This window comes from Microcebus murinus, chromosome 3 (genome assembly GCF_040939455.1).
Source record: "Microcebus murinus isolate Inina chromosome 3, M.murinus_Inina_mat1.0, whole genome shotgun sequence".
Lineage (NCBI taxonomy): Eukaryota > Metazoa > Chordata > Mammalia > Primates > Cheirogaleidae > Microcebus > Microcebus murinus.
Window position 1 is genome coordinate 49,437,050 of NC_134106.1, and position 135,451 is coordinate 49,572,500.

Genomic DNA, 135,451 nt, shown 5'->3' on the forward strand with positions numbered 1-135,451 from the left:
GGAGAGAAGCTGCCCTACAATAGAACCTTCCCCAGGAATTGATTATAATTTAACCTTTTCTCAGCAAATCACAGAAATCTATCCAGGAATATTAGACATCTTGATTATGATCTACAAACAGCCTAACAGAAATATCTAAATCGCTCACTGAACTTTCCGGTGATCTTCAATATTTTGGGAGTCCTGTGCACAAAGTCAACAAGACCTGGTGACGGCTGTGTCTCTGTATGAAAGTCTCATGGATGAGAATGGGGAAAGGTGTTTCTTCTGAGTATTCAAGGTGAAAGGATAATATTTGGCTGAATTCAACTTTTTCTTTTCTCTGGATTCCATCAAATGGGGTTGTGTGTGGGAACAGAAATGAAAGCTTTCAAGAAACACTTTTTAATTTCAGTCCAGGAAGAATGGAGATTCTCAACCTCAGAGCTGAGATTAGGGACTTATGTTTCCTTGGTGCTCTGTAGAAGCATGTCTATCTAATATGTCCTGTACATGGTTTTCTGCATGAGAATTTTGTTTTTCTCTTTTAAATACAGTGACTTAAAAATTCATTATATATAGTCAAGTCCACTTCCCACCCCACATAAAATCCTATAATGGATTCTACAGATTTCTAGATATTCTACAGATCTACTAACCTCTCTATCACTAATCCATTTTTTAGGAAACCTGCCAGTGTCCTGAAAGAAGCACCCAGCATGCACGACCTCTCCTCTCTCCGCCCCTCCCCCTTCGCAACTATTTAGACCAGGAGTGAACACATGACCGAGGCTGCAGCAGATTCTTTCTCCCAGGAATTTGAAATGGGGAAACTAGAATCTGCATTACTTTGATGTAAAGAATATGAGCTGAAAGGTCATATAGATTTGCAGGCTAAGGCCACCATTTGAAGGCAGCCATGATGAGCCATGTATAAACAGATATGTAAATAGAAAAGCTCATCTTTACAGAAATGAGAATGAATCATAGAAATAAAGAGAAGTAGAGAGGAAAGAGAATGGAATGAGAGAGAGGAACCAGTAGGTGCCTATTTCCCCATTTCTCTATGAGCCAAATCTCTATTAGTACATATGGGTTTCTTGAGATGCCTGTGAAGCCTTTTAATAACAACAACTTGTTTTAGCTTATTTGAGTAGGTTCTCTTATGTATACCAAATAATTCCTAAAACAAGTGATAAGTAGTATGTAGACACATCATGGCACATACTCTTCAGTTCATTTTATGAATCAAAGGAATCATTAAGAATTTCACTGCATTAATGTTGGGCAAGTGTAGGCAACACAGGAGTTTAGAAAATAAAGGGTTTGCAATATTGAGAAAATGCCATGGTGGTCTGAGAGCTAGCCAATGAACAGCTCAGAGCAAGGGACTATTCTCCTAGTACTATTTCATGAAAAGTTAGGAAATCTGTCAATGTATTTAGATACCAAAGTGATAAGCACTATGGAAACCCAAAGAGGGAGATAAAAACCACCAAGGATGATGAATGCTAAATGCTATCTTCATTTATAATACAATTGGCTTTAGAGAACAAAGTTAAGCATCTCTGACACCCCACTGGATCAGAGCTTAAAAAACATTACAGAGGCCTTTACTTAGAAGAAATATGGGATAAGCATCCTTTTGCCTATCATAAATGATCTCCTTCTGATTCACTCATCATTCCATCAGAAAACAGATGAGTATTCTGACACATGTGGCTATAATTAATGGATACTCATGTATGAATATCCATCAGTGAATATGGTATGGATTTAATTGTCAACATTCATTGAACAAACATTTAGAGTATAGGAGATTTGGTTCTAAGCTCTGCCACTTTTTTAACCTCATGACTTAGATTTCACATCAGTAAAATTGGGATAATAATACCAACTCCACTGGGTAGGTGTGAAGTTTAAATGACATAATATCAGGTATATAGTAGGTATTGAAAAATGTGTATGAAATCTTACTACATAGAAGATACTTTTGTAGATTAACCATTAATAAAATCCTGAATGCAATTGCTTTAATATAGTACTCAGTACTAGATGGAAACATCATAAAAGAATTACTCCCTGTGCTATGAAGGAAGACTTGCACTCTGATAAATTTATTGAGATCCACATTACAGGATCTACACAAACCTGGAATATCTTAAACAATTAGAATGTCAGGAAGAAGCCTAGGCCTAGCTTGCTGGACATTGCTTCCTTGTTCTTGCCATTATGTGATTGGCTGGAAACAGTAACCTGGCCTATTGCAAAGTCTATATAGACTTGAACCCCACAAGAGGGCTAATCAAATTCATTTTCTTATGCAAATAAGTCATAATCAAAGTGGCACTTCATAAGCTCTTCTAGTCACCTTTCTACTTTAGGTGACACCAAAATAGTGTCCCCTTCTGTCACCCTACTGGAGGCTGTAGATATTATTTCAGCACTGCTCCTTTTTTGCCCATCCTTCCCACCCTCAACCACTAGCTGTTTTCTGCTTGTACTTTCATAAAAGCAACAACAAGGCATGAATAATATGGTTGACCCTTCCCAAAAAAATCCACCCCACTGTTTTAAAAAATTAGGAAGAGTTGCTCATCCCATATAAAACTGAGCAGTATGTTAGTCAACGTTTCCCCATCAGTGCTCCCTTGCTGCTCAGACAAGATGAGCCCTCCTCCCTTCTCCCCCACATCTCCCACTGCCACCTCTCCAAAACTGTATATGAGATCATTCCCCCCAAAGTTTTCCTTCATTCAAAAGGCAACGTGGAGTTTCCAGTAAGAAGTTCACTTCGACAGCAGACCAGAATGTTAGTGAGAGAACCAACAAGATGTGCATGCACATAGAGCAGTGGTTTAAAGGATAACAGCTTTGTGTTGAGCACAGGTCAGGGAACTTTGGTATAGAGAACAGGTGGGCTACCTGACGACCAGCAGGCAGCCTTGCTTTTGACTACCGCCATTTTAAATCAGGGTGTTTGGCAAATCATTAGTGTCTGCTAGTTATTAAACAGAGGAAAGTTCAAAAGCCCACGCATGTTTTTCTCCCAGCTTCCCAGGTGGTAGCTGTTTCAAGCAGCAACCTTTTCACTTTGTGCAGCAAGACTTGTAAACTTCCCGTGGCTAAAACCGTGTTTTCTAACCAGGCGCCCACAACTGAGCCATAGCCTCGCAAGAGCTGCAAAACCCATATGTGAATCTCTGTCTGAGGAGTTGCCATTCCCTCTCCTTGCAAGTTTATTGTTGAAATTACTGAAATGTACACAAATGACTGCATCTGAAGGTGAAATTTGCTGGAAAAATAAAGATATAATAGGATTCTTTCTTAAATAATTTCCTAGTGCGATGTCTGTCTGAAAAACTGAAGTAAAATTATATGATGTCAAAAACTCATGTTTCAAAATGATTGACAACATGTGAATGTTTTGCATTGTGAAATGAGGTGGAAAATTTTAATTGCATGACGGGAGGACATAATATTTATTAGAACCTTGTAACTACAGAGGATTGCAATGAAGAGGACACAATTTTAAATTTGGCGTTAATACGTCAAGTCTGAGTCTTAAATGAACATGCAGGAGTAAAATTCTTTATCAAAGCCTTTTCTTAGAGTGTATGATTAAGTTTTCAGATTCTAATAACTAAACAGGATCGACGTGTGGGGCGCGTCCGAATCCTGAAAAAGAGGCTCATTAGTCTGCATCCGTATTCAACGTTGAGCAGTGTTACCACACACCACATGCCTGGGTCAGAGAGAGATGGAGTTGATCTCGTGCAGAGCTCACATGAGAGCTGGTGGTTTAGCTGGAGGCCTAGGATTATAAAGAATGCAGAGAATGGGGGAAAGGACAACAAGACACGAAGCAGAGGGAAACGATACAAAAGGGACTACATAAGAAACTAGCAAAGCAAAGATCTAGAGCCAAACTACCTTTAACTAAACTGTGAATGCAAATGACCGCTGAGGGTGGCAAATGGCATCCACGTTTGCTGGTCAACAGGCAACAAATAACAAAAGTGTTTCAGTTCCTTCATGACTCCATACCCTTCAATACCTTGATCATAAAGAGGGCTCTGCTTCCTCCTAGGACAAAGATGGTGCTAAGCCCCAGATCCTACCTTCCCACCTGACTCTAGCAGAAGTTAATCTTTATCTGTCAGATTAGGGATTGTAGGATCGCTGCTTTCTTCCTATCCTGCCCTGGACTCCACCACTCAAAAATGTTACCTCTTAGTCTATAATGATTGCAGCAATGAAAATTTAAAAGAGGAATTCTTTTCTTTCTATTTTTTTTATTGGAGGGAGGGGACAATGTTGGGGATGCCTAAATCAAAAATACCAGCATCAAAAATATTATTAAGATTACAAGGAGATAGAAATGAAGAAAAGTTCTGCCACCAAGCAAGAGAACAATAGAGAAGTACTGAAGCATTTCTTTCTCTCTCTCTCTCTCTCTCTCTCTCTCTCTCTCTCTCTCTCTCTCTCTCTCTCTCTCTCTCTCTCTCTCTCCCCTCCCTCTGCTGTTGATACTAGTGCTTCACATGAATATGGCAAGGATGTAAATCACGGAGTTGGAAATCCTAGAGGGTCAAGAATGGATCTATAACTAGTGGAGCAGAAGAGGTCAGAAATTAAAATGGTTAGCAATGAGCAATAAGAAATCTGAGCAAGGCTCAAAGAGGACTTGGAAATAGATACTTTATGGCCTCTCTCTTGCAGAATTGAAGAGATGAGCTTGGAGTAAAAGAACAAAGATTTGGCCAAGAAAATAAAAGAAAGTCACCATCTAATGATCAATTTTTTTTTCACAGCCATATGTTTGGCATTTCCTATTTATCCAAATGCCACAGGTAGTTGAAAGCCAAACATCTAATCATATGCATACAAATATATCCCCTTCTATTAAAGTATTTTTGCTTTCCTGGATAGGATGGGTGAAAGAAAAAATTCTACCTGATACAACAATATTTTTTCATATAGTCTCTGCATTCATTTGTTAGGCAAAATAATTTTCTTTTCCAGTAGTAAGAGTAATTGTTCCAGAAAATTAACACCTCATCTCATGTACATAATGCAAGACCCAAGACATTTAAAATGAATCTTTCCCCTCCCAGAGAACAGAGTTGAAGTAGTATGAATTCAAAACTTCACAGGTTTCTAAATTGCAAGCCACCGAAGACTTATCTTCCACCTGCTCATATTGTTCACCGCATTCTGATCAGAGAGGGAATTTGCGTCTCTGAACCAACAGATATAAAGTGCCAGAGAACATCACAAAGTAATTACAAGTTTATGACATCATCTTAATATTACAAGGGAGAGAATGAAAGACCCGAGAGAAACTTGCGATTTCCCTTTTGGGAAAACATTAATGGATGCTTACAATCTGTTTTCTTTTGTTTTGATGTTACAACCAATAATACACTTTTATGTCTATAAATAAAGACTAAAGTTGAATAAATCCAACAAACCCCTGAGCCTGCAGCTTGGAATCTTGATTCACATTCAAGGCCAAGATTTATGAGTCACTTGCAGAGAATAAGTTGAAGCTGCAAGATTTGGGGGGAAATTATTCCACATGGCGATTATTTGGGGGAGTGATTATGCATGCACACCTGATCACGGTGTCACCTGCTCCCGCTCATCCGACATGATAAAACATGGCAATTTTCTCTATTTCCCTTTGCTTGCACAACAGAAACGGATGCTCACAACCTCACACCATTCATTTTTAGATGTGCCTTGTTGTCAGGGGCGTCCCTCCCTTCCCACTTGAGCGCTGACTTGTGGAGGTGTTGTGTGATGATTTATGTAAATGTCTTGATGACTGGGAAGGGAAATGAGGAACACCAGCACTAATGACCAACGGTAGAAAAGAACAGCTTTATGGACAGATATTTCCCATCCACATGTGATGGGCTGTTTTCTTGGACAACATTTACCACCTCCACCCCCAGCCTCCACACACTCACTTTACAAGCTTTAAATGACAGTTGGACCCATTGGGAAAGTTCTCCTGGGTTTTCTAGCCCAGGGCTCTGGTATGGGAATGTCTGCAGAACAGGGAGGCTCTCTCCCCTTCCAGAGGAGTTCCCTGAGTGCGTTACCTCCCCTTAAATACCTGCCACACTTGCCCTGATAGGGCCGCACCACCTCCCCAGGCAGTTCACTTCGGTGCCTAATTGCCCTTACTGGGAAGAGATTTTTCCTAATGTCTCCTAACCGACATTTTCCCCTTTCCTTAGTTTCAAGCCGTTACTTCTTATTAGACCATTCTCAACCACTGCAAGCAATACTCTCCTCTCCTTAAAATGATTATTGCTCAAATATTTGTAGACAGTTAGCATAGCCTTCCATCTCACCAGCTCCTTTCCCTGAAAGCTTTAAATGTTATGTTCCTTTAACCTTTCTTTATAGGTCATCTCTTCTAATCCTTTTATCTTTTTTGTCACCCTTCTCTGGGTTCTCTCTAATTTACAGTATTGATGTTCTTTTTATAATGAGGTGCCCCAAACAGTGTGCTATGCTCCATAAGTGGCTGCCAGGAGAGGTGTAATTACAGGAACTCCATTTTCCTATAAGCAACACCCCCCCACCCCCCACCCCCGCCCAGCCCCTGCCGCCTATGCCGTGTGCCTCCGTAGAGCATTTGTCTATTTCACAGCTGCGCTACATTATCTACATACACTATCAGTCCCAATTCCTTCTCCCATTTGTCTCTCGAAGACACATTCCCCTAACCCAGGGTTTTACTTTCTCTACTTCCCATCCCTGTGCCCAAACCAGGATTCTCTTCACAACTTGAATCCAAGACTCCTTGGTCCACTAAAAAAAAAAAAAAAAGCTTTGATTCCGTCTGTTATCAAGGCTGTAGTCTAAAATAAACTAGACACAGGTAATCGTTAGCTGTGACCCTTTTATTTACAGCACTACCCGATTGGGTTTATTTTTACAGCATTGTTAGAGATTAAGAGCAAAGCTTCTGTCTCCATCACATCGGCTTTGCTGTGGGTTAGGACCTGCAGTGCCCCACTTCATTTCCTGTGACCCAAGCAATGAGTGCAGAATCATTTCTAGTAAGTTCTGACTCTGATTAAAAAACAATCTTTATGAAATAGAAGCTAATAAAATTGCTTTCCTAATTACCCTGAGCTAGTTCATTTCCCAGCAAATATAATAAAATAGAGTTACTTGGCTCCGATTCACAAAATCTGAACCCAAGCTCATTATTAAGGCATTTAGCAGGGAAAAAAGCATGTGTGCATAAGATGCTGCCCCATCAAGCAGAATGCAAGAAACCTTTTGAAGTTTAGACCTTTGAAGTTTGAAGTTATTGCTGTATTTTTTTTAACATGCAGGTATTTCTGCTAGGAAAAAAAATATACATTGGAATCATTTATATTAATGGAGCAGAGTGTCTATATGGATGTAATCTTTAGGGGAGGTTTTTGTTGAGAACAGCAAATCTTTATTTAAGAAAAATATTAAAATTTTTGCATTGTACTTGTTAATCTGTGGGGCTGTTATACAAGGCAGCAAGACTTCTAGGTAACAAAATAGAGTAACTCATGTCCCAAGGCTATTTCTGCTATGACTTATGCCACTCACAAATCTCTTTCATCTATTTAAAGCATGGGATTCTGATGACTATAAATGTATGAAAATGTTTGGGGATTGTTTTATTTTCCTCTAAATGTCCTATCATTCATTACACATGGACATGATTCACTAATATTTCTAATGCATGCATGAATACTCCACTAACAGAGGTTTAAGATGCTCTTTCCTGGGAGAGGAAATACAATTACCAAAAGTAAGAGAGACTTTAAGAAGAGTGTATCTGTTAACTAAAGGGGTGATATTTACATGGCAGAATCAGGTAGGCCATAGAATGAAATGCCGCCTGTGTTTGGCAAGACAACACATCATGTCATCTTGTGTGATATCGCCAATGGAGTTGCAACTCAGGGTAAGCATGAAGTAAATACAGCCAGGACTGATTCATAAACGAGAGCCAAGTCCCTATAGCCAGTAATGGGGTTGCTAAAGTCTTTTCTCTTCTTTGGGTATTTGCCTGAAACCAATCTCTTAGCACTCGGTCTCGCAAATCTGAAATGGAGAAAGAAATTGCCTCTGTCTTCTACCAGGGAGTGCAGTTCTTCTTGGGAAAATTTGTGAAATTCCACCCCCTGGGCAAAAACCATGGCTTTTTGTCAATATGCCCCGGGTGGAAATCTGACATTTCCATAATGATATGACAGATTTCCATCTGGGAAATCTGCCTTCTGTTTTCACAATGAATTTGAAGCAAGAATGAAAAATCTTTCACTTTGTCTATAAAACTATTTAAAAGAAAAAAAAAATCTGCTTTTTTTCCTACCTTTAAAGAAGAGAGTATTAACTGAGAAAAATCTGTAACTATTTTGAGTTCAATCAAATCATCAGCAATACTTAAAAGGAAAGAGAAGAAGGGAACTACATAGAGAATAAATCCTTCCGGACAAATTTGTTACTGTTTTTTGATAGTTACTAGCAGATAAAAGGAATAATGTGTATCTAGCAATAAGGGAATGTACATGAACGGTATACAGCTGGAATTCAGGGAAAGATTGACAGAGGGCATCAGGAAGTCTATTTTGTGAAACTGGTTCTAATTGATTTGGATGGGAGTATTGTCATATGGATTGAAAATTTGCTGAAAGATGGTAAACAAAGGATAGCAATGAATGGAGAGCAAAGGGGATGACATTGGGTTAATGTGAGTTTTGATCTCATTTCTCATTTTTAGAAATGCAACAGGAGAGGAGCAACCTGGACAAAAATGGAATATGCAAATATACTAAATGAATGGTGTTCCAATCGCCAATGAGAACTGAAAAATGGAATTTCCTTAGAGAAGTGGGAGGGGAGTTCTGTGGGGAGAGGGGAATATAAACATAAAACCGGCTTAGAAAGGTTGAAGCCAGAACATCATACGGGGAACCTATCAAACACACAAATGAATGAGCAGTTCACCAGCTTTTAAAGACTGATCCACTCTGAATACTTTGAATTGCCGGTTGTTTTGTTTTGCTTGCCAAGGTTGGGGTGGGGGTGCCCTGGCCCTCCTCTTCTTGAAGTTGTCCAATCCCTGAGTAGAAACCAGGGGATTAAGGTAGGTTGGGTTTTCTTTTCTCATGCAAAGTTGATTATCCCAGACTCTCTGAGACATAGAGAATTTTTTTTTAATGCCTTCAGAAAAACAAACCTTGTGTTTTCCTCCCACCCACCTGACAAGACTTGGAGCTGCTGTTGTCGTGTTCTCTTGTTAGTAGTGGGGTTTGCTGATGTTCCTGGTGGAACCTGTAGAGTAAGACCATCCTGGGAGTCTGAAGGCAACTGACCAATTGAAAGTAAACACAAAAGGGGAGGGAATTTTAGATAAAAAAAAAAAAAAAAAATCAAAGGTGAAAGGAGTGGAGGAGCTGATTTGCTCTCAAAGGCAAGTGTGTCCCGATGATTAACACCAGGTCGGCATGCTGAGAGAAAAACGACACAGGCACAGTGAGCGCGCGGCATCCGGTTTGCCGGCACATCCTAATGAGCACGATGGTCAAATGCCCTGGGTTTGCCATATGTTGTGGCCATATGCATATCTGGTGAACCAGATGCCCTGCTTTTTTTTCCCCATATTGCGCCATTTTTCTCACAGCATAAAGACATGGCTTAAGTGAGAAGCAGGAGGGGGTAGGGGGTAGGCAATGATAGCTTGTTATTCCAAAAGGTTGTAGGACAGAAAACATCAGTAAACGTATCCATGCCCTAATTCTGCTCTCAAATATTTGATGAGCACCTACTAGGTTCAAGAAGAGTTTACATCAAATCAGGGGTGATAAAACCCTCTTGAGTGACTAAGGAGGAGTGAGAGGTACTCTATGCAGCTGTCACAATTTCTCTCGATGAGCTCTGTAGTCACTTGGTCAGAGAATCGGACGCAGTTTGCCATTTCTAATGTTCATAAATGGTCTAAGGGTTAACCTGGGACCACTTAGGCCTGGCAATGGTTCAAACTCTTCCCTTCACCTGGAAGAATCTCTTTCCCTTTCCCATTTCCACCTGTTCTTCAGTGCTCACTCATTCATTCATGAAATATTTTTGACTGTCTTCTAAATTTATCTGGTACCATTCAAGACCCTATGGGTACAATGGTGAGCAAAAAGGACACAGTCTCTACCCTGAAGAAGCTTACAATCTAGGGGCACCAGCATGAATCAAATAATCAAATAATGTAAAATCACAACTGGAAGACATGTTATCAAGGTCCCAGGAGCCATGAAAGTGTGAAACAGGAAGACCAGCCTAACCTGGCCTAGCCTAGAAGAAACAAGGATGGGTCATCTTGATGGCACCTTCTGCACGGAAGGAGATATTTCTGAACCTTCAAGCCAGGTATGCATGTGCTCATTCATTCTCTCTCTCTCTCTCTCTCTCTCTCTCTCTCTCTCTCTCTCTCTCGGAATCCTATAAATCAGCCCTATAAATAGTCCCTTACATACCATATATACCCAGAGACCAATGATATAAAGCTTAATTTTTCTTTAACCATACACCTCCTGAGCAAGGAAAGGGTAGGAAAATCGGCTAAGGAAAATATCTGGAGGCTCGACTGAGCACAGTCCAGATAGCTTATATTTATCTGTGTTTATCTCCATCACAGAATCAGCGGAGCGGAGGGCAGGCACGCAGGTAGTGCGGTGGTGGCCACTTCAGCTCTCCTCTGAAGCCTTGGGATTACGGGCAATGGTCTCTGAGCAGCATTTCCCACTCGGGAATGCGAGAGAAACAATAGTAGAGCCTCCAAACAAACTCTTGCATCTATTTAAAGACAAGCACAAGTTGTATAATACAAGATTGTTCTTTAAAATGATATGAAGGAAACTAATAAAATTAGAATAAGTACAATCAGGTTTTTATTCCACCTTAAATCCCTGACACGATCTCTCCCTTTCTTTAGGACATGGAGTTCTGGGTGAAGTCCCAGCCTGGTCCCATTAAGCACACACGAAGGCAGGATCCAGGCCCTGCACCTTCTGTTCCATCCTTCCATGCTACAAGGAAAGGTTTCCTTAGTGAACAGGATTCCGCAGATCAAGCGTTGACCCTTTCCTTGGCAGATTCTAAAATGAGTCCTCTGTATATTTCCTTCAGGTACTCGCAAAACGTGAGAGAGATAGCATTTGATTTTCTATAAATGGGTCATTTTTCAGTTCCTAATTTAGAAAACTCACTCTTAGTATTTTTCTGCTTGGGGTATCTGGCAGGGGGTTGGCTGAGGGGAGTATCAGGAGAAATATTATATCATAAATTTAAAAACATATTTAAATTATTCTCTTCTATCTTTTTAAAGTCTTTATATTATATATCAGCGTAACTGAGTTGGTTTCCGAACACTTTCATTTGGTTTCTTAATTGGACATTTTATAGATCTAGGGGTATGTGTTCAATATGTCTAGGGAGAAAAATCTAACTAGCCAATAACATCAAAACAAGACTGGAACCAGAAAAGAATCTCTTGCACCTATAATCTTCCTGTTCTACTTTGCTGTACTTTTTTTTGCAGGGGTGAGGGTAGAGAAGGGGTGCAGACCCAGGCTCTGCACTAGCAAAATAAATTAGGGAACTGAGGCAGCTAGTGCAATAATTCAGTTCAAAACCTTTGGGTGACCTGAATTTTGCAGACTGTGGGTCTAATAAGCACTCTTGCCTGCTAATGGTTCTGTTCTCTGTGCCCCTGTCAGTTTGGGGTTTTCTATGTCAGATTTCTTCAGTCAGACAGTTTAGGTCTGGGATCATATTGATAACCATGTAGTCATTGCATACACAGAAGAAGAAGAAAGAGATGCCTTTCCCTCCATTGACAGAGCCAAGAACCTAACAGCCAAAGTGCTGGCCAGAAATAAAGAGAATATTTCTAACATGGATCTGGACAAATGGCCAGTGTTGATCACGCTGCCTGTTGGCAGGCAGACCTAGTGCTTAGCATTGTACCAGTGCAACATATGAGTACACGTGCCCTCACCTGGAGAAAGTAAATGAAAGAAAATCAGGGTCCCAGCAGGAGACAAAGGGAGGGGTCTCCAGACGATTCAAATGGGGAGACTTTAGGTAGAGTTAAGGGAACAAACAAGGGACAAGGATCAGGCAGAGGAGCACATGGAGACTCAGGGTGGCAGAAGGCCCTAAGGCTGATGGGACAGAGGTAGAAAATAGTGTCCTGAGATCAGCACACGCTGGACCACTGGAGGAGGGCCAGGAAGCAGGAGGCAGGGTGAGGCAGGGGTACAGCAGCCCCCAGAGATGTGTACTCAAGGAAGAGAGGTGATGGGAATCTTCCCTCTCTTCCCTCCCACTGGTGCCTGCCAATGAATTCCACTGGCCAAATGCAACCAGGAGCCAGGGTCAGCCTCCTGGGGCACAGAACAGGGCATAAAGGATATAAAATGGATTTGGAATTGGGAAGTAAATGGGGAATAACTCACACCACCAGTCATATTCTTTAGATTATTACATTGAACTCCAGCCGTTGCTTTAATCCTCCCTGCGGCACGAGGCAGGGATCCACACATTTTTGGTCAAATGTCTCCATACGAACCTCAGCCAGCTCTACATCCAGCTGCCACACCCTCCTCCCTTCAAAACCCAGTATTTGCAAAGCTCTTCTGATCCTGTTGTCCTTTCTTCCCTACGTCCTACTTCTTCTCTCTCATCCCATAGCCCTTAGCAAACTACAACACCTGCGATTAGACATTGACAATCATTCGTTAAGTCTGTATTTCTTCATTCAACAAATGAGCAATTACTGAGCCTTATTAGGTACCAGGCATTATACTTCTTGCTGCGGACACAATGGTGTGTAAAAAAGGACAGAGTTTACAGTCTAGTTAACTGGAGTTCCCAGTCTAGTAAGGTAAAGAATGGTGAGTGCAATCATCACAAAAATACACGTGGAATCGCAAACATTGCTAAGTGCTAGGAATAAAAAGTGCAGAGGGCCTTGAGACTGTATGCCAGACAGACCTAGTCTGTAGGTTATGGGTGACTTTCTGAAAGAATGAGGACTGAGTCGAGCTCTGAATGCTGAACCACTGAGTTGGAACTTGCTAGACAAAGGAACAGTTGGGTCAGAGACGGAGAGTGGGACTTCGGGTGGAAACAGCATGTGCAAAGGCCCTGAGATAGTCAGAGTTGTGTTGTTCTCTGCTGAACTAGTGGGAGACTCATGGGGTGGGCCATAGAAAACCAGGCACAGGCAGCTCAGTGAAGCAGGAGCTTCCCTTGAACAGAACTATGGCCATATTTGACCAAGTTTCTAGAAACATAAAGTTCTGCTGAGAATAAACATGAGGCTGCAGGCTTTTTAAATGCATGTTTCACCACTGAAGCCTTATAAAGATCGCATTAGTTCCCCCCAAAGCTCCTTTCCAACAGTCATTGATTTGCTGAATTTTGTTAAATAGCCCATTTCCCGGGGCAGAGAAAATATTAAAGTGACAGGTCTCTGAGCTGTAATATTCTGTGAGCTTTTCACATTACCTGATTATTCAAAGAATTGGGAGGCCAAAGGACTGAAGTTGTTTTAAAGGACAATTAAGAGCCAAATGCTGTTGTGTTTTTCTTGTCTACTTTGTATTTGTTTGCTTTTGAATTCTTTTGGTTAGTTTGGTTTGGGGTTTGTTTCTGCATTTACTGTGCAACAGATTTTCCAAATGAGGCAGGGGGCAAGACATGGTAGGCTTTTTAAAGGCATCAGGGATAAACAAAGGAAGATAGGATAGTCGTGAATGACACTCTCTTACTCACGGCCTTGTTCTCCCTGAGCTCCAAAGATCACAGTCAAGTTCTCAAACCAAAGCCGATTATTACCTTGTGCTCCCTCTGCTGGTCCCAGGCTCACAGAACCAAGGTGTTTATGGAGGTGAGTCTCTCCAAATTCTACCCACACCTCTCTGCCACTTTTGGGCCCCACACTTCCAGGAATCCTCTCTACCCCCTCAACTCCAACCACCTGTGTCTCCCAAACTGAAATTTTCCTTTCTATGAACCTTCAACGCATGGGCTGTCTTTGCCACTTAATGTAGCATTTAATCGCAAATCCTATTACTTTGTGCTCTCTCATTGCAATCAGTCTCTTCTCTTTGACCAGTCTTTAAGTTTCTCCAGGTCAGTAACCCTGACTCAGGCTTCTTCTGAACCCCAAAGCATCCAGCTTAAAACTGTGCATAATTGTGATGGATTCACCATCAGAAAGAATGGTTTGGTGAGTCTAAAAACAATCAGCAGTTGAGAGTAAAAAACAGAGCTATGTCCAACCTTTTTTAAAAGAGGAGGAATATCACAGATAACATATGGTACGAAACTCTGTGTCTCCAGGTGCTTGATTAATATCTGTTAGCTAACAATTTTTTTCATCCAGCAAAGATATTCAGCCTTCCTTCTCCCTCTCAGGTACTTCTTTCCCACTGCTAATGGAGAGACCTCAAATTTTTTTTATCAAGAGCATGTCTATAAACACAGCACACACACATACACAGGCATGCATGCACAGACACAAACATACACACACCCCTCTAAACTCTTTTTCCTTTTAAAAGGCACAGCTCCTTTTAAACATAACGAACTTTCCCTGTCCAGGAGAAGAGCACAGCAGGCCAGCCGGATGGAATGGTCTCCCATTTCTCTGGGGTGGAGGCCCTTCAGGCTTTCTGTCCTAACCCCAACACCTCAGGTTATGGTTTCTTTTTTGCTGATACAAGCTCTGGAGGTGTCCCCATGGAGACATAAAAAGGCTTCTGGTTTCTACTTAATAAGGAAACCTAAAAATATACAAGACCCTAAATGCATGGCCTCTGAGAGAATTTTCCCATGAGCCACATCCAGGTGTAAGAAATAATTAGGAAGGGCACAACCGTACCTGTATTAAATTTGATATTACATTTACATGCCTGCAAAACACTGTGGCCCATTCTCAACCTAACTTCTAAAATTATGTCTTTCATTCGGTTTTTTTTTTTTTCCTGTTTTGTTTTTTTGCCTATACAATGCTAATACAATTGTTTTGTGCTCTGTGCTTTACTGAGTCTGTCCACATGATTACTTTGCTTGATCTTCAAAATAGCCTTGGACAGTAGGTGTGGGGGAGAGGATAAGTGGCTTGCCCAAGGTCACACAGCTCGTTAGTGGCACCACCAAGGCTAGAATATAAATAACCCTCTTTACTCAAATGCCTATCTTAATGAAGACATCTAATACCAGAAACATGAATTAAAAAGTATGGGAGGGCTGAGTCAAGGAGAGAATACATCCAAGCCTTTTGAGAGCCAACAATACTCCTCGCTAGCCTCCACATGGTCACTAAGCCCCCATATTGAATGTGCATTTCCGATTGGATTGCTCCTATCCACGTGGCTTGGACAATGGTACTCTCTGTTTTTATCTGATTTTCCACAAGAACTAAAAAAACAAGGGATGCCTATAAAGTACTAGGAGATTCCCAGATCTTAAGTGTTGTGCTGATGATGTCAATATTCCTTGCAAGGGTCACCGTTACATCAAGCAATTGTAAATACTGGTGGCATCTGTAATCTCTAACTAGAGCAACTTACGGGTTCTGTTCTTAACTTTGATTTTGACTTGTTTCTGGGCCAGTAACATAGATCCCTACCCTTACCTTAATGCACTTTTTATAGTTTAATTTCCTTTTTGTGGTGCTGTTTGGAGTTGGAATTTTTTTAAAGCAATATGACTCAATTGAAATCAGATTTCCCCCAAAGAAATTGAACAGACCACAGAGGGGCCCAATCTGAAAACCCTGCCCCCTAGTCTGTGGTCATTCCATGGGAAACCATATTCTTCCTTTGCTACCCTTTTGTGTCTATCTGCATGGTTAGTCTGCCTCAGATATACAGTGGTGTAGTGTCAGAGTCTATGGGTGAAGCCTCCGGAAATTACATGGAATTTATCAGTATCACTCACAAAAGCTTTGTGGGTGGGAGACTTCTTCCAGTTCCTATTGAGTCCTTCCTGATAACATTAGCTCCACTTCATTCCATGATTATGGCTGCCAAGGTATGAACAGAGAGATAAGAATCTCTCGGGAAATCTGTTCGCTGCAGACTAGGGCCAGCCTGCAATACTTACAAAGTAGGCTGAATGCCGTCTTCTCAAAGATTTATCTGATGTGACCATTGCATGAGATTCCCAGGAAGAGCATCATTTTAGGGAAGGGGAAGGGGGTGGAGAGAGCTCCAGGAGAAGGTGAGCAGGAAGAAGAAAAAGATAGGTCCTGTCCCTTCTTACCTAACTGACCTTGGAAAAATTATTTATTCTATAGGTGCCTCTCTTTTCTGTATCTGAAAAGTGGGAAATACTCTAGAAACCACCTCATAGCATTTGTGTATGAGTCACATGAAGAACATAAAAGCAGAGAACCTGGGCTTTGGTGGGGTACCCATGCTAGCTTTTGCAACCGTAGCAAAGCTGTTATGGGGGCAGCTCCAGGTCCCCATCATCCAGGGGAGAGCAGTGAAGAAGATCAAAAAAGAGAGCCGAGAACGTGCCAGGGACAAGCTCTGCTTCCATGACATTGCCCAGGGTGGGCTCTGGGGAAGCTCTTTTCTCAGTGACAGATTAATGAGTTAATGAGATCAGACGTGCTATGCACATACTGTGTTAATTTTTTTTCAAGTTTACATGAGTGGACCAAGGCTGGTGGAAGAAAGTTTTCTAATATCATCGGCAGTAAATGTCTTCCATGCCACATGGTCAGTTGCTTCCAGGGGAAGGAAAGAGCTGTGAAACAATAAGGCAATAAGGCAGGTCATGGATTAATAAGAGAGAAGTTTATGTTATTTTCCTTGAGTAAAATACCTGTATTTATGGAACCATTTTATATAATCCTTCCTCTGGGTTAAAAATGTCTTGGCTCTTAAGTTGGAAATGAGAAGAGGGTATGGGGAAGGGTGAGAATTCCTTTGAATTAACATGATTTAAAGAACAAAGCCATGTTTAATTGCTCTTATTTTTGAAGATCCTTACATATCTCTCCATGACTTAGTGATGGTTGTAGATATAACAAGAATTTTCTGCATATGTGCAGGTTTCAGGAGAATGCAAAAAATTCAAAAAGTACAATGCCCTTTCTCCTATCCTCCATTTTCTTTTTGAAAAATCCCCCAGGCTTAAGACACAATAAATTCTATCTATTCTAAAGAAAAAGGATATTCCATTTTAACTTTTTTTTGGTATTAATTCTTAGAGTTGAATCACATCACTGTACTTAAAAATCTGGCAACAGGTTTCCAATACTCAATATAACAATCTCAGTATATTAATTAGTTTTCAAGACCCCCAAGCAATCAAAATCTAGTTGTTCAAGGTCACAGTTTGACTTATTTACAACTGACAAATAACTTGGCAAACTCTGCACTGAGCCACTCCATACAATAGAAAATATATTGTCATTCAAGTTAACAAAAGAATCTTTCTTTGCCATCTCACTACAATGGCCCTGCAAATGAACATCGCCTGAATAAAATCCTAACCACATTTTCACTCTCATTAACCACAGTAGGGTATCACACAATTTGCCTGGCTCCTGCGTAGACCACTGTGCACCATTTTAGTAGCAGCAGTTTGATGGGTTTTATGGCAGGTGATATATGGAGTGGGAGTTTCGGGAGTCGTAAACAGAAGGCACTGTGTATCACAATGTGGTTTAGGGATATAATGACTGTGTTGTAAAGCAAGGGATGACAATACTGCACTGGGCTTGGGGTACTGAACCAATAGACCAAACAGCTCAACATAATTCAAGTAAGAATGAAAAAATCCTAGGAACGTGTGTGTGTGTGTCTGTGTGTGTGTGTGCGTGCCTTCTTCTAGCTTTCATTAATTACTTCTGATGAATTTGAATAAGAGCTACTGAAACTGAAATAAATCTGTGTCTTCCTGAAAGAAATAGAACATTTCTCTTTCCTTCTAGCAGAATCTTTTCCTGCCTTGTCTGTCCAACCTTTAACTACTTCCACCGGCAGAATAATTAAGTAAACAGCTAATCCTGGTATAAGGAAAAGAGCAGCAGAAAAGTTAGGAAAATTGATGCAGAGAGGTGAGAACACCAAAATAAACTTTATTTCCTTTCCAGGAGAACCCCTCTCCTGTGGCAGGGGGTCAAGTTCTGTCTGCCCTACGAGGTGCCCCCTCTTGTCCAGAGATCAGGGAAATTTTGCCGGTTTAGCAAGTCTCAGAATCCCCTCTGTTAAGTGCCTAGGACCCCGGCTGTCTCTAAGTCACTTCCAGTCACTTTCTCCCAGAAGACTGCTGGTGTTCACCAAACAGGGAAGGGCAACATGTGGCCTCCTTCAGAGAAAATGATGTTGGACCAACAAATGAGGACTTGGGATTACCACCCTTGCTGTGTGGCCTTGGCCAACTCACAAAACTTCTCTGAGTGTTCATTTGCTTTTGGCACCTTATCTTTTCTTCCTGACCTATGGTAATAGTTGGACACCGTAAAGCAATATGCTGACATAAATCATCACTCTTTTCATCATTATTGTCATCACCATCACTGTCACAGTGGTATAATGTGCCAAGACACCATTGTGCATTTTGTTCTCACTGTTTTTCCCCCTCCTTGGTTCCCACAGAGGTCGAACTGTAAAGTCTGAAAGTAGACATTGCCTGTAGAAAAGTCCCTACCTGGCTTTTTCTCCCAAAAGTTTGCTCTCCTGGAAGCACCAGGGAAGAAGCAGGTGCTTTGGGGATGGGAGATTTCCCAAGACTGAGTAGGGATTGGTAGACTGTAGGTCTGGAGGGAAGTGAGGATCCAGGATTCTATTGCAATGCCCAGGGGAGGCGATGGGCCTCTGGCTGGGAGTTCGCATAGTGACACTAAAGGGGCTGAGCCTAGACAAAGAAGGTCCTGGCCTTGGCAAAGCACTGCATCCACCACACTTCAAGGAACCCGTACAGGTTAGTGTGAACAGTCCCCAGGGTGGACTGATTCCAGAGTCGCCTTCATCCTTCACCCTCCACCAAAATCAGTGACATTGCATTTCTCATCAGCCTGAACTAAATCAGACTTAATTGATTTAAATAAAATAATGCTGCCTATCTACATTTGTAGACTAAAGGTGAGATCTACTTTACTATCACCTTGGATAATTGGATCAGGATGGGCAATAGACTTCAACCACTGCTTAAATTACACAGTAGTGGTCTGCAGTGATACCCTCATTCTCACTAATTCCCATTTGCAAATTACTCTTTCAAAGGTTTGATACAACTGAGGACACTCAAACAGAATATACTACTACCCCAAAAAACATTCCAAAAAAGGTAAAGGCAACACTACTAGAAAGAGTTGCCAGCCCCCAAGGGAGCTTCTAGGAGGAGAACACCTGCCTTTGGAATGTTGAAGTTCCAATGCACTTTAAAAAAAATCTCTGTGGCATTGCTTTATCCACATCCACCCTTTGTGTTTGCAGGACCAGAATGGAGACAGGCCCTGCTGCACCACAGCCCACCCCCAGGCCTCACATCCTGATGCCAGACTCCAGCCAGGCACGTAGCATGGTCTATGTGGGTCTGCTAAAGCTGTCACTTCATTTCCTCCTTCCTTCTTAACAAGGAAATGACTGACCCACGTGTACCACATATCTATTTATCAGCAGATCATAAGCCCAGTCTTCTGAGATCTTATGACAGGTCCCATTAGCTGTGAGCTACCCAATAATGTGTATAATCAGTTGTTAATGGCAATATGCTATTCTGTGATAACTGGGCCATTAGTGAGTGTCAGTGCTACCTTGAGGCAGGCAGTCTTCCACCTGACTGATACCTGGCTGCAGGGAAGCTGAACACTTCCTCTTGGGATGGTTCCCCTGCAGGTGAGAGGTAGGGTGGGTGCCTTCCTGCAGGACCCCTTCTGGACACACCTAGTGTCCTTTTAATTCTATAGTAAACAGATTTGTGGGAACTAACTTGGCTTATAAATGGAAATAATATGCCATTTGAAACGAAAAACTAAGTCCAAAGGCAAATAGACAGGTACCTCTGACCCTCAAGGTCACAGCAAGATAATTGACACTTTGGGAACAATTCTAAAATCCCAAGTCCTTCTAAAAGCAGATCTTCCCAGTAGTATTCCACATACAAATCCTTTATAAGGGCCCAGCCTCAGTTGATTTTTTGTGGCTATGGAGAAATGTCAAGAGATCACGGAGTTTAGAGCTTCACACATATACACACACACTCTCTCTCTTTCTCTCTCTCTCTCTCTCTCTCTCTCTCTCTCTCACACACACACACACACACACACACACACACACACACACTTCTGCACCACCAAAGCTTGGGTTAAATTCTCTATGATTATTCCAAGACTAAACTTCCTTTATATGTGTTCTCCATCTCATTTCATTTAAGGAACCAGGAGCGAAAATTTCCAAAAGTCTCAAGCAAAAGGGAAATTTGGAAAACTCTACCTAGTGAATTCTCCCTTCATGCTCACTACAAAATCTGTGCCCATCACCCAAATAGGACAATGTCCAACCTCAGCCCAAATTCAGACGCTTTGGAAGTGTTCCCTAGCTTAGACCTTCATAGGTCAGAATTTGATTTATTTGGGAAAGGAAAGTTTCATTGAATCTAGAAATCTGTCAACCGAATCCAGCCAATGCTCAGGTGATTTACATCCGTACTATGGCCCAGCACTGCCTATCAAAGGCCCTCGAGTTTTTACTGCTGCCTCCATAAAAAGGAAATTTAGCACTAAGGACTTGCCAAAGGGTCATCGCATGTTGTTGGAGAGAAATAAAGAATGAGATGTTTGTAAAGTGTAGGGAGAAGGGATGAGGCTTAGCTTACATTCTCCCTCCAGTCTGGCTGCCAAGAGACTGGGGCCTGGGTCTATTCTTTCTGGAAGAGCTATTTTCTCAGAACCACTGAGGACACAGAGGTACTCCCAGGCATCGAGGGAAGGAGAGTTCTTGACCTAGCTTAGCATCCCAGAGGAATGACAACAACCCTGGTCCAAATTCACCCTCACCTGAGAGAGCTTGAGTTTGGTGTATCACGACATGACAGGGCCGAGACAGAGAGGTTAAACCTCTGACTGTGAATGGCCAAACACATCAAAATACAGTGCTCAGAAGCTTCTCCCAGGGGAGTGTAGCTAAGACACACTCAAAGGCATCAGCCTGTGCCAACCCCAGTGACTACCAGACACCCCGGCCCAAGTGCCCAACAGTAAAATGGGAGAGCGGATGAGAAGGTCGGGGATTATCCTCCCTGGGCAGAACTTCTGTGACTCATTCACTCAGAGAAAAAACCCACTGAGCACCCACTACATGCAACACGTTGCGCAGAGGATGCAGAGATGAACCCACCAGAATACAGCCTTTGCATTCCTAAACCTTGCAGAAGAATGAAGACCCCCTCTGGCTTGAAGTTTTGGCACCAGGGACTGGTTTCATGGAAGACAACTGTTTCCCGGTGGGGGAGTGGGGGGTGGTGCATCTGTAAATACAGATGAAGCTTCTCTCTCACCTCCTGCTGTGCTGCCCCCCCCCCTTCCTAAGTTAATGGAAGACAATTTTTCCACTGGGGGGCACCTTGAGGGCAGTGGTAGAACTTTGTAACCTGGTCCCTAACAGGTCCCGGTGGGATTGGGGACCCCAGCAGCAATCTGGCTGCATATGCCATGATGTCCCCACATGTCTCTCTTAGGTCCTGTAAGCACCCTCATCCGCACCTGTCTACTTCTCGCTCAACTTCAGCTGGCCAGCTCTCTCCAGCTCAAGTTGCCACACATCTGCCCCCTGCCCTCTTGGGCTGTACCAGGGGACAAGGTGCTCCTTCCTGGCTATTTGCAGAGCCTCATCCTTGTGCTTCCAGGCTTGGGCACAAAAATAGACTCACCTCTCAGTTATCAGGAATCAGTAAGATTCTGTTCATCAAACTGCTATTTACTGAACACTGTATGCAGTTTAAACTTTTTCAACTTTAAACTAATGCCATGAGAAAGATATTATTATCCTCATTTACAGATGAGGAACTGAGATACAGAGAAATTAAGTCATTGGCCCAAGGTCACATGACGGATGGAGTAAAAGTGGGCTTCAGCCCGGGCAGCCTGACGCTGGAGCTGGTTCTCTTGGCCACGACCCTCTAGTGCGTGGACAGACTCGAGTCTGCCTGACTTGAAAACTCATGCTACAGTCGGACACTTGTGCTTGGGCACTCCCATGCTCACAAGACTGGTGACAGGTCTCCAGCCCCTCTTGGTCCAGCCATATTTTTATCCCTATAAAATGGGAATCATAAGGTAACCCCAAGAAACAAAGCCTTTGCCATGCAGAATCAAATGTCTGGAGTCCCATGTTTTTAAGTGACCTCTGTTGTCCTCATATGTCCACCTTTGCTGTGGTCATCTCTAACTTTCCTTAGGAAACTGGCTCCCAGTAAGTGGCTATGAAATGATGCAAGGCCGTTTGTCCCTTACACTAAGTAACCCAGCAGTGTTGCACATTTTCAATTGGTTCTTCTATTTATTGACTTCTGCCTTGCTCTCACCTGTTATTTCTCAGATCTCAAGGCTATACCAGCTCTATTTCTTACAACTTTATTTCCCTCATGGAATTCACTGATATTATTCTGTTGTCCCCTTGTGGAAAAGATGTGGAGTTTTTTGTTTGTTTTTTGTTTTGTTTTGTTTTTTGTCCATAGGAAGAAACGTACCACTCTGAATAAGATAACAGCCACCCTTTTTGTCTGTTGCACTTTGTATGTTGTGTAATAAATCGTGTCGAACTGAGTTGGCTCTCCTACACTCCAAATAGACCAAAATGCATATGCTTCAGGACATCTAGTCATTTTGTGTATTAGATTACTTTTAATAGTAATAAAAATAGCAAATATTAATTGCATATTTTACAATATGCTAGGCATTATCGTGAGCACTTTGTAGACATGATCTGACTTAATCCTTGCATCAACCCTATTTGCTAGTATAATTAATATCATTTTACAGAAGAGGAAACTGAGCCTTAGAAATATTATGTAACTCTCAAAAGGACACACAGATCAAAAGTCACAAAACCAAGACTTGAACCAGGTTCCTTTGGCTCCTACACCATTCACTTATCCACCATACGAGATGACTAGAAGACCAGTTGAAAAGTCAGCATCAACCAAAGTTTCTTAGAAATCCAGATCTGCTGCAGTTTCCCAAGATCCTTAGGTGAACTGCATGAACACTGAATTTAGAGAAACATTGATCCATACCATTTCCCAGATTCCAACTTTCAAAGCTCCTTCTTTATCAAAAATACATTATAACCATAATAGCATCACTCTGTCTCACATTGTTGCCTACCCAGGAGTACCTATATAGTAGGAATTAGAAGAGTACATGTTTGATGAACTGACAATCCTTTTAGATCTTCCTACATCATTATGACCATGCTCAAAACCCTTGCAGTTGCATCTGCAAAATAACCATCATCTCCCACCATGCTTCCCCAAACCCTTAGGTATAAGTTTGTCCTCAGGTTGTCTCTCCAAATCCATGCAGTTTGTCTTTAGCCTTTGGAGTCTTGCCCTCCCTCTTTCCACACACTCCAGCCCCAACACACCCCAGCTTGAGCTCTCAGAGACTAGACTTGACAGATGAGGTGATAAGATACAAGATGCCCAGTTCTATTTGAATTTCAGGTAAACAACCAAAATATTTAGTATACATATGCTAAATATAAATATGTCTCAAGCAATATTTCGGACATATTTATACAAAATATTTATTGCTTATCTGAAATTCAAACTCAACTGGGAATCCCATATTTCTATTTGCTTAATTGGTTAACTTTACCAGAAGGCTTACTAGAAAGATCTTCCTTCATTAGGACAAAAAACATTTGATTATAGGTGACAATTAATAAATGTGTTGACTCTTTCAATGAATCTTAAATTTTAAAGCAGAGGTTCTCAACCCAGGGAGTTTTAAAACCACTGTTGACCAGACCACATCTCTAACCAATTAAATCTGAATTTCTAAGGGCAGGGATCAGGTAAGGGCTCTTATTTTAAAGCTTCTTTAAAGATTCTAACATAAGACCCGGGATGAGAATCGCTGCTGTGAACGGGGAGTGCAGGGAGAGGACGGGGCCCGGCCAACTGGAAAGGCTGTCTCACTGAGGCACAGGGGCACCAGGATGGAGGGATTCGAGTTAGAAGAAAACACTTCAAACTTGGAAGACCTTTATGGAATAACGGGGATCTGGGTACGTCCGTATGTCTGTCAAACAACGATTAGAACTAATTTGGAAACTATGTTTGACAGATTGTAGGATAAAGCAAATAAGTGAATATGTTAGTGTTATTAGGAACCAATATTTTCAATATAAGAATAAAAAGGTCACACATATAAAATCAAATAAGTTAATAAGAACCTGTAAGCTTACCTTTGAATGATAGCTAGTGATAGATTGATCCACAGAAATGACTTAAAAGCAATGATGCCTCAAAAACACAAGCATCCCAGTGCCTAGATCTACTTACAAACCCCACTCCTTATACATAGGACCAGAGTTCCTTACAGAAATGGCTATTTCCAGATCTGGAGCAGGGAAAATACAAGGTGAACATGGAACATCTTACTGTTCCAGAAAGAAAAGAGGCACACTAAAACCAATGAAGATGAGCAGAAAGAACACAGGCAACCGCTCAAAGGGCTTCCACTAGCCAAATTTGGCATTGCTTGTGCATCGGAAAAAGCAATAATATTCTGTAACATGGTGATCAAATAAAAATCCATGAGTTTATTGTGATACAAACAAACACAAACAGGACAAAGCAAACAAAACATAAATTCTATTTCCCAGCATTGGAGGTGGTATGACCAGCTACTTCCTCGGAAGAGTGACTAGTAAAGGGAAAAGAAAAGAAGGCCTCACCTAGCTTTATTAGGAGAATTGTAGTTTATCTCCATTGGTAAATGATATTGTGCACAATGAAATAAGTGATTCAGGCCAAGATTACCAATAGATGCTACAACCATTGGTGAAAGGCTTATGAGGAACAAGACCAGCCACAAGATTTCAAAGTATCACCCCAAATCATAAGGGCTAAACAGAAACCTGCCACAGAGAGTGCTTGTACTCAGTACCTTAACCAAATGCTCAAACTTAAAACCACTGAGAGCAGGACAGCCTGATCCACGTGCCTGCTCCTGAGAAGCAACATCCAGCACGCAGTGCTGCCTGCAAAGTGTTCTGGCCATCTTGCGTCTGTCTGTCTGTCTGCACAGTGCCCGGCTGTGCTCTGCAGGTGGTGCCTGGGTGGTGACACTGATGCACGTGTAACACTATCACCGCTTGGTGCCCACTGGTACCCGCTCTCTCGGCTGGGACCCCACCTGGTGCCTCACTCCAGATTTCCAGATCCCATGAATCTCCACCCAGAAAAGAAACGCATGTTCTTTGCCACTGTGCTGTATTGTGGGGGACATAGAAGCTCCCTGCAGAGAGGCATGTGCTCCTGGGACACTAAGTCCTCACTTAACGTAGGCGATAGGTTCCTGGATACCGTGACTTTAAGCAAAACAAGGTACAGCAGGTCCTCAGTGATGGCTCTTTCAACATAGTTATGTTACAATGTCTATGAGGAAAAAAAAAATGGTTTCCTTATGTGTTTCGCTTAAAGTCCCAGTTTCTGAGAACCTATCATGACATTAAGTGAGGACTTAATGTAATTTGGTTTTTCACAGTTTTTCTGTGGCTTGGGTTCATGGGTTCCCCCAGATGACCAGGACCGCAGGGGTTTTGTAGAGCTTTTCACTGTCCCAGAACTACTGCCCTTCGCCAAATAGTCCCGGTAAAGAGGCTAAGGCTGAGTTGGGCCACTCCTGCCAGATTTCTGCCCCGGGTATGTGCACACGCGTGCCTGTATGGGTACATGCCCGTGGGGAGGGGGTGTTTCTCACAAGGCCCACTGTCCTTTTCTGCAATCTGGCATCTGTCAGAACCAGCCCCACTGAGTCTCCCAGGCAGGCTTGCCTAAGCGTGAGCCCCAGTGAGGGAAAGGATTTAAGGTCCTTCCCACCCCAGCCACAGCCTCTACTAACCAAGCATGGCTTCTACATTCTATGCTATAACTTAAATCACAATAAAATGCTTTGAAATATTAATGGGTTCCTTGGACTCACTAAGGTCTCCAGACCAGGAACCCAAGAATTAAGTGTCCAATTCCCATCCACATATCTCCATCCCTAGCTTTGCTGCCTGCTGGCCTAGGCGGCCCGGGTGAGCTTCTTTACCTCTCTGGGCGCCAGTCCCCATCACGTGATCAATAGGTTAGATCAGCAGTCAGCAAACTACAGCCTGTGGGCCAAATCCGGCCTGCCACTTGTTTCTGTAAGTAAAGTTTTATTGGATCCAGCCACATTCGTTTGGTTATGTATAGTCCATGGCTGGTTTCTTGCAACAACAGTAGAGGTGAGTAGCTGTGATAGAGACTGACCGGCCTGCAAGGTCTAAAATATTTACTGTCTGGCCCCTTAAAGAAAAGGTGTGCTTACCTTTAGGTTAGGTGATGGATAAGGTCTCCTCAAGCTGTAATACTCTGTGATGCTCTATTTCTTGTGTCATATCCAGCTCCATTAAAACTCAAAATATTTAGAGAAAGGTATCTGAAAAAACCCATCCTGCCCAAGATTTTGCAATGATGAATACGATAGCCAGTCCACCAAAAACATGGCTTATCAGACTGAGCCAGGGAGCCGGGCTGGACGGGAAAGTATCTTTCAGAAGAGAGAGAAGCGTGAGATTGTTGCAGCTATTTTAGCTTTTCAAGGAGACCTTGTGTGTGACACTGGGTGTGGGATACTGTGTGTGTGTGTGTTTGAAAGTTCCATGTATCCAGTTCCTTTCACATTAATAGAAGGCACATGGTTCCTTCAAGAGGGAAAATATCTTTCAGAAACAGCATAATTTGCTCTAGTGGATAACAAATAGTTGGAAGTTTTCTCAGCGAGCAACCATTGTATCTGGTTTCAAATTCCTTTTTCAAGCCAAAGAAAATGATGATGATCTCTAAGCCGTTGCTGTTTTTTGACACAGACCTGAACTCAGAATTCTAAACAGGACTATGCAGAATTGGATTACATTCCTTCCCCCTCGCCCATCCATCTTCCCCTCTGCTGCTCATTTGCTGGGGCTGCTCAAGTATTGAGTGCTCCGGGACAGACTCGGTTTTCCAAACTGTGCAAGTCGTTATGAATGGCCTTATGTCCAGGTAAAGGTTAAGGAGGTCTTTTGTTGTTCTAGTTTAACTCGTCCCTGCCACTGCAGCCTAATCATTCCACATAATAACAGGCCTGATACACAGGCCCGAGTCAAAGTCGCAAGTCAATAAATCCATTCCTTCCTCCCTTTCGGGCCCAGTGTTGAATAGTACTGAGTGTGCAGTGTCACCGGATCCCATAGTCTATCACATCAAGGTCGTCTGGTGCACGGCACATACAGAAAACAACTTTCTTTTCAGTGCCTCTCGCGTCCGGGAGGGAAGCACTGCTGTCCCCCGCGCGGGGGTGGACGAGGGGTTGAAAGGGAAAGATTGACCGCCCCGGTTTATAGAATCACAGCGGCACTGGAACGGAGAGCCACGGGTCCTAGACACCAGCTGCCTCGGTTGCCCCCCTTCATTTTACAGATAAAGAAACCGATGTCAGAGGAGGAGAAGGGATTTGTCCAAGATCACAAGGCCAGTTCCTCGCGTCCCCTCACCAAAGGATCCATTCTCTGCATTCGGATAATGTCCCTCCTGTAGATAAAGTGTGTGCGGTCACATTCTGACTTTGTTTCTAGTGGAAAAATATCCAAACTTCTAAAAAGCCTCAGTTTTCTCATCTGTAAAATGGAGATTATAACAATGCCTCTTCCAAAGGGACGTGGTGAGGCTGACACCCCTAGAATGGCACCTGGCACAGGGTGGCAGCTCGGCAATGCCAGCTCCTATTGTCATCGCTGCCATCAGCGGGACGAGGGCAGCTGCTGCGTGTTAAGCGCAGACGGCCGCCTCCTGAGCCCCTCTCCTCCCGCATCCCACGCCGGCCTCTTGCTGCTCTCGGCGAGACGAAGTGTGGCTCACCAAATTATCTTTTCACCTCTGGTGTGAAAATAAAACCTGCTGATAGAGGATCCTTGGAAGTGTGCAAGCCTGAGTTACAGTTTGTTTACTTTGCTAAGGGACTTCCAGCTCCTCCAGGTTCATAAATTCCTTGTGGTGGATGGGGGAGGGATTGTAAATTAACTTGAATAATAGGGCTACATTTGTGTACCTTCCAAAGGTTTAAATCGCTTCGAAAGAAAAAAAAAAAGTCACATTTCTCATCTGCTGTCTGTATCTTGCCCTAATTAGCAGGTGGATTCAGTAGCCTTGGAGGTGAGGGATTAAAGGCACCAAAGAGGGACCTGGGCCAAATGTCAAGCGTCTCTGCCCAGGGACCTCAAGACTGTCTCTCCACCACATCTGCGAGGTGGATATAATGATGCGGACCTGATGTCCCCGTTCATGCCAAATACCTGTGTGTGTTTGGCAAGGCCTGGGATTCTCTGCATAATAACCCCCTATTCTTGTAAATATGAAGTCAGAGGAGCAATTGGTCAGGTTCAGAGAACTGGCTGCCTCTGAGGGACTAGGAATGTGTTCAAAGCCTGCCAAGTATGGGACCAGGCACATAGTAGGCATTCCTTCAAAGCTCCCCATTTCTTCATACACCTCCCCTCATGCCCATTCTTCAAGCCCCATGCTGGAATAGAGTCCTTTCCACTAAGGCAAGGGACAAGCCTTAGGAGTCAGATGTGGGTGAAAAGAAGCACAAAGGTCTGGCTTTGGGCATTGACCTTGAGCTCGTTCTAGCTGAAGAAGATATTTATTCTCGTGGCATTCTGAGATACTGCAAGGATGGATGGAATAATGTCCATAAATACTTTCTAAAGTCAAATAGCAAAACCCGATTTGTTTGTCTAGGCTAGAAATGGCTGCGTACGTGTTTATCACTGGTACAGCATCATTTTTGTAAACAATGATGTGCCGGCTCAGTAAGTTATACAGGGCCTCTTGAGTCCCACCTCCTCCCTGTGGACATCCCTTTTCACTCTCCTTTTTGAGACAGGGTCTCATTCTGTCACACAGACTGGAATACAGTGACGTGACCACAGCTCACTGCAACCTCCAAATCCTGGGCTCAAGTGATCCTCCTCCCTCATCCTCCAGAGTAGTTGGGACTACAGGTGTGCACCACCACTCCTGGCTAATTTATTATTATTATTATTATTATTGTTTGTAGAAACAGGGACTCACTATGTTGCCCAGGCTAGTCTTGAACTCCTGACCTCAAGTGATCTTCCCACTTCAGCCCTCCCACAGTGCTGAGATTTCTCCTTCCTTTTTAATGTTTCAAGTTAATTCTAAACTCAAAAACTTACACTAAAATAAAAAATTAACATTTATAGCTGATTTAATTACGTGTTTTCAAAGTTTTTATTTTTAGTTATTATGGGTATATAATAGTTGCATATATTTATAGGATGTATGTGATGCTTGGTACAGGCATACAATCTGAAATAATCAAATCAGTGTAACTGGGGCATCCATCACCTCAAGCATTTATCTTTTGTTTGTGTTAGGAACATTCTAATCCCACTCTTCTAGTTATTTTTAAATATACAATAAACTTACTGTTGACTATACGTACACCTTCAAGTTTTAGTCAGTGCAATACTCAGAGAATGCATTGTATTTTATTTATTTATTTATTTATTTTGAGACAGAGTATCGCTTTGTTTCCCAGGCTAGAGTGAGTACTGTGGCATCAGCCTAGCTCACAGCAACCTCAAACTCCTGGGCTCAAGCAATCCTCCTGCCTCAGCCTCCCAAGTGGCTGGGACTACAGGCATATGCCACCATGCCCGGCTAATTTTTTCTATATATATATTAGTTGGCCAATTAATTTCTTTCTATTTATAGTAGAGACGGGGTCTCGCTCTTGCTCAGGCTGGTTTTGAACTCCTGACCTCAAGCAATCTGCTCGCCTTGGCCTCCCAGAGTGCTAGGATTACAGGCGTGAGCCACCTCGCCCGACCAACACATTGTATTTTTCAACCAATAGGATTTAGCCCATGCACTAGTATCTGATATTTACTCCAAATAAGCTGGACAGGATGAGAAGCTTAACTTATATTAGCAAGTATGGCCCTTGAACCACCTTTAAAAAAGTAATGTGCTAGCCTGGAGTCGGAAAATTCAAGAGAACCTCCCAGAAGGCTCATTCCCAACCATCTTAGAAAGAATACCTAAGAAAAGAGGTATTGTCTACTTGGCAATATCCAGACAAGAAATCTTCTGCTTTCCAATGCCTCATAATTCTTAAAAATAAGAAGTTTCACTTTTTCCTAATTCACTGGCAACCTTCAACTGCACAAGAATTTATCCCTGTGTTTTGTTTTGTTTTGTTTTGTTTCGTTTCATGCATTCTCTATTTGCACAGCACTGGAATAGGTCCCAAAGAGTATGTGACTGGCGCGAGGCAGGGATCACTGCACAGAGAGCACGGTCCCATACCAAAGAGGGTGGTGTTCTGAAGAGGAAAGAACTTATCCTTCCAAAGAGGAACATTTTAAAAAAAATATATATATATATACACAAGTAAAGAAATCAAGGCAAGAACTGTTCTGATTATTTTCATCCAAGCACTACAGTGGGCATTTTGTATGCATCAACTCATTTATTAATAAAAAACAGCATAAATTAATGGCTAAGAGGTTAGCCTCAGAAGCGAGACTATCAGGTCTAAATTCCAGCTGCACAGCTTAGTAGCTTGGTTGTTTTCGGTGACTCAGTTTCCTAATCTATAAAATGACCATGATGAGAATGCCTACCTCATAACATCATTACGAGGATTCAGTGAGTTAGCACAAGTGAAGAGCTCATAACAATGCAAGCCCAGGAGTAAGAACTCCGTAGATGCATCTATTATCCATCCTTATGTCACCCCTATGATGAAGGTTGTAGATGAAGGATTGAGACTCAAGAGTTTCAGTAACCAACAAGCTGCAGTGTTATTTCTATCCGTTCAGCTGCTGTCGCCTGCCCTAAAACACTCCTTCAGGCTTCCATCTCCCCCATCCCCACCTACTAGTGCTTAACCATCTCCTCAAAACTCAGTTCAGATGCCCATTCCACAGAAACTTCTCTGATTCCTCTACCTGCCCTTCCCATTAAGTTAAGTGCTTCTGTCCTGGGCAATCCCATAGTGCCTATTATACTCCACTGAAGCTCTCCCTTCCTTGCCTGATCCTCCCACAGGGATATAAGCTCCTTGGCATCAATAGCTCCCAACATAATGCTCAGCCCCTAGCAGGCATTTGATAAATCTTGGTTGAATGAACAAAGAATGAGGTGAGGAATCACACATCTAGATTTCAGCCAGGCCTAGTAGCCCCCAAAGAACCCAGAGTTCTTTCCTCGGCATGGTTTCTACCCTCAAGGAAGTTTTCCACAGCCATAAGTGGAAGATGTTAGCCAAGGATCATAAGGCAAAGTGCTCTACGTGTTCCGAGGAGCGTGCCCACGGTGGGCAGTGCAGTCAAGGAGAGGTTCGGGGGCAACTCAAGCTTGTCCCTGAGAGGTGGGTGAGAAAAGGCTTTCCCACGAGAGGAAAGCACAAGGTGTCATGAAGGGATTGCAGCAGCACAAAGAAAAGAGTGTGTAGACCTTTGGACTCTACACTAAGGGAAAAAGAAACTATTGGCTCCCCTTCCCCTCCTAAGCAGCATCACCCTAAGGATGATGTACAATTACCAGGGATGTCGTCACCCCTCCGTTTCATTAGAAAGGAAGCCTGGTCCAAGAGATAGAATCAGCCTGTCCTGGATTTGAACTCTAGCTTCAGCTGCTGGGTAGCTCCATGGCGTTAGGCAATCCTATCAGCCTCAGATGTGGGCATCTAGGGGACAGGCATATACTGTCTCTCACAAGGTTATTAAGAGGATTCAAAATAACATACAGTCGCTGACCCACAGCAGGTGTTCAGTAAACGTTAGCTGCCAATCTCAGCCCTATACCTGCACCCACACCCATGGTCTGGGAATAAATAGGGAATCCCACACTGTAGTCACATCCTCTGCCTGAGTCCACACCTGTTCCAAGTCTCTGTGAACTCTGTTCTGGCAAGACTGTTTATGGCCGAAGTGTTGTGCTTTTCCCAACAAGTTCTGGTCATCCCCACACCAGACATTTCTCGGATGAAAAGTAGTTCTCGTTAAACCTGGAGAAAGGGGGCAAGGTAGGCCCCCTCCCCATCGCCACCTGCAAATCCAATGGTCAGGAACGAGCAGCGAATGCAGTGTCGAGTCCCTCTCTGTCACCATTTCACCAGGTGGCTGTGTGCGCCGTGCCTTGCACCACTCGCCAGCAAACAAAATGGAGAGCCGTAGTTAATTGAAAAACAGCTCTGCCCTGCCTGCCATAATTGACATTAAGTACTGTTTGGGGTAGGAAATCAGCCATTTCCAATTGATATTAAACGGGAAATCATTTAACATCAATGGATATAAACCAGGCGCAATTGTGCTGAATTAGGGAGAAACGCTTTGGCTCATGTTAAAAAATGTTTCTGTGAAGTGGGATTTTTCAGAGTAAGTGAATATTAAGTCAGCTTAATACCTGTATTAGGAAAAAGAAGAAACCACTTCTCAGTCTCCCCTCGGGCTTAGAAGAAAGCTGCCAAATGCTCTTTTGGAAGAAGCCATGTTCTGAGGTGGTCTTGTCTTTGAAAAACAAAGTAAAAAGAAGGTGTAATCTGCGAGAGCAGATGAAAGGAGAGAGTCTCCCGTGAGTTTATCCAATGCCATCCGCCATGCTGCCGGGGGAGAAGTTGGGGCCCCGTGAAGGAACACAGACGGGGAAGCTCCCGGCCGCCCTCTGAGAAGCTGCTGCGGGGACCACACCCTCCACAGGAGGAAGATTAATAAGGGCACAGATACACAAGGGGAAAGAGAAGCCATCAAGTCTCCCCTCCCACCCGAATCCCCTGTAGAACAGGAACCAGCACCTTCTGGCAGCCGCGGCTCCCCCCAGCCTGTGGCATGAGGGTGCTGATGGTGCCAACAAAGGAGATGCAAACTCTTGTTCGTGTGGCCATGGCTATCTAATCCCCTGGGCTTTAGAAATCTCTCCATGAGTCTCCCAAAAGGATAAACACCAGTTCTAACTTCTCGTCCTCCACTTGTTGCACAAGAACAAAGAAGAGAAAGGAAAGAAGAGAAGAGGGACATAAGTGAATGACACCATTAGGAAGAGAAGATGAGAGCCTTGAGGGCAGAGAAGATAAAAATGGACTGTGGGGGGGAGGGAAGAAGAGGCGAGAAAGATCTGGAGGCCACAGTGGGAGCTTCAGGGCATGCCGGGAGTCTATGGCACCATTTTACAGATGAGAAAGCTGAGGCCCAGAGAGGTTCTGTGACATGCCCCAGGCCACATAGCTGCTGAGTGTAAGAGCCTGGTGGAGAGCTCCCCTGATTCACTGTCCATTTTTAGCACTCGTACTGCCTCAAGAGTAAAGAAACAATCAGAAAAGAAAGGGATGAGAAAAGGAGGAAAATAGTAAGGAACAGAAAAAAGAGTGTCTTAAAAGTCCAAGGCAGCAGGTCAGCATAGAGTTTCTAGTTTAGGAAGAAATAGAAAAAAATCATACCAACCACTGAGTTGACCCCCCACACACACCACCACCACGTGTGGTTTGCAGAATCCAGCAACCAACTCGTCAACGCCATGAGCTTCTGTCTGAAGTGGTGGCACCATGGCCTCTGAGGGCCTTCCTCCCCCTCGTCTTATTACCATGGCTAGACCGTCACGACCACACAGTTGTTTAGCCACACGGATAAGGATAAGTTCTCCTTATCCCAAGGAGAACTCTTAATCATGAATTCTGAGGCGATCTCTGAGACAGTGTCCTTTCAAGTGGGTTTTCTATAGAAATGAAATTTGTCCTTTCTAGCTCTTTGGATAAAGAAGCTAAATGAGTGTTTCTAAAAGTTATGTATCCCACAAACATGTCTTCTAACAGGAGACAGCCTGGTCCATGAGTGGTGAACAGGGAGGGTCAAAAGCACAGAGTGGAGGGTGGGAACACCTTCATGGCCTGTCCCTTTCTTTAACACTGAAAGCCAGCTCTTTTAAGATGCCGTGCCCTAAAAGGTGGAGCAGCAGGTACAGGTCTACCTCCTAGAAAAGCCCCCTCCACGGAGGCAGGGAGTCCATAGGTGCCGCTGCTTTGGCCTCGAGATGCAGTGGGCCCTGTCTGTGGCCGGCGTACAGCTGTGCAGAGGGTGGGGAAGCCGTTGCAGGCTTTATTCCTAGGCTTTCTCTCCTCAGGCCAATGACCTTCCCAGATTTCCCAGATCTTTTACAACTGTATGTAAAAGAGCTTTGACTCCTTGCTCCCTCACCAGCCCTTTGCTCACACGGGGCAATCATGTGGCTGTAACACATGGCCAGGATGTACTTGGCCACACTGTGACCACCTGGGTTAGAAAGGGGACACCTGGCAAGCAGGACAATGTCTATCTCATCTGCTTTGTCAAACATCTTGCATAGGTAAGGTCAGGGCTAATCTGTTCGTTCATTTATTCATTAAGTCAATCGACAAGTTAGCACTGTGCATATACTCTGTGCAAGGCACCATGCTGGGCCTGAGTATTCAGAGATCAACAAAACACATTCCCTGCTCTCAAAGAGTTTACCAACTCAGAGAGTTCATTGAGCCTTACTCTGAGCCCAAGCAACTACACCTAGAAACAAGTGCTCGTGTTGACAAAGCTGTCTCATTCAGCCCTCCTGCCTCGTTTCAGTATCTAAAAGGTTAATAATCTCTCCTGCCACAGGGCGTTTGCATATGCCATTCCCTTTTTCTGAGAAATTTGTGTTTCCCTGCCATCTTCCTCTTTCACCTGGTCAACTCGTATTCAGCCTCCAGATTTTGGCTCAAACACTACTTCCTCAGCCTGGGTCAGCTTTCCTTGTTCTATGTCTCCCTTTCTATGTTCTATGTCTCACCTTCTCAGCTGGTGACTATGCATTCACTCGTGTGTTATTTCATGTTTATCTCTGTCCTCCTACTAGACGGTGAGCCTGGGAGGAGGACGGTGGTTGTTTGGGCTCAGCAGTGGTTCTCCATGCTAGCACACACCCTGGCACTCAGTGAATACTCATCGGCACTGGCTGAATGGATCGGGAGGATAAGAGAGAACTGCTATTCACACAACCTACATCCTAGTTCTTCATTCTAGATTTCTAGGTTGAAACTACTCATATATTACATAGAAGACTTCATCATCACTCAGATACACATGTATTCCAAGAGTCAATGTGAAGGTTTCAAAGAACGAACTCTAAAGTTAAACTCCACTTTGTCAACTGCGTAACCTGGACAGAGGCTTAACCTTCGTGGCAGGCGGAGAAATGGCTCCCTAAAAGATATTCACGTCGGATCTCTATAATCTGTGACTATTACCCTATTTGGAAAAAAAAAAGTGTCTTTGCAGATGTGATTAACACTTTTGAGAAGAAAAATCCTGGGTTATTTGAATGGGCCCTAAATGCAATCACATGTACCCCTGTAAGACAGACACACAAAGGAGAAGACACAGACAGAGAGGGAGGCCAGGTGACCGTGAAGGTAGAGGGAGCGATGCCACCACAAGCCAGGGAGTGCCACCAGCAACCGGAAGCTCCAGCGGGAGCACGGCCCTGCCAGCACCTTGATTTCAGACTTCTGGCTTCTAGAAGGGGGAGGGAATACATTTCTGTTGTTTTAAACCATCCAGTTTGTGATCATCTGTTACAACCACCACAGGAAGCTAGAGCAACCTCTCTAAACCTCAGGTTCCTCATACTAAAATGGAGACAATAGCAGACACCCTGCAGGGTTGTAGATTTAAACAAATCAAAATGTATCCAAGCAATGGCCCAACTCCAGCCATCATTTCTATTCGAGATGAAAATATTTAGACAAAAAGGGAAATTTCCGTCAATCACTGGATAGTTGGGTCTTTACCTCACTTTTCAATAGCCTGAAGATAAAAATAAAAAAAAAAAAAACGTCCAGGCACAGGATGATTCTGTTTCCCGTGCGACTCAGACGCCCCAGCCTCATGCTCACATGGCCGTGATACTGTCAGGAAAGCCAGAGACACGGCTGCGCTGTTTGAAGGGGAACAGCAGGATCTCCCCCTTAGTATTCCCAAAATGCAGCCCAGCACCTGCCAGGGGGCACGAGCTCAGCGAAAGCTTAGTGAGTGAATGAGACCTTGAGTCATTCCAGTGTGGACAAGTTCACCCACGAAGCAGAAAAAAGAGAGATAGGGGTTTCAGAATGAAGGAACGATAAACTCTCACCATTTATCCATCTATGAGTAGCAAGCCTCATCCTTGAACCATCTCACTGAAGATGATGATGGACAGTTCTTGCCCAGCATGACAAGGATCCCTGACAGCATCGAGGTGGCCCTAATATGATCAGGTAAGGGTTACCCTTCTTATATACACCTGCCTTTCCAATTGCTTTTACATTTAGCAAAAGACATTCCTTAATGATTCTTGGATGACTTTGCATCATACACATGCAGAATGCTAACAGGTTTTGTTTGTATTTTGCTTTTAACCTGAAATGAGGGCATAATGGGAGTATGTCTATATATGCTAAAATCAAAGAGGTTAATGTGACGCTCACTCAAGGGATTAATGTAGGTTAAACTAAATCTTAGTTCTGTGACTCATGTCCATTTTCACATTTTCTCCTAGCACGATCTCCATTTGTAGGTAACACATGAGCTATTTTGAGAGCTGTCTGTATGTGGAGGTAGGTTAGTTTTTTTAAAATAGTATTTCCAGCTCGTTTAAACTTGTTGAAGTGATAACCTTGGTAATTGTAGCTACTAGCATAATATTAATGATAAATCTATTTTAAAACATGTAAGAGATATTTTACAACCTATATTTATTTATAAATATAGATCACTAAGATCTATATTTAGATCTAATATAGATCTAATATAGATCTATATTTATTTATAAATATAGATCACTAAGACAAGAGCCAACATAACAAGACCAAAACTTCTCATGAATGTCTCTTTGCTAGAAGACAGGTTGTTTTCTTGCCTTTTAATTTTAGGGTAAATAATAGCTGCTGGCTGATTTGAAGCTGGATCAGCATGCATAATCCCAGACAAGGAGATGGGGAGGCTTTAATTTAAGTTTCTGGAAAGTCTCAAGCTATATTTTAGGGGTTGCTGTCTTAAAGACCCAGAAGCACATGGTTCTTGATGTTTTTGATCCCATTAAAAAGATATATCGGAAATGCAGAGGAACCCACAAAACACCCTAAAACGCTTCAGTTGGATGTCACACTCATTTTACTCCAGGGAGCCCTAACTCTCCAGGGAAGAGTTCAGCCCTGCTCAAGGTCATATATTCATTTATTCAGTCCACACATGTTTATTCAGCATCAGCTAGGTCCCAAGCTCCATTCTAAGCAAGGAGGACACTTGTGAACAAAACCTTTATGCTTATTGAGCTTACATCTTAGCAAAGAATATGGATCATAAACAAAATCAATCAACAAATTAATAAGAAACTGTCAGGAAAGTATAAGTACTGTGATGAGAATAAAGGGTTAGTTTTGGGGTGGTCTGGGAAGGCCTGCCTCTCTGAGGGGCTGACGTTTAAGCTGAACTTTTACCACCTTCACTTTTCTCTAGATAGAAGATAACATAGTCACCATAGAAAAAAAGAGAGGGAATGAATGACAGTGTCAGAGGAGAGGAAGCTGAGATCTAGCAGCTGAGTGAGACCTTCCAAAAGCTTCATTTGAAAAATCATGGTGATAGGCAAAAGGGTGATGTTCACAATATTCCCACTCAATAAGCAGTAGAAAGCACACAGTGTGCCTCTGCTCTTCCCATCCCCAGAACACTGTTTGTAGCCAGAGATCCATCTTTTTCTTAGGCCTTCATACCTTTCGTGCTAGACCGCATTTTAAAATCCAAGATGCCATTAATTGTGAAACGCCAGCCAATGTTAGAGATGCTAAAACATTATAATACGCATGTCTAAGGATCTAAGAAATGGAGTAATTCTGGCTTGTCCTTTACCTTCAAACCAAGTTTAGATCTATTTCCTACTGGAGATTTCAGTACACTCCACTGCTTTACAAAATTGACTTAGTTTCCTTTTCCTACTTCCTGCCACACTTCTTAAAAGTCCTCTAAACTGCCATCATCTTTCTTGCAATGCCCACTGGGCAATATTTCAGGAGGAATGAAACTCTTCTCTTCCACAGTCACTAAATTGTCTTAGTTCTGAACTCCTCTCGAACCACATGCCCCACCCAATTCTGCTGTTGATTCTCTCTCCCCTTGCTCCTGTGATTAGTCTCACATTGATCTTGGGACTTGATAGCACCAGTTTCCTAAATTCACTCACCCCCTAGTGGCACCTGTGATGCTAACTCAGATACTCAGTCTTTTGAACCAACCAACTTGGTCCACGACCCTCCACTGGTCACCTCCCTCCCTGGGCAACTCTCTCCATCTGGTTGTTCAGGATATAAGAACATGATCTAGGTTCTTGTTACTTACAATTATCAGCCTCTAAACCTCTCCTTTTCCTATGAATTGAAAAACTTCTCTACTGATAAAATAGCAAGCTCTTTGTCCTGGTTCCCAAGAACCTTTAAGTAAAAATCAGTAAAATGTGTTCCTTGAGTTTTCGGCAGCGAAGGGTAAAAATTCCAAGATTTTAATCTAAAGAACAGGTGATTTATCCTGAGTGAGAACTAAAGGAAGAGTGAATAGTGGCAGTATTAGACCAGGTTCTAATGCAGAAATACCTCAGGGTTTTGCCCAATCCAAGTCATAAAATGGTACTGAAATATCAAATAATGATCAGCAATTTATCATTAAATATATGTATGTACTTAGCTCTCACTCTCTGACAGAAGAATCAAGGTGTAGAGAGGGATTTTTGTGAACTTTTATCAACAAAGGTATATGAATTTACTGAATCATGAAACAATTGAAGATCAGAAAGCACAGAATGTACCAAAGTCTTCCCCATTTGGTCTGAAAGTCAAGTGGAGCCCAGCAGTGACAGTCAAGCCTTAGGACCTCTGTCTGTGGCCTTGTTCTTAGTCAGGTGCAAGGATGCTCAGCTTTGACCATGAGGCACGTTGGAATGGGTGCTGAAGAGACAGGATTCCCTGAGAATATCCTCTGCACAACCTAAGAATAATCACTCCCGTGATACTGAAGAACAATAGATGGACATTTCCACAACTGCTCATCTGATGAAACTAAAACCTCTAAAGATAGTCCAGTGAATTAGCCTTCTGTCCTGAGGGATGGCTTGGAATGACTGACCATTGGCCATTGAATGAGACTTCAGTAAAATGAATAAAGAAATCGGGAATCTTGACACCAAGAATTTATAAACCACCCCTCCCCTTCTTTATTTCTATAAAAGGCACACTGTATATTTAAAATAAACATTGGAGTTAGAAAAATTCTGGTGATTTTCCTTTTTTATGTCAAGGTAAAGAAAGAAACAGAGGAGACTCTCATTAAATAGGAATAACATTGTCAAGAACTGTGGCTGCGATTAGCTCTGCTCGGGGTTGGAGCTAATATTGCTTCTTCCCTGCAGTATTTTTTAATTACACTCCTGATTTTCTATTTGGAGACATCATGGACCTGTTCTGGTAAATTGTTGCACAACCACAAGTCAAATAAGTGTTAAATATGAGAAAATGCTGCCATTTTTATCTGATTTGTGGTTCATTCATGCACTGTTATCTACTTTTAATTAAATAATATAAAATGCACATGGTCAGCAGTTTGACTTTTCATTTCCTCACAATGTCAGTAATTCAGCTTGATTGTTCCCACCTACCCTGGAATTACACATTAAAGATATAACCCTTGTGTGGTACTGATCCAATATCTGGACAATTTAAGCCCCTGCTAAAAATAACTACTGCCCAGCCATACTTGGGGAAAAAAAAAAAAAAAAAAAAAAAAAACAAGAATATGCCAAAGAATATAGTCCATCAAAACCGCAGTGTGATTTTTTTTTTTTTTTTTTAGTAAGGAACAGCAGCAGCAATCTTCCTTGTCTGATTTTCTTCTCTTTTATCCCTTTTCCTGGTGTCATATCCCTTGTTGATTTATAGTCTACTAAGTTCATTAAAGATCCAGCGTGACTCCCATGGAATTGCCTCGGGCACTGGAAGAAAGAACTTTACTTGCAGGTTGCTATGGACTGAGACAGTTTACTACTTCATTAAGGCTGCTCTTCACTGGGCAGTTTGCGTTTTGCTGTGCCACGGAAGCCACTTGCTGCCTCCTCGGCCCCCCACCCCCACCTTTGTCATACACTTCTAAAGAACAAAGACAGAGTAAAGACAGAAGTGAGGAAATAAAAACCCAAATCCTCCCAATCCCTAATACTGCTACTATTACTATTATTATTGTCATCAAATCTAGCAAACTTGTTCCACTGACCTATTTGACAAGACACTGTTCTGTATGCATTTTTTTTTCACAATTTAGAGCTAAATTAGATGGGAATTCTTCAGAGGAATGCTGGGACGCTGAGTAAGGTATGCAGTTCTTGCTGAACAAGGGCACACTCAGCCTCACTCCGAGCAAATGGGCACGTCTCTCTGGGAATTCATTTTTCCAGCTTATTCTTGAAGTTATTTCAAAGACAGAAGTTTTCAGGAAGAGGCAATTCTCTTTGTAACCCCAAAGAGAATAAAAGAGATTAGCTAAATGATAATAACCAGGAGGTAACCCTAAAAGGAAAACCCTCTTGTAAATAAAATTGATTTATTTACAGCCAAATGTGTGATTGCAAAAAATATTTTCAGCCAAACCATAGAACTTCTGCTTAATAATAATAATACATAGCACTTATACAGCACTTTACATCTGCAAAGTGCTTTACAAACATTAACTAATTAATCGTTAACAACACCCCAGTGAGGTAGGTAAGTATTATTCAAGTATTCTCTTGAATGTTCAAGCCAGGATTACACTGAATCTAGAGTGGAGTGTGTGTGTGTGTGTGTGTGTGTGTGTGTGTGTGTGTGTCCTGCTCCACTCTTGCTAAGTACAGGACTTTGGAGTATCTTATAAATGGGAAGACAGCTCATCTGGGGAATGTTTGAAGCCTTTCCAAAACCATGGCTTTGGAGTTTCCCTAATAGAACCAAAATAAACTCAGAGGTGGCGTCTCTAAATCTTACAAGGGTTTGAAATAATTGGGTAAGGAGGAGTTTGTACACAGGAAGTCCAATCCCTCCCTTCCTTCCCACATTCTTCACTTATTGGTGTTTTGATTCTCACCTTGTTGGATAAGTAAGACTAAAATCTCACTTCTAGAAGGATTTTGCTTACTAGTCAGGGGAGGGTATGCACGTAAGACATGGCCTAGCACAGAGGAGACTGGTACCCCCAGTGACAGGTGAGACAGGCACCCCAGAAGCCTCGGCAGCAGGTGCTGAGTCAGTGAGGCAACGTGCTGTAGCAACAAGAAAAATAAGGACCAGAGGCCAAGAGAAGGTCTTGTTAGAGCAAAGCATTTGAGTTGCCCTTGCAAAAAGGCCAAGGTGAATGTTCAAAATGCCCATGACGAACAACTCCCACTATCTTTTGGCTGAAGACACTGTGACCTCGGCAGATAAAGGCCACTCCTGGAGCACCGGTTTCTTTTCTGGGTCAGGTAACATACCTCCAACAATGACCTTGGGGTTTTCATTGATTCCTTCATTTACTCATTAATAATAGCTAACGCATACCGAGCATTTCCTCTGAGAAGGGCACTATGTTGAATCCTTTATTTCTATTTGGTCACTGAATCTTCACCACAATCCCCTCAGGAATGTCCCATTATTAACCTCATTTAAAAATCACTAACATGAGGCTTAGAGAGGTAAGTAATTTGGCTGAAGTCATACAGCTCATAAGAGTCAGGACTAAAACCCTGACTCTTAGACTCATGATTCCACTCTCTGAACCACACTCTATCTTCTCCCATTCATTTGACGACTATTTGCATGTATGCTTGGCCTGGAAGTAGGTGTTGGGTATAAGCACTAAGAAAATAGCCATGAGTTTTGCCACGGTCAAGAGATAGACATAAAAAACCCACAAATTAATATGGAATTTTAAACTATAATCAGTGTTGTGGAGGAATAAGCAGAGTGGCAGAAGAGAAACAAGAAACATAATTTCGATCAGAGAATCAGAGAAAGCCTCTCCAAGCACGTGACATTTAAACTCAGACCTGAAAGATGACAGGAATTAGCTGAGCAAAGAAGGGGGAGAAGATTCCAGGCAGGAGGAAGAAGGGCGGGAAGGCCCGAGGTGGCCGGGAGCTCGGGAAGCTGACAGGAGGCCAGCGCAGAGAGGGGATAGTGATGCAGGGGGACAGGCGCACAAGATGAGGCCAAAGGAAAACAAGGGCCAGATCGCCACGCAGGGCCTTCCAAGCCATAGATATCAGTTAACATTAAGCTCAGCTGCACAGGACTGAAACACAACATCACAGTGGCATGAAGAAAATAAAAGCTTATTTCTCTTACACGTAAAAAAAAAAAAAATACAGAGATAGGCAGCCCAGGGCTAGTAGTGCAGCTTCATGGCATTCGGGGCCAGGATTTCCACAGTCTCTTCACACTGCCATCTAGCAAGTGGCCTCCACCTGACAGGTGCCATCATGATCCAAGAAGGCTAGTAAGGACCCAGCCCTCTCATTGGCATCCCAGGCGATAGGTAGCAGGTATGAAGGAAGGAAGGGCCAAAAGGATGCCCTACGTCAGCTTTCTTAAAGTACCCTTCCCAGAACTCTCAGACAACATTTCCACTTATATGTCTTTGGCCAGATCTGTTATATAACCATGCCTGTTTGCAAGGGAGGTAGGGAAGTGGAATTGTGTAAGCAGGAGACTCTGTTACTCAGGAAGCAGGGAAGAATGGGTATCAGGAGAGCCACTAGAAGTCTATGTTATAACATGGTGAAGGAGAGTTTGGATTTCATTGTAAGTAGAAAGCCTACGAAATGGTTTAAGAAGGGAATTAACATTACCTAGTTGATGTGTTTAGAAACTATGGCTGCTTTGTGAGAATAGACTATAGATCAAGCAAGAGTGGAAATAGGACATAAGCTAGAGAGTATTACAGTGATCCAGGAAAGAGATGCTGTAGCCTTGATGAAGACAGGGTCATCAGAAACAGGAAAGCATGGTGGAATTGAGATGTGTGTTGGAGATCAAAAGAACAGAAATGCTTACATATGTGATATGGGACTGGGCCTGTGGGAACTTTCCAGGATAATGCCTGAATTAGTGGCATGTGCAACCACATGGCGGGAGGTGCCTCTAACAGAGTTGGGATATACTAAAGAAGATGAAGATTTGGGTGTGGAGGAAGAGAGATTTCAACTCTGGACATCTTAAATTTAAAATGCAAGTGAGATATCCGTCAGAAGATGTGAAGTAGACAGCAGACAGTTGGAGATCCAGGTCTAGAACTCAGAAGAGAAGTTGCAGCTAGAGATAAATATTTGGGAGTTATTGCACATATTTGGTGTATAAGTCACTGGGAGTTAAATAAGTTCCTTTGGGAGAGAATATAAAACAGAAATGAATACCTGGGTCTTGGAAAGAACCAGGTAAGAAAAGAAGGGCAAGCAAAGGAGGCTGAAGGAGTGATTGGCAATGTAGAAGGAAACCCAGGAGGGTGTGTGTGATGGACATCAAAAGAAGAAGATATTACAGGAGGAAGGGAGAAATCAACTTCAACAAATCCCGCTAAGAAGAGATTGAGTATGGTGAGAGCTGAATAGTCAACATTAAAAGTAGCAGCATGGAGGCCAATGGTGACTTCTGCAGGAACAACAAGGCATAGCGAGAAAGACCCATGAAGGGTGTTGAAGAATGACTGTGGTGGGAAGTGGAGGAGGAAGCATTTGTACAAACCTCCGATCTGACTCAGCTGGGGAACAGAGTTAGGATAGTGAGTGCAGGGAGATTGTGGGATTATGGGAAAATATTTTAAGAGTGGGAACTACTCATGCTTGCTTGAAAGTCAATGGAAAGAATCTAGTAGGAAGGGAAAGTTTGAAGATGCAGCAGTAAGAAGTGCTCACCAATGAAGAGCATTGACAGAGAAGAAAGGAGAAATGAGCTCTAGAATGTATATGGAAGGACCAGAAAATACATTTATTAATAGAATATATATGGAGTTTTTGACTGAAGGGGGTACATCTCTTTCAATGTCACAGGTAGAAACTGGAAAACACAGAGTGGAATCTGATATGGTTATGATGGAGATAAAATTAGAGAAGTCTTCTCCAATGGGTTCAATTTTCTCTGTAGAAATGCAAATTACAGCTACAATGAGAAACGTGATCCCCTCTATCAGATGGGCAGAGATAAAAAAAAAAAAAAAAAAAGATAAGTGGCATGCTGTGGTGGCAAGCCCGAAGATCCAGGTATTCTTGTGCACTGCTAGATGGAGTGTAAATTGCTGCAATCTCTGGAGAGGAATACGAGAATATCTATTGAAACTGTAAATGACACACTATTTGATCTATCCATAATACTTTTAGGACCTTATTTTACAGATATATCAACACATATGCAAAATGATGTGGGTATAAATCTATTCATTTTGCATAATTTACAATGGCAAAATATTGGAAATAACCATCAATAATAGACCGGTTAAATAAATTAAAAGTACATCCATGTCATGGAATACAATAACATCATTTAAAAGAATGAGAATGCTCTCTAGGTACTGAAATGGATTTATCCCTGATGTACAGTTAAAGTAAAAACAAAAAGCAAAGTGTCATCATACTTTGCTACTGAGAACATTGGTGGACCATTGGAAGGAGAACTGAAAGTATGAAGAACTAGGGTAGAATGTTGACTTTCAGAACTTTTGAATTTTGAACTACTTGAATGTACAGCTTAGACCAAAATAAATAAAAGTTATGTTTAAATAAGGTTAGAGATAAAACATTTATCTATGTGTTATGAGTCCTAGTAGTCCACTGAGGTGGGAGACAGGGATGATAGAAGATGGACGAGAGGAGAGGATGCATTGGTCACTGTGGAGGGCGAGAGAGCAAGCCTGCTGGATCTATATGTTATAGGGAGAATGCAATGCTGAAAGCCAAGGTGAAGGTGGTGAAGGTCAAATTATGGCAGAAAAATCCTGTTTGGTCATATGATCATTCTCTTTCCTTCTTTTCCTCTCTCCCTCCTTCCCTCCCTTCCTTCCCTTCTTCTTTTCTTCCTTCCTTCCTTCTTTCCTTTCTTACTCCCTTTTTTTTCCAACAAAATTTCACTGTTTAATTGCACACATAAAGTCAGTGCAATGCTGAGCTCCTGTAGAGGGTGTGTTTTCTCAGAAAGTGAGAAGGAAGGAGCGGTGGCAAGGGTATTTATAAATTATGAATATAATAAGCTATTATAGATATGTGACACATGGAGCTGATGGACAGAGAGAAAGTAGATGAATTGATGATTCAGGTCATAATGAGGTCCAAAAGAGCTGTAGAGAGGATCTTGAGCAGGTGAGCTATAAGGAGAAGGTTACTTTTTGGGTTCCATGAGTGAGCAAAGAATATTTTTCCTGGTGGGGGAACCAGTCAGTGGGAAATGGACAGAGTAAGAATGAGGCCAGTAGAGAAAGGGGGTAAATATAGAACTTGTGGGAGTCAGGAGAGTGTGGCCCAGAAAGAGTTGCAGGATGCAGAAAGAACTGGGTTCTGTGGACCATGCCCAGGGCACTGCAGTAGTTGAATGTCTTCCATAGGCTGACTCTGTCCACGGCCACCCACGTGTGGACTCTGCCAGGCAATGTGAGCAGGGCTCTGTGCTTAACCCAAGTGCAGTCTGACAGCTCAACTTGGACAGGGGAGCATTACAGGAAGATTTCTTAAACCACATTCAAAATGGAAAGGGGGATCTAAAGCATATAAAGAATGGTGAATATATGGGCATGACAATTTTATTATCAAGAACAAAATCATTGACCTTTGTTTATCTGAGAAAGAAAGCTCCGAAAGGGGACTTCCATGAGACCAGGTATACAATAACCACCCCCTAAGTCACAATCCTAAGACTATGATTTGATCCTGAACTCACATGCTTTCAGTGGGTCTAGATTACCCACAGAATAAGCCTAAACTCTAGAGAACATGACTAGAGAGCCTTCTGCCCTTGCACTGAGCTGCTGTAGCCAGGCTTAGCAACTTTGCTCTCCTGCGTACATTCAGAAGGATGCATTCATGGAACCCAGAATATTCATTATTGTACCTGCTTCACGCTTTTGCTCATGTCACTTGCTTACTTGGAATAATCTTCCTCCCTTCCATCTAAAGTCAACATTTCCAAAGCCCATGCCAAGCCCCACCTTCTGCTCCAGAGCCATCTGTCCAGAAACTTACAAAGCCCAAGAACACAAAAAGCATCCCAACTTCCAAAAATGGTTCCAGTTCTGTTGGCCAGAAGCCTGGAGAGCAAACTTGGTTCATTCATTTGCATTGAAAGGGAAGCAAGCACTGGACTTAGGTCTCCCCAGGGGGTTGTAGGCAAGAGAAGTGCCTTTCCTTTTTTTTTTTTCAGGGGAGCAATTTCAGGCCCTTGAAGATCAAATTTAAGTCATTTCCTGACCATACACCAACACAGTTCCTCCACAACTTCAGCCAGGTTCAACTCCTCTGGAAGTCTCAAATGTAGTTTTAGAATTAATAATTCCTTCCAGCTTTGATGTCTTTATTTGAGAGTTCCAGAAGAACAGAGTGTTTTTTAAAGGAAATGGGGGACAGCACGCTCAAGGGGGGCATTACAGTGGGGAGAGAAGAGCTGTAACTTTCAAAAACGCATCTGGATGAAGGAGACTAACTTCCTATGACTAATGTCCCCCAAACATTAAGCTAATGATTAAATTAAAAAATGCAAATCCCCAAGATGTCATATGCTGCTGGGCGGACTGATGGAAAGGAGCCTCACAAACAGTCCCAACGTGTGTGGGGAGCTGGAGAGGAGACGTGAATGAAAACAACAGAGAGCCATATGGTCCTAGCCAACGGTCAACACCAAAAATTCAAAAGCAAAGGACAGAGAAAACTCTAAAGCTACAGAGCAATGTGTTTTTCCTGCTCTCTCTCTCTTATTCTGGCACTTCTCTGGAAGTTCTCAGTGGATGGGGGATGGAGAACACAGCAATGTCTCAGGAAGCAAATCTGTAGGAATTTCTCATGGAGCTCTGCTGGGCACACTGTATGACCATTGGTGATCTCTACCCACGCAGAGATCACCATCCCCAGGGAAATGGGTGGGTGCTAGAGTTATGTGACTTCCAACAGCCACCCAGGTCTCTACCTTGACCCTTTGCAGGTCCTTAAGAAGTGGGACCAGGCCCCCAAATCAAGAGGACCCTGAAGTTGGAAAGATGTCCCAGGAAATCCATCAGAGACTTAGTCAGGGGCTCCTGTATCTTGGTGGCAACAGACTTAGGAAGTTTTGCTTTTAGGGTACAGAGGACTTAGCTACCTTCTGTCCTCTTAGGGTCTGAACATTGAAATTACTTGATTTTAGGAACTGTTTTTTCAAACTACCTCTGAGCAAATAGCTGATTGCATCCCATCCTCTTAAACATACAGTAGCCCCCCTTATCCATGGGAGATACATTCCAAGACCCCCAGTGGATGCCTAAAACCTCAGATAGTACCAAACTGTATGTACACTGTGTGTTTTTCTATGCATACATACCTATGATAAAGTTTAATTTATAAATTAGTCATAATAAGAGATTAACAACAATAACTAATAATAAAATAGAACAATAATAACAATATGCCCACATCACTACTCTTGCAATTTGAAGCCATTAGTAAGTAAGGGTTGCTTGAACACTAGCACTGTGATACTGCAACAGTTAATCTGATAACCAGGAAGGCTACTAAGTGACTAACGAGTGGGTAGCCTAGACAGCGTGGGCACACTGGACAAACAGATTCACGTCCTGAGCAGGACATAGCAGGATAGGGTAAGATTTCATCATGCTACTCATAATGGCATGCAATACAAAACGTAAGAATTATTTATTTCTAGAGTTTTCTATTTAATATTTTTGGACCATGGTTGACTACAAGTAAATGAAACCACAGAAAGCAAAATCTTGGATAAGGAGGAACTACTATATTTGTAACAGTACAGCAGGGATTCTCGATCTGGCATTTCAGACCGGCTGGATGGCCCAAGGAGCCCCTGATATTGTATGCAATATCCTGCATGTATGGGCATTCTAGAAGAAAAGAATCATTGATTTTATTCAATTTTCACAAAGATCTATTACTTAAAATTGGTTTAAAACCACTTGTCTGCCTCATGCAGCCAAGAAATGATGGTCTTATAGAGAATATAAGATTATATTTTCCAGATGTGTGAAGAACATTATAGTGGAATCCCATCAGAATCTGGTGCTTGGGTACGGAAACACCCACTTTATAAACAGTCCTTTTTTAGAGTAAAAGAGATAGGGATATGATATATACTCTTTTGCTCAGGGTATATAACTTGACTAGAACTCGTGCTATAAATAAAGGCTCTTTAATGCAGTCTTATTTCTAAGTGTGATTAATGAACAAAATGCCCAGACTTACCCAGAAGTCATCCCCATTGCTTTACAAGCAATATTAAATTACAGACCTTATAGGAGACATCACAAACCAATAACATATCATTCAATGCACATATATCTTTATAGTCCACTATATATTATTAGTATAGTCATACAATTTTAGAGTTAGAAGAGAACACAGAAACCTCCCTCTCATTGTGCAGAAGAGGTAATTAAGACCTAAGGTCACAGAACAAGTCCTGCTCTAGAAGAGCATCATCTTCTGAACTAAACCCTAGGAAAGAGCTGTCAAGGTCTGAAGCTATGGGGAAACTGGGCCAACCTTCCTCGAGGACAATCTGGCATTTTCTTGGGGGTGGCATGGCTTTGTGCCCTTCTCTCCATTTCCAGAAGGCTGCTCCCACAGGACTACGCTTGAGCAAGCTGTGCCGAGGGTGGCAATTCCTATCAACATGGGTGTGTGTGTGTGTGTGTGTGTATGTGTGTGTACAGAATTTCAACACTTTCTCTCCAAAGACTGCTTTCATGAAAAATACTATGTATGAGCTGGCCAGCCAGTCACCTCCCCATGATGAGAGCAGAGAATCGCTGCATTTGATGGTAGGAGGAATATATGTAGCATGTGTGTCCTTGTTTTGCTTCACCATCTAGGGCTTTGGTAGGAACAGGGAGTCCTGGAATCCTACAGAAAGGAAGGTCTTATTCCCAGCATAGCTGCCAATCAGAGGTCTCAGCAGAGATCTAGAAATGATCTTATAGGCAGGTTGGTCTTTTAGGCTGAAAGTTTTGAAGGGTACAGACCAGCTATTTGTAGAATGTCCCTCAATTTTGATTTGCTTGATGTTTTCTCCTGATTAGATTCAGGTTTTATATTTGAGGCAAGAGCTCCTCGGAGAATCACAATAGGAAGCACATGCTGTCTTCCCACCCACTCGCTCTCTGCCTCAGACCTGAGCTGAGCCTTCGGACTAGGGAGGGCGGTTCCCAGAGACACTAGTCATAACAGCAGCATGCCAGGCTTCTGGCTCACAATGGAGAAGCCTGAACCTCCTCGGAGGATGTCTGCACCACCACCCCCTCCAGCCCCTGACTCAGGCAGGATGATCTTCAGTTCATTGCAAGTTTCTTGGAGGTGGCATATTGCAAAAGCATTGCAGGCTGGGAGGCAAGAGTGGGCAGGGAGGAGGACTCCACTCTAGGCCCTGGGGGACAGACCCCTACGCCCAGGCCTTGCATCCTGCGGGGCTGACTGTGGTGGATAGATGACATGAAGGGCCACCTCACTCTTGTCTTTTTCCAATTCAAGTCTGGGAAGCTAAGGTACCTGCAGGATGACCCTCACCAGGGATGGACAGTCAACACCCATCCTAGTAACTTGTTTCCAACCACTGGTCACCCAATCAGTCTAGGCCTTGCTCCTAAACATTCGGTCCCAATCCATTATTCATCTAGGCAGAGTCAGTGGAGGGGCATAGGAGACCCAGCTGTAAGCACAGAATCGAGATAGCCCTAGGCAAAACTGTAGAATCTAAATAGCTTGTTTTCAGTGACCTCTGCTCTTTCCACATACTTTCCACCTTTTCGGAAATAATTTCCTTCCTGGGGCCTAAGGCTCCCAAGCTCTGAGTAGAGAAGATGTCTCCTTCACAATAAAATGCTGGGTGCTTTCTGTATATTCAGAGTACCACGCACAGTTTTTAAAAAAGAAATATCTTTTCTTTTCATAGTGCAATTATTATCCAAAAATAATGGCTACAGAATGACAGGATGTCCAGCAGCAATGGGGAAGCTATGTGGGGCCTTCTAAGCACCCTTCAAATAATTCCAAAGGGACCACATACTGCCTGTATAAATCTGAGGCTGGTCAGCAAAGCTTTAGTGTTATAAAATCCTGTGCTCAGAGCTACTGCTCTTTCTAGTTGTCTCAAGTCCCAGAGAGCTCTCAGCAGGATGGAGGAGAAACATTTGCAAAGAGTGTGCTCAACAGATCACTGGACTAAGCAGAATCCACTCCACCAATCTGTTCAATGTGTCAGTTACCTTATCTCTCAGGGCCTCAGTTTCTTTATTTAAAAAATGAGGGGTGGTCCAACTAGTTGATCACAAAGATATTTCAGTTATGAATTGCTGAGATTTTTATATCCATACCTATTATGAGTGAAGCACTTAAAGAAGTAGCATAAAATTATAAGAGTTAATAACTTGTAGTGTTTTTCATGTGCTAGTCTTACCCTGAAGTAACTCATTTGGTTCTCACTGAAGTAACTCATTGGTTCTCATAATAAGCTGTGAAGTTGTCACTCACATCATCCCCATTTTACAGATGAGGAAACTGAGATGCAGACCACTTTTGTAGGGAATTGCAAAGCAAGAATTTGAACACAGACAGTATGACTGTTCACATTCTGAACCACTATGTTACGCTACTCTCAAAGTAGAAAAAAATATATGCTACAGAGGAATGAGGTTGGTTGGGTGGGACTTGGGGTTGGGGGGCCCCAAGAAAGAGAAGAAAGAGAGCCCAGGATGCTGACAAGGAGGGGTGATCCTGCCGCCCCAGCTGAAGTTCACACACCATGACGGAGCTCATGGCAAGAGATCTGAACCGAGAGTGGCAGAACCGGTGTGTCTAAATGCACGGAATTAGCTCCCTTGCTGACAGCTGAGGTCTCTAGAAGCCTGTGGACATCTCTGAGCAGAGCTGGCAAGCAGAGGGAGGTTCATCACAGCCTCCCAGGCAGCTTGTGCCATGCTGCACCCAGCTCAGCTTCCCCATGCCCGTCCTCTCTGGGATAGCGGCTGCACAGCTAGGACATGAGAGTTAGTCTGAAGTCCTTCCCCCTGAAATTCCCCAGGCCTGACTGTGTAGACACACAGGGCTCCAAAAAGAACATCCAAGAAAGAAACTCTTTCTCCTCTTTCTGCACTGCTGGTGGCAAATAAGCAAAGGTGTGTGTGTGGCTGGGGGTGTGCGTGTGCATGGGACAGTGCAAGAGAGAGAGACAGAGACACACAGAGAACTGACTCCCGAATAGCCTGCAAGCTTGTTTAAAGCTTCCAGTTCAAATAAACGTAGATCCCATTCCGGTGTTTGGGAGCCTCTGTTGGTATCTTAAAATCAGTGTTTTAGCTCCACCTAACTTTTGCAGTTTTTTTTTTCCTAGTTACAGTCTGTTATAAAAGTGTCAGTTTGTTATGTGGGTGGGTAATGGTATGCTTTTAATTAAGGAGGTTGAGACTAAATTAAACCACATCAAGTGGCTAGTGTTTCTTTAATTTCAGATTGTGGGTCCCTTACCCTGAGCACAAGGAGTTGGGCTAGATCATGATTCCTCTTTAATGGTCATGGCTGAAAAACTCCATCTCGTGACCAGCTTCATAATTGATTAAACACAACTGTGGACTCCCATGATCAGGAAGTGCAATTTTGCTGGTGTCGCTTCAAGTCTAAAATACCTCCAGGGTAATTACAGGCTCAGAGGCAACGCAGAAGGCTTTGAAGTAGGGAAAGAAAAGATTAGGGCATCCAGAGGATCTGTGCCCGTTCATTTGTCCTTCATGGCAAAATCTTTAAAGCCTCTGGGGAAAGATGCCTCTGTCTGGGGGGCTCTGGAGGCCCGGGAGCCCCCGTCTGGCTGCAGATGTGCGGGCGACGGCCGCGTCCCAGGTCACAGCAAGCTTCAGGGGTCACAGCGGCATCCCCTAAGAAAGGCTGCCTTTTCCTGCTTGCTCCTAATGAAAGTTTCATGCAGCTCTGATTCTCTTTGCGCTGGGTTGGGTATGCCCGACTGGCCACGACTCGAGCTGTCCACTCGAGGCAGGGAGAAGTGCACTCTGCCTGACCAGCTAAATTATTTACCTTGATAGCAATTATCAAACACTACAAGCCACACTCCAAAGGCCTCTTTGCAGTTCACGCAGAGAGGATATAAACCTTATTCAGACATGGAGAGAGTGAAGTACTCTTTTTTTTTATTTTTTAATTAATAATAGGTTAGAAGTAAAAACCATTATTAGTGACAGTACATAATAGGAAAGCGAGACCTGCATTGTTGAGAAGACTATTTAAGGAAATGTTAATGAATTGAATTTGAAGTTCTTCGTAGTCGACCTGGAGACAACGAATGGTTTCAAAGTGGCAAAGTGAAGAGTTATTAAATGTTGTATATTTATTGCACTAATAATCAGATTGCCAGAGGCGGGGAGAGATGCAAATGCCGGTCCAAGTCCTGTTTAACCATTAGCTGTGGAAATGCGAGAGATTCACTGGGGGGAAGTTGCCGCACACAAACATTTGCCAATGCCACCGTGATGAATAGCGCGTGGATCAGGACCATAACTACTCCCATCCCACGAAAGCCCATTTCAGTGGAGGATGCAATCGTAACTTAATGTTTTACTTGCACTTGGAGAGAGACGAAGACAATATTTCTAGCAGCTTCCATTTTACATAGTCTGGTGTTTTGTTTTGTATTAGGAAGGAAAAAAAAAAGCCTTTCCAGTTGCCCAAGTTTCCCAGCTCTCCCAGGAGGTGAAATCATGGCATGCAGGAAAGAGCCCTTTGTAAAGCAGAGTCCCCTCTGAGGTGAAACTGCAAAGATCCTCTGGCACCTTTGTTACACCTTCTCTCGAAGAATGATTCACTTGACTTGGAGCAAACCGCACGGAATAGAAAGAGCATGGACTCCAGAGATGCAGTCAGAACTCTAAACTCAGAATTCTAGATCTGCCACTTCCTCTCTGGCTGAAACGGGAAAAGTCATTTATCTCTCTGGACCATAGTTTCTTCATCTGCGAAATGGGAGTGCTAATCCCATTTTTCCGGACTGAACCAAGGATCAGTGTTCAATTGTGCCAAGTGCCTAATATAGCGGATGCAACATAATAGGTTCTTATTTTAGGAGATTCTCTACATTCAGACCCTAACAAGTATCCGAGGATTAGTGTGTATTTGTGATTGGATAAGAAAGTCTTCCGAAGGCAAATCTGGGCGGGAATAGGAGAAGCAGCTTAAGAAAGGGGAGATGGCCAGAAGCAGACTCTTTCCCAGGAAGATAGCTTCAGCCCGATCCCAGGGTAACTCTGGAGTACAAGTTCTGCCTCTGCAACAAACTGGGTGTTCATATTCCTGGGCTGCTAGTCATTGGTTAAGGCCCCCTGGAGGGAACATAAATTCCCAGAAACTTTTCATACCTCCAATCCGTGGGCAAAGCAGGCTCTAGCAGTCCTTTAGAAAAAGAGTCACAGTTCCTGGATATTGGAATCAAAGCATCTAGGGTTACTCGAAAATGATTTAAAAAAATATCCAAGGGTCCAAGGGAATTAGGGCAGAGTCCCAACATCATCCACTAGAGTGTTCTATCAAACATCAGAGCTACTGTTATAATTACCTACCTTGAGGTCATCCCACAAGCTCTCTCTCGCAATCATTCACGGAATGTGGAGGGATGGAGGAGAGGGCTCCATCACCATCTCCCCTGACTCAAATCGGCAGGGGCCTGGTGAGCACCTGCCCTTCACTTTGTGCCCTTCACCAACTGGATCCTGTGGCCTGCAGGCTTCATCCCAGTCCACGGGGAGAAGAGCCCTCAATCCAAAGTAAAATAGCTGCACAGGGTAGGATCTCATTCTTTGGGGGCAATACAACAAAGCAGGAAACAAATCCTGCTGCCATTGGTGAAGAGAAATGGCGTCAGTAGAGAAGGAAATAGATATGGGATTTGTGGAGAGGATCAATGGGGGCTCCAGATGGAGATGATCTATGGCAGGTTTAGGGAGCCAAACATTGCAACAGCAAATCGGTGCTAGATGAAACATCATCGTCTCTTCCAGACGCCCCTCTAAATGTCGTGTTTGCCGTTAAGAACCCTGCATGAAGATGAAGACGTGAGGGGGAATTTCCATGGACCCTGTAATGGAGAGCTACCAACTCTTAGAGAGATCAGAATTTTCCAACTGCAGGGACCCTTAGAGATCACCTAGTCTAAACTCGTTGTTTTATTAATGAAGAAATTATGGCCCAGAGGTTAAGCAAGTTACCACAAGCCATGGCAGAACTCAGATTAGAGTTCATGTCTTCTCATTCCTAATTTAATAATGTTTGTATTGTTTTGTGTTAAATCTATAAATACAAGATTTGCAAGTACCTAAGAATAGAATCCTTCAGCCTCATAGAATAAGGGTCAGGGAACTATGGCTGGAAGACTAAATCCTGCTTGTTGCCCGTTTTGGTAATAAAGTCTTATTGGAACACAGCCATGCCCTTTCATGTAGGTATTGTTTGTGGCTGTGTTCACACTATAGTGACAGAGTGGTTATGACAGTGACTGCATGACCCACGAAGCCTAAAATTCCTATCTGGACATTTACAAAAAATGTTTTCTGATCCCTGCCATAGATCATTAGGAAGTCGGCATTACAAAAGGAACCAGCCTTCTACCTGTGAAGGTAGGATTGGTAATTTAATCAAGAGGCTGTTTAAATGCTAAGTAAACCTAGGAATGGAAGGTAGTGGAATTGGCGGGAAGCTCATGTCATGAACAAGTGTCTGCCCTGCTCTCCCAGTATCAGCCCACTCTCGGGCAGAGAGGCCAAGCACACCACGTGAGCTATGGGATTAGAGGACCTTTCTGGCCCTTTTAAACCCATTATTCCGTGATGAGACCCTCAAAGTTGCTTTCCATCCCTGCCATTCCAGTTTCCACCAGCAAACTTCCCACCTCACTCTCTCACGCTGCATGTCCCCAGTCACCCACGAAATGCCACATAAAAAATGTGTGCACCGTTCCCTGCCTCTGTGCTGCCAGTATTACCACTGTTTTCATTTATGGACTAATTATATATACTTAACAATGACGTTCTGTAAATCTAATTGTTCTAACAAGAAAAATTACTGATATTTGTTCTCTATCTGCTCAGACTGATTTCTGGACAAAACGGAGTGAATTTCACCAAACCACATACTCCAAAGAGTTTAAGGTACACATCACTAAGCATTTAGCCTGCACAGAAACAGTCCGGTTCTTCTACACAGGAAAAGTTTCAGAAAGCTTTTACTTCTCCTCTAGCAGCTAAATATGATTCAAAACATTGACAAATGATTTCATTAATGTGGTGCCTTTCAGTTGGCCAATGAGGGTAGCTCAAAAGCTGGGTGAAGCCAAGCTCTTTGCAGATATCATTCTGGTTGCATTGCAACTGGGGAATGTTTTATTTGTGCAAACCTGGGAGACTTTTCTCCTCTACATATAAAGAAAGCTATTCCTTGGGCATCTTGAAAGTCATATCATCATCAGAGTTATTAATCGTAATAATCAAAGTATAGTACTATATACAATATGATTAACATATGTAAAATTTAATTAATAGCATATTACATTTACATTTTAAAAATTAGAAGAGTGGACAGATGGCCTGAGGACCACTGTCTATGTCCAGCTGAGACCCAACTTTCAAAGGGAGTTCAACATTCCTCCCTCCGGGGCCTCAAAAGATGAGGTGAAATCACATGTGACAGCCTCGAATGAGCCTCAGGTGCTACCTGCTCTCATGCACGCAGCATCCCTCTAACAAGAAAGAACACTGTGATGAGTAGGAAACTAACACTCTACAGTGGAGAGGGTAAGAAAATGTCCTGCAGTATCAGCTAGAAGGGCTCCTCGGAGACCCACGGCCTCAGCAGGAAGCAGGGAGCCCGCTCCTCTCAGAAATACTGATAAACTGTGATGTGTTCAGCTGCTCCTCTGCTGAGCCAGGATCGAGGCCTGGAAGCTGCAGATGCTTTTAGAAAAGCTCCCCCAGGAAGACTTACTTCTCAGAGGTGTTGGTTACCTGGCTGGGAAGGAGAGGTGGTGATTGCATGGGCAAACCTGGCCGCTATCCCCAAGTCTCTGCTATGTCTGAATGCCCAGATTGCTCAAGCACACGCATGTCTGCATACCACACTTGGGACAGTTGAATAAAGCAAGACTTGAAGATGATGGAAATGACCTTGTAATAAGCCCAGCACCATTTGCACGTGCAGCTGAGGTTCCATTCTTTCCCGAGAGCTGTCCTGGGAAGCCGAGCGCTTTGCTCCATGGATGTTGCCAGAACAAAAAGAAGTCGGAACTCTTCGTTAGGGGTGTTTGTCAGACCCATTAGCAAATTCTTTGGAAAGCCCCCCAAAACACCAATTATCTTTTAAGGGTGTATTTGACTTTTGGAATGAACAAAAAAGTTGCTGAGACTCAAGCCTAGCAGACGGGATGAGTAATTGAGCTGGGGAATGTCAGGTGGGATTCAAAATGCCACACGGCTGGGAAGTGATCAGGCTACTTTCCTTGGCTGACTCAAATCCCGGTTCTGAGCACGCGGGTAAGAACAAGTCTTCCGCGGTAGGCAGAACAATGGCGACCTCTGCGTAAGTGCAAAACATCCAAAGACTCACTCACTGAGACGTCACTTAGCCTGGGAAAATATTAGTTCCATGACCTTTCAGCGCCACCAGGTATGTGAGAAGACAAGGACACACAGGTGGAGTTTCCAACAACGTAGCCAGCTGTGGATGTCCACATACTCGCATAGCAAGGCAGGTCTGCAAAAGCCACGCTTTTTCCCAGGGGCCCTCAAACTACAGCTGGGGCCAAATCCATCTTGCCAGCTCAGCGCCTGTTTTGTAAATAGTTTCGCTGGAGCGGAGCCATGCCCGTTTGTTTATGTGTTGTCTGCGCTGCCCTGCACTCTACAATGGCAGCATTGAGAGGCTGCCCCTGAGAACACAAACCCAGCAAAGCCTCAAACATTTACTATCTGACCCTGGACAGGGAAAACTTTACCAACCCTGATCCTTTTTGATTAAATCTACTTTAGAGGCTAATTAAAGTAGGGAACATGTGCTGAATTGTCTTTTCTCCCAAATTTTCCTCAATGACATTTGACCTTTTCATCTCTATGGAAGGTGATAACAAAATGTGTCAAAGTTTCCCTCTTCTTAAGAGGACACTAGTCTTGTTGTACCTAGGTCCCACACCAATTCTGTATGACCCCATCTGAACCTGATGACATCTGCAAAGACCCTATGTCCAGCTGTAGTTAGGTTGCAGTCACAGGTTCTGAGTAGACACAAATTTGGGGGAACACTATTCAACCCAGAACAAATTGGTACTTGGTACTCAGTAAGTATTATTTCTTTGCCTTCATGATCTATTCTGACCCATTTCCAAGCCAGTTGACCCCTTACCCTCTACAACAGTCCTGAGGATCTTGTCATTCTACCCTTCTGTACCCCCACATCTGGTATCCTCCACTTAGAAAAATCTCCCCTCTTCCCAGTCCAGTGCCCCCTCTTAATTTCCTCCTGAAGATCCATATCAGGGGAAGCCTGGCACTCCTCTTCTTTACATTCCCAACACTGAGATTCCCTTGCTTAACACATGGCTTCCTCTGATTTGACTTGTGGGCAAGTCGCAGAAACCTGGTCTACTATTGGTATGAACACACTCGCATACAATGCTCCCCTGTTATCTTTTCCCCTGTGATTTCCCTTGTGATCTACAGTCATCACCATTTATTTTGTCATTTTGAATAATACCTCTGTCTAGTGCTATCAAGGAGTCACAAATGTTAAGGGAAATCTCTACCTACCAACAGTCAGGATCACCAACAAAGGGTAGCCCCTAAAATACAGGATTCCCAGTTAAATTTGAAATTCAGATAAACAATGGATATTTTTTAATGTACATATGTCCATGTAATATTTGGGATATATTTACACTAAAAAAGTATCCAACGTTTATCTGAAGTTCAAAATTATCTAGGCATTGTGTATTTTTATTAGCTAAATATAGCAACCCCAAATAATGGTCCATTGGCTACTTAGGGGTACAAAGGACCTCACTGTACTACATGGTATTTACCCCCCTTACCCTACTATTATACCTCTCAGGGTCAGCTTTTAAGGGAAGTTGTTATCAAATAAATACTTTGTGATTTATTTTTCCTTTTTGCTTCTGCATCTGAGAAGAATCTTTTAAGAATTCTGGTACTATAGTCTAGATGTGTTGATGGTGCTAGCATCAGACTGCCATCACTCAATAGCCATGTGGCTTTGAGCAAGTTATTTAATCTGTCCCTCTAAACCTCAGTCTACTCGCCTATAAAACATGGATAGTTAGGGTTGCTGTGCAGATTATATGTGCTTTTATAGTCCATATAAAAGCACAGTACTATACATGTAGAAATCACCTAGTACATTTCCATATCTTATAATTATCATTACCCATTGAGACTCATTGCATGAATTGCAGGGGGGTGCATTTGTCCTGGTCCTATAATTCACAACGGGTCATATACAGACTTTTGGTATACTCTCCAGATGAAATCATGCCATTATACCTGGCTCCAGCAAGAAACAATAACAATCTTAAAAGAAGGTGCTCACCACGTAGCTTTAAAGTTGTGTCCCACTGTACCATATGAATATTATTTTATAAATATTGTGATTATCATGTAAAAGCACATTTCCATTGCATCACTGTTTTGTAACACTATTTGGGGACTTTCTTATTTTTTAGAATACTGAGAACCTACAAACCTACAGGTAAGCCAAGGCCTGTACTGACCTCTGATGATAAATCCAGGAATCCACAGCAGAGAGTGATGAGTGGTGGCCCCTAGCCCAGAGCTGGCCTCACCTGTGACCCATGCGAGGCAGACCTGTGTGCCCACTGGCCTCAGGCTGGATGGGACCAGAGCCCTGGACTGGTGGCTCAGCCATCAACAGCTCATCTGTCTTTTTCAGATGCCCTGCAGATATTATCATTCTATTTTTGTGCCATGACGTGAAAAATGTTGGGAGGCACTGTTCTCCACTCTAGGGGAAGCTCACAGCTTTGCCACCCTGACCCCCAAAATCCACCCTTGAGGAGGAAGAGGAGCTCTGAAATGGATCAATGACAAGCTGAGTCCTTAGAGACACACCATTGTGGGCCCCCTATTAAGGGGAGAGCCTTTAATGAATGGCAGGAGTAGAGACAATGCAAATAAAACCAGACCCAGGTGGGAGCAAAGCATCTTGGAGTGTTTCTCTTTGCCTTCCTCACTGTGTTTCTTGTTCAAGCATCCAGCCAGGTGTGTGTCTGACGGGAATGGCTCACCCCTCCTGTCCCAGAATGAGGGCCATAGGGAGAGAGGTGCAGTGTAAGGGCTTAGGGCATCTCTGCTCTGTCCTTCAGGCAGGGTTTGTCTCTCTAAAAGGCTCACTTCTTCCCACTATGGTGAGAGAGGGAAGCCCAGACTACCCGGGCCAGGCGGCGTGTGGGCAATGTGGGTGGCAGGTATTTACCATCTCTGGGACTCTAATCTCTTGAACGACAGGCGGTGACCAGGCATGTCAATATAAGGCTGTCAGGTGCGGTGAGGAAAGCACGGGTTTAGGACTTGAGCAGTGCTTGGGATAAAACCCAACATGAATTCTGGTCGGATAACTTGGGCACGTCAACTGCATTCTTTGAGACTCACTTTTCTCACAGGCGAAGTGAAAATAATAACACCTTCCTCATTGGGATTTTGGCGGGATTTAAGGAATCAGAGTAAAAAAGAAAAGCGAGCATCGTCCTGCCTGGCACACAAGGGAACTTAATAGGCTTTCGTTTCCTGCCACGGTTCTCCCTGTTTCCCGTTCTTCCCAGAGAATCCTAAAAACGCATTTCCACAGCCCTGCTGCCCATGGAGGCACCTACCCCTGGCTCCGCCGTCCGGTCAGGATTTGCGTGCAGCCGCCTCTGCTGCCCACAGCCTCCCGGCCAGCCCCTCCGGGTTTCCAGGGACCACATCCTCGCCGCGCGGCGAAGATTCCCAGCTCCGGCAGCCACTCAGTGATAAGCACGTAAAATCTGCTTTTAGCAATTCCAGTTTTGAAAGAGAAGGTTTTTTTCCCCATCTTTTCAAGTATTGTAAGCATATTTAAATGAAATCGGACCCTTCTGAATGATGTTCTTCATTCTCTGATAATCCCTCCTGTTCTGAGTTTGGGTCATTCTGTGGTTTCTCCACCTCTGTCCAAGCCAAGCTCATCGCCCAAGACCACAGACCTCATCAGTCCTCTCTCCACCTCGGACACACTCAGCGGCGCCCCAAGCACCTTAGCCTGCCGGTCAGTGACCACCAGGATTCCGCCACGGAAATCTTGCGCTATAGTCGCTCTTGCACTGCATCCCAATTGCAGCTAGCACAGAAGAGAATGCTGCACAAGACCCTCACTTGCTTCCATCATTCCTTGCCCCAAATGCCCTTCCTCATTTCCACACGTATGACACCCTCCTCAAAAAAATATATTTTCCCCAACCATCCCTGTTGACATGTTCCTTTCTCTGAACTTCAAGAGCAAGTAACATTCCCTGCCTTGAATGACAGATTTTTGAATAATAGTAACAAAAATAACCATCACAATCTCACATATCTACTGTATCCTCTAATATTTATATCTGTGTGATCACATCAATTCGACTATGATCCTTCAGAGGCAGAGGTTTGATTTTGCATTTCTCTCTACGTTCTCCAGGTCATCTGATGCAAAGGTTTGCACATAAAACCATGTACAATAAAAATTTGATGACGAAATGAATGAATGAACAAATGAATGGGTTCCAAGAGGGAAGCTGCCTTGGGGAGTCCGATGCTGTCAAGAAGCAAGGTTGATGACGTCAAGGTTCCTTGCATCCTCTTTAAAAGCTACTGGTCTGATATTTTAATGTTATGCACTTGTTCCACACATATTTAATGTCCACACACGATGTGCAGACTAAGTGGCCTGATGGTGTGATGCATGGAGGTCCACAGAAATGTCCCTGCCCTCAAGAAGACTTCATCTAGTAAAGGGACTTGAGACATGATCACAAACATACATTGATACAGAGGCTTCAGATGAACGAGGCAAGTTGTATAAATAAATGTTCTAAAAGTTCAAAAGAGGTGCAAATCTTCTGATTATGAGAGCTACATCTTCTAGACCAACTGGGGCTCTAGTTTACAGAAGCTAATGAGATTTGAGGACCAGTGAGTCCTAGGCAGTGGACCCCATCAAAGTTACAAGGCTAGGAACAAGGCACCCCCATGCTCTATGCCTTGCTATGAGGTAATACCTGCAGGGATGCCCCAATCCTGGACTACAGGGGAAAGAGGGCCTTGCAAATAATTCAATGGCTGTGGGTCTTGTTTCCCCCATCTGTAAAATGGGAATAAAATTAGCTCCTTCATAGCACTGATAGGTGATTGAAATGAAATGATACTTACCTACCACTTCGTTGAGTTTATGAGAAAAAATATGACACCTGTCAAAGGTCTTATGTTTTCTTAGGGACACCACATGTGCCCCAAATGGTAGCTAACATATTTATTATCACAGTATTTCCTCAACTCTAAGGTATCATGGGTTGAAATGTATATATTTGATTTCAAACCATCTTTTTAGGGAGTAGAAGAAGGGAAAATATGTTAAATCTACTCTCAGACTATAAGAAGGAAGATGACCACAGATATCTTAACTGCTAAAAAGGTACTTCCGAGAACTGAAGAAATATGGTAGATAGTAAATACTATACCTCAAGAATCGGTGGATTCTGCTTGATTTCTTTGGAATGTAAACCCAAACCAAGTCCCTGTAAGTCAGAGACGGCAGGATATCTGCGTCTGCCAAAGAAAGGTCCTGCTCAGCCCTGGAGGATGGAGCAGGACCCTAGAGTACACACACAGATGCCAGATATGGAAACCCAGGAACAAATCACCCTTCACAGTAAACTCGCTCATTGTCTGAGCAGAATCGTGTTCTTTTAAAAATAAAACTGTGAGTGGGAGTGCTTGCGTTCTGGAATAGAGTCTTTTTTTTCTTCCCTTCATCCCATGTTCCTTGGCTACATGCTATTATGTGATATTCAGGACTGTCAAACCTTCTGGAGCCATAAGCATTTTTCAGACAACCAATCTCAATATGCATTATCAAAATTAGATCTTTTCTCTGCAGATGACAATTACGTATTATATGGTTACACACTTATGAGTCTGTGACACCGTATTGTTAGACTTGGGGTATTGACTTTTAACAATATGTTACCTTATTATATTTGTTGTCGCATTATGCATGGATTGCAGCATTTGTCCCATGGCCCCACTCAGGCTGCAATTAGTTTCTCAGTAAGTGTCAAACAGCGTTGGGGGGAAGAGTGGGTGAAAGGTAACCTAGAGATGATTTTCTTTTGCGACTGTCATTTAACTATCCTATTCCCCCACAAAAGAACTTCAGGCATTTCAGAAAAATACAAGTTGCATGCTCATCAACAAAATTGCCTCTAAACAGAATGGCAACTCCAGTTGGAAGTTCAAACATTCCAAAGGTCTTGGACACCACCCCACTGCCACACAAGAACAGGTTGCAGGGCAAGGAGAGAGAAGGAACAGGACATAAGAAGTCTCCGTATTCATTTCTATAAACACAAGCTCATTGCAGCTTAAACTCATAAACATGCTAAAAGGAGCTAGAGGTAGCCTGTTACTTTGTCATATATTTTTATAGGCCTATCTGAATGGTTTCAGATTTGACATAGTAACTGCCTGTTACTAGAAATAAACTGTAAGTCAATTCCATGCTGCCGTAACTCACTGCCCAGGGTTGTTCAAAAAGATTTAGTGGTGCCCATGATGGACAGAAAGCCCCTTGATGTTTTCATTTTCAGCTGGTGTTTTGTCATTCCTCCGGCTTGCTGACCTCTAGAGACCCAGAAGGAGAAGGCCTTCCCGAGGTGCCACTGTTGTCCCAAGTCAGTAAAAGACCTTTCCTTGCAAGAAAGCAAATGAGACATTCTTTCCATGTCTCTTTAGGTCTATCTGCCTCCCTCTTTATTTCTAGAGATTGACAATCATCATTCCCATAAGAGTGACCTCTTTCTGAAAATAAATAAATAAATTAAGCCAAGGTCACACATACCACCCAGCAGGAATTAGGTGCCTGGAAAGTAGCAATACCTCATCTCCTTGGCTGGCATTTTCTTTTGGCTCAAGGCTTTGGCTGCATCTCCCCCATGTCACGCACCCAGATGGAAAGTGAAAACTCCATTCAGCCATCTGGCTGTTTCTGTCTACACAATGCCATGCATCTGGAGCCATCTGGGGGATAGACTGAATTTTTTCCCTTTCTGCCTGGTTGTTTGGTGTGGTGTAGATGCAGTCCTTTGCTAGGTTGAAGTGCCTCGTAACCCCTGCCCCATTGGTAAGAGAAAAAATAAAAAGTCTAGGATAACAAGGCCTATTGCATCATTCCAGAAAATGAATTGAAATTTTGTGAATTACAGTATAAAATAAACTGCAGGGAATAATAAGGATTGGACTATTGTTTATCAAACAAAGCAAACACAAGAACTGAATCAAGGGATTATTTGTCAACTTAGTTTGTCCTAGACAGCTAACACGATATTCTCAAGGGCATATTATTACAATTCCTCCCTAGGGTTGGACATTAGTCTAAAAGACATCTCCAATGGACTCCTGTGCTCAGAATTATGGTTGAACTAAAAAAGGTATGACTTCTAAGCCCTAATTAGTGTCTCCAAAAAGTGACTCTCTCTGTTTCTGAGTTCATTCTAAAACAAATAATAGAGAAATTTATGAAATGCTTCCCAAGAATCATGTTCAACTTAACAGAATTTCCATTCACATTTCAGAAACTTAGTATATTAACAACATTAAGAGCTTAATAGTATGGGGTGAAAGGGTGGATATTAGGGGAATATAAATTGTGGGAAAATGTAAATAGTGATTGTGCAAATGAGGGTTTCCCTTGTATTATAATTAAACCTCTTGGAGTTCTGGGGTACTTTCTCTTCCTCTAGCTTTCTGACACTTATGCCTGGCAAGGCCTGGCGGCTTTCCCTTACCTTCAATCTCTGCAGACAGCAATGCCCAACTCAGTTTCTGGAGTTTTCATTCCATATACTGTTTGGCAAAATATAAAAATGATTAAAGAATAGGAATAGATATGTAAAATGATTACAACGTCTGGCAAAGGAAGGGAGGCAGGGAGTGGACTAGTCAACAGGCACCCCAGGGCTTGAGCCTAACCTTGGTCCTGAAGCTAGCTTTAGATTTGCCAGAGAAAGGATGGAGGGCATTTAGGGCCCAGAGGAGAAGAGAAAAGTAAATTTGCGAAAAAGTGAGCTTAGAGGATAAAAACAAAGTCCTTGCTGCTTCTGTGAACAGGAATCCCCTTGCACACATTTAAATGGCATGTTCTCATTTTATGAATCAGACCCTTAGTTTTAATTGCTTCTTGTACTATAGGCCAATTAAGGATGGGTCTGGAGGGCAGGGATCATTCCCACAGCCTCTGAGGTTCTGAGAGGTGGGGCTTACTTAGCCCGAGGCACCCATTCACACTTGTATTAAAAAAAAAAAATAAAAAAAGACTGAGTACACCATTAAACACCTCTGATAGGAATGCTTACTTTATATGGGCTGAAAGCAAAAACCGGAGGCCCAAAGTTCCCCTTTGGCCCCATCTCTTGCTTTCAAATAAAATCAATTACAACGTTTCTCCCTGTCTGAGCCGTGGAAAGCTAAACACCAATATATACAGATCCAGTACTGTATCTTGAGAAACTGCCAATAGGTTTGTAAATCCTCCGAGATCTCCCCTCTTTTTATCTATAATTGATTCCTTGCACCTTTATGCAATATTGGGGTTAAAGATTAAGAGGTTTTTTAAAAAAAATATTATATGTAATACCAACTGCATAAGATACACATCTTAATGGATTCCTAGTTCCTACATATTAACTCCAATGTTGTAAATTACCGAAGCAAGTAGTAAAACTTACAGGAAAGAAAAACAAAACCTGTTATTAAGCTATACATTCTATTTTACATACCTTGACACATGTATAGAGTATGTCCCCTGCTTTGTTTTCACATAAGAAAATTAAAATTTATAGAATTTACACAAATAATATATTTTCCAACTACTTCAAAAGCATTTAGTATCAGCTTTCGATATGATCAGCAGATCATTTGCACCCCACATTTCAGAGCTGAGCATGTCTAAATGTTAATTTGGGGGAGTCGGTGCGGGGCGGTGAGAGGGTCAAGCCAAACAGCACATGCACCTAGCCTAGCAATAGCAGAGACCACTTCTCGCTAAAAGGTCACTGGTTCAAATCCCACTCCAGTCAGCAGGACCCCAATGCCATGACCATTTAGTTGCTTGGGGATCTGGTGAATTGAGTTGCTATGGAAAATCTGGTCGCCATCCCAGCTGGACATCTAATCAGAACAAACAGATTGTTCATAATAAGTTACCCTTGTTTCTCCCAGCTTCCTTCCCTCCCCCCACATTGTCCTAGCACTGGAGCCTTTAACAAGAAACCCTAAGTGCCTGGACCTGGAGGCAAAAACCATCCTTCCCATTTCCAGAAATAGAGAATGCCAAACTACACACACACACACACACACACATACACACTCACACACACAGAGTCATGCAAAAGTCCAGTCACTAATCTAGTACCTTCTGCTAACACCAGATTCTCTTATAATTTTTTCCCCTTTAATACACACATCCACACCACTCCGTAGATAACCAACTAATTGAACAATATAAAAATAATTTCCCAATTTGTGATAAACATTACAATGAAACTTCCTCATTTTCCTAATGAAGGAAGGAAGCGTTGAGATAAAAGGAAAACGATTTCTTACATTTTGTTCCTGAGCCACTGAAATAAAATAGTGAACCAGCTTGGCAGTTACTACAGGGACCCAGCATGTGCTCATTAACTCTTTGCCAGGTACAAAGGTGTCCTAACAGCTCTGTTTTAATTCCATGATCTGGCCCATAATCCAGTGCTAAACAATAATTAGTATTGACTTGTTAAACAGTGGTCGAAGGCTTCCTTTAAGCACCTCAAATATGCTTTAAGTTCCACAGACAGAGAATCAAAGGAAGGGGAGGCATAGTTGGGAGAAGAGAGGGAGAAGCACGAAGGTATTTGTAATGTTTTTTAACTGTAAAGAAAGAATGGCTCTCCTGCCTGGTAACTTTGCACGTATTAACGCATTGTTTCCAGACCCACACTGGCACTTTATTCCACCCCATGCCTGCTCATTGTGTGGGAAAGTCTTTCCTTCCCTAATAGCTTGCCCCCACCCCACACTCCCTTTTACCTTGTCAGACTGACCAAACGTTGCACAATTTTCTCCCCTTTCCTAATGGAGTTTAAATTCTTTCCTGCAAATAGCTCTTTTCAGCCTATGCATCTAGGTTCATTTAAAATCGGCAATGAATGAAGACCTCTGGCACTGTGGATTTTCCGTGGTTTCGTTTATTGTTCAATTGTGTATTTGGATAAACAAGAGGGAGCACTGACCACGTTTGCTGGGGAAGTGATGGATGCGCCCATCTGGGCAGAGGGAACAGTGGGCTACAACCGGCGGATGTGCTTGCTAGAGAGATGCAGAGCTGGCTAGACGGCTCGCCTTGCACATTGCTCCCACCTCGTCACCTGACCTTGCAGTCTCTTCCTGGTACACCACTAAAGAGAAGAAGAAGAGCATTAGGTGCGAGACGTGACAACATTTTATTGCCTTAAAGTATTTCCACTAGCTTCATTCCCTCTGCACCTGGGTAGAGTCAGGGGTTCAGGATCCAGACGCTGTTCCTCCGTTTGAAAGGCTGGGCCTCTGTAACAAAGGAGCATAGTGGTCCTCTTTCTTGAGCAGATTGCAGCGTGGCAGGTTTGCACACCTACACCAAATCAAAGGTCTGCTGAATGTCCCTCCCTTCCTCCGTCCATCCATCCATCTATCCATCCATCCAGTCTATCAAATCAAGTGGTTTTTGAGCACCTTCAAATGTGCTTTAGAACAAAGTAAGATACAGCCCCTGCCTTCAAGCAGCCTTACAATCTGATCATGGAGAACAAACCATGGACCAGGAAATCAAAGGGCAGTTCAACAGTGCAATTAATGAAGCTCAATCAGTGAAGCACGGGTGTTTAGAGAGAACACGTGTTAAAGAAGTTGAAGATGGTCAGGTCAGGCTTTTGGAAAATGTGGGCTTGTGCTAGGTCCTGAAGATTGGGTATTATTTTAAAAAGAAAAAAAAAAAAAAGAGGCCCATTCTAGACACTTGAAGCAGCACAAAGACTCGGAAGCCAAAATCAGCTCTATGTCTTTCCAGAACATGACAAATAACAAAGCACACTAGGAGAAAACTCTAAATTTTGCAAAGCACATCCATGTTCCTTCTTTCATTTGTTTCTCCGACCAAATCTGTGGGGTGGGCATGGCAAGAAGATTGACATAAAACAGTACAAGATGATGGGAAACCTGTATGAGGTCATTGTAATAATTTCTAAGAAATATTATGGGGGTTATTCTGGACCGTCAAGAGCATTAAATGGATGAAAGAAAGGTATAAGATGAAGAATAAACAGGCAGTGCTGACCGTAGTGGTTATAGGAGATGAGAAAGGAGGAGACATGAGACTTAGTAAAGTCCTCTGGTGGGTGAGACAGTGAGTGGCACTAACCAGGGTGACGTGAAGAGGAAGGAATGTCAGGTTGGAGGAGTATGGAAACGATGATTTTGATCTGCATTTAGTAAATTCCAGCAGACTATGGAAGTGGAAATGGCCAGGAGGCAGTTATATGTAGACATCTGGCTCTCAAGGTCAAAGGCAGACTGGAAACAGATTTAGAAGTCATCATTATAAACGTGGGGTCATAGGGATCCCCCACAAGAGGGAATATGGGCAAGCATTAAACCTGGGGCATTCCATTTAAGGGGCAGAAGAGATAAAAGTGCCCATTTAATTAAGACCCATTATATACAGAAGGCCCTTGTCAAAATGTAAGAATAACGTGTGCAGGTTCATGGATCATAGATGGAAAATGAAATTGAAAAAGATGAGATCTTAGAGCTACTTAAGTTCCGCCTTTTCATTTTTCCAAGGAGGGAACTGATAGTGGAAGATAGTGGCTGCATCGTAATTTATTAATCCATTAGCATCTAACTATCTCCATGTTCTGTGGAATTATGTTATTAACTCTCCAGAAAACATGGAGCATAGCTAGACAGGCAGGAACATAGGAGTCACACTTACTTTCAACTACCGGACTTAGACTTAATAAGGAAGTGGCTAGTTGGGAACAGGAACGGAAGCCCTTAGGAAAGTCCAGATCATGGAATATTACCTACGAAGGGAAGAGCTGGAAGGGGATGTGCTTGGAGAAAGGTCAAATCACCGGGCATGCAGAGGGCATAGAGAGAAGTGCTATGAAAAATGGAAAACAGACACCGAGGAGAACATATGAAAGATGCTTCCTTGGCCCTCATGAAAACTCCCAGAGGCAAAGTGGAGATGGCCTGTTTAGTACATGCAGTCTAAGGGGTTTATTAGTCTGATGGCCACTAGACCTTCTAGAGAGGTCTGAACCACAGCATTTCATATATACTCAGAGATGTAAGAAATTTACCAAGCTGAAAGATTGTGTCGAGTAATGCAAAAATAGGGTTTGATATCAAATACCCCTAAGGTGAGTAGTGTGACCTTAGGCCACTTGTGTGATACTAGGTTCTTTGAGGAACCTCAGTAACTTATGTGTTAAATGGAAATAATCTACCAAGCTCCCTGGGTTATTGAGAAGATAAATAAAAAATGGATGAAGGTACCTGGCACAAAGTAAACTATCAACACACATGAATTCCCTTCCCGGAGGTACTTCTTAAGAAAATATTCAGCACACATACCCACACACATACACCATTCATGTTTTCCAATACACTTATTTCAAGATTCTGGATTTAAGAGAAAATTCACTATGCAGAGAGAAAGAACCTGCAATAGATCTTGGTGCCAGAACTTGAATGGAATGTTACTTGGTAGAAACTATTTATGGCATAAATAGGGGATTCCGCTGAATGCCATCAGTAATTATGATGGAAGCAAACCAAGAAGCTAAGTCAACAGTAAGTAAATAAATAAATGAATAATAAATAAATAAATAAATACCACCTAGTCACCCTGAAGAAGAAGGTTTAAAGATTAAATGTTCAGACCAACCTCCTTTTATCTGGGTGCAATTTTTGTACCTGCAATTAGTTCCCTCAGCCTTCAATCTAAGAATCAGCTGGTTAATTGTGCATGTAAGTGGCTAATAGCTCCAACTGGGAGATGGAGCAGGTTCTACAGGGTCACACACCTTCCTCCACACACGTTCTGCTGTTACACATTACAGATAGACATATACATACACACAAACACAAAGGAGTAAAAAACAAACAACAAAAAAAGGAAACATATGACTTGTAGCATTTCAAGGGAAATAGCATGGAATAATTAAGCCACAGTGCATTCCAAAAAAAGAGTAACCCTAAGAAATGTCATCATACTTGTGTCTCAGCTATAGTCATTGAGAATTATCTGTGAATGTCATCCCATTCAAACAGCCACTGAATTACTCTGTGATCTGGAAAAAGTGACCCCCATGTCTCAGAAAGAACAAGGGTAGCCAGATTGGGTTGGGGGTGGGGGTAGGCAGTGAATGGAATGAAATGACAGAAGCCAATTTTTGTGGTCACAGTTGGGACAACCTACATATGACAAAGCCATCTCTACTCTCTACCTTTAAGCTGACCTGATGCCCCAAACACCATGCACAGTCAGCCTAGCACACAAGCACTCACTGGTGTTTTGAGACCATCCAGCTCCACTCTGGACTTGGCCTTCACCATCCAGCACTCTGGCTACTAGCTCTATGCTGCCCCTTGAGGGGATTTTTGTATCAGCTTTTCTTGCTTTGAATGTGCTGATTACCTTTGGGTATTAGAAGTGTGTCTGATCTTGTCTCTTTGGGACTCAGCTCGTGGTTCAAGCAGTGCTCCAATAAGCCTGCCCCATCATGCACGATGAAAGAAAACCAGCTACTGTCTTCCAGTCTTAGACATTTGAGTTGTTCCCAATTAAAAATAATACTTTGATAAACCTCCTTATTAATCCATCTTTGCCTTATTTCTGATTATTCTATTAAAATAAGATTCTAGAAGCAGATTTGTCCAAGGCCTTAAGTTGCCTGAAAGTATATCTGGTTGGGCAACTGGGAACCTATCAGTCCAGCAGACTCAGCAGGTTGGAATTAAATGGTCAAGTTCTTCCCTGCATATCATTCAATTTTTCTACATGTACATGGTTTTATTAGATGGAACAAAAAAACCAATACCATTTTCATACAGGAAGCAGTATAAGAGGGCTGGCTTTGGAATCAGAACTAGAAAGCAGAAAGGACTGATTTGGAGCTACTCCAGGAGGGCAGGCCAAAGTGGGGTACTGCAAGGAGGGACTGATTAGTTGCCTGATCTTGGGCAACTCACCCCTCTGAGGCTCAATTTCCTTATCCATAAAATGGAATGATATTAACACCTGTTCCACACATTCAGTTCATCTGAATAAACATTTGACCATCTACTATGTGTTAGGCAGATCATAAAAATATTCAAAGGGGCTTTGCCTATTTTTATATTTGTCATATACCTAATGTTTTTTTTAATTTAGAGCTTAAAGAGCTGAAGGCCCATAGGGCAATAAAATTTCTATGAGATTTCTAGGACAAAAGTAAAGAGACAAGATTTGTAGAATTGCTCATGTCACTTGAAGGACAATTCCAAGGCAGAGTCTGAGGTTGGTGAGATTCATACTGATGCCCTACACATCACATCTCATCTCTATAGTCTCTGTCTCAATTCTGTGTGCATCCCCTGCCCCAGCCTTCCCCACCCTTCATGAGGACCACAGACCCACTTTCCAGTGTCCCACCCTCATTTGCCTTCGTTAAGCAATTCCAAAGAAATTCTTTCCACTCTTCAAAATTGCTCTGTCCTGTGTCCCACTCTCTTAGGGTCCTGACTGTTCCGCTTGCTGAATTCTGATGACACTGGTTCTCATCATGGTGTTAATGACTAAGAAATGTCTCTTCCCTTTCTCTGGACATTTGCATTTCAAATAGAGATTCCTGGAAAGCCCCTGCTTTGGGGGAAATAACAGGTTGAATGGTGGCCACGCCAGCCAGAAAGTTTTTTCCTCTGCACAAATCCATCATACGAGTGACTGCCACATTTGTCTATGCATAAAGCTGCATATAGCAGCGAGCCCTGGGTCCCTTGGGATGTCACTACTGGGGCAGGGTGCAGAGACAGGACAATGCAGAGTCTGACACCTCACCTACCTGGAAAATGCACAATGATCTCAGTTGTCAGAGCAAAATGCCCTAACCTGTCCAGTCCCCTGCTCTGTGCAGACCCAGCTTGGACCTAGACAGAAAGTGGCCAGAGGCTGAATTTTCTCCCTTTAGTTCCTTAAATGCAACCCTCCTTCCCACAAGCCATCACTGTGCCATCAGGGGTTTCTTGTTACAATTTAATTTTTCTCAGTTGCACACTGGGGTTCTAATCTGCATCACACCAGCAGTGGGAACATTTCTAAGAATCATTTCCCAAGACACTTTTAATATATTTCCAGTAAATTGTACCTCAACCTGTCCAGCTGGCTGGGTCATTTAACGGCGACACACCCACTGAGTCCTGAGGGCCCCTGGAGGTTTACCTTGGTGCTTTCCAAACAAAAAAGAAGCCACCCCCAATGAGGGGATAAAGCTTTGCTAACGTGCAAGTGCAACGCAGAATACAATGAGAACTGCCCATCAGAGAGGGGCGGGCCTGCTAAGGTTCGTTATGGCAAAGCCTACACACAGGATTAGACAAAAGGGGTTTTGAAGATCCACAATGAAATTATACCAGCTTTGGGGGAAGTGGCATTCAAAAAATAAAAAAAGTATATATATGTACACATATACACACATATATAGCCGGGTGATTATTTAAAGCCCCCAAACAGACAGTATAGTTTATCAAGTATTTTTAGCCAAATCCAGTGCTACTTTCAGTAACTTAGCGCACTGCCAAATGTAAACAAAGTTCTCATAGGACAGGAGCCAGTGAGCAGTCGCCCCAAAATCTGCAAAGTCAGAAGGAAAACATAATTAATCACAACTCACTCCTAGCTAGCTAGTTGAAATAATACCAAGGAGAAAGAGTGAGACGTTAATGGGGGGATGGGGGTGGGGGGCAGGGCTCCCTCCTTTCCTTTCAAGAGCTGGCGTGTGTGTTTGTGTTTGTGCCATTTGGATCCAAGCCCGTGAGATAAACAAGGTTTTTGTTTTTGTGGGTTTTGGTTTTCATTTTTCATAATCCAGTTTATTTGACTTTTATTTTTCTGATAATGAAGAGAAAGGGAGACTGTGGCTGAGACGCATTCCTCAAAAGTCCAAGCAGCGAGTCCAGGGCCTGGGAGCCGGGAGCCAGGGCAGCGGCACACACCCCTGCGATGGCCAGGAGCCTCCAGTTTCACTCTCTGGGCAGTTTTTCTTTTTTTCCTTTCTTTTTTCTTCTTCTTCTTCTTCTTTTTTTTATTAATGTCTTCCCTTCAGAAATCAGAGGGACAAATAAACTAAGGAATGGGTATTCAGTTATCATTTTCTAGTGGGAACGCTGCTGGCTTCGACAAACGTCCCTGTTCTTCCTTAGAAAGACAGAGAGTTCCATGCAGTTCCACCAGTAATAGAAGAGTCCGTCTGAGGGATGCAATCACCTCCTCTCTCCTGCGAACCCATCATCAGTGCCCACGAGCCTTGGTGTCCCCACATGGCAGGCCACGTGGCACATGGACGCCCTTTCAAGAGCGGCCCCCAGAGGTCCCTCTCCCCTGACAAAGCAAGCAGGAGGGTGGGGATGGCACCAGCAACACTCACACCTGCAGCCACCACGCCCGCCGTGTCCAGTTCACAAAAGTTCCGAAATGTTGGTATCTTTGCTGCTGCTTTTCATCAATGCCATTTAAGTGAATTTAGAATAATAATTTTATTAAAATGTTTTAGATGCCATATCTCCAATCCATAAAATTTATTGTACCTTTATGCAGAATTATACTGGAGTTGAAACATATAAATCAATTTATAAGGTCTAATGACACACAAACGCTTAAAATCTAAAGGCGGTGTAGTAAATTCAAATTACCATTACAAATGTAAGCTTTGTAGTCAGTGTGTGACCCGCTAAGGATTATATTTAACTCCCCTGAGAGTGGTTTATCATAAAACTTTATACTTTTATTGCAGTGAATTATTAAGTCCTCCATGACATGAGTCACTCCTCGCACTGACTATGGCTTTTTTAATGACACTATAATAGACATCTTGCTAATAGCAGGAGGGCTGCTACCTCTGCAGCAAGGAGAAGGGTGGGAGGAGGAGGGAAACCGGGAAAGACAATACAGGACACACGCATGGAAAAGCATGCTTCCCAGCGCACTCCCATCAGCAGTTGCACAAAGAAGTGTTGGAAGCCTAAAAACACACACCCCTCCATGTTCTGTCCTGGGTAAAACAATCACTTATTGCCTAAAAGAAATTCAATTGAAAAGTCACACGTGGGGAAAGGAAAACAGTTTCGATTTTCCTGAGCAATTTCAGTTTTCCATCAAAACTTTAAAATCCTCTCCCTGCTGCCATGCCATAGATCTGCTTCCTTTCATTACAATAAGCTCCTCAATGATAACAGATCACCGCCATCACATAACGTGTAGTGACCCAGAGCTCACAGACGTGACTCCCCTGCAACGCCCTCCTCTTCCTTATGCAGTGTCCACACAAGAGCTCCACAGCTGGAAACTCTTTCCAGAATCTATTTGAGCCCGCAGATCATCACGTGCCAGAATGTCGGAATTCCAAGCTCCTGCCCTGAGAGAAGAACCAGTTCACATGTAAGATGTCTCTGTGTTGCAAATGGTGAATAGACTTGTGTTGTAAAGGTGACTGATGTATTTGACTAAGGAGGAGAAGAGAAAATGGATGTCTGGACTTGTGTTCTATGCATCTATGTGCATGAGTGACTTCCTTATAGGAATTTCCCATGCATTCCGCCTTTGCTTTAAAAACTGCACTCTGGTGGTCGTCCCCGTGCTCTCATCCCTGTGGTCGTCTGGTCATTTCTGAGGCCGTGATGCGATGGCTGTGGACCCCACTTCTTCCCAGTGGCTCACCAACTGCCCTTAGGCAGTCATTTTCTAACACATGTTTCTCAAGGCCACCAAGGGAAGACTTAAAGAGCCAACGTATGTCTCACATATTTCCTCTAGCTGGGTCATTGTGAACATTTAGGCACAGAGATTTGGTGGGGTTCCCAAGGCTTAAATTTGACTAAATGGTCTGGGCAATTCAGGCAACTGACAACAAATTTTTCACAAACTGACTGCTTGATTGACTAATTATAAGAGTCCTATGCTATATATTTTTATAGGCACAGGCAAATACAAATTATATAAAACCTCACTTCTCTCTCTCTCTCTCTCTCTCTCTCTCTCTCTCTCTCTCTCTCTCTCCCTCTCTCACCTTAATATGAATCCATTTAAAAAACTTTCACTTGAAAGTTCAAAAGAGCTTAACAAAGTCAAACAGGCTTTTATATAAATTGTCTCAAACTATTAAGCCATAAACATTTTTCACCCAAAGTGCTATGAATTTTTCCCAAGGTTAGCCACTCTATCTCCTTCTCAGGTATTACTCCATGAGAAACTCACTGAATTCAACTTAATTCAGTTAGTATTTATGGAAAGTCTATTTCATGCCAGACCACTATGCTAGGGGTTGCATTTCATAAGCACAGTACCTTGTCTTCATAAAGGTGATGGTCTAGATTCTAGAGCAGAAGTCAGCAAACTATAGCCCAAAGGCCAAATTCAGCCCACTGCTCATTTTGATAAATAAAGTTTTATTGGAACACAACCATACCCATCAATGGCTGCTTTGGCATCATGATGGCAGAGTTGAATAATTGTGACAGGATTGTATAGCTTGCAAAACCTGAATTATTTACTATCCAGCTCATTACAGATAATGTTTGCCTGCCCTTGGTGTAGAGCAATGGTTCTAGGTCCTAGCTGACATTTAAAATCACCTGGGGAGACTTTTTAAAAGTACAATCAGAGTCCAGATGAATTAAGTCACATCTCCGGGTTGTAGAGCCCTGAAATGTCTGTTTCTGCAAAAAGAGGGGGAAAAAAAGAAAGAGAGAAAGAAAATCAGATTTCCCAGGTGATTGTGATATCAGGTCAGAGTGGAGGACCACTCACAGATCAAACAGATCAGACTGCGTCACGAGTGTTAAACAGACAGCAAGCCACTTTCCGAGAGAGCTGCTGAGTAACCTAGACACCGTCGCCTTCTCCAGAAAGACACACAAATGTTCTCTGCTGCTCCCAGATGTTCTACCTCAGTGGCATGAGTTGACTGTAAGACACACTGCCCCAAGGAGAACAGCCAAAATCTAAATTTTCTCACAGAGAAGATAATCAAACATCTGTGTTTCCATTTCTCCCCAGCCCGGTAGCTAAGTACATCCTGCTCTGAGTGAGTTCCGATATTATTTCTGTAGCCGGAACAAGTAAGCAGACCTTACCTACATGCGCAGAGGACCCATTTAACTCAACACACCAAATTATCCATCAGCAGCACCTGGGCCCCAAAGGACATCAGTGCTTCTCAAAATATCTGAAGAGGAGCATCTCTGCCTCTGGGTGGGATGGGGGCCACTCCGGAAGCTTCCTCCCAGGCCTGATTTCCCTCAGGCATGAAGCATGTTGTCCAGGTAGCTGTGGGAAGCATCCACCAGCACCTTAAATATGCTCAGACTCTGCTAATTGCTCCTGCAAACCAACCTCATACAGAACAAACTCAAAGTTTCCACTGAACCTGTGAGTTCTTCAGAGACCTGGAGAAAACCTCAAATTCAGGCAATCCGTATGGCCTAACTTACTTTTTACTAAACATTGTTGTTTATTGTTTTATTAAACATTGTATTAAACATTGATCGATTGTATTAATCAATCACTAACTGTGGGCCCAGAACTGCCTGGGCACTGAGTGAAGCGTATTCCAAAGCATTTACAGTCGCTGCACACACAGCACACACTCACAACACATCCACACAAGCACATATTTCACACATTTACCCAAGGAATGCTCTCATAACAAAAGGGACTGTATGATTATGTCCCATAGAGTGCGACTCTGAGTAGCGATTCTTTTCCCTCCCGTGGAGGAGGGCTAGGGCCTTGGAAGCAAGGCCAAAGTTCCACAGTCATTGCGGGGAGCGGGGAGGGGGCTTCCAATGGAGCCCACCATCCCTGTAGAAAAAGGAATACAGGCCTTGTAGCAATAGCCAGACCTGGGAAAAGAGAGATTTGTGGACTAAGGAAAGATCCACTGGGAGACCTAGGAAGGCAAGTCTTACACCAGACCAAGGAATATTTTTTTTTTCTTCTTTGATCTTCATCACCTTCTTCTCAAATAAGATCTTTGGGGGCCCAAAAGAGTCTTGGGTGATTTGGAGACCACTCTAGAGAAGTTCTCCAATTTCATGCTTTGCAAAGCACTTTTATAATTCTTATCTCACTGTGACTTCTCAATCCCATGAATTAAAGCATATTAATTGTCTCCATTTTTAAAAATAGGTAAGTATAACTGACTTTCTAAGAATTTAAGTGATTTTCCCAAGGTAATAAAGTTAGCAAAGAAACTGGAATCTTATTCCAGTTCTTAAGGTTCAAGTTCAGTGTCCTTTTTACTACACGACGATGCTTGGACAAGAAATGAAGACTGACTCTCTTGTCATGAAAAATGCCAGCCTGACCTAGGGACCTGCAAGGCCCTGCCCAGGCCTCAGGCCCCAGCTCTGAATATGAACTCCATCTAATCAGCAGAACTTCAAAGACAAAAGGCTCAGCCTCTCTTTTTGATCACCATGATAAATTAGGGCTCCTATGTTTTATTCACACACTCAAGGACTGGAAGATGTTAACAGAAATAAATGAAAAATCTGTATATTGCCCCGAGGAAAATTTTAGTTTGTTTTGCACAATCAATTCAGTATCTTGGCCTTTTGCTAAATCTCAGAAGGAATAAAAGGAGGTATGAAGGTAGGGAGGGAAAGAAATTGAAAAACTGAAACTGCAAAGATACAGCCCACGTTTTCATCCTGTAGCTGGTTCTCGCCGAAGGTAAAGGACAGTGGCAGGTCCAGATGGGGCCATCTAACCAGATTCCTTAAGCTGGGCCTTGACAAGAAGTTTAAAGCAGGAATTTACTCTCTCTGCTCAGGAACCCTGGCTACAAGAACTGCCTGCCTGAGCCAAGACTTCTAAGCTCAAACCTCCAATGGCACAGCTGGCTTGGGCCAGTCCCTCACACTGTCCTACAGACTATGGCGAGGGCTCCAAGTCACAGGTGAGGAGGGCCATCTGAGAGGAGGAAGGAGAAAATTTGATGTAAGAATTGAAATAAGAATAAAAAAAGAAAGTAAAAACAGACAGTGAAGGAATTAGTTTAAGGGATTGACAGGGAGCCGAGATCATTCATTCTGGTTTTCATGAGCCGTGGGGGTAAGAATGGCTGTTTGTGTTCCCACATCCAGAGGCTCTCCCAGGAAGCATTGACACAAAGTGGTGGCACTCCAAGACGGATTCCCGGGAGATCAGCCAGGGGCCCAGCAGGAGCAGCTCAGAGCCAAGATCCCAGGACAGAGACAGCCTGGAAGGGTGAGACTTCCCCAGCTCTGGACAACACTCCAAATTGCAACCTTTCAACCATTCTTTTCACCCTTCCATCCACTCCATATACCCCATTCCTGGGGAGCAGGAGAGTCTCTTTTAGTTCTCCACTTACTTGATTTCCCAAGTACATCACTTTACGTTTTGGTCACGCACGTCATCTAGACTGCTTCTCAGCAGCCTCCCAGTTGAGTGTGTCACGGAAGCCTTCAAGTCCCAGTGTAGGTCTTCTGGATTCTCAGATAACCCGTCCACACTGGTTACTCTTTCGCTCTTTGGGTTCACTCAGTATTTCCCAGGCAGAACTTGGGATATTGCATTTAACACGAAGGTTAAATACTACCAGCTTTGAAGGAAGCAGTACAGCCGGTGCCTGCCTGTACGTGTCTGAAACCTGGTAAGGACTTTCCCAACTACAGTCACCTTTTATCTCTATGGCATTTGTAGTCACGTCCTCTCTTTTGTTCTTCCTTTATTTTGCCTTCCTTTTTGTTTTATTGATCAATTCTTCCAGAGATATATTGTTACTACTTCCAAACGATCAGCTTTTGGCTTTGTTTATCTTTTCTATTGCATATTTGTTTTCTATTCCATTAATTTCTACCGTTATCTTTGTTACTATTTTCCTTCTATTTTCTTTGGATTATACTGTTCTGCTCTTCTGCCTTCTAAAACCAGATGCTTAGTTCATTAATTTGGAGCTTTTCTTATTTTCTGACATAAGTATTTAAGTCTACAACTTTCTTTCTGGCTACTACATTAACTATAGCTCCATAGTTTTGATAAACTATTATTAGACAATGCTAAGTACCTTGTGATTTCTCTTTTAATATATATTTTTAAATTTTTGTACATACAGGTTTTTTTTCTAGTTAGTCAGCATTATTGTATAATGTAATTGCATTGCAGTCAAAGGGTGTGGTCTGTATAGCAATGGCCCTTTGAGATTGGCTGGAACCTGGCTGCAGCGCTCAGTACATGGTAAGTGGTCATACGTGTCATGTGTCCTTGAAAGAATATGTGTTTGCAGTTGTTGGCTGTAGTGTTCTACACATGTCCATTAAATCAAATTTGTCAATTGTGTTGTTTAAATCTTTTATAGCCTTACTAATATTTCCTCTCTCTGTTCTATCAGTTAAGAGAGGTATGGTAAAATCCAAAATACTATGGTAGATTTGTCTATTAGTCCTGCCTATTTTGTTGCATAAATTGCAAAGGTATGTTACATTTTAGAGTTGTAATGTCATCCTAACGATTTGAATTTTTATCATTATGTGAGGAACTCTATCTCTGGTAATGCTCTTATCTGAAATGATAAGTTCAATCTCAAGTTTATTTTGATTAGAATTTGCATGGGGTATCCTTTTCTATCCTTTGTCTTTCAATCTTTCTGCATACTTATGTTTTAAGTTTATCTTTTATAAAGAACATTTCGCTTCATTTTTTAATCTAGTCAGACACCTTTGCCTTTTGATGGGAGAGTATAGCTCATTTACATTCATAATGATTTCTATTATATTAAGATTTATTTCTACTACCTTATGTTGTATTTTCCATTGCTCTGCTATTTTCTGTTTCTCTCTTGCAATTTTTTTCAATTCCGTTTTTTTAGATTAAGTCTTTTATTTCACATTCTAGTTCTCCCATTTATTTGAAAGTTGTATGTTATATGCTCTACATTTTCTCTTTCTATGGTTACTCTAGCCATTTTAACATGCAGATATAAATTATTGAAGTCCAAAGTTGATTAATATTGTTACTCTTTTCCCAAGAATTATAGGAATTGAGAACATTTTAACCTGGGTCTCCCATCCAATTCTGAATTATTTTAGTTATAGTCTGTTTCTCAAAAACAAACAGGCAAAAAAAACCCCAGACATTATTTTTATATAGGCAGTGTGTGCTCATTTTGTCCATGTATTTATATTTATTTTTACTTAAGATCCTTCCTGCATCCCAGACTTTCCATCTAAAATCATTTTTCTTTTACCTGAAGTTTATCCTTTAGAATAGGCTTTAATAAGGGTACTTATTGCTTATTTATATTTGTCTAAAAATGTTTTCATACAGATTTTATTCCTGAAATTTTTTCTATACAGAACTCAAAATTGAGTTTTGTTTTGTTTTTTTTTAGTACATAGACTGCATTATTCCACTATATTCTATTGTTGCTGTTGAAAAGTCTAAATACTATCTTTTGTAGGTAATTTTTCATTTTTTTCTGGCTGCTTTTAAGATCCTTTCTTTGTCTTTGATTTTTTTTCCTAGGTGTGGACTTATTTTTATCCTGCTTGATATATATTGAGCTGCCTGGTTCTCAGTTTTGCTGGTCATTCAGAAAAACTCTCAATAGTTATGCACTTTACATATTAACTATTTTCCATTCTTCCTATAATAACTGTCTGGATCTCTGACCTGATACATGTTAAACCTTCTAACTCCATCCTCCATATCTTTTAACCCCTTTTATGTATTCATGGCTTTGTCTCTCTGATCTGCATTCTCAGTTTGTTTTTGTTATTGTCGTAGATATCTCTTCCAGTTCACTAAATCTTTATTTAGTTCTGTCGCCTTGCTCATTAATCTATTCACTGAGTTTTTATTTCAATTATTATATTTTTCTATTCTAGAAATTTAATTTGATTATTTCATTTGAATCATTGTGGTCATTCTTTATAGTTTCTTGTATCTCATTTTTTTAAACTTTGGTTGTTAAAAATATAGGAACATAGTTATTTTAAATTATGCCTGATAATTTCAGTGACTGAAGATTTTACAAGTTTGATTCTGCCTTCAATGTTTCTACCAGGCTTTATTCATGATGCCTTGTTTCTTTGTGTGTTTTATGATTTCTTACTGGGATTCTTATCTGCTTTGTAACTACGTCTTTTGGAATATTTGGACATGGGTTGGAGTTGGTTTTCTTCAGAGAAAGGAGAAAAGCAACCCAGCTTCTAAACAGCCCAAAGCATTTTCAATAAAATTCCCTTTTGGAACTTTTTATATAGGTAGCATGAATTCTGACGTCAAACTCACATGAGGGCTAGGTGCCGGTTTTTAATTCTCAAGGAATATTTTCACCCTTCACCCAGCAGCAAAGGTGAATTTTACCCTAGTGGTACTCTTCTGCATTCTTTCTTAATCTCCTCCATACTCACAATGTGCCCCTTTGAGGTTCTACATTTAAATGCAGGACACTGTCAGAGTCCCTGCCTTAAGGAAGGCGGGTTTTATCTCTACCTTCCCGTGCCCTCTTATCATGGCAGAATTCAGTGTCACTGGGGTTCACCAGAAACTCTTTTTGGTGCTAATTTATCTGTTATATTTCCTACTTTGTCTTCTGTTTGGTCTCTAAATATTCCTTCCTTTTATGCCACCTGTGCAAAACATTAAAAGTAAGCATTGTTTATATTTCATGTAGCATTTTTTGTTGCTCCAATCAGAAGTGTTAGTTAGGATATTTAGCCTGCCACTCTGCCAAAACCTTACAACTACTATTGAGTTGACGCATAAACTCTGGGGTGGAGAATTTGAAATGGTAGAGAAGTAAAGATTAGCACACACACAGAGACACATCTGAGGAACAAGTATCTCAATCTCAGTTCATTCTGTAGATAGGCTAGTATACCTTTGCCATTTGTCCAGTCTCTATTTCTTACCATGTAGGTTCCCTTAATCTGGTCACTCTTTTCCTATACCTGGGTTTATGGAACTGAAATGATAGCTTCTTTCTGAAAGGCTAGTTTCAATATTTATAAATTAATCAAAAATCCCTTCTTTTGCCTGTTCTTTTGTTTCATATCTTCCTCCTGGCTCAGGGTTCATTCTGCACACATTTATTGGTCGCCACTGTGTTAGGTGCTGTTCTGACTCCTTGACAGAATCACAGGTCCTCACAGGAATTCTGGTGAGAGCCTTCTAGAGATGACAGCCCATTCCTGCTAGAGCAAGACATTTCACCTTGGATTTATGCACATCTGTGACTGTTATATCCAATCCCAGTAGGATTCAAAGTGTGGTCCACAGAGCAGCAGCTGAAGACTGAATGAGAAGCTCTGAGGTGCAGACCAATAGTCAATAATCTGTGCTTTAACAAGCTCTCCAGGCAATAACTAAACTTACAAAATTTGAGAGCTACTTCACTATCACACCTATTATTTGATCTCTGCTTTATTTAACAATAAAGTCTGGGTTGCACTGACCCAGATTCCTAATCCTAAAAGAGACCACTAAGTTTTTAAAAGCTATCCAAAAAAGGACTAGAGCCAGCGCATATACTTTCATGATCCAGAAGAACTGACAGCAAGCAGATAGTGGATGCCATTAAGGATAGAGCATAGCATTTCAAATGTAATGTATAATGTTTTCTGTTTTTTATAAACTGTAACATCCCTGCTGGCAGGCTCTCCCTGTTTCCCGTCTTGCCATTCAGGCAAACATAGCTAAGTTCCGTTAGTGAATGCAAGTTCCAACTAATCTGCTCACCTTGTGGCTGCACAGGGGACACAGAGCAGAGGACTGCATGGTCAACCAGCATGTAAGGTAACCCATTGCACCTCAGAGGGAGGGCATGGGGTGAGACACAGACACTATGCCTGGAACGAGCCTAGGGAGCCATCTAAACAAAGGGAGGAAGAAGAGAAGTGAATTGAACTCAGAGGCTCAGTTGGGCAAATAACTTCAAATATGGTTAGAAACACCCCCCCCCCCAACACACACACTCAACAACAGTTTGTTTCATGAGGCCCAGAACCAAAATCTCATTGGAAGAAAAATAAAATGATGTGGTGAAAAGGAAATGTTAGCCTAGAAAAGAAATAAACTAGTCAATCCAAAATTTAGTTGCAACTTTTCCCCACCAGAACTGTTAGGAGGGAAACCTACTCATACTTGAGAGAAAGAATGCACTCAAAATGCACTTGTCCTAATAATTTAATCTGTGTTTTCTTCTAATTGCCATATGTGCCACATCTTTGTAACACACGGATGCGTGCTTGACATGCTGAAATCTCAGAGTACTTTCCCCAAGTCATCTCAGGAAGAATCTGCGCCAACAGATGAAGTGGCAAAGACTTTCCTGGATAGATGCTTGTGCTGGAATTTATTTTCACAACTAAAATAAGAACTGAGTGAATTTGGCTTTTGAGCTGATATGTAACTAAAATGACTAAAACAAAATTAAGAGTCAACACTGTATTACAGGATCTTAGGAAATCAATACACTGGGCATGTTTGGGGATGAAAAACAAAAAAAAAAAAACTCTTTCTGGACACATTTGGGGGAAGGAGTTTCTCAGCTTGCAATGCAACTTGGAAGCTAGATGGATTCTCCTTGACATTTCCAAAAGGAAATCAAGCATGGCATTTCTGCTTTGTTGTCACATTCAAATAGCATCGACACACTTGCAGCAGAATAGAAAGCATCACCATTTTCCATTTTCCATCTCTGACAAAGAGCAGGACACAGAACACATTTCTTTTGCCTACCTTAGTCCCCAAACTTGTGTTTCCAAGAAAAACATAAAGTAATAGTGAAAAAAAAGTCTAGTGACACAAGCAATCGCCAATTCAGATCATTTTAAAGAAAAAATTAAAAGAAAGAAGGAAGAGGAGTCCCCACATGCTAATGATAGTTAGAATAATGGGACCCCCAAGATGTCCACATCTTAATCTCTGGATCTGTGGGTATGTTATGCTGGCTATGACACATGACATCAGAAAAAGGGTAATTAAGATTGCAGATGGAATTAAGATTGCCAATCAACTGACTTTAGAATTATCCTGGATTACCTGGGTGGACCCAGTGTAATCACAAGGGTCCTTAGAAGTGGGAAAGGAAGATGTGCATAGAGAAAAGAGAACCAGATAGACGGCAGCATGGGAAGAAGCTGGCCCCAGTGTTGCTGGCTTTGAAAACAGAGGAAGGGGTTGTGAGCCAAGGAAGGTGGACAGCCTCTGGAAGCTGGAAAAGGCAAGGGAACAGATTCTCCACTAAAGCCTTTCTGACATCTTGACCTTAGCCCAGGGGGTTTGTGTTGGATTCTGATCTACAGCAGCATAAGATAATAAAATATAAAGCCACTAAGTTTGTGATAATTTGTGACACTGGCAATAGTAAACTAATACACCCCCTCTCAAACACAATCTTCCCCTACTCTCTATAGGTTAACCACTCTAATGTCTAACACAATAGCTTGGTTTCTCTTGGGTTCTGAACTTTTGCTAAATGAATTGACTGATGCTGTATGTATTCTTTTGTGTCTGAATTCATTTGTTATTCCTTTTTTGTAAGTGCATAGGATATGCATTTTTATTTATTCAGTCTACTGTTGATGGACAAATTTGAGGCTATTACTAATAATAATGCTGTGAGCATACTTGTACATATCTTTTGGTGCAATGTATTTACATTTCTATTTGTACATACCTAGAGTGCAATGGCTGAATGGTAGGGTAAGCACAAATTAAGTGGGTCATGCCTAAGTTTTTTTTTTTTTCCAAAATACTCACATAAGCAGGATATGAATAAGAAGGTATAGTTGTTCCACATCCATGGTACTTGACATTGTTAGTACCTTATTTTGTTTGTGGTGGTTGTTATAATTTTGCCATTATGGTAGGTGTGTAGCAGTAGCTCATTGTGTTTTTAAACTTATATTTCTCTGATTACTAATGGGGCTCACATACCCTGTCATATGTTCACAGGCATTTTCCCCTTTTGTGAAAGACCTATCCCACTCACTTGCCCATTTTTTTATTTGGATGTCTATCCTTTTCACATTGATTTCCAGTAGTTCTTAATATAGTCTGGGTATGAGTCTTTTGTTGGTTACATGTATTGAAAATATCTTCTCCTGCTCTGTGGCTTGCATTTTTATTTTCTTTACAGTATCTTTGGATAAGCACGAGTTCTTAATTTTAATGTAGCCCAATCTATCAGTCTTTTCCTAAATGGTTAGTGCTTTCTGTATCCTGTTCCAAAATATTTCCCCACCTTAAAGTCATGAAGATATTCTATATGATCTCCTAGAAATCTTACTGTTTTGGCTTTCATATTTAGATCACAATCCACATAAACTTGATTTTATTATGAGGATATGCAACTGACACTGCATTATTATTGAGAAAAGGGCCTTGTTTCCCCACTGTGCCAAAGTGCTACTTTTGACACAAATCAAGCATCCACCAATGCATAGTTCTGTTTCTGGACTCTCTTAATCTAGTCATATACCAATACTACACTGTCTTAATAGCTGTAGCTTTATAATATGGCTTGCTATCTGATAAAGTATATCTTTCCAAAGGATATTCTTGGCACTTCACATTTCCATTTAAATGTTAGAATTAGCTTTCCCATATCCACAAGATAAATCATCTAGGATTTTTTTAACATTGCATTGACTCTATAGATAAATTTACAAAAAACTGACATCTTAAAAACTTCTATTTATTGATAGCATCTTTAATTTTTGTCAATAATATTTTATAGCATTTTGTATAGTGGCCAAGCAAATATTTCCCTAGCTTTATCAAAAGGAGTTTAATATTTTGAAGTTATTATAATGTTATATTTTTATACAATTCTATAAATTTTTTTCAGCACATAAAAATACCTGTTAGTGCCTTAATTAATGTTGTATCAAATAGTCTTGCTAACTTTATTATTTAATTCTAATAATGTATACTTAAACATTTTAGAATTTTCTATTAACACAAATATGTTGGCTAAAACTAATGAGAGTATTATTTTTCCATATGAACTTTGTACCTATTATTTCTGTATCTTGTTTATTGTACTGGAGGAACCTCCTGTACAATGTTGAATAGAAGTGATGACAGCCAGCCTTCTTGTTACATTTCCAATTTCAGAAGGAAAGCATTGAAAATGCTTTTCTTAAACACGATACATACAATATGCTTTTCATAGATATTCTATATCATATTAAGAAAGTACATTTCTGATTATTTGTGATAAGAGTTTAATATGAGTGGGTGTTGAATTGTATCAAATCCATTTTCTGTACCTATTAATAAAATCATACAACTTTTCTCTGATAGCCTATTAATGTGGCAAATAGTATTGATAACTTAAGAATTCATATTTTCATCTCAAGAGTAAATATTACATAAAACAATACATACAAAGTATATAATATCACTGAGCCAACTGCTAAAATAAAGCAAAATGAATAGTTAATTAATCTACAAAGGAGATAAAATTGAATCATAAAATACTCACATATACAAAAGAGGGTACAAAAAGTAAATAAAGAACAGATGAGACAAATAGAAAACAGTTTTTTGGGGCAGGTTTAAACTCAACAATGTCCTAATCACATTAAATGTAAATGGTCTACAACCTCCAATTAAAAGGCACAGATTGTCAGATTAAATAAAAAAGCAAGACTCAACTATGTGCTAACAAGAAACTTACTTTAAATATAAAGATACAAATAGGTTAAAAAAGAAAATATAGAAAAATGTATACTATGCTAACACTAATCAAAAGAAAGCAGGAGTAGCTACATTAATATCAGATAATGTAGATTTCAGAGAAAAGAATGTTACTGGAGATTTAAGTGGGTTATTTCAAAATGATAAAGAGATCAATTCAACATAAGGACATAGTAATCTGAAATATTTATGCACTTAACAAAATTTGAAAATATCTAAAGAAAAACTGATATAGGAAAGGATATAGGATATATATATATAGAGAGAGAGACAGAGATATCCTATATACTGATATAAGATAGACAAAATAACAATTATCAAAATTTTCAAGTATATTTTGTCAATAATTGATAGAACAAGTAAACAACAAATCAGTAAACATAGAGTAAAAATAGAAAAATACAAATCTATCAATTTTATCTAATTGACACGTATACAACAGTAACCTAAAAACAGCAGAACACATTCTTTTAAAAGCCACAGGGAATATTACCCAACAAAATAGAGACAGAGGGAAATTACTTTAATATAAAAAGGCCATGTATTAAAAAACCCACAAGTAGCATCATACTTGATGGTAGAAGCTGAAAGCTTTTCCTTTAAGATTAGAGCCCAGAAAGGATGCTTGCTCTAACCACTTCTATTCAACATAGTACTGGAAGTCCTAGACAGAACAATTAGACAAGAAAAATAATAAAAGACAGCCACATTGGAAAGGAAGAAGTAAAATTACTTCTATTTCATGGAAAACATAATCTTCTATGTAGAAAACTCTAAGACTGGGTGTGGTGGCTCACATTTGTAATCGCAGCACTCTGCGAGGCTGAGGCAGGAAGATTACTGGAGACCAGGAGTTTGAGACAAGCCTGAGCAACATAGCAAGGTTCCATCTCTATAAAACAAATTTAAAAATTAGCTAGTTGTGGTGGCATACACCTGTAATCCCAGCTACAAAGGAGACTGAGGTGAGAAGATGGCTTGAGTCCAGGAGTTTGAGGCTACAATGAGCTATGATCATGCCACTGCACTCCAGCCTTGGTGACAGAGCAAGTCCCTGTCTCTAAAAAAATAGAGAGAAAAAAAAACTCTAGAGATTACACATACACACAATAAAAAAAACTGTTAGAACTAATGAACAAATTTTAAAAGTTGCAGGATATAAAATCAACACTCAAAATTAGCTGCCTTTCTATAAAGTTACAATGAACAATCTAAAAGGAAATTTAAAACACAATTCCATCTATAATAGTATCAAAAAATAAAATACTTAATAAAATTAACTAAGGAGGCAAAAGACTTATACACTAAAAACTATAAAATGTTGCTAAAGGAATTAAGGAAGACATACACAATAAATGGAATCACATCTTGTGTTCATGGATTGGAAGACTTATTATTTTTAAGAAGTCAATACTAGCCAAAGTGAACTACACATCTAATGCAATCTCTATCAAAATCCCAGTGGCATTTTTGGACAAATATAAGAAAACACATGAAAATTCATATGGAACCTCAAAGACGTTGACCAGCCAATAATCTTGAAGAGCAAAGTCAGAGGTATCACACTGTCTGATTTCAAAACTTATTATTAAGCTACAATAATCAAAACAGTGTGATACTGGCATACAACAAACATGTACACCAATGGAATAGAACAGAGAACCCAGAAATAACCAATGCAGATAAGGTCAAATGATTTTTGACAAAGATATCAAGACCATTCAATAGGAAAAAGACAGTCTCTTCAACAAATGGTGCTGGGAAAAGTGGATCTCCACATGCAAAAGAATGAAGTTGGGCTCTTCCTCTACAGTGTTCAACTCAAAATGAATCGAAGACTTAAACATAAGACCTAAAACTATAATACTCTTAGAAGAAAACATAAGGGAAAAGCTTCATGGCATTGGATTTCACAAGGATTTCCTGGATATGATACCAAAAAGTACAGGCAACAAAAGTGAAAACCAACAAATTGTACTGCATCGAAATTAAAATCTATGCAACAAAGAACACAACCAACAGAGTGAAAAGGCAACCCATGGAATGGGAGAGAATATGTGAAAAACATATGTTTAAGAAGATAATATGTAGACAATATAAAGAACTCCTATGATGCAATAAAACTAACCTGATTTAAAAATGGGCAAAGGATTCAAATAGGTATTTCTTCAAAGATGATATACAAATGGCCAACAAGCATATGAAAAGATGCTTAACATGGTTAATCATTAGCGATATGCAAATCAAAATCACAATTGTATATCACCTCATATCCATTAGGATGGCTACTATCAAAAACATAAACAAAATAGCAAGTGTTGGTGAGGATGTGGAGAAATTGGAACCTTTGTTCACTGTTGGTAGAAATGTAGAATGGCACACCTGCTCTGGAAAACAGTTCCTCAAAATATTGAAAACAAAACTACCATATAATCCAGCAATTCCAATTATGTGTATATTTCCAAAAGAATTAAAAGAAGGGTCTCAAAGAAATATTTGTACCCCCATGTTCATAGCAGCACTATTCATAAAAGCCAAGAGGTGGAAGCAACCTATGTGTCTATCAACAGATGAATTAATAAACTAAATGTGAGATGTAGAAATATATATATATACACACACAAATTTGATATATATCAGATATTATTCAATATATATTCAATTACAATATATATAGAATATTATTCAGCCTTTAAAAAGGAAGAGAATTCTCACACATGCTGAAACAGGGATAAACCTTGAGGATATTATCCTAAGTGAAATAAGCCAGAACAAAAAGACAAATACTGCATGATCCCACTTACATATGAGGTATTTACAGCAGCTGAATTCATAAAACCAGAGAGTGGAAGAGTAGTTACCAGGAGGTAGGTAATTGGGAGTCATTTGATGAGTATAGAGTTTGTTTTGCAAGATGAAAAAGTTCTAAAAAAGAAAAAAAGTTCTGGAGATACGTTTGACAACAACATGAATTGTACATTTAGAAATAGTTTAGATGGTAAGTTTTGTTTTTACCACAATAGAAAACAGCAGCATGGGGAACATTTATTAAGATAGATCATATTCTGGGCTATAAAACAAATCTCAATGAAGTGAAAGGATTCAAATAGTAAGTGAGATCATGTGGGACTGAAAATTTATTTGTGGAAAGTTTTTAATTATCAACTGATTTCCCTAAGTTGATAGTTTTCTTATAAGTTTAATAAATTATTTTCTCAGAATTTGTCCATTTCATTGAAATTTCAAAATTTGGAGAATAAAATTTTTCCTAATGATCTATTGATAATTATTAACATCTGTTGTGTCTTTATTATATATATATATATATATATATATATATATATATGTACTCTTGTTCATTTCTGATATGTGGCTTTCCTGTCTTTTTCTTAATCAGTCTGACTTATAGCTTACCAATTATCAATATTTCAGAGAACAAACTTTGACTTTATTGGATTTCTTTATTGTATATTCACAGTTTCTTTTATTATCTTTTCCTCTTTATTGTTTCCTTTGTTCTCCTTTCTTGAGGTTTAATTTACTGGTATTTTTTAATGTCTTGACATTAATAATTAGATTGCCATACTCAGCCTTTTTTCTTTTCCTATTGTTGCATATTTCTCTCTAATCACACCTTTAGCTACATTCCTAAAGTTCTGTTATGTGAAAATTTTCTCATCATTTTGTTCAACATTTTTTAAAATTTTTATTGTAATTATTTCTTAGAACAATAATTATTAATAATCATTGTCTAATTCAAGTCAGTTGGGGATTTTCCAGTTCTTTATTTGCTATTGATTTCTAGCTTAATTTCACTCTGGTTAGAACAGAAATTCTGTGTAATTTCAATTATTTAAAAATTTGTCTTTAGTTTCTTTATAGGCCATTGTAACTGCACATGTAAATTTCATGGTGTGTCTATTTTACCACAATTTTAAAAAGTGCATTGTTGGATACAATATTCTCTGCATCAGTAAGGTCAATTTGGTTAACCATGTTGTTTGGAGGTTCTATATCTCTACATTTTGTCTGTATGTTCGATAAGTTACGGAAAGAAATATATTAAATTCTCCTACTCTGATTATGAATTTCTCTATTTCTCCTTTGTCTCTCCTTTGGATTGTTTTATATATTTTTGGGGTTCTTAGCAGGTGGCTATAAGTTTGAACTTGTTACATCTTCCCAGTGACTTGACATTTTTGTCATTGTAATATTGTTAGGTCTGTGTGGATATTCCCTGGTCCCCCAGTTCCCAGTGTCAAGAATGAGTACCGGTACTGAGTTGAGCCTATGACAGACTGATCACAAACAGAGCAACCCCCACCGTTTAGTACAAGAAAGAGAAAGAAGCTGTACAAAGTGAAAGTGAAGAAGCAAGGTACACGAAATGACACAAAGTGAAAATACATTCTCAGTTCCCCATGAGTGGAGAAAGATACCAAAGTCTGAGCACATCCTGTCTTTTATATGCTCACTAGTTTGTCCCGCCTTTCTCCTGGCAGGATTGGTTGCTGTTTCCCTCCTTTGGGAGTGATTGACAGATTAGGGTAACAGAACAGATTACGTAGCAGGTTGCTTATGTAATAATTTCCCTTTCTGCATGGGTCTTTCTCAGAATCCTTCATGCAAACTCCACCCATGTTATGCTAATTAGATGGTAATGTGCTCTAGTTGAGTTCAAGGTCACTATAAGCTCCTTACTCTGTATGTTCCCACCAGGGAACAGTTCCTAGCCACAATTTGGTTCCTAGTTACAATTCAGTTCACTCTCTCTGGTCTTAGTCATTTCCTTGCCACTTATTTACTCTCCACCAGCCCTAACAATATGTCCATTTTCATCTTTAGTGACATTTTCTGTCTTAAAGTCTTCTTTTAATATTAATATAGCTATATCAACTTTGTTTCAGTCAGTGATTTCCTATCCTTTTCAACCTTTCTATATCATACATTGATATTAAATCTTTATAGACAGCATATAGATGGGCATGGTCTTTTATTTAGTCTGACAGCTTACATTTTTTAATTGGTGCTTTTAATCTTTATATTTTAATACATTTAGTGCAATTACTGATATATTTGGGTTTAGCTCTATCATCTACCTACTTACCGCTTCCTACAAATATTCAAGTTTTCTATACTCTTTTTGTATCATTTGTAGCCTTCTTTTGCATTGATTGATTATGTATATTTATTTATTCCATTCTCCTTCTATTATATTGTTATGCATTCTTTTAATGTAAGTACATGTATTCTATTTAGGGCTACCTAAAGATTAAAATATACTTACCAAAGTCTATGTAATATAAATTAATACTTTCATTCTTCCTAGATAATTCAAGGACCTCATAACACTTTAATTCCATTAACTTTCCCAATTTATATGTGATTGTTATAGTACATCTTAATTCTATGTATTTATTCTTCCCATATGACATTATTATTATTTTATACAGTTAAAACTTATTTACATTCATCTACATATTTATCCTTTCATTTCTCCTATATTCATAAACTTCAATTTGAAATTGTTGTAGCCTACCCTTTTACTTTCCTTTAGTATAGATCTGCCAGTGACAAATTCTCTCAGTTTTTTTCTTATTTAGAAATGTTTTTATTTTGCCTTCATGTTTTAGGATATTTTCAATGGGTATAGAATTGTAAGTTGCTACTTTTTTCAATGCTTCAAATACATATACCATTCATTGACCCCTGGTTTCCTCTGTTGTTGTTGAAAAGTAAGTTGATAGTCTTGTTGTTCTTTCCTCTGTGGCTACTCTTAACATTTTCTCTTTGGTTTTTAGCAATTTACTATTACATGTAACTTTATTGAATTTCTTCTACTTTACATTCAGAGTGTGTCTTTAATATGTGGCTTGATGTCTTTCTTTGGTTTGGGAAAACTCTCAGCATTCTCTCTTAGAATATTGCTTTTACCCAATTCTCTACTATTCTGCCAGGTCTTCAATTACACACATCTTAGACATTTTCTCTCGATCCTTTGTTTTTCTTCTCTTTTTTCTCTTTACTTCTTTTAAACTCAAGCTACATTTTGAGTATTTTTTTCAGATCTATGTTGCAGTTTACTTAGTCCCTCTTCAGCTGTGTCTATTCATTGTTAATCTATCCATTGAGTTCTTAATTTCCTCTATATTTTTCAGTTCTAGAATATTTATTTATTAAAAGTGTTTGGTTAAATTCCCCAAACTCTTGATCTTTCCTATTATTTCCTTGAACATATCAACTTATCATGATTACTTAAAAATTCATGTTTGATAACTCCATTATCTGGATCTCCTCTGGTCAGTTTATATTTTACATTGCTTCTCTTAATTTTCTAAATCACTTTATCTCATATTTTTCTATGCCTTGTTATTTTTGTTTAATGTAGAATGTTGCATATAGAAAACTTTTGTTGTTATTTCAGGATTAGTTGTATAACATTGTCTTCCAGACAAGATTTAGATTTGCTTTTGAGAGATAGCGAGGAGTACCAGGATCCCAGGTCACCTTATTACAATAGGAGATTAAGATGATTTGAAGCTGGGCTTTAATCCCTGCATGTCAGTTTCAAGGCAGTTTACTCTTACTCCAACTGGAAGCATGGCAGTTTTACCAAGGTTCTCTCTTTGATAGTCCCTGAACTCCAACTTTTCCCCTGTCCCCATCAGACTGTCAAGGGTCACACCCAGCTTCCTCCTCTAGGCAGCCTCTTCCAGGATTCTAATAGATGTCCCTGGGGAATGCTGCTCCAGGTTTGGCTATCTAGGTTTCATTATTCTCCAGATCTTGGCCCTGTTCTTTTGCACTGTCTTGTTAGCTCTACTAATGACACATATTTTTCCCCAAATTTTTCTAGCTGTTCTCAGTGGAATGGTTGTCCAAATTACTCATTCTTGAATTACAGAAAGTAAAGCTCTCAACAGAAAATGTTTTTAATTAATCAATAATTAATTAATCACAACAACAAAGGCAGAATCCAGGTCTAGGAGAAAAGATGAAAAAGCTTAAAACTTGATAATAACCTTTACATTTGTCAGCAACTTCACATACATATTTGTTTAATCTAATGGAATGTAACAATTTTATGATGTGTTATACTTTAAGCATGAAGACATTTAGGCTTCATGGATAGAATAAATTTCCAAGGCTACAAAACTATGGCAGAGCCCAAGTTTGAACCCAGGTCTCTCTGACTTCATGCTTAGACCCTATTTCACTAGATAACAGCTAGAAGTTCCTGGAGGGATAGTGACTGCCTAAATAGAAGCATGGTGAGAAGGTAGAAGCAAAAAGCATCATCCTTTTAGAATCAGGAACATAAAACCCATAGAAGCAGCTATCTAGCAGAACACAGACAACTTTTTTAATAAAAATAAATTCAAAAAATTATCCAGCCTCTTCCCTTGCCTAAACACAATTGTCCTTAGTGGGCATGGCTAAAAAGGCCATGGTATAATGACCTGATGGGTCATTATACCAATGGGACCAATTGCACATCTAAGAATCTTCCTCTTCTTAGGAAGCTAGATCCTGGTACAAGATAACTCATTCTCAGAGGTAAATCATGGAGAACCTTGATCTTGTGAGATTAAGATCCTTTGAATGATCCAGTCTCTTTGCTTAAATAAGACTCTGTTTCCCAAACCTCTTTCTAAATTCAGTTTCTTGGCCACCTATGTCATGGCAGATACTGTGACAGTAATAAGACACAAACCAAAATAGATGAAGTCCTTGTTCTCATGGAGTTTACAGTTTAGAAAAGGGAACATGCTTCAGTCTCAAACCATCACATAACTAGTGTGTAGGTGAATGTTTAGACATCAGCTTTCCATGGGGAGAGAGTAGGTTGTGATTTATAGCATTTGCCCATTTGTCTGTAGAACTATCCCCATCGTGACTGATTTCAGGCTATCCAGGTAATGTCACTGAACATGGAGCTGGGAAAAGACGCACACAATCAACTCTCATAAGACAATATGAACCAAGTCCAGTACACCACTGAATATAAAAAAATTGAAAATGTGATACATGTTCTGTCGCAAAGGAGTCCCATTCTACAAGACACATAACAAGGGAACCAGACTCACTCTGCGTGGTTACAGCAGGCATCTTTGAGGAAGTGGGCATGGAGGAACAGCCTGTATAAAGAGCCAGCCAGTGGAGCATGGCCCGCACACTTCCACCATGAGTGGGCCAGACAGGGTAAGCATCAGGTGAGCAGCTGGGAGGCCTGTCTCCATTCTAGTCGACTTTCTGCCTTCTCAACTCCTCAGTTTCCTACCACTGGCAAACACTAGCAAATGCTTAAACCCAGTGGGGGGGAAATGCACTTGAAAGCACTTGGGAGGACATTCCCCGAGTTACAGGAGCACAATCCTGTGGTTAGCAGCCACCTTCACCAATAGTTGCATCAAGTTGACTGATGGCACCTAACACAACTATGGATTTCAGGGAGCCTGGCAGCTCTGCTCAGCTATTCTCAGCTACAGATAACACTTTCCCCCTAAAGTTTGAGATATATTTCCATATTAAACTTTAAAAAAAATGAGAAAATGATACAAATGGAGAGAGGGAGGGAGAAGAGAATAGAATATGATTGCACGTTGAAATAAATGTGCTACTTAAGAAAATTATAAGTGCCTAAAAACAGGAGTTTATAATGAAAGTGCCTTCTCAAGCATAACTAGAGCATCACGATTCTGATGCTAAAATACAATAAACTGTCCTATTAAATCTAAGGAGTTAGATTTAATAAGATGGGTGGTATATTAAATAAATGCCAACTGATTATTAAAGATCTTTTTATTGAGGATTTACAACTATGTCATCAAATAACTGAGCAGTATTCAGGTATAATAAGACCCATATGAGAAACTTAATTTAAAGTAGTGCAAAGAACCAAAAACACTATTACAAACAGACCATGAAAACTTGTAAAATAGATAAGTTAAGAGGCAAAAAACATCCCATCAAATTATTGTCGATAGTGGGGACAGAGGCGGTGAGGGAGGACAGAATATCATTTACATATGAGTCAACTAAACAGCTATTCAAAAGCACTACAGCATGACAGAACCACACAACGGCACACTAGGTACGTGGATGTGCCTTCCCCTAGGAGCTGAACATACCTCCCTTTTTTTCCTTTGGAAAGAAAATTAACTTTATAATATGAATTTTCTGTAGCAATGGATCCTTTGAGTTTCTTAGAAAATGGTTTTGCAAAGCCAAGCCAGGAACAAGGAGGCCTTGTGTCTCCATCCCAGACCCGAAATGCTGCCGAGGGGCTGGAAGGAGGGAGAGGGAGAGGGGAAGGGGAAAGAGAGGAAAAAGAGGTAGGGCAGGGACAGAGAGAAGAGAAAGACAGAGAGAAGGAGGAGAAGGTGAGGGAGGGAGAGAGACATGGTTTGAAGAGGAGGGGATGAGAGGAGCAGTTGCTTGCCTAAGAGTCAGAAATCTAACTGAGCTCTTTTTCTGGGCTTATCTCTCACACACTGTGTGATGTAGAATGAATGATTCCGAATGTTTAGGCTTCATCAGTTTCCTGAAATATAAAATTAAAGGGTTGAGCTTCAAGACCTCAAAATTCCCTTTGAGTTCTATAATTCTCTGTTCTATTTCAAGTTAAGTCCTTGGACCCTCTGGCAGCAATCCTTAGAGTCTAAGCAAAACCTTCTAGAGCAATAAAACTTCCTTGGAGTATAAAGAGTAGGGGGAGAGGGAGGAGGAGGAGAAGTAGAAAGAAGAGAAAGGGGAGTACACATATGGGACTAACATTCATCTGGTGTAGGGCAGGTGGGGCGAGGGGATGGGTACATTCACACCTAATGGGTGCAGTGCGCACTGTCTGGGGGATGGACATGCTTGAAGCTCTGACTCAGGCAGGGCGAAGGCAATATATGTAACCTAAACATTTGTACCCCTGTAATATGCTGAAATAAAAAAAGAGAAAAAGAGGAGCTTCCAGAGTAATAATTACACGATTTGGGTTTCCAAGGTTCTTTATGATTTTTTGAAGCCCTCTCATGGCTGGTACCTCGCGGCTTCCTTGTTCGGTAAGCAAGGGAAGGATTATCATTTCCACTGCACAGATGAGGCAGCCAAGCTCAGGACTCTCCAGGTGGCTTACCTGTGAGGGGGCTAGTCGAAGGTAAAGACCAGATCTCTCCACAACCCAGTGCTAGCCTGGTGGGCAGGTGGGCTGGGTACCTTATATGCAAATGCAGGACAAGCAGGGCACACGAGTGTCGCAAGACAGGAAGCTCCAGAAACATGGCTTGGGCAAGACAGATGAGTGCACAGACAACCTGAGTGTCGCTTGCCTTTGGCCAACAACAGGCAAAAAGGACATTGCAGAGAGTAAGCAAAAAAGGACACACACACAAAAAAATATTGCACTATTGACAAATGACTCCATTTATAGTCCAGATTTTGGACACCTTGTCTTTAGTCACAAGTGACATCTAATTTGTCCCTAAAAAACTAGCCTTTACATCTTTGTTACTTGAGGCTTTAGGTTAAGACATGTGGATGTCCCTCATAAATCTGATCTCCTTTAGGACCTGTCCACAACCCCCTGGTTACCACCCAGGAGCAAAACAGCACTTTGCTTTTCCTCCCAAAAAGCTTCGGTGGGAGTAAAGAAATTATCTTAAAAATATACAAATCGATCGCTAAGCATCTGTAGGAAAGTAGTCATCTAAGCTAGGAACAAAAGGGGGAGCAGAAAACCACTGAAAGAAAATCAAGGGGAAAGGGAAAATGTATATTTCCCCCTCTCCCCATCTCTACTGTACCGCACTGCCGGGATCACGGTGGTTCTATACTGTAGAGGGACATCCGTCAACACTAATCAATACGTGTGGTGTTAGTCATGGATGATAAATTTGAAAGGGATTATAACTGTAAACAGTGATCAATAGAGACTTGCTGGAGGAGACAGAGAGGAAAAAACAACCTGAAAATGTTACACGGTTAATAAAATAAGGGGGAGGGTCAGTCTTAAACAAAACTCTAAGAGACCTGCAGTGTTCCTAGTTCCTTCTCTTGTGAGAGGTGGGATGATGGAAGGGGAAGTGGATGAATAATCCTCCCCCAGACTTTTTCACAAGGCGATTGCTACTAAAAGGCTGCATTATTAATTTACAGCGTGCTCGCTGATACTCCGGGTTGGAAGGCCTGTTCTCCGTTAGCATTTGGTGGGAGATTTGTTTCTGGATCTGAGCTGGCATGCTCAGAGCCCCCAGAGTACAGCTTGCCCTTTCTCCACACCACCTCCTTCCCTCCTGTCTCTTCTCCCCTCCTCTGATCTCACCGCAGGCACATGACTGAGCAGCACATTCACAAGCATGACATCCCTCTCTGCAAACAAATACATCCTGAATCCAAGCAAAAAGGAAAAAAAATGCAGGGAGCCTCGGCTGCTCACCCATAGATGAATGGAACTATCCGTCTTGTCACCGGGGGTCGGAGAGAGAGGTTACTCCCAGTCTATACCTTAGCTTCTCTGCTGACGTTTGCAGGCAACTTCCTTAAAAATAAAACAAAATAAAGAGTGAAAAAACAGAATCCTGCCACATCAAGCTCTCAGCCGGTCCCTCTAGAACCCTTCCCAGATCGTGTCTTCTCACCACCTTTGGAGCCACAGCTCCAGGCCTGACATATACATTTTTTTCCTGCTGACCTTTTAGTGTCCTTTCTGCCAGAGTGTGTAAACCATAAGCTGATATATGAAGGCAATTTTTAGTGGTGCCACTTGTATCTGAGTGATTGCACACACTTTACGTTTCTGGCCTGCCACCCCCTCCACCTTTCGAAGATCTCTCTATTTTCTTTTAAGGGAACTGCAACAAAGGTGAAAGCAAGTTTAACTGCTTCAAGACTTTGATGGCCAGAGCACCTGTTTGGGGGATTCGTGACTGACCAGCGGCCACCTTCAAAGCTGGAACGTTTCTTAGCTCTTCCAGGGATGAACGGGGCAAGAGTGCCAAGGGTGGGGGTGAGGAGGGTATGTAGCACTTCTCCACCCCTCCCCACAAGCCTCCCAACCACGGCCAGAGCCGACAGATATCAAAGCCCTAAGCATTGTCAAAGACTTAGAGGACACAGAGTCATTGTCTCCATAAATTCTAAGGGCCCTTGGGGACTTCAGTGGTCAGCATTCAGAGGACTGGAAGAGTGGATAAATGTTAAGTCCGACAAGATACTTAGCTGGCAGAATCACAGGCAGTTCCCAAACTCGGCCACCCTGCTACTGTCCTGCTATCTCCTCAAAAATACAAGGCTGCTGTTTTTCCTTAGCATAGCTGCAGTTTTCATCCTACAAGGCTCTGGAATGTGCCTATGCCTGGAAAGGGGCACTATAAGAAGCCACAGTGGGAGGCAGCATTTGCTCTTATTACTCCAAGCTGGGATGGACCTGGAGAAAAAGCATAGCACTCCCCACTGCCATGATAGTGTGGCTTTTTTTAAGCGTATTATGGGGGTACATGTGTTAAGGTTACATATATTGCCCATGCCCCGCTCCCCCCTCAAGTAAGAGCTTCAAGCATGTCCATCCCCCAAACGCTGCATATCTTACTCGTTGTAGTTGTATTCTTGTTCTTGCAGCGGCTCACAAGGGGTCAGGCATCAGAGCCCAAAAGGGCACGCGGCAGGGCAAGAGGGTACTAGGAAATGCAGGCTGAAGGAGGAAGTGTACAGAAGGCCGGACTGGGTTCAGTGAAGCTCATTCTTGACTGGTCTACTGATGTCTTCCATGGAGGGGCTGCAGTGGTGAGTGAGGGGAATGTGGCTCGCCGAGGACAGGCTCCAGGACGCCCACTCACAAGCCATACGGCCCTTCCATGGCCAGCCTTGGAGGGTCAGGGTTCAATTGCATGAAGTGGCCCAGCAAGTCCCTTGCACTGGAGCACGCTCAGGAACACTCAACAACAGGAGTGTCCCCCTCGCCTCCAGTGAGACCCATGGCCACCCCAACTACTAGGCCCCACTGTCCCCAGAGACTATGAGTGTCTATGCAGCTGGTGAAGATGGCTTTTGAGAGACCTCCACTGGACTCCTCACCTTAAGGCCATGTCCTTGCCAGTGTGTCTGAACCATCCCTGGGGAGCTCACAAGTAATTTATTACCGATAATCTAAGATTTTAAAATGTTTTGAACATACTTAAACAAATGTTACTTTACTTTTCTCACTCAATGTACAGTCATGCTTTACTCGATGACACGGAAACCTTCTGAGAATTGCCTCGCTAGGCGATTTTGTCATTATGCAGACATCACAGAGTGCACTGACACAACCCAGATGGTAGAGCCTACTGCACACCTAGGCTATATGGTATAGACTATTGCTCCTGGGCTACAAGCCTGTGCAGAATGTTACTGTACTGAATACTATAGGCAATTGTAACACCATGACAAGTAATTGTGTATCTAAACACATCCAAACAGAGAAAAGGTACAGTAAAAATAGGATATAAAAGATAAAAAAATGGTACAAGGGGATTTAGCAGGAATGGAGCTTGCAGGACTGGAGGTTGCTCTGGCTGAGTCAGTGAGTGAGTGGTGAGCGAATGTGAAGGCCTGTAGACTTTACAAACACTGTACACTTAGGCTACACTAAATTTATTTTTAAAAATTTCTCTTCAATAATAAATGAACCTTAGCTTACTGTAACTTTTTTTACTCTTTTTAACTTTTTGATTCTTTTGTAATAACACTGAGCTTAAAACACAAACATATTATACAGCTGTACAAAAATATTTTCTTTATTTATTCTTTATTAATATAAGCTTTTTTTCTATTTTTAAACTTTTATATTTTTTAACTTCTTATACTTTTTTGCTACAAACTAAGACAAAAACACACACATTAGCCTAGGCCTACACAGGGTCAGGATCATCAATATCACTGTCTTCCACCTCCACATCTTGTCCCACTAGAAGGTTGTCAGGCAATAACACACACAGAGCTGTCATCTCCTATGATAACAACACCTTCTTCTGGAACACCTTCTAAAGGACCTCCCTATGGCTGTTTTACAGTTAACGTTTTTTTACAAGTAGGAGTACACTCTAAAATAACAATAAAAAATATAGCATAGCAAATACATAACCAGTAACATAGTCACTTATCATTATTAAGTATTACGTAATGTACATAATTGTATGTGTTATACTTTTATACATTGGCAACACAGTAGGTTTGTTTACACAAAACATGTGCGTAATGTGTTGTGCTATGACATTACCATGACTACGATGTCACTAGGCAATAGGAATGTGTCGGCTCCATTATAATCCTATGGGACCACCATTGTATGTGTATTCCGTCATTGACCAAAATGTCATTATGCGGTGCATGACTGTATTTAAATTTGAGTGAGAAAGAAAGAAAATACAACTAGCGCTAGTAATTGACAAATCTGAAGACCATCTTATCTGCGTCACTGATTGCAGAAGAGGGCTATTAATATACCACGGGTACTGCAGCAATTACACATTATTATAAGTTTATACTGCTCCTACAAAATTCTTGGGGAGGTGCTCAAAATTTGGATATGTGTTTGAGAGTGTTTGAGTGTGTAAAAATCATCCATCATAGGTGAGGCAGCTGAGAAAAGAATGAGAAGTTTGGTCGGCCTTTGGCCAGAGCAGCACAGGATAAAACAGGGGTGCAGGCAAGTGGTCAGCAGAGGTATGGCCCGTTGGGGAGGGAGAACAACTGCATGGACAGACCCATTCAGTCTGCTCTGTCAGGAACCTGGCCTGGGTCCCCAAAGCAGGCAAAGCAACCAAGTTCTATTATAAGGCCATCTAATGGGAACCAAAGAGCTGGAAAGCCAAGGCCATCCACAGAGAAGGACAGCTGGGAGCCGTGGCCTCCCCCTGATTCCAGGCAGAACCACCTTCTTGCCTGAGGATTCCAGCTCCAAGGCCTGGTGGGGACATGGCCAGTGACATCCATGTCTGCCAACCCCCAAGAATTCCAAGATAGTGAAAGTGTTTCTGAGAGCTCCAGCTTGGGCAATTTCTCCTTCAAAAACAGGAGACAAGGCTTTGAGAGACACTCCAGTGGGGACTCAGGGAACAGCAATGGAGACAGCCCAGGTATGGACTGTGGGGCATAATTGCATTGTGTGAACAAGGGACCAGCCCTGCTCAAGCCTGGTTAGAGATCTCAGGAAGACCTGTGGTGGGCAGCTTTGGGGACAGCCAAGCAGAGTTCCAGGGAGCAAGAATTATTCTATGCCCACTGCAGAGCTTGCGAAGCTAGAAATCAGTACTGAAGAAGCAGGAGCCTTACACTTCCTTCAATCAAGATAGTCGATGGATCTGCAATTCTAGGAGCAGCCAATGAGGGACAGACTACAGACAGAGAAGTAATATTTATTAAGCACCTTGACCAGTCATTGCACCAAAAAGCATATATATATACATGTATATATATGTATACATGTGAATTCTTTTAGGGTGAACCTAACGTTGTTGGAGGAGCAAGGGAAAGGAGTGGAAGGATGTCCTGGAGTCCTGTGAGGCCATACTTTCCCAACAACTGCCAGAAGATCCATGCAGAACCTGTTCCCTCTTGGTGTCACTGATGCACAGAAGGGTGCCTGGCACCGAGTAGATGCCCCATCTTTAGGGGAAAGGGGAATTAGAAGACCAGCTCCACCAGGAATTACAGGATTGCTCCTCAACAAGTCTCATGGTCTCTCTGATTCTGTTTGAGGGCACTGAACTAGACCCACAGTTTCCAGTGCTTCTCAGAAACCTGTGTCTTCTAGAGCACCTCCATGGCCACTTGGGGTTTACACCCAATGCGCGTGCACATGTGCACGCGCACACACACACACACACACACACACCACTTCTTTCTATCCCCAAACCACCAAATTCTTACCTCTCTTTTTGCTGTGTTTATCTGTTAGGCTTTTGCAGAGGCAATAGCTTTCCTTTAGGGGGGAAACAAATGTTTCACAACTAAAGAAAAGTTTGAAAATCATAGGAATCCATGATCTCCAAGACAGGTTTCAGATTGCAATCCTGTTTTTTGTGTCCTAAATGGAAAAGACAATGAGCTGCTTGAAGGAGAATCTCTCAGATGCTGACCTTACACCACAAGAAGTGAACGGAACCATCCTCAAGTTTAAAACAGCTGCCATAGCATCATTCCCCTTGGGTAAAGACTCCTAACTCTACTTCCCATGACCTGCCAGCTGCCACCAAACCCCACCCCTCTGGTTTCCCTTGTACCTTTACCAAGGTCCATAGTGAGGCAAAAAGAGAAACAGTTCAGATGAACCAGAGACTTCTTCTGCCTCCTCCCTCTGCCCCTGCCACCATGGCCCACTGTCCTGTTCCCCCAGCCTCTGCAGAGTTTAGAAGAAAGGTTTCATTATTGAGAGCAGCCAGGAGCTCCGAGCATCTCGTGACTGACACTGTCAGTTAGATGAAGAGCTCTTGTGGCAGAAACTGTCTTTTCTTCATTAAGTTTGAAAACATGCCCAGGGGCTATTCTGTGATCTGCTCATCAATAAATGGAAATATACTGATAGACTCAAATTCATGCCAGGCTTTGGTGGAGAAAGGAAAGATACCTTGTCAGTTTCCTGCCCCATAGAAGAATTCCCCAAAATCCCCTGTTGTCACTCACTGCAGCCTGAGATCTAAAGGGAGAGGGAGGCAGAGAGACACCAGCTTTGCTGTGAGCTCTCCTCTGGGCGGGTCATCACTGTGATCACAGCCTCCAATCCGTGGGAGAGAAACGTGTTCCCTTAAACACAGAGCTCTACCATCTCTGATTCTTTCCAGAACCATCAGGGGAACTGGCCCCCAAGGAGGGATGCTGGCAGAATTCTGAGCACATCACCAGGGACTCAGGGTGGGGGATCTCCAAAACACAGCCTCCAGGGGCTCCAGGTGGTCTAGAGAGTGGTAGGGCTTGGATTTACCAAGATTCTCGGATGTCTGTGCAGACAGGCTGCAGGACAAGAGGCAGGCATGGCTGCAGGACTGGTGTACAAGGAAGAACACAAAGCAAGTGTGAAAGAGGAGAGGGGAGGGAAGAAAATAACTACTCCAAAAAGCCAAGCAGGAAGTCCCTTAAACTGCCTTAAGTAAAAAAATAAAAAAGAGGGCTACCTCCAGCCATCAAAAATGAGACCAAAAATAAAAACAATTTTTAAAAAAGGGCAAGCACTAAATTGCCATCAAGCCAATGGGCATTAGCTTAAGAGCTCTAACCTGCGGGTTTTCAACAATTAACTTTTAACGTGATTGTTCACCAGTCCACTGTGATTTCATTGTGGGGTAATGTCAATGTTGGCAGGCATCTCTTAAAACTCTGGCTGTGCAGAGATAATGAAATGCCATGGATGCTGGGTGCCTGGGCCATGGGGTGAGGGTAGGGGGTAGGGGCGGTTCTCACATTGTTCGGCTTGTGATTTCCAATCCATTTTCTTGCATTTGTTTTTTTCCTTCTCATCACCAGGCTTTGTTCTTTTCCTTGCCAAATAGCATTACTTGTCCCTGAATTGAGAAGTTACCTCTGTAGCTTGACAGAGAGGTCCCCAGGCAGCAGTGGCCAGCCAGGCGGGATCCCCGACAACCCTACTCCTGTTCCTCCCACTGGCCTTTGGAATACGAATTTTAGTCCTCTATTGGTGCCCATTGAAACAACATTTTAGGTTAGTTCTATAAACTTTTGATCATTTCATCACCTTTTCATCATTCTGTTCAACAGTTATTAAAAGCCGATCTTCATTCATTCGCCCTTCAATTAATATTTATTAATCACTTGCCATGAGCCACAGTCTCCTTGTTCCTGTGTAGAGGTGGAAAAGGAAAAACAATGACAAAACGACATGAACAGGCACCATGGGGCACATCCTACTAAGATCAGTCAGGGAAAGCTCCCATGTGAGGGAAAGTTTGAGATGCTTCTGAAAAGCAAAGCAGAACTTAGCAGGTGAAAACTGTACGGAGCAAGAGAAGGAGAACTTCTAGGCAAAGGGAGAACCATGTTTAAAGGCCCAGAGGGCAGAGAAGCAGAACATGATGCATTTGAGGAGTAATCATAGTAATGAGCTAATAGAGCACTTACTCTATGCCAGACATTGTGGCAGGCACATCATACACATTGTTTTATTTGATGTTCACAACAAAGCTAGGAGATATGTAGTATTATTCTGATAAAATGTTATAGAAGTTAATTTCCTAAGATCAGGCAGCCATTAAGTAGGATTTGAACAGCGGCTCTGCCCCAGAACCCATAAACTGCTACCTTAGCTGAAAGCTGAGGCTTAGTTAGAGTGCAGGGTATGATGGGAAAGGTGAGTGGTGTTAGAAGTAAGAATTAGCAGGTACACAGGAGGCTTGCATGCATACTAAGAGGTTTGAACATTATTCAGCAGTCATTCAAGAGCCATGATGGATTTAAGCAGAAATGAGAGATGATTAGATTCGGGAAGATTACTCTGGTGGCAAGGCAAAGAATCATGATAGTGAAAAAGAATAAGAAAAATCATCTCTTTTGTATTCAATCCAAAGAAACCTTTTCTGGCTTATCTCCATAAGCTCCTCTAGCCCCATAAATAAAATAAAATAAAATAAAATAAAATAAAATAAAATAAAATAAATAAGAAAAGGCACTAAAAATTCTTTTAAATATAAAGGATACTACAGACTTTGCTTCTACCTAAGATTGAGTAAAAAAAATTGAATTTACCTTCCTGTCTGAAACATCTAAAAAAGGCAGACAATGCATGTGAAAACTGGTTTTCAAAATACTAGACATCAGACCATGAAGGTCAGTGATCTCTGAGCAAGGGGAAACAAATAAACTGATTCCTGCGATTGCCCCAAGTTACTGCCAGAAGAGTTTTTAGGTCCTAGTGCAAAAAGAGGACCCGCCTGGAGCCCAGTGGTCTCCCTGAATTGAGAACATGGAGCTGATCATCCTGGGGAGAGCAAGAGTTTTCAGGGAAGAGCGCTAGAGAGGGCAGCTACACACAGGGGGAGAAAATTCTAGAGAGCTGAAGAAGATCCACCTCAAGAGTTGAGTACTGATCAGCTCAAGTGTGCAAAGAAACTAATCAAGGCGAGGGGAAAAAATTATTTGAAAGAACTAGAAGGAAAATATATATAGCACCTCTTCCACCTGCCGGAGTGCAAAAACCTCATAATTATACAAAGAAGGGTTTTGCCTCAGTAGTGGGGAAAATTAACTATATACTAAACTGCTCTGATCCTACCTAACAAAGCATAGAAACAAGACCCAAAAGGCTCAAACTGTTTTCAAGTAATTTAACAATGTACCAGAACAAACTCAAAAATATTTATAGGAACACTAAACTATATAACACCTAACAAGGTAAAATTCACAATATTCAATTTAAAATACCAGGCATGCAAAGAAGCAGACAAGTATGACCATAATTAGAAGAAAACCAATAAATTGAAATTAACCCAGAATTGACACAGATGATACAATTAGTAGACAAGGACATTAAAAGAGTTATTAAAATGATATTCCATATGTTCACGAAGGTAAAGGAATACTTGAGGATGTTAATTGTGATAGGAAAGATATAAATAAGACCTAAATCAAACTTCTGAAGATAAAAACTGTAATATATGAGGGAAATGTATACTGGATCAAATTAGAACATTTTAGATATTTCATAAGAAAGCTTTAGTAAACTTGAGGAGATAGCAATAGAAACTTTCCAAAATGGAAAAAAAAAAAACTAATAGAGAATCTGTGAGTTATAGGACAACTACATGAGGCCTACTGTTCATGTTATGGGAGTCTCTGAAAGGGGGAGGACAGAAAATATTTGCAAAAATACTAGCTGAAAAACTTCCAAATTTAATGGAAATTATAAGCCTGCAGATCCAAGAAGCTCCACGAACTCCAAGCACATTGGAGTTCGTGCTTGGAACGAACGGGGGGGGGGGGGGGAGGACATATTATATACAAAGAAACAGCCATTAGAATGGCGGCAGATTTTCCTTTGGGAATAACACACAATGGAATACAATGGAGTGGCATCTTTACAGTACAGAATGGGGCAAAAATGGTTAACAGAGAATTCTTTATCCTGTGAAAACTGCTTTCTGAAATAAAGGCAAAATAACTAATTTTTTTCAGATCTATGAAAGCTAAAAGAATTCATTACCAGCAAATCTGCATTGCAAGAAATATTAAAGGAAGTACTTCAAGCAGAAAGCAAACCTGAACCTAAGCAAAGAAATGAAGGGCCCTGGAAATGGCAACTAAATGGATAAAGATAGATTTCTTGACTTAACTAATTAAATTGCTTAACAGATAATTGACCATTTAAAGCAAAAATAATTTTAAAAATCTAATGTGGGTTTTATAATATGCATAAAAGTAAATTTATGATAAGAATAGCACAAAGGCCAAGAAGAGAAAAATGGCAGGACACTGTTGTGAAGTTCATAAACTACACACAAAGTGCTGGAATATCACCTGACAGTACACTATTATAAATTACTATGTGTACTATAATATGGGCATATCTTTGTGTTCACAAGAGAGGCAGTTTCATGGAGAAAGCCCATTTGGAGTGTAGAAGTGCAAGATGCAGCCAAGCAAGGCTCACGGTGGGGTGCATACAATGTATAATGTGGCCTTAGCTATTTCTCTCCTCCATTTTTCACTGGTACATCTGACTCCTGAGAGGAACAGTTCACTGGATTTGGTGATGGTAGGTTCCCCACAATATGGTACCATAAAATGTCATCATTATACCAAATGTTCTTTTAGTTTATCTTTTTTTCCTCCTTGATCAAAATATGGTAATTTGTTATATAATTATGTAAATCATGTTTACATATTATGAGTTAAAGCTGATTACATGTGTAGTTGACAGTTCTATCATATTTCTTATGGTTTCAAATTTTTCTCCATTTGGGAAGGTAGAGGGTAGGAAAACATGTCTTGTCATACATTATCTTAAGGGAGTAAAATCTCTCAAGGTTTTTGGGGTCATCTGTATTGTTCAACTTATTCCAACAGTCCAGATATACAAAAAATGGCAGAAAGTCTTGAGATTGGCCTAACCCTTGTGATGTCATGTTTTTTTCCAATTCCAAGCCCCTGAGGGCAATAGTGTGATGATTTTAATAGGTCTGGACACAGCTAGCAGCTGCTGTTCTCCCCAACAAGGTGACAGTGTGTGGATTAGATTTTTTGATTCAGATTCAATCCCTGATCTCATCTTGGGCAAGTGAGCTATTGTCTTGAAACAATGACCTTCTCTTGAAGCTGCAACCAGGATATACAGCAGCAGTGTATCAAGGAGGGGCCTACACAGCTCTGATAGGACGTCTGGCCATTTCTCATGGCCTGGAGAGGTCCAGAACAATGGTATTTACTGTTGACAGAAATGTTTTCCTCTTGACAGACAGAACTGGCTAGAGTGCTGTGTCAGGTGCTAGATTGCCAGGTGTAAAGTGCTGTGGATTCTTCTGATACTGTATGCAGGGTTCTAAAGAGGTCAATTATGTCAAATTAGTTTGTAGTGTTGTTTAGATCTTCTATATTCTTATTGATATTTTCTCTATCTGTTCTATCTATATTGACAGGAACTGTTAAAATCTCTCATTGTAATTGTGGTTTCGATTATTTCTCCTTGCAATTCTATCAGTTTTTGCTTCATGTGTTTGGAAGTTCTGTTATTTGGTGCATAAATGTTTAAGACTGGTACATCCTATTGGTAAATGGATCAATTTATCATTATAAAATGACTCTTTTTATCCCTGGTAATATTCTTTGTTCTGAAAATTGCTTTGTCCAAGATTAATAAAGCCACTCCACCTTCTTTATATTAATATTAATATTAACATGGTATATCTTTTTCCATCAATTTACCTATAACTTATTTGTGTCTTGATATTTAATGTGATTATTGATATGATTGAGGACATAGCAATAGAAACTCTCCAAGATGGAAGAAAAACCAATAGAGAATCTGTGAGCTATGGGACAACTATAAGAGGCCAACTTTCTATTTATTTGAATTGTCTATTTTTGTTCCCTTTTTTGGATCAAGTATTTTTTTATGATTCCATTCTATCTCTATTTTTTATTATTAGCTACATTTCTTTGTTTTGTTATTTTCCCAACCAGCCAATGTGACTACTGTGATTAATTTAACTGTTCAAGTTTTTTAAAAATCAGTTGTACACGAAAGTATATATAATTTTTATTTGTCAATTATATATTAATAAAGCTCAGGGAAAAATGGCAAAAAAAAATCTTCAATCATTCTGATAAAAAGAAAATGTTCAAGTGAAAATGTGTCTGGAATACTGAACTGGAATCTACACTTTACTGAGAATATCTTGTTCATATGTCTATTCGCATAGAGACTTAAACACTATTAAATTCCAATTGGAAGCCAACTTGTCCCAGGCAAAGAAGAGCAGTCAATGAGTTCCAGATGGTGATTGAGAAATGAATGCAAAGGATGTAATCACCAATTAATCAGTGAGAGACCTATTATGTGTAACTGAGTGTCACATACATTGTTTGTGGATTCCTTACCACAACGTATTTGGAAATTGTTCTTATCAAATTTTATAGATGCAGAAAGTAAGACCCAGATGACAAGTTATAGAGTAAGTTTTACTGGGTAACACAAAAAACAAGCATGGGAGAAAGCCCTAGAACTCAGGTTTGTCTGACCTATAGCTCATGTACAGGCTATAGCACAGATTACCTTGAGATCCAGGACAATGGTCAGAAAAGATGTGGGTGGTCCTGAGCATCTAGCACAGTATCTGCCTGGTGCCAAATAAGTGCTCAATAAGTATTTGCTGAACAACTAAATAAACAAATGAATGAATGAGAAGCAGTCATAAAAAACAAGCAGACAAAGATGGACTTAAATACTGCCCCTATCACGAGAGTGTCTTGTGCAGACCCAGTCACAGTGGTGCCTCCTTTTATGAAATGCTGTCCCACCTCCTTGAACTCAACCTTGGCACACCACACAACTTTTAGGTCGAACTATCATCCCTTTCTCTCCCCCAGAAGAAAATTTCTGCATTTCTGATCTACTGAGAAACCAATAAGAATCTCTCTTGTTTATCTCAAGGTTGGGATGATTTCCACTAATGATGACTTAGTTGAAACAAATAGCTACTTTTTAAAAGTAATAAACTAGCTCCAGATACAAGCAAGTTAAGGACATCTACATAAGTAACTAGTATGATTGGTATAAAACCAAGCCACATATACTGGGCTTGTTCTTACACCAGCTGAAAGAGTAGAATTGCACATGGGGCCCTGTCTTAGTTCAGGTACAAACTCAGTAAGACTTCCTGATGGGGAAGCAGAACTATTAAGCAGGATGAAGTTCCTGTTCTCAAACCACTTCAGGACTCATCCTTAAAAGGTGACAGGAACTTGCTTATAGAGCAAGAAAGTCCACAAAGGCACTGCCACAATGTTGTCGCACAGTCTGGAATGGGATTGGGGTCCCTTTGCCCATTAATCAGGAGGAGGGTGGAACCTAAGCCTAATCTTGGCCTGGCAGAGTATTTCAGGCCTTCAAGATCAGGGCATGGGCACAAGTCAGGAATTGTTCATCGAGAAAGACCATTTGGGCTGTTGGGGTCTCCCTGTGTGGGCCTGTCTCCTTTTTAGGCTTATGACTCCATTGTCCAGATTAGACACAGGCTGTAATCCACATTCGCAGAGATCCTAGGGCTGGAACACAGGTTGCTAGAGCTATTGTGAACTAGGCTCTCAGTGCATAAAAATGACCCACCTGTCCAATTAGGTGCTCCACTTTGCCCTTGATTACAGCAAGAAGACTCAGAGCTATAAACAAGGTTATTATTTTTAATAAAATAGTAATCATCTCTTACATTTGAAGAGTGCTCTACAGCTTGCAAAGCACTTTCATTTCCATTATCTCATGGACAAGGCCAAACAGGCCTGACAGCAGGGCAAATAAACAAAAACAAGAACTATTAAAAAATAAAAATAAAAATAAGCCACTATGAGTGCAAATGCTGAAAATCCAAGAAGAAAAGATAATAGAAAATTAGAAACATAAACCTATAACCATGCCAAAGAGGAGAAAAACAAGTGGATCAAGAACCTATGGAGCAAAGCAGCATACAAATTGGAACGATCAATATGAATCACAGGAAAACCAAAGCTACAGATCAAAACCTAAACCACACTGGCTAGTTCTAAAATAACCACTTAAATCTCTGAATACAGGAACGACGCGACTTCTCTGAAATAAATCATTGACACTAATTACCTGCAAAGATTTGGTGAACACAGAGCCTCCGTTTTTTTCAGGTAGCAGGACATTGTAAAAAGAAATCTTAACTCAAGCAGAGTGTTCATTCCCAGCATTGTTTTTCTAATTCTGATCTCAGTTCAAAATAAAGTGTCTCTAACACTAGTACGCAGCTGGTATGCCCAGGCCATCCCAGTCGTCAGCAACACTCACTAAGGACACACTCACAGTGCACACCGCTAGGCCCATTATCAGTGAGCCTTATTCCCGTAAAGCACTATATAACTGCACAGGATGATTGATGTTTTATTAAGTATATCAACCTTGCTTATAGCTCTGAGCCTCCTTGCTGGGATCAAGGGCAGAGGGGAGAACCTGCCCTTGAACTGTGTCATCTTTGTAGACTGGCAATACTCATCCTAATGGAGTCTCTGAAGGCCACCAACTCACAGAAATGTCCATGCTAGGACACTTTGGTCTCCATAATTCAAACTCAAAAGTCAGATTTAATTAACGTAGATTCAAATGAGAGACAGAGCAGGCTGGAAGTTAACCAAAAGTCAAATTATTTGACTATTATGTAGGAAAGAGTTTTATTATTCAGAGTGCATTCACTAAATTTAAATAGGCTATCAACCCAACATTGGCTGATGCATTCTAAGAGATAAGGATGATCTGTAATGGCCTTATCAATATTTGTCCATGTGACATTCTAATATTCTTTGCAATAGTTGACCCTCTGAAGCTGGCTAAGCATTTTCTTGCCAGTTTGTTTGAATGGTATACAGCTTTGGAGTTGGGGTGATATATGTTTATCTATCTTTAACTGTTCTGAGACTTGGTTTCCTCATTTGTAAAAAGTTTACCTCACAGGCCAGGCGCAGTGGCACACGCCTATAATCCTAACACTCTGGGAGGCCAAGGTGGGTGGATCACTCAAGGTCAGGAGTTCGAAACCAGCCTAAGCAAAAGCGAGACCCTGTCTCTACTAAAAATAGAAAGAAATTAATTGGCCAACTAAAAATACATAGAAAAAAAATTAGCCAGGCATGTGGCGCATGCCTGTAGTCCCAGCTACCTGGGAGGCTAAGGCAGAAAGATCCCTTAAGCCCAGGAGTTTGAGGTTGCCGTGAGCTAGGCTGACACCACGGCACTCTAGCCCAGGCAACAGAGTGAGATTCTGTCTCAAAAAAAAAAAAAAGAAGTTCACCCCCACAGAACTATTTAAGGATTAAATGAGATAATCCATGTAAAAGAAACATCTCAATGCCTGGCACATCCAGAAAATATTCCTTTTTTGTTTTATTTAAAAACTCTGTTCTTGGCCAAAAAGTAAACATCAGTTTGCCATGTCACATGTCTAAATCATCACAAATTATTAATGAGTGGAAAGCCAAAAAATGAAGTGTGTATAGTTATCCATGTGTCTGTCTATTTTCATTGCCTGTGTTTATGGGTACATATTTAATATTTAGGCCTGTTTTGCACCCTCATAAAACTTCAGGCTCCTCAGGGTCAGGATTTTACTCTCTATTTCTCTCATAATTCCCTTTAAAAATCTAGTGTACTTTGCTCCTGTCAAGTACTCAATTATTGTATCAGATAAATTTATAATATGTGCATATATACAGTTACAATCTATGTGATCCACAGTCATTGGGGAATAAGCTATACACAGCTTACCATATTTCTGATAACTGAACCATACTTTATTATAAATATTCTTCTGAATATCTTGACAACTTTAGATGGAGAGATTTCTACCATTTTATGCATTTTCTTACTTATTTATACCTACATGTATACCTTTTTATATACTATATGTATCTTGATCTTTTTGGTCACTCAGAAACAAGGATTTGGTGTTAAATATTAGTTTGTAGTATAGTTATGTCATCATGAATGCTGAGAATGGAGGCTTTTCTGCACAAATGTCCCATCTTTCAAGCAATAACTATGAGCTTTAGCCCGTGGATCTGGAAGCATCTACTTGGACAGCTCTTTTTGCACATTTTGTGTCTCTTGGTCATTATAATAGTTAATTTTACATGTCAATTTGACTGGGCCATGGAGTGCTCAGACATTTGGTCAAATACTGTGCTGAGTGGGTCTGTGAGGGTGTTTCTAGATGAGATTAACATTTGAATCAGTAGACTGAGTAAATCAAAATGCCCTCCCTAATGTGAGTGGGCCTCATCCAATCAACTAAAGACATAAATAAAATAAAAAGTCTACATAAGAGAAAACTTCTGCCTGACTGCTTGAGCTGGACAGGGTCTTTTCCTGCCTTTGGACTCAAACTGAAAAACTGACTCTTCTTGTGTCTTGAGTGTGCTGGCTTTAGGACTAGAACTTACACCATCTGCCCCCTGCGTCTCCAGCTTGTCACCTGCAGATCTTGGGTCTTCTCAGCCTCCATAATCATATGCGCCAATTCAGTAGTTAGATAGTTAGATAATTGCTGGATAGATAGAAGATAGATAGACAGATCACAGATAGATCCTATTGGCTACATTTCTTTGGAGAACCCTGACTAATATGGTCACCCCAGACCCAGCTCAGAGGGATCCTTGGCTCATATGTTAGAGATGCCTATTTACCACAAACAAACAAAACAAAATAAAAGTGCACTTATTAAAGAACACATGGGCACCTCTATCATTCAGGACCAATAGCCATTACTGCCACAGCATAACCAGTAACCCCAGGCACCCACTGCCATGACCAGCAGTGTTTGGGCCCCAGGGAAAGTCTTCTCCACCTCTTTCTCCCTGCATTCTCAAAACAAAAAGCAACTGTGTCTGAATGCCATGAACATCGCGGCTGTGCTGCTGCTGACAATGACACTGACACCGCTTCAGAATATGGAGAAATTGAGCATTAAAACTGCTTAGCTAAAAGAATAAACGTTATGAGTTATCTTGTCAAATCCTTTCTCTTAGATAGCTTGAATTCAATAGTTTCTTGCATAAGTTTGGTTTCCCAGAAGTGCTGAGCATTCTTTTCATGCTTTTCTTTGTGTCCCAATTCATGATTTCAGAGGAACTCATGAATAAGCATGATATTTACAACAGTTGCTTAGGGTGACTGGGGAACATTTTGCAATATTTACCAGTTCATACTACTCTTAAATTTATGTGTGTATATAAATCTAGGTGTAACACTTGTGAAGAATGATGGTAAATCTTTAGCTTAACAAGTAGATGGACATTAAGTTTATTTCTTAAAAATAAGATTTAATTACATTTTCAAAAATTAAATTTAAAATGTCAGCTTTATTTTCATAACTTCAACTTAGAAATTTGATACCTTTAATTAGAGTTTATATTTTATCTCTCATTATAACTACTTTTAAATACTTTACAAGAAAAATAACTTTTTGAGAACATACATAAATATAATTTTAACTTATGTTTTATGTTTACTGTATATTAATGTTTTTATGAAAACATATTAACTTGTATACTTTTATTACAATTATATTTTTATTTCTTAGATCACTACTGCCAATAGAAAACCAAATGTGTGAAAATTTTGATCACCATAATTAGTGATTTTTGTTGAAATTAAAGTAAGAAAATAAAATACACATATGCCTTTATTTTATTACTCAACCAAACACCATAAACCATAAAAATGACTCAGATATGCTCAGTAACAATTAAATTCTGTCATCTTTGATTTTCTGCCAGCTTTCAGTCATATAAAAATAATAGCTTTAGACATATTTGTCAATTTTGCCATTAGGAAGGTACAATTGTCAAGATAGGAAGATAGGCATATTTTAGGTAATAGTCCATTAGCTTGATTTACAACTTTGAAATATCTGGACATATGTTATATGGGCCTCCATTTGCACTCTTGCCTCAGACCCCACAAATATTAGGGTAGGGCTACAGCCATGCCCCCAATACATTCAGGTGGCCAGGTAAGTAGACTTCAAGGGCAAGGTGTGACTATCTATGTACATGTGGCCACACAAATAACATTTTTTTGTTTTGTTTTGTTTTTAAGGTCAAGAAGAGATATATTGAACTGGGAAGTCATGAAAATATGGAGGAAATTCAGTGGATCAGCTGGTGTTTGAAACATCAAACATAGCGTTGGGGGAGAGGGAGGCTGCTGGGTATTCACCATGGAGGTTGGCTTCTTCTTGACTCCTCAGGCTGCCTCTGTGTGACGTGACACACACAAGGGTTAGCATTATAAGCCTTCCCCACTAACCTGTTACAGTGGCTGTGATTCCAAGACCTTTTTATTGAGTCATAGTCAGCTTTAGGGCTGCCCTCCAAATGCAAAGGTCCAATGGATAATAAGGTATTATCAGCCATTAAGTCCTCTCATACATTCCTCCATCGGAATAGAGACCATTGGCTCCTTGGCAACGGCTCTGGTCAAAGAATGAGGAACTTTTGGTAGAAAGCATGGGTCGTTATGCACTCTACTTGAGATGGGTCTAGGAAAGTGAGGACTGCAAATTGTCAGTATTTTGGTGCTTGGGACAGAAACACAGAAAGAGGGAGGGAACAACATGAGGGGCAAGAGAGAGGACCCCAAAGACAAATGCTACCTGTTTCATAATTCCTCATTGGGTTGACCCCTTTCCTTGCTCCTAATCACCCTCTCCGGGTCTCTGGCAGCCTACATTTCCTGAAGATGGTTCCATTTTCAGAAGGCTGATAAAAAAATAAATAAAAAAGAAGGCTGTTGACCCTTAACAGGGAAAAGGGTGATCCAGAAGCCCCAGGGTGGGCTAAGATGTAGAGACGTGGGTGCCCACGACCATGGTCATCTCCTCAGAGAAGTGACCAGGTTCTAGTGCTTCTGTGGCCACCACCTCTAGGAATAAGCAGGTCTACTGCTGTCAGTCTCCTCCACCTAGAGAGGGACAGCAGGAAATGGTAAGTATGGTACTTTTTATTTGGTAAGGTAGACTCACAAGCACCCATTAGGCCCAATTCTCAGAGGTAGGGAGGAAGACACATGGTGTTGCTGAAAGAAAACTGAAATGAGAGTGAGATCTGAGCTTCATCAATGGGGTGCATGACCCTGAGTGAGTCATCACATTTCTTTGTGTCTCAGTTCCCTAATAAAAAAAGTTGAAAACAGGGTTGTCAAACCCCATCTACCTTTACCATGTTGCAGAGGGCAACTGGGAAAAGCAGAATTCCTACGCCCAGTTCCGGCAGTGAGGAGGGCTGGCTCACAAAGAAACAACTTCAGCACTCTGTGGAGCCTGCCTGTTTAGGATTCGCTGGCCAATAGAAAAACAGAATACAGTGTCACCTTGTCATAGCCATTCTAGGCAACTGAAAGGCAGACATGTTCTGGACAAAATCATTTCTTCTGCTGCTTACCCAGGTGATCTAGATGTCCCTGAAGCATCCCTGGATGAATGGGACACAGTGTCTGGTAGAACTCTGTACCCCTAAGACCAGGGAGCAAAAGGGCTGGGACCCCTCTCCAGTGCTGCCTCTGGCAGGAGTAAGCCTTCTCTGGCTAAAATCAGCCCCCATCAGAGCAAGGCCTCGAGTCCTGAAGTCTCACCCAAGCGGCAGCCTCAGGAGCCCGGCATTCTCAACATTTGACCACTTGGTTTTGCCATTAAATTTGTGATCCTGAAAAAGACTTTTGTCCTCTTTATGCTTCCATTTTTCCGTCTATATAACGGAAATAACACCATCTGTTTCCTTTACCGATTCACAGAAAAATCATGAGAATCTTGAGGCAGCATGTGCGAAAGAAACTCTCACCGTCCACTAGAGTGTGGATGATAAGAGACTACCCCAATGATAAACTGAGACATGGAAGAGCTTGGGGAAAAAAAAAAGAAAAGAATGGTGGGGCGTTTAAAGGAGATAAAGAATGAGTTTCAATGGAACTACTAAAATGACTCAGTAAACTGCCTCCCCTGGCTAAGAATAGCCCTAGAAATAAGTAAGAAGGTAAAATTTGTCATTCCCTACCCATCAGATGCCCTTAACTTCCTCATGTGTGGTCTGGGGCTCTGCATTTCCAACCACTCTTTCCTATACTTACTCTATGCCCACATTCTGAAGAACTTTGCTAGAAAAATGGTCAAATTTATACCCCAATCCATGTGTTATCACTGTGAGGTAAGTGTACTTGCTCTTTTGAAGTTGATGGCACACTGCCTTAACTCAAAGTAGTGACCAGTACTTGGGATTTCAAATATACAGAGGATGATTATCTTGACAATGAGGGAGGACTTTGCCACCCAACTCACATAACGTGTATGGAACCACCCAGTTCCTCCATTGAAAGATCATCTTTTCCTAAAGGGAAGATGGCTCCAAAAGTCTGGTAGAGCCTTGCACTTTCAAAGCATAGCTGAGTTATACATCTTCAGTTAATTCTCAGAATAACTGAGGTGAGTAAGCATTATTATCAACTTTCCTGTTTTACAGATTAAAAAACACAGACACCTAGGTGAAGTAGTATCCCTAAGACATATAGGTCAATACTGAAATCTGGATGTGAACACAGTCTGGCATATCCCAAAGATACTAACCACTGCTCCTAACCCCTCTTAGGAGAGAAAGTGCCCTGAGAAGCTAGATTCACACATATGAGTGCCTTTGACAACTTTTTCTTAGGTAAGGACAGTTTTTTCTTAAGTCCTTACACCCTGTTAAGAACTTCCGAGCTGTTCTTGAGGTCTAAGCTCTATGATACTACCCTCCAGCTTTGCTTTGCTACCTGGATTTATGAACCAAAGGCAGGGAAGGCACGTTAATTTCAACTGGGGGCCTCTAATTGTTCACCCTTGCTCAATAGCCTGTCTTCACTGAAGGACTGTAACAGGAGACGGAGGGAATGTGGAAGGCAGCAAAAGAGGAAATGTAGGTGCAACTTTGGAACTGTGGGCAGCAAATAAACACCAAATGCAATTCTTCACATCCAAAATTTTTGGATGGTTCCATCTCTTGGCAAAGCAAGATCTAAAGCATAGAATTAGCCCTTCTGTAAGCTTATTCTTGAAAATGGCTTCACAGTGCTCTGTGGTGCCTTTAAACTTGGCAATGTCCTCCTAGGTTGTGTCCCTTAGTCCTGTTCCAATACATGTGAAACAGAGAGATCAATCTTTATCTCATTTGACAGACAAGGAAACTGGAGACCCAGAGTTGTTAAGTGCCTTGCCTAAGGTCACACAGCTAGTAACAGGAAAATTGATCTTAAACACAGATTTCCTAACTGCCAGACCTAGGTTGTTTCCAATCATCCCTGCAGCTTCTTGAAAGCTATTAATGTATGGCTCCACATTCCACTGCTAGTTATTTATCCAATAGAAAACGAAATATACATTATCCATACAAAGATTTGTACACAAATGTTATAGCAGCCTTATTACCTTGCCCAAAGTGGAAATGCCTCAAATATCCATCAAGAGGTGAATGGATAAACAAATTGTGGTATATGCATACAATTAATACTCCTCAGAATAAAAAGCAAGAACTATGGCTATACACAGCAACATGGATGGATCTCAGAATCGTTATGCTGGGTGAAAGAAATCTGACAAAAAGAGCACATGTTACATGGTCCCACTGAGATAGACCTCTAGGAAATGCAAATTAATGGACAGTGACAGAAAGCAGATCAGTGGCTGCTTGGGATGGGAGAGGGGCCCGGAGGGACAGTAGTGAAAGATTACCAAGGGACACAGAAAACTTTGGGGGGCTGGATTTGTTCTCTACCTTCATTGTGGTGATAGTTTTATAGGTGTATGCACTTGTCAAATTTATCAAAGTATAATTTAAATATGTACAGTTTATTGTATGTCTATTATGCCTTAATATAGTTGTTTTTAAAAACCATATGACTCTTTTTGGGCTTAGGATGTGGCAGCTCGGCCATCTCTCACCTCACCCAATCCCTAAAGATGCTCTCCTTCCTCGGGCTTTCGTCCATAACAAGGTCATTGCTGAAGGCATAATACAAAGGGACCAGACCAATTCCAGTGAATCATTACTATGATCACAATGTTAGTGTTCTCCTCCTCTTTACAAATACAAATTTAGGGTGACTTTAGCTTTACTCTAGGCAAAGGATTTCCCTTTTTCCTGCCTGAGGATCACTTAGTAAAACAAACAGAAGCAGTTATCATTATTCTTCCTATTAAATATGCCTAGTAAACACGTGGATAGGCTTACAGATTTAAGACAGAATTGAGATTGTAGAGGGCTGAAAAAATGTGGAGAGGGAACAGAGAGAGCAAAAGAGAGAACAAAAAGGGGAGAAGAGAGGAGACCCGAGAGCTAGACAGTAGAGCTGGAAGGGCTGAAACAGAACTGCAAACGCCCTTCTCAAAAATTGGCAAGCAGACTGCTGGGCTGTGGGGCTACTGCAGAGCTGCCACGTGGCCCCCAGGCATGGAGGAACGTGTAGGACCCACCACACAGCTGCCCTGGGGCTGGAGAAGCTGCAGATGACCCTCCTCACCATAGACGGGAGGAGGGGACCAAACCTTTCCCTAAGAGTTTTCCAGGCCTTCCTCTACTCTACCTGTGAAAATAAACTGAACTTCAGCTGTGCTGCCCTGCACTCTGGCCGGCTCAGGAACACACGTGTAATCCACGACCAGGGGCAGGACGCTGGAATCGGGTTTTCAAGAAGTAGCCATGATGTCAAGGTCGGGGGAAAGAGGCCTTCCCCTTCCTTGCCTGAGTAAAGAGAGAAGTAGCTTAAAGATGGTTGATTTCCTCTGAGCAGACTCCCAGACTCTACCCTGGGCTGTCTCCACTGGCAGAGAGGATGCAGCCCTTCTGAAGGGAGTCCCCGGCTAGGCACTATTTTGTCAGCGAGCAGAGTGCCTGGCCCTCTGTATCAGTCAGGGCTCACGAGAGAAAAAGAACCAGTAGGATACATGTGGCTGCATAGGAGCGGAGTTATTATGGGAATCGGCTCTCACAATGATGGAGGCCAGGAAGTCCCACGACACGCCAGCTGCAAGCTGCACAGCCAGAGGAGCCTGCAGTGCCGTTCAGGTGAAGGCCTGGGAACCAGGGCACCCAGTGTCTGAGGGCAGGAGGAGATGAATGTCCCAGCTCAAGAAGAGAGAGTGAATTTACTCTTCCTCTGCCTTTTTGTTCTATCTCAGCCCTCTATGACTGGGTGGTGCTCACTCACGGTGGTGAGGGTGGATGTCCCGTATTTGGTCTACGGATTCAAATGCTGTGTTTTCCAGAAACTCCCTCCTAGACACACTCAGAAATAATGTTTTACCAGTTATCTCGTATCCCTTAACTCAGTCAAGTTGACACACGAAATTAACGATCACGTCGTGACACCTCAAACACCAAGGGCGAGGCTCGGAGAACCTGGGGCATGGGGATGCCGGTTGCCTGCATCACTGATACTCACAAGTGATCTCCCAGGAGAACCAGATAAAATCAGCTGGTGGGGCTTATTAAAATGCACATACCTACGAAATCCAAATCTCTGAGCATGCTGCCAGATAACCTGCATGTGAACAGGCTCCTCCAGATAATTCTTACTCAACATTGAGGAGTCGCTGCCCTTCTGGCTCACAAAGCTGGAGCCTCGTGTCCCTTTCACGAGCAGTTCAATAATGGACTTTCCTCAGTTTACAGGGAAGAAAGGGGACACCTCCCCAGAGAATAACCAAGATCTTTCCTGCCATGGATATTTCTCACAAAAGGTTTCTCTTGCATACTAAGTTCCATATTCCATACAACAGACATGGAAGGGAAAGCCTCCCCTCTCAATAATTTGCCATCCATGGGCAGGCAAGCAGGGGAGAAGGGGCCCTGGTGTTGAATCAAGCACTGTGCAAGACCCAGTCCTCTTGATCTCAATTTGTCCTTTTTTTCTTTCTTTTTTTTTTTTTTGAGACAGAGTCTCACTCTGTTGCCTAGGCTAGAGTGCTGTGGCGTCAGTCTAGCTCACAGCCACCTCAAACTCCTGGGCTGAAGAGATCCTTCTGCCTCAGCCTCCCGAGTAGCTGGGACTACAGGTATGCGCCACCATGCCTGGCTAATTTTCTCTATATATTTTTAGTTGGCAATTAATTTCTTTCTATTTTTAGTAGAGACAGGGTCTCGCTCTTGCTCAGGCTGGTCTCAAACTCCTGACCTTGAGTGATCCACCCACCTCAGCCTCCCAGAGTGCTAGGATTACAGGTGTGAGCCACCATACCCGGCCCCAGTTTGTCCTCTTAACAGCCCTATGAGCTACAGGTCATTACTCCTGTGTTACGGTGGAGTCTAACACTCTCACTGGCATTCCTAACCACACAAGCCTTGCCCCACCTGTAGAGCCTGCTGCAATCACTAGAGCTCCAGACACTGGAATATCATTTAGGAAGGTGCTAGACCCAGAGAAGTCACTGGGATCCAGTAAGCATTGTCCTGTTCCTTCCACCAGCACTTCCTCCTCAAAAATCATCCCATTTTTCCCAGTTCCAATACCTGGCTTGGGTTCCACTGCCCCCACTGGTCATCAGAGGCAAACCTCCCTCTCTCCCTCCAACATCTTGGGCTAAAAGATTTCCCCAAAACGACATGCTTCTACCCACACACAGCCCAGATGTCTGGGGGTGGGGCAGAGACCCTGGGAAAGAAAAGGTCACACCTGTATCTGAGTCACCGCAACGTGGAACACAGCAGGGCAAACATAGCCTGTCAGGTCACGTCTGCCTGGGCTTTGAGGCAAGCATTTCCAAAGCGTGTGTCACGCTGTTTTCGACCAGGTGGGCCCCAATATCTTGGCTGCAAACCTCACCCTGGGCCCCATTGGGATACTCTGCCCCTTGTGAGGGAGCAAACATAGCCAAACACTTTCATATCTTAGAAACCACTGGGGCATGGTCCCAGGGACCCAGTGATGGAAGGTGGTTATGCTTCACCTGGAGTAGGAAGCTCCAGTCTGGTTAAAGAGAGACATAAACTAGATGCATGGAGGCTCCTTTCGCCTTCTCTCTGCAGTGTCTTCACCTGCAAAATGGAAATCAATTATTGCCTTGCTTTGGGTGCCCCCAAAAGCAGACCATGAGAGAGGGATTAGGACATGGGTACTACTTTATTTGGGAGGTGACTGCAGGAAACACAAGTGAAGGAGGGAGGAAGAGGATACAACAAAGGGAAAATATCCAGGAAATGAGCAAAGGTGGGCAATGAAGCTCTATCCCTCCGGGGACCCTTTAGGATCCAGGTATAACGCACCAGAGAATCGTGCCACTGAAGGATGGAGAAGCTGGGGTAGGCATCCACTAACTCCTGTGCCTCAGTGGTTGAAGACTGCCCAAGGGGTGTAAAGGCCCAGGTATTTTGGGGCTGCCTTGTGTGTGGTCAGTGCAAGCTACTACCAAGGACAAGGAGAAAAAACCCTCAGACATGGAAGCCAATAGCCGAGGGGCCTTGAGGTGGGACACTGTCAGTGGGCACAGGGTAGGCCTGCTGTACCTACAGGTGTCCTCAAGGGAGGCCACGGAGGTAGCTGGCACACCTATGACGTAGCTACAGTTATCCTCCCTGCGGGTGTTAAGCGGATTAAATGAGACAATGTATAAAAACCCTGGCACTGTGGCACCTCACACAAGTACAAGAAAATGCCTTGTTCCTTTATTATTAACAACTTTGGGATTCACAGCACACTTCATAAACTCTCTTCACCAGATTGGCAATACAAATGCCTCCCTCCTGCCTAGATTCGAACCAAAAGTTCCAGGGGACCAGCACCTGCTGAGCCCAAGGTGTGAATAAATAGAGGGATCACTGGGTGCGTGGCCCTGTGGGACCACCCAGAGGAGGGGCAGCCCAACGTAGCACATACTCTCCACAAAGCTGTCTGCCCAGCCAAGAATTCACCCTGTCCGCTTAGCATAGTCATCCTAACCTGGACTGGAGCCTTTACCAAATTCCCTTGTGATCTCTTGTCACTCACATCCCTAAATGTCCACAGCATTCTTAATTTATCTTCTACTGGTCAAGTTCCATGACTAGAACACTCTAGCCAAACAATGCAGAAATCCAGCCAAGCACAGCCTTCAGTGTTCACATGGAACTCATGGACATTACACGCAAACTAAACTGTGACTGGATCATAGACAATGACTGTGGTTACCCAAATGCCCCTCATTTAGGAAGACTAGAACCTAACATAAACGCCAATAGCCCTACTTGATGGAGAAGAAAAACTGACATCAATAAAAATGACTTTTCCAAGGTCATTTAAGATGGTCCTCACTTTGTTCTTTCATGCATTTCTTCAGGATATTAATTGAGCATCTACTATATGGTTTTAGTAGAAGCTGGGATAGGCATCCACTAAGTCCCATCCCACATTAGTTGGTGATTGCCCCAAGGGTGTTAAAGCCAAGTGATTTTAACTATATATCAGGTGCAGCTAACACAGGTTAAGTGTCCCGCTGTGGTGGTGCCCACATTCTCCTGGAAAAACAGACAGTAAACAGGTAAATAAATAAAGCTTATATTTCAGATAGTGAAATTTGTCTTCATAGTACACACATCATGAAGAAATAAAGCAGGCTAAGGAGATAGTAAGTGATAGAATGGAGAAGGGGCTCTCTTCTAGATGGGGTTGTCAGGAAATCTTGTTTAGAATATGAAGTGTGAGCTGGCTCATGGACTAAAAAGAGCCATGCAAATACCCGGGGAAGACAGCTGGGGATGAGGAGACAGCAGGCGTGAAGGCCCTGAGGCAAGAGGGACCTTGCATGCTAGAAGAAGGGGGCAGGCCAGGCTGGCTAGAGCCCACTGGGCATGTGGCTGAGCTCTGCAGGGTCAGAGGTGGGCAAAATCCACTTGGGAAGAAGGTAGACCTTGTGGGTTTGGATGCAGGTGGGCTGATACATTTCATGGCACACATGTCAAGTGATTCTTATCCATTCCTTCTGCTTGTACCAGGGATCTAAGAAGATCCTCAGTACAAAAAGAGGAGCAAGAAAGAGTTGTTGATGTTTTGAAGGGAAGAGGAGCTTTGAAATATAATCATGAAGAGAGGGCAAGTAAATTCACGAAGGGAACATGATAAGATAGTGGCGCTGAGATTTGCCATCACAAATTTAAAGTCAGCACAGTTGTATAATTTCTCCAGCCACACTTAGCTACTTGGGTGGGGCCCAGGGCAGGCAGCGAGTTGGAGTTTTGACAAGAGAAGTCAATAGAGGAATCGGGGAGAGGGCTCCATGCATCCAGGATGTGTTTTGACATCATTAACTGCAAATCCAAGCGTGGGGTGGGCAGCGGGCAGTGAAGAGGTGATAGTCAGTGGATTGAAGGTCCAGTGGGGACTGAAGAGTGTTGAACTGGGGTACAAAAAAGGAGGATGTCATGTCCAGAAAGGAGAGGTTGGAATGAACATTTCAGAGGAGGAACAGTTATAGGTCTTGGCGAGGACCAGCTACAACCATGGAAATGGGCGGTATCTACTATAAGCCATGACTTGGTACCCAGGGCCAGGCCAGAGTGAGTGGGTACAGGGGATATGTGAGAAGCATGAGACTCAGTGTCTGCCTCACAGGAGGGGAAAACACAGCTGGCAAGACAGGCCCACGAGCAGGTGACAACAGCCAATCACACCACCTTGAAAATGGGGGGATCTTAAATTTAGACGAGGCTTAGAGTTTAGCAATGGCTTTCATGAGTATTCTCTGTGTCACACGTAACATTATGTCCACTAGTTTGTCATCCGTATTTTATAAATGAGGACACTGAGATTCAAAAATAAGCACAGTCCCTTGCCCAAAGCCCAACAGGTAAAGTGAGGCACAACCCAAACCACTGCTGTGTCTTCTGACTCCTGGTCCAGTTCACTTCAGACTAAAGAACAGAGTTTGACACCTAATATCATTAGTTCATAGTCTCTGGGGTCAGACTGCTTGGGTTCAAATCCCAGCTCTGTCCTGACTAACTATATGGACTCTAGCAAATTACTTATTCTTACTGTGCCTCATATTTCTGCCCTGTAAAAGCAGGATAATATAGCACCTACCTCAAAGGGTGATATGAGAATTAAATAAAATAAAGCTTAAATAAAACTTGCCTGGTACATAATAAGCACTCAATAAATGTCAGGTGTTACTATAATAAAGTGAAAAGATTTATGATGGCTGCTATAAGCGCTACTGTCCCCCGCTCTTAGGTGCTCTTGTAGAAAGCCACCTGCCCTCCGTACCCCTGATGTGCCTTGGACAGCAACTTCATGGGAAATGAGGGACTTGAGCGAGGTGGAGAGGGCCGACAGGGATTCTCAGACTTAGATCCGTGGAAGGGTGCAAGGAGGGCTTGTCATATGGGGTAACGGCATGAACAAGAACCCACCAGTGGGCCTTGGTGGGGGCGGGATGCAGTGAGGAAAGGGCATCAGAGAAAGGGCGGGTCCTGGAGGCCCCGGGCTGGGGGAGAACCCAGTGAGTCCGAGGAGGGCTCTTCTCCAGCTTCTCTCCTCTTTCAGGTGCTCCCATGGAAAAATAGAAAGTGTTGCCGCCTACCCTCCCTGCCCTCCATTCTCCTTCTCTTTTGGTGGCCTCTGTGAGCAGGGAGCCACTCCACATCAACACTGAGCACAGAAGAACCCATCTGAAACCGTCCCTAATGAACTGAGTCCACCAGGAGTTACAGAAGCATCAAGGTGACGGGGCAGGAGCTCCGCGTCGCCAGTTGAATCTGAAATCCATTTCAACACCCTGCACACTCCCTCTGCCCCTCAGCTGGGGAGGAGGAAAAATAGTGTGTGAAAATAATGGTGGATTAAACTTCAATGAGAATAAGAAGATTTTGAGTGATGGTGGACACTCTGTACTTAACTGACCTTATTATGAGCAGCTATTGAAGAATTTTCAGGATAATGAGCTATCTCATCTTCCATATAACAAGCTGTGGGCAGACTGTTCAGACATTATGGTCTCAAGAAAACCTACCGATATCAATGGCACCCATAATAAAAAACATCACAGTGTGGATGGGTGACTTCATCAGTCAAGCTCTGGGCCATCAGGGCTCCTAGGTTTCATGAAGGCACAGCTAGGGTGGTGTTTGCCCCACCAGCCACACCCCCAGTCCTGCCTCCCTGGAGTTGTTAAGCTCCTGACATGTCACCACACAGACAAAATTTATCTTCAACACAACTCTCTTCCTCTTTGGGCATCTCTACACTACCAGCAAGGAGCACACCCAAACAACACCCTCCCCCAAATCAAGCCTGAAACAGATATGCATTTATTTACTTATGGAAAATCATTTATGGAGCATCTTGTATGTGTTCAGCATGGAACAAAACAATATAGAATCCAATGCTAGCATGGAAGATAGATGTTAAATTCACAACCCATAAAATAGGGTAAGTGCTACGGTCAGGGCACTGCAGGTTGTACTAGCAGTACTGGTGGGGGTAGGGGGGATGCTTAACCTCCCCTGTCAGGGGTCAGGAACGGGTCAGGGAACATCTATGCTTAAATACCCAGTTGACATTCAGTTCACGTTCATGCATATGCGGGCAGGCGTGCACACACACACATAGAATTACATACATCGTCCCTCAAAATCACAAGCCCTTTATATCAGTGCCTCAGGTGGGCCCTTCAGAAGACAATGTGCTGAACAGCTAAGTGAAGACACAGGCCCAGAATGGAGTTCTTGTTCCAGATCTGCCAGTGACTTGCTGTGCAAACTTGGAAGAAATACCCAACCACTCTGAGTCTCTATTTCTTCCCCCTAGGAATGAGGGAATTCAACAAAATGACCCTTGTACAACAACGTTCTATAAATCCCCAATAATGGAAGGGCTTGAGAGAGGCAGCTAATATCCCCAACACCTGCCCCTATAAAGTACTTCTCAAACCTCAAACATTATAAGCTCCTCACAACTAGCCCTATGTAGACACAGTTCCCAACTTGACTTCATAAGCCACTGATTCATTACTCATTCAGCAGAAGGCTCGAGGCACCTACATCATAAGAGGTTCTGTGGAGAGAAGACACCAGCCCTGCCCTCAAGATGCATACACTCAATTGGAGGAAGAGAACTTAGCCGAGTTACCACTGCATGAGGCAGTAGATGACACAAAACTATAGAAAGTGGGCAGATCCATGCCGGTGTGGTACAGAGGCAAGCATGACCCTTCTCTGCCTTCTCAGATGTCTCTGCAGTCTACTGTATACATCTACTAGCCAGACAAAGCATTAGATTTTCCAAATGCCCAAAGAACCCCATCTCCAAGTGAAAAAGGAAGCGTGCTGCTAGCCAGGGCTTCTCAATGCCAGCACTGTTGACGCTTTGCGTCGCGTACGTCTTTGCTGGGGGCCGGGGCGGGGGGTGGGGGGGGGCGGGGAGCCTGTGCATTGCAGGGTGTTTAGCAGCATCTCTGGCCTCTACCCACCACCCATGGGCACTCTCCCTCCAGACACTGCCAAATGTCCCCCAGAGGACAAATCGCTTCCAGCTGTTCTGGCCTAATACACAAAGAAGAAAACAGAAGATCATCCAAACAGATACTCACCATTTTAGATACATGAACAGGAAATCACCTCAAGGTTCTTTGAGACGTCCCTCCCGATGCTCTCAAGCTGCCCCCCTCTCCTTTGCAGTAAAACTATTTGAATTATCCGGTTATATCCCAAATTCAGAATGGGAATTGACGGTAGTAGAAAAGTAGTATGTAGAATCAAATATGAAAGGTTTCTTTGGGTTTTTTTGACAAGAAAATGACTTTGTTGCTGTGACTTCCAAAAGTCACCCATCCGGCCTGCATGGTGACTGAGAACAGTGTCGGGCTGGCCAGAAAGGCATCGGTGACCAACCGAGTCATTCCAGCCCATTACCCTAATCCACTAGGCGACGCACGTCAGAGGAGCAGTCGTTAGGAGCCGGGGGGTGGTCTGCATGCTAGGAAACCACCTTGGACATTTGTCCATTAATAAGCACTTTCACCAGTGGCTTAGGAAGAGTTTCAGGAAGTGGCAATTTAGAAATAAAGCAACTATAACAACCAAGAAACTACAGCAAAGCAAACACACAGTTTTTCTTTTAGAAGACTTAAGAAACTGCCCCCTTGTAACCAGCATTTACTTTTGTTTTCATTCTTTCTTTTCTTTACTATCCTTTAAACACATTATCTGAAGCAATCAAATTTATGAATAATACATATGTAAGTTATAAAGCACTATCTAATGAGCATTTGTGAGCCCCCATCCAACTCAAAAACTAGGACACTGTGATTAATTTGCACATTCTTACATGTGTCTTTCTTTTCCTTTTCACCTTCTTCTCCTCCAGACATAATCACTGTCCTAACTTTTACTGCTTTTAATAGTGTAGTTTTACCACAAATGTATACAAGCTTAAGCTTGTGGTTCTTGCTTTTGAGAACTGTAAAAATGGTATCATATCATGTGTGGTGTTCTAAGATTGACTATTTGAATTCAGCATTATTTTTGCAAGATTTACCCATATTACAATATATATTACATTCCATTGTATACCAGAGTGTATTTACCCATTATTTTGTTGATGGGCATTCAAGTAGTTTCCATATTTTTGCTATTAAGAGAAGGGCAGTGAGAAAAATTCACGAACATGAGCAAAAGTTTTTGTAGAAGTGTGTTTGTTAGATCACACGGTGAGCAAATGTTCACCTTATGAGAAGTTATTTTCCAAAGTGTTTGTACCGAGCAATATATAAGAAATTATATCAACCAATATCCTCTCGAACTTGATTTTTTTTATTTCTACTGGAAATACATTCACTTTTAATCCTTTTCCCAAAATTTTCTCTAATTTCTGAACTGTCATTCCTATAAAAGAGATATGGTTTTTCAATCTTTTTTCCATTTTAAATTAATTCTACTGAACAAGGACTCATAGAGTACCTACCACATGTCTTTGCTATGCTTCCTGTTTCAAGTAAAAAACATAGTCTCTGCCCCAGGAGTTAAAGAATGAACATCATGATACAAATCAGACCAACTAGAGAATGACACAAATACAGATTCTAAAAAAACACTAAGAGAAATAAAAAAGACACAAACCAAAACCAATTTTCACCTATCAAATTATTACTAACTTCTTAAACGACAATGTGGAAAGCGCTCAGACAAATGCATTCTCATACTGACTCCAGTGAAATGGTAGGAGTATGAATCAGTAGAATCATTATGTTGGACAATTTGAGACAATTATTCAAAATCTTTAAAATTTTTGAATACTTCTTGATTAATGTATTCTACTTCTGGTGACTTATCCTATGGAAATAATTGGAAGTACGCAAAGATTTAACTAAAGTAATATGTGATATAGCAATTATGGATCAAAGACAAAATTCAAAATTTACCAAATAGCAAACATTGGAGAGATTGGTTAAATGAAGTCTACAATAGACAGCCAAACACTGGAACATGTGTAGCCAATAAGAGTGACACTGTAGAAGTATATTAATTGACATGGAAAGGTCCAAATTATATTATTAAGTGAAAAAAATCAATTTATAAAGAAATGTGATTTCATGTGTGCAAAAAGAAAAAAGTGTACAAGTGGTGCCTATGCATAGAAAAAAAAACAGAAAAAAATGTTTTAAATGTCATATGTTATAAAGCATGATATTTTCTGAACTCTGGGACAAACTGGAAAGAGTATAGGTAAAATGAGATTTAGAACTATTGGGAATGGCTGCATCAACAGTGAAACATGGACAGATTTGCTTCTCAAGAGTGAGCAAAATGTATGGGTTTTTATTTCCAAGGAAAGGGCAATAATAACATGGTGGTCTTCAACTGACTGAGCCAGGCCTTCCCACCAATTTCAGCATCTGGAGGAGAGCAGGGATCTACCCCACAAAATAGGCATTCATCTCTTTAGCAGCCTGTGTGAGAGTTGGCTGGGCACACGTTCTCTGGCTCAAATGCTATGCCAACTCCACATACCTCTTCTACTGCACTGCCCACTGGAACATTTCAACTACGTTAGCTGGTCAACAACCAGCCTGGGTCTTTTAATACACGAGCTGCCTGTTTGACTGAATTATCCAAATCACACCATCGCATATAAGAGAGCCAAAAATGCTGGTAGCAGCCATTTACCTTTAATGTATTCACGTTCCGTAAAGGAGGCTTGGTGTAGATTTATATTCTCTAGACCTAGTTATAAATAAAGTGCCTTTTGTCCCTATTGACATAAATATCATAACCCAAATGTATCATAATTTCATAAAGAAAACTTGTCTTCAATCTACTGTCTCATGGAAAATGAAACTCAGCTTGATGCGTTTGCTGGCACGAAGGTGAGGGGGGACCCAGGGGGAAGGAAGATAATTGTTCAATTGATGTTCTTAAACTCCCTTCAGAAACCAAACAGTCTACAAGATTTTAAGATGTTGCAACAAAAACATGGAGAAGAGATGTGACATTTTTACTCAAACCAGTATACCTCCTCAGTGAAAGGGTTTTTTCAAAAAAAAAAAATTATTCTGCCTTTCAATTTAGGAAATCCTAAATCAATATATTAATAAATATTCTAATGTCTTGATTTCCAGAAAGAAATCCTCCTCAAAGAGCATTGACTCTTGAGACTCTGCCCTTTAAAAGAAATAAGAGATATATAGATAGATAAGATAATAAATAAACAGATGCCTGTGCTAGAAATCCTTCAGCAGGGCTATGTCCACTTCTAATGCAGAGCCCAGAGTTGCCTCCCCTTCATACTGACCAGTAAGTGAGGCCAGGTTTCCTATTTTCAGTGACTGTGGCATCCAAATGACCAAAAAAAGATCACCTATGCTTAACAGGCTAAAAAAGTATTCTGTGACATTGATTCCAACGTTTCTTCAATGGAGGACAAATGAGATCAGCAGCATTAATCGGAAAAATATCGTCTTCATATGGCTCTACATGGGAAGTAACTGATACTGCTCGGGCATGGGATTCCCTGGCATGGCAGGACAATCTCTGCAGCCACTGAGGACACAGAGTGACCATTGCTTTACCAGGGTTTGGTTTCTAATAGGTTTTATTCTGCAAGAAAAAATAACCCGTTCCACATTTCTTTGAGCGACATTAAAATTCACCATTGAAGTCTCACTTGATAATAACACGGATACTGCAAGAGTCTCTGAAAACACACCAGACTTGAAATTAAAGGGTGAGTTTATTGTTGTTATGGAAAACATGGATCTCTTTGCATTAGGACCTGGTGAACAATAAATAAATTTCCAAGAGAGGTCTCCTAAGCTGATATGCATTCAAGGTATTATCTTTGCTCTGGCTGTATGTGCTTCTGGGTGAAAAAATTCTAATTGCACTCCCATTCAAAAATCAACCGTGGGAATAAGGAATCATGCTCATTTTATGCACAGCTGCCCGAAGGCCTTATCCTTAAAACAAATTACAGCACATCCTATGCGACACACACTCTGAAGCTAATTCTAACCCTACAGCAAAACTCCAAAATTAAACTTTAATCTGTGATCTAAACAATTTGGTGTTTGTGATCAATCTTAGTATTTTTATATAATGCCAAGGTAATTGTTAGAGGAAGGGAAGATAGGTTATCCAACAGCACGTTCTGGTAGAACCAAATGAGGCTCATGGGGCAGGAGCCGGGTAAGACCACTGGACTGTACCTATAGAGAAGTCAGGCTCTGTCAGAGCCAGAAGGGAGAGAGAAGGTGAAAGGGAGGGAGAAAAAGAGACATCAAGCAGCAAGGTGAGAAGATGGTGAAGGTCAGGAGAGGAAAGGAGGTGAGGAGAGAGGGAAAGTGAGGGAGAGAGGGAGGAAGGGAAAGAAATAGAGAGGAAGGAGGCAGGGAAGGAAGGAAGGAAGGAAGGAAGGAAGGAAGGAAGGAAGGAAGGAAGGAAGGAAGGGAGGGAGGGAGGGAGGGAGGGAGGGAGGGAGGGAGGGAGGGAGGGAGGGAGGGAGGGAGGGAGGGAGGGAGGGAGGGAGGCAAGACAGGAGGGAGGAAGGAAAGAAGGGAAAGAAGGGAAAGAGAGAGAAAAAAATCCTAGCATGAATCCTATTTATTTCCCTCTGTCAAAGCCCCAGGCAGGCTGCCCCTCCATTAAAGCAATCACTTTGGCCCTATTAGCCACATTAGAAATTTGGTCTCTTGAAACTGTATACTCAGAAGCCAGTGGGGTGAAAGCAAATTTGACATGATATCTCCAACAGCAAAGCAGGCCAGGGGATGATATGTTCCAGAGCAGGGAGAACCCCACCTCAGAAACGAGCCCCACAGAAGCGAGTTCAAAGAGTTTCCAGGGAAGGTCTGCCTCTCCCCAGCCGGCTGCAGGGCCTCTGCATCCTGCAGCAACCTGCTCCGCCGCTCTGATAAGTCAGACAGAATTCATGGGAGATTACCACACAGCTCCTGCCAAGCTGTGCTGCAGCGCGGGTAATAGATATGCTCCAGCACTAAATCCTAAAAGGCCCTGCTACATCTGTCAAGCATGCCCTGGAAAAGCACCCTCAGTTCAGATGTTATCACTGCTCTGCCTGCATCAGAAGATTTAGTGTCCACCCTGGAGGTTGCTTTTGCTGCACAGTTTTCAGGGGCAAAACAACAAGGGAGAAAGATGAGAGAAAAAAGGCAAATTATTCTTGCTTAAAGCAAAAGAAATAAAGTGATGTGCTTGCAGACTAGTTCAGCTTCTCGCCCTGCATCCAGAAGGTCCCAAATCCCACATTAAGGAGGTACTGATGTTCTAAGCTGATTAGCTAGGACGGTTAGAGTCCCTGGACTGTGACATCCTGTAGATGATCTTCTATAGAGCGACTCTTTCCCAAGGAAAGCTAAACAACAAACCCAGCAGGGATCCATAGGCAAGAGATAGAAGATGCAAGCTTTTGATAATTAACTTTAAAACAGGTTCGAGAAAAAGCTGTTCTGATATAAAATGAACTTTTCAGAGCATTTGCTTAGGAAAAGAAAAAAATAACCCCCCCCCCAAAAAAAACAGTTGTACTTCCAACCATTTTTCCAGATGCAGCTTCTGTTTGTTCAAAATGTATTTTAAGCCCTACTTGGACATTTTGTTCATTATGAGCAAAGAAGAGTGTTACATTTATATGTATTTTTAAAGTGTAGGGAAAACATACACACACACACACACACACACACACACACACACAGTGTTTTAAGCACAGGAATTCTGCATATTAACTGCCTGTTTTCTCACCAGAGCCTGTAATGAATCCAAGAGAAAGGCAGGGGAGTCTCAATATGACCCCCCATCTTGGTTAACTGGAAACTGCTCACACTCACAACCCAGGATAAACGCCAGGGAGCAGCCAGAGTGTCCACGGGTCTTGGGGAGACGTGGATGGCAGGGGCATCGAGTGGCATTGCAGCTGCAGATCACTGTGGTACATGCACGTTCATGGAGCTTAACAAATAAGCTGAAGGCCTGACTTGACCCATAAGAGGACAATGGACAGATATCTGGACTCTGAATCAGGAAACAGGAGCCAAAGACTCACATCTATACGCATCGTGATTACCTAAGAATATCTGAAACTTCTTGGAGAAAACTGGGCAGTTTTCCTAATAATACCATGTGATATCTTCATGTGAGCCATGTCCCCGCTCCTGAAAGCAAACATAGGGAAAGAACCAAGGGTTGACCATGGGATTAGAGCTTTCTAGGCTCAGTGATCTTCTCACTGGAAAACTAAAAGGATCTTGTTTTCAGAGGGCCTTCCCAAAGCTGGTAGTACTGAATCCATTATATAAATTGTCTTTTTTAATCCTCTCAAAAGCCCTGATGACTGGATAATATTATTATCCCTATTCTTCAGAGGAAAAAACTGAGGATCAGGGAGGTTAAATAATTTGTCCAAGTCACACAGCTCATCATTATTCCATTATTTGAAATTAACCACTCAGTTCTAGATACATATTAAGCTCTTGATCAGATCCTTTTCATTGTTGGATCGGATTGGTATTTATTTCCATACTGCCTGTTTGGAGTACTGCTGAAAACCAGGAAGCAAATTTTGTCAAGAAGCTGTTTTGGTTGCACATGTCCTGGTGCTTTTCAAGAGTCCATGTTACTCAAGCATGAACAGGACTCGCCGGTCTTTGCAGGAGTTAGAAGATGACAGCAACTCTCTTTAAGGTCCCTGGCAGCTCCACCACCCCTGAGAAACAGTGGAGGCAGTGACTGAAGAAGGCAACAGCTTCTTAAAACCAATGGTGAGGTGTTGCCTCCTCCTAACCTTGCTCACCCACGCCTCGGAAAGCTGTCACTGCGAGGTGCCGTTCACCCCGTGCTGAGCTCCAGGCATCCTTGTCAGAGAGCACTGGTTTGGGGTGTTTACGATCAGAGTCCAATTAGCCTAAGGGGAAATTAAACAATTGGCTGGCAGCTCACCGATTAGCAATTATTTTCCCAGAAAGTTGGTAGAAGCAGTGGCGACTGCTGAGCCCCAAATCCCCACGGCCTCTCAGTGACTTTGTGTAGAAAAGCTCCCATCCTTCTGCGTTTCCCCAAACACGCTGCAGCTTCTTTGGTAAACATTCTGACTTTAGGTTCTCATTCTCATGCAAATACCCATTGGTATTTGATTTCTCCCTGACTCCGATTCAGCACACCACACCGTGTATACCACGATCACTTAATTATCATTCAGCTCTTTCTTCAAACCCACCAGCCAGAAAAGGTAAGTTCCTGGTCTTGCCCTGGGATGGAAGATGGATTTGTACCAGCATCTCTGCCTTCTCATCCTGTGTGCTCCTGGACTCATACTGCTAGGCAGCCATGGGGCGCAGAGTCCAGTTTCCCTCCCAGGCACAACTCTCCGGGCCACACAAGATGGAACCACAAACACAACTCTCCGGGCCACACAAGATGGAACCACAAACACAACTCTCCGGGCCACACAAGATGGAACCACGGCAGCGTACTGTGGTCATTAGGTCATGACTCTGGGACTCACAAATCTGGTGTGACTTCCACCCCTGCCACTTATGCCATTTAGGCAAGTTAATTAATTCATTCTGAATCTCAGTGTCCTCATCTGTAAAATGATAAAAGTACCTATCTCGCAAGATGGTAATGAGGATTAAGTTGAATAAATACATGGAAATCACTTAGCACACAATGTCTAACATAGACTAAGAGCTCAATAAATGGCACCTGGTAACGTTGCTGGTATTTTATTACAGTTTATCATCACAGGATTTTTAACATTCCATTCTAACCTGCTAACTTAGCTAAAAAATTTTTTTTGGTTTTTTTTGTTTTT

The 135,451-nt window shown here is 41.8% G+C and overlaps 1 long non-coding RNA gene across 1 annotated transcript; it reads right to left on the minus strand.

The window, feature by feature from the left end:
• Nucleotides 1-67,165: 67,165 nt before the first annotated feature.
• LOC105871559 (uncharacterized) lies at nt 67,166-120,292 on the minus strand. The gene is made up of 6 exons (XR_012918491.1): nt 120,150-120,292; nt 104,651-104,754; nt 102,832-102,988; nt 99,512-99,697; nt 98,360-98,457; nt 67,166-67,354 (listed from the first exon to the last, which is right to left on the minus strand). It is a non-coding gene; the product is annotated as an uncharacterized LOC105871559 (long non-coding RNA).
• Nucleotides 120,293-135,451: the final 15,159 nt, after the last annotated feature.